Source organism: Rhineura floridana, chromosome 9, assembly GCF_030035675.1.
Source record: "Rhineura floridana isolate rRhiFlo1 chromosome 9, rRhiFlo1.hap2, whole genome shotgun sequence".
NCBI classification, from domain to species: Eukaryota; Metazoa; Chordata; class Lepidosauria; order Squamata; family Rhineuridae; genus Rhineura; species Rhineura floridana.
Window position 1 is genome coordinate 81,008,947 of NC_084488.1, and position 144,179 is coordinate 81,153,125.

Consider the following 144,179-nt stretch of genomic DNA (forward strand, 5'->3'; position numbering starts at 1 on the left):
CTGTAACAATTCAAGGACATATTCCACCCAAGCAAAACTCTCATGAAGGGCATAGAGCATAGGGCATAGAACAGTAAGAGCTGTGGGCTGGGGAGGGGATGTGGCCTGAGGAAAGTCATGAATGCCAGATGGTGGGACCTGGAAGGCCACATTTAGCCCTCAGGCCTGAGGTTCCCCAACCCTGCTCTATTGACAAGGAATATAAGAAGAGCCTGCTGGATCAGACTCTTCTATTCAAACATCCTGTTCTCACAGTGGGCAACAGATGCCTACTGGAAGCCATATTGGAAGCCCACAAGCAGGACCTGACCACAACAGCACTCTCCTCTCCTGTGGTTTCCATCAACTGAAATTCAGAAACATACTGCCTCCAGTCATTGAGACAGAGCATAGCCATCATAGCTAGTAGCCATTGATAGTCTTATACTCCACAAATTTGTCTAATTTTCTTTTAAAGCCATCCAAGTTGGTGGCCATCCCTGCCTCCTGTGGGAGTGAATTCCATAGTTTAACTGTGCAATGTGTGAAGAAGTACATTCTTTAGTCTTTTCTGAATCTTCCAACATCTAACTTCATTGGATGTCCATGAGTTCTAGTGTTATGACAGAAGAACTTTTCTTTATCCATTTTCTCCATGCCATGCATAATTTTATATACTTCTATCATGTGACCTCTTACTCGCCTTTTCTCTAAACTAAAAAGCCCCAAATGTTGCAACCTTTCTTCAAAGGGGAGTCTCTCCATCCCCTTCATCATTATGGTTGCCCTTTTCTGAACCTTTTCCAACTCTACAGTAGCCTTTTTGTTGTGAGGTGACCAGAACTGTACACACTGTATTCCAAATGCAGCTGCACCATAGATTTGTATAGCAGCACTATATCATCGGCCATTTTATTTTCAATACCTTTACAATGATCCCTAGCATGGAATTTGCTTTTTTCACAGCTGCTGCACGCTGGGTTGACATCTTTATCGAGCTATCCACTACAACCTCAAGGTGTTGTTTCTGGTCAGTCACTGCCAGTTCAGACCCTATCAGCTTATAAATGAAATCAAGATTTTTTGCTCCAATATGTATAACTACACTTGTTTACATTGAATTGCATTTGCCACTTTACCACCTGTTCACTCCGTCTGGAGAAGTCCTTTTGGAGCTCTTCACAATCCTTGTACATGCAAGCCAAATTTCACTATATCCTGCATTCATTTGTGACTGTCTACTAGGGATGGGATCTGTTGGCCAGTGCTGGTGCTGGTTCAAAAGCCTTCTGTTGACCTAACAGGTTGGCATTGATTCAAGTTCATTCTTTGTCTGCTAGTCGCTCCCTTTATCCATCTGTTTTTTCCTCTTTAAAAAATTGCTATTAATATTGATAATTTTAAAGAAAACAATATTTTGAAAGGAAATATTGATTAAATTGTTTTTACTATCAATATTTTAAAGGCGGAAAATCGCTACTTTAAAAAAATCTGACCTCCAACAATAGAGAATAAGTGACTTAATGGATAATTTGGTACCAAATCCAAACTGAGTGAAATTCTGGCACATTCCTACCATCTACTGAGCATCTGCCACCCCTTTTTCAGAAGCACCATATTTCAGTAGACATCCTTATCTAAGATTATAATTTCCCTTTGATCCCTGACCTCAGGGTCAAACTACATGATATTCTTAATGGATAATGTGTAGCTATGCTGTTTTTTTCTTTACTTAAACCATGTGTGTGTGTGATTGTTATCTGTAGCACAACATATAGGGAGGAGAGGTTTATTCCTTCCCTCTCCAGCTGCAACTGCCACCATGTGAAAATTACCCCCTAAGTTGCTGCAAGGGTTAGTAAAACAAATTCCCATTGGTAGGGATGGAAACATTTTCACTAACCTTTGTAGCTTTGCAAGGGAGGATTTTTGGAGGGGATCACAGATGATGACAGAAGGGTTAATAATCAGCCCCTGCACACACACACCTTTAATCAAGTAAAGAAAAAATGGAGTCAGAGTGAATTTAATGTACTGCATGTGTAGCTTAGCTGCCAAGGTTCTTCTTTTGAGTCACATCCACACCATACATTTAAAGCACACTTAAAACACATGGCTTCCCCCAAATAATTCTGGGAACTATTGCTTGTTAAGGGTGCTGAGTCTGTAGCTTTGTGAGAGGTAAGTACAGTCCCAGGATTGATTAGATCTAACTCTGCCACTGATCCTTCTCTCTTCCCGTCCCCTTCTTCCATATCTAACTTAGGAGATGTAGTAGACTTTGCCCATTGCATCTCTCCTGCGTTTCTTCCTTTCATTCTCAGATAGCCTCCATTCTGCTACTTAACTTCTGTTCTGGTCTAAGCCATTTACTGATACATCCATTGACAATGACTGGAACAGACTACACTCCTCTCTAGCTTGGTGTCTAAGCCCCCCTGTGAAATACAATCAATACTTATTGAGTGTGTAATTGAATGCAGTTATGGGACTGGTACTGAAATCTGAGAGTTGGGAGAAATCTCTACTAGAGTGTTAATGCTTTATTGTCCTTCACTGGTTTGGTTCCTGGGTATCTGAAGGGCTGCCATCTTCCATACACACCTGTCTAGGCATCAAGATCTTTGTGAGTCTCCAAATGCCCCCTCTTCAGCTGTAAGGCAGGGTCTTTTTGGCAGTGGCACCCCACTTATGAAATGTTCTTCCCTTAAAGGTCTACCTGGTACCTTCATTGTTGTTTTATGCACCAGAATAAGACCTTATGTGCTTCATCTTTTCATGCATAATGACTATCATGAGAATAAAATGGAGAAAGCCTTAAATACACTTATTGGAATTCCTTGAATAAAGTACAGGTTTGAAATGTAATAAAGAAGACCTGAAAGAACACTTTCAGGCAATATGGCTTGGATCTGAAAGGGAAATGTCACTTAAATGAATAGCAGGGGTCATTCTAAGCTTTGTTTCCTACTGCATAAGCAGCCAACACACTGTCTGCCCCCAAACTAGTCAAGTAATTAGTCCCATAATATACTATTAATATAAGGTTATGAAGATTTGAAAGGAACCAGTATGTATCTTCATTTTCTATTTCTTTTTATTTTTCTCATCTATTTTTTTAGAAACTACCTAGCTCCTTACTAAATCCCATTTGCTCACCTGCAGAAAAACTGCACTTTTTTTTTGACTTCACAAAATATGTCTAGCTACACATCAGGATAAAACCTGATGAAAAGACTGGCTTTTTAAAGGCTGTTTGCTGAAAAGCAATGTGATATGGTTCCCATCAAGGAAGAAGGAAATGAGTGCAAACTGGCTCCCAAATGGTTGTCAGTGCTGCAGTAACCAGCTGTACAAATAACTGCTATCCCTCTGTAATGGCAGGAGCAGGTTTGTTGGCCAAAAAGGCCATTGAAATGAGTCTGACTGCTGAGCCTCATATAAGAATTAACTTATCACCTGGCAGTGGAATGGTCACACACTATCTCAGTTCCAGTGAGTATCAGTAAACTTAGATTTGAGGTCATTGGCTGCGGATGTTCCATAAGCACTGGGAATACTGTTCATTTGCCAGAAGCTATTTAGAATGAGATAATGTAGGGTGACTTAATTGCTTGTGGAGTTTTGTCTTGGAACAAAACCTCTGAAGGTCAACTCTGCAGCTGCATCTGTACCAATGAACTTTCTTCTCTGCCTTTATTCTATAGCAGGAATACTGGATCTTGATTTCTAGGCTGAGAGTCCTTTGGGGTTGCTCCCAATGTAAAAGCATCCGCCAGCATCCAATCTGGCCCACTTGGAAAAATGTCAGTCAGTGGGGAAAGACTTGATAATATCACTCATGTCAAAAGAGCTAAAAGAACAATGTGGGGATAGTTTAGCATGGTAATGATGAATTGTTACTTTCTATGTTTTATTGTGACATATTGCTTAGCAAATATAGTGTATACACTGAAGAAAAAAACAAAAATGTAAATAAATCTAAAGAATCACTACCAAGGAGGCTTTAGACTTGTGGTTCTTCTACAGCAGTCCCATCATTTGCATGACAAACTGCTTTTCAAACAGAGAGCTTGTGAAAGGATGGAGGAGTTTTATGTGCAAAAGGGGGAAAGTTTTTTTTACCAACTTGGATCACTGAACCTACCATATAAAATAAATCTTTAGCATAATTTAAAAAGTGGATTCCATCCTACATACAGAATGCATCAATTGCAAAATTAGGCTTCCATAACTCTACTTCTCTGACATAGGAGCTTATCCTTAGACCCTGATTATCTGGGGGGGGGAAGTTCCACTAATTTCTACAGAACTTACTTTTAAGTAAATGAGTTAGGAATGTGGTATTAGAGATACTGCATTAAACAGAAAGAAAGAAAAAGGAAAAGTTTTACAAATGCAATGAGGCAGCTAAAAGAGAGTACAAAAGAGTCACTGAAGGATAGATAAGGCCACGTTGACTTTGCTCAATGCAGCGTTCTCAGACATTAAAAGCAGTACTGTAATGTCATTTGGTATAAAGGGTATACATCAGTGTTTTTAAAAGGGCATTGGTTCTCTAATTTTGAAAAATAGTGGTTTCAGTCTCAACTAACCTTCAGATAACTTTCAGCCTTGCATTTCTGCAGATTTTCAGTCAATGGAGTACAGTCTTAAACAGGCCTAAAGGTTTGTCTACATGGTTGCATTATTTAGTGGCAAAAGAAAATCCAGTGACCATTATTTTTGCATCATTTTATTTTATTTTATCACTGTACTGTGTTCCCAATTGGGCATTTGTGAAAAGCATGCTTGATAAAACATTACAAGGCGCTTGCAACCAGATTGCTGAATGTATACTTACAGTGGAGGCTCCGATGTCCGTGGGACAGTGAATCTGCTCTGGTTTTTAATTTGAACTGTCAAACCTAAACATTTGTCTACACCAATAAAGACAATGCAGGGGTGCTTTTTGATGGTTAGAAGTTGTGCTTGGTACTGAGGTCATTTTTAGAAACAATGGATGATTAGAGTCAGGGCCAGTGGTTTATTTTTGTTGTTGCTATGTGTCTTCAAGTCGATTACGACCTATGGCGACCCTATGAATCAGTGACCTCCAAGAGCATCTGTCATGAACCACCCTGTTCAGATCTTGTAAGTTCAGGTCTGTGGCTTCCTCAATCCATCTCTTGTTTGGCCTTCCTCTTTTTCTACTGCCTTCTGTTTTTCCCAGCATTATGGTCTTTTCTAGTGAATCATGTCTTCTCATTATGTGTCCAAAGTATGATAACATTAGTTTCATCATTTTAGCTTCTATTGATAGTTCTGGTTTAGTTTGTTCTAAGACCAAATTATTTGTATTTTTCACAGTCCATGGTATGTGCAAAGCTCTCCTCCAGCACCACATTTCAAATGAGTTGATTTTTCTCTTATCCACTTTTTTCACTGTCCAACTTCCACAATTGTGGACTTTGCACTTAATGGTCTTCTTGGGGCCTTCCTCATTAGATGGTAATGTGTATTGCTTCATCTATTCCAAATGTGGGAAGCTGCCTTATATTGAGTCAGACCATTGCTCCATCTAGCTCAGTATTGTCTACACAAACTAGCAGCAGCTCTCCAGAATTTCAGGCAGGAGTCTCTCCCAGCCCTACTTGGAGATGCTGGGGGTTGAACCTGGGACCTTCTGCATGCAAGGCAGATACTCTACCACTGAGCTACGGCTCGCCAGGCCCATTGTGTTTGGGCTGCGTGTGTCCTGCTCATTCTTCTGAGTATTCCCTGGACTTCCAACCCAAGTCAGGGCTTATGTAGAACTCACTATGAGTACATGTTCTATTTCCTTAAGGCTGTCTGTGTCTTGAAATGTATTCCTTCAAGGTTACACCTTCCATTAGCATGAATAAAGCAGGAGAACAATAAAATAGCAACTTAAGAATGGAACGGAATATAAAACACTTCTCAAGAATTTTAAGAAGATTTTGAAAAAGCACAGCCTTAGATACATTGCACTCAGGCAACAATATCTGGGTCAATGAAAGGAAACTAATTGTGCAGATCATTTTTGAAAAATCTGTACCTATATATACCTCAGGGCATGGAGTATTGCTTTGATCTTTTGGAGATGCTCAGTTCACACCCATGGGATTACAGTTAAATGTTTATTTATGGTTAGCTGCTGGTACCTGTCTGCCTAATTCCAATTTGCTATGCCATGTGACTAATGAGAACTCCTAGTTTTCTGGTACACTTGGGATATCACATTTCATGGTAAGCAGTATTCAGAGGTGGTTTACCATTGCCTTCCTCTGAGACTGAGAGGCAGTGACTGGCCCAGGGTCACCCAGTGAGTTTCATGGCTATGTGGGGATTCAAACCCTGGTCTCCCAGGTCATAGTTTAACCACTATGCCACACTGGCTCTCACCCTGCTGCCATAGGTACCAGAAGCGGGGAAACGACAATAATAGGCACCCTGCTGCCATAGGTTTGTTTGTTCACCGCCCTGAGAGCTATTTCGCTAAGGGCGGTATATAAATTGAAATAATAAATAAATAAATAAATAGGTACCTATTATTCTCCTTTCCCCGCTTCTGGTTTCCTTTGATCTCTGGATACCACTACTGACTTCCACGTGCTTTCAGCAGGGGTTGGAAATAATGGGATGGGGACTGGACCACTGGATTCTGTGTTGTGTTACCACTGGTACTGCAGTTTTTGGATAAACCACACAATGGTACAGAAAATCTTGCCATCAAGTTTCTCCCATTCAGGCAAGTGTGGTCAGGGATGATCACTGTTGTGCATGTGGTAAAATCAATGTGTGTTTTAATGTTGTAAACTGCTCTGAGACTTTTGTTAAAATATAAAGCAGCCTAGAAAAGTTTCAATTAAATAAATAACTAATGGGGCTACAAACTTTGCTTAACTGATTTGACTCATTATTTCAAAAGTCTGTTTGAATTAATTAATTAAAATGGTAGATTAAAAATTGGTCCTAATTAATTAGAGCAAATAACCCAACCACGAAACCAACCTGGATTAATTAGAAAGCTTGTGGTGCACTCTCCATCTCCCTCCATTACTACCCTAGTGAGAGTATTCTCACTAGGACGCAACTCTGAAGAGACAAGCAACGCTTAACTTGCCATGAACCCCATTGGTGATCTTGATAACTAAGCAGGCAGGATGGCATATTCGGAGGAAGAGGAGGTGAAGGGAGTTGGCTGGCCATTCTTGGGGATAGGCACTATAGCTATGGGAAGAAAATGGTATATTCTAGGGGTAGCCAACATGATTTGGGGGGTGCATATACATATGGAAACCCACTGCTAGGAATAGGGTTCGTCTTTGATCTGTCCCAGGAAGGCAACACTTATTTGTTTTAATGTGAAGGATTCTTTCCCCTCCCCTGCCACCACCTAGAAACTATGCTTACAAATTACTTGATTAATTTTGCATATACTATGTGGCGGGGGGATATAGATTTCAACCAATTACGGCAAAATTCTGGCCATGTTTACATAGAAGTAAATCCTATTGGATTCAATGGGGCTTTTTTTTTTTTTTTGCTGTTTAGAAAACAGTGACAGAGAATTCAGATGAGACTCCAGAGTGCTTGAATGATGGGAGCATTCTGAGTCTGGAACACCCAGCAGATGCAAATTTTACTGTTGTCCTGTTTTTAAAATATTTACCATCCTTTTCAATACAATCTATGTTCAAAATAGGCTTCTAAGTTCCACTCAATTTTATAGAGGGACCAGTTTTTGCAAATTTAATATCTATGCAGTCTAAAACTGGGATTGCCAGCCAGGGCTCAAAAAATATTGTATTCACTTTCCATTAGTATATGCTATGTTTATATGCTTTGCACAACAATCTGATCAAACTACACTTTCTTATTTACGTGGCAGTCTGCTCTTATTAGAATACTGCTTTCAACACCAGATGTGAATGCTGTGGTTTCGGGTCTCCCAGCCCCAGAGAGTCTGCTGAATACATCTAGTACTTCATAATATCCATAAGGTGCTTGTCATTATGCATAACTGTACAATTAAATATAATTTCGTTTTAAAATTAGCTGTGTGTGTGATTTCAAGTGGTGAGGAACAGGTATTGCAAAAGTGATGACATAATCTAGGAGCAAAGTCTGAGGTGCAGGAATTTCTGCTTATGATGGGAATGTGTAGGCAGTAGTATACATTTGGCCAGTGGTAGCCAATGTGATGCCCTCCAGATGTTTTGGACCCCAGCTCCCATTATCCCCAGATAGCATGGCCAATGGTCAGGGATAATGGAGTTGTACTTTAAACCATGTAGAGGGCACCATGCTGGTCAGCCTTACCCTAAGTGATATAGATGTCTACTGATGGGATGCCTACTTTCAACTGATGACTAGAAGAGCCAATTGACCTCGGTCCAGAAATCAGCGGGTGGGTGGGGGCAGATATTGCTGTCCTACCATTAGTTACAGCCAGTAGTGTAGTGGCAAATTCAGAAGTGCAGGGTCCGTGGCAAATTCAGAAGTGCAGGGTCCCTCCATGATAGTCACACCATGACCCCTCACAGCCATATCCCCTTTTCCATTTTCTCTCATCTCTCTTGTTCTCCTTGTTGTCTCTGAGTCCACACTCTGCTACAACAGACATCTCTAGGAGCCAATCAGCATGAAAGGGAAGGCTGTGTGTTAGTTATTGAGAAGAGTCTTCTCAGTGGCTGACTCGCTTCCTTTTACCCTGATTGGCCAATCAGCAGGAAAGGACTCTTCTCAGTGGCTAATACACTCCCCTTTCATGATGATTGGCTCATACATAGGACCCTGGGCAGGGACCCTGACCCCCCCAAAATAGTAAGGGTTCTGTGACCCGCTACGACCTTGAACAACTACACCCCTGGGTCTAGTGCACTATGTGGTGACATGAGATAGATCCTTCTCTGTAGTCAGTTAAAATAAGGCACTTTAAACCTTAAAAATATTATTTTTAGAGGGATTTATATCCTGCCTTTCTTCAGGAAAACTCAAGGGCATCCCATCCAGTCCCTGACCGGTCAATGGCCGCGTCTGCACCATACGTTTAAAACACTATTATACCACTTTGACAATTGTGTCTTTCCCCCATAGAATCCTAAGAACTGTAGTTTGTGAAGGGTGCTGAGAGTTGTTAGGAGACCTCTATTCCTCTCACCAAGCTACCATTCTGAGTGGTTTAATAATAAGTCCTTCTTCCCAGGGAACTCTGGGAAATGTAGCTCAGGGAGGGGAATAGGATTCTTTGGGGGAAACCATGACTGTTTAAAATGATATAATAGTGCTTTAAATGTATGGTGTAGATGTGGCCTCAGACTTGCTTAGCTTAATTAAAGTTTCCACAACATATGCCTTTGGACCATGCCCTAGAATTTTTAAACATGGTTCAAGTCCAAGTGCAAAACCCAACCCACATTTGTTATTACAGTAACCTGTGATTTGTCTGGATGTTAGGTTTAAACCCAAAGTTTCAGAGCACAAGTTAAAGGTGTGTGTGAAGTATTAGCTTGTATGTATGTTTTATTGACTGTAAATGGACACAGCAGGGATAGGATACTGGCAGATAAGTCAAAGAAGCTTTGACAGCTCATGGCAGAAGGGCAAAAAGCATCCTCTAATCCAGAATCCTATACACAACGACACCGCAGACTAATCCCTGTCCTCTACAATATTTCCAAGCCTCTTGACAGACCTGAAATCAATGGAGCAGCACAATATTTTCCCTGTCCCCTGCCCAATGTTATGATAAAGTGCTCTTTCAGTTCCAGAGTGATGAGCTGGGCTGACTCTTGAAGCTGGGCAGTGTGAGGAAGAAGGGTGAGAGTAGAACATCTCTCCAGGAGTGTAGTCGTCCAGGGTCTTCGGGGGTCTTAGACTCCTTACTTTTTTGGGAGCAGGGTCCCAGCAGGGTCCCAATATCTTCAGCATCCTACAAGTCAATCGGCATGAAACTGGAGTATGCTAGCCATTGAGAAGAGACTTCTAACATGCTTCTTTGGCCTTTTCTCCTGATTGGAGTCAATCAGAGTGAAAGGAAGTGAGTCAGCCACTGAGCAGACTCTCCCCTTTCATGCTTATTGGCTCCTGGTGGCATCCGTTGTTGTCAGAGAAGGCATTAACAAGGATCTCATTCTCAACCCAGCAGCAAAAATGGAAGTGGGTGAGGGACTGTGGCTGTGACTATGATTATTATGAAGGGACCCAGCACTTCTGAATTTGCCACTACACTACTGATCTCTACATATTTAGTAGAAATCTGAGGAAACACATACTTAAAGCAAGTGAGGTCAAGGTGACAATCATCTCCTCAGAGGGTTCTTCCTTTCCAAACTTTATTCCAGCTTTGACAGTCTCACCAGAGACAACAATAAAAGACACACATTTGTCATTAGGGTCTAGTCTGCATAAGTGGCCCAGGCCTACCATTTTTGAATAAGTAAAATACATTTTATTTTGTAAATAAAATACATTACGCAGAGTTAGGCAGCCACCTCAGGCAGCAGGAGGTGGAGAATGGTGGTGAAGCTCTGGAGGGGAGAGCTGTGTGTGCCATGACAACTGCCTGTGACCTCGCCCCAAACCTGCCTGCTGCCTGTGTGGTGGTGTACACTGTCATGACACTGTCTTACTTTATTTATTTATTCTGACCATTTTTATACCGCTTAATGACAATTGTCTCTAATCAGGGTACAAGTACCTCAATACAATTTTTTTAAAAAAAAGAATCTGTTGAAACAGATATAAAATCAATCCAGCTTAATGGTGCGATGCTGGAGAATGTCGATCACTTTTCTTATCTTGGCAGCCATCTCTCTGTAAAAGGTGACATCGATGCTGAAATTCAGCATCGTCTGAGCTCTGCGAGTGCCGCATTCTCCCGAATGAAGTGTAGAGTGTTCGAGGATCAGGATATTCGCAGGGAGACCAAAATGCTTATTTACAAAGCCATTATACTACCGACCTTACTGTACGCCTGTGAAACATGGACCATCTATAAACACCACTCCCAACTTCTTGAAAGATTCCACCAACGCTGCCTCCGGAAAATTCTGCAAATTACTTGGGAAGATAGGAGGACTAATGTTAGCATAATGGAAGAAGCAAACACCACCAGTGTTGAAACAATGATCCTCCAACATCAACTTCACTGGACCGGCCATGTTGTTCGAATGCCTGATCACCGTATTCCAAAGCAGCTACTTTACTCCCAACTTAAGGATGGAAAACGAAATATCAGTGGACAGCAAAAGAGGTTTAAAGATGTTCTCAAAGCTAATCTAAAAAAATGTAACATAAGCATTGAGAACTGGGAAGCCTTGGCCCATGAGCATCCCAATTGGAGGTCGGCCATTATCGAAGGTGCTATGGACTTTGAAGAAGCACGAGTACAGGGTGAAAGGGACAAACAAGCTAAGCGGAAGGCACGTCAAGCAAATCCTCATCGTGACCATCTTCCATCTGGAAACCTGTGTCCTCACTGTGGGAGGCTATGTGGATCCAGAATTGGCCTCCACAGTCACTTACGGACCCACCGTTAAAGACCTTATCTTGGAAGACAATCTTACTCTGTCACAAGTAATCGCCAATGAATGAAAATCAATTCAGTTAAAATGCCTGCTGGAATAAAATAAGTCTTCAATAGGTGCTGGATGTTCAACAGGAAGAGGGCCTGTTCTGACCTCAACTGGAAGGGAGTTATATAAAATTCAGATCACAATACTGAACACACAGCTTCTGGTGGATACGAGCTGTGCATGTGAGCCATGGAGGGCTGCTAACAGTGACTCCCCTGAAGACCTCAGTAACTGGGTAGGAATATAATGAATCAGGCAGTCCTTAAGGTATGCTGAACCCAGGTTGTTAAAGGCCTTGTAAATTAATACAAAAACCTTGAACCTGGCTTTAGTGGTGTATGGGCAGCCAGTATAAGCTTTTGAGTACTCGTTATGAGCTGGAGATAGTCTGCCCCCATCAACAGTCTAGACAAAAAGTTTTGCACCAGCTGACTTGAGACCATTGGCAGTGTTGAAGTAAGATTCAGGACCCAGTCTGGTCAGCTTCTGTATGTGGAATTGTGGGGAGGGGCATCTTATCATTTGCCTCAGGCAGCCAAATGTCGAGCTCCCCCCCCTGAGCTGTAGGAAGTAGTGCACAGACCAAGGATTCCTACCAAGTGAAATGGCTATTCTCCCTGCCACACGGTTCAGTTTGGGCCAGAAGGGGATGTAGGCAAGTTCTGTTAATGTTACTATTGTTATCATCTCAGATTATGGAATTGGATAATTAGCAGCTTCATAAAGAGTTTAGAGCCTGGGTTAGATCTAGGGGCAATACGAAGTTTAGGCACCTGCCTGGGATGCTGGCCTTGCAGAGTGGAGGGTGAACACCTCTCAAAGGCTTTCTGTTCAACTATCCAACTCAACAGCTGGAATATCTAGTACAAACTCACTACCCTGTGTGGTTAGCATGGCCTTAACATGCATGCAGATTTGTGTTTTAAGTTATGGGAAGATGTACACTATATCTGACAGGGATAAATCAAGCATGCAGATCATGCACCAGAGTCATGAAATGGGCTACAAATACAGGATTCAAAAGATAGAACTAATGGAGAGAGTACTGAAGATCTCCTTGCATGGGACACCCATTTGTTTAGGGCTGTCCTTATCCAGAATGTTATATAGGTAGCAGTTCCATCCAGTAGAGGGAACTGCAGGGAGACTGCTATGGAGATCTGAAGGCTGAGCTCTAGTGTAAAGGTCAGGTGGGAGGAGCCTGAGCAAGCACGGTAGATCTTGTAAGCATTCTCTTAATAAAGCTTTAGTTATAGCAAGCAGGTTTCTGTCTTCTCACAGCAAAGAAAGCACTATTAAAACATGGTGTCAGAAGTGAATCTACTTTTCTGAAGAAAAGGAGGGCTCAAGCACCACTGCTTGCAAAGGCAACAAACACATTGGTGGCAGAAGATACTTTGGCAATGGCAGCCAGGATGATTCCAGTTCCAGGGCCCGTGGACATGGCAGGTGATATTTTTAATAACAGGATGTTTTTCAAAGCACAGTGGGAGAATTATGAAATAGCAACAGGATTGGATGGCAAAGATAAAAAGATTAGGGTTGCAACACTGCTATCAGTGATGGGAAAAGAATGTCATTTGCTCCAGCAGCACCTTGATATTATAGCAGCAGACAGACAAGATCCTTGCAAATTGCTAGAAGCGCTTCAAAGGCATTTTGAACCTACTAGAAATGTTATATACAAACAATCTCTCTTTAACAAATGTGCCCAGGAACCTGATGAAACTACAGATCAGTATGTTACTAAATTGCACAAAAAAGCAGATTCATGTGCATATAGCACTTTGAAAAAAGAATTGATTAAAGACAGATTGGTCATAGGCATTAAGGACAAGGGAGCACAGATGAGAATGTTCCGAAGGCCTGCCTTGACTCTACAGGAAGCCATAGACATATGCAAGGCTAGTGAACATACCCTTGTGCAAATGCAAGAAATGCACCCTTCAGAAGCTGATAGCATGCATTATATCACCAAAAATAAACATTCTAACATACATATGCCATCATGCAAAAATAGTGCTGAGCCCAGAAGATTTCAAAGTGAGAGTTGTGGATACTGTGGCAAAATTCATGATCCTGGCAAATGCCCAGCATTTGGAACTATTTGCAGAAGCTGTGGTAAAAGAAATCATTATGCAAGAGTTTGCAAACAATCTAAACAGAAAAAAAATCTGCACAGCATGTGAAACAGATAGGCAATGATGATCTATACAGTAAGTCAGACAGTGATATTTTCTCCATGCATGACATCAAAACAGTGCATACTAAGACAAAAAAGTGGTTTGTCAAACTTATATTAGCACCTTGCCCAGAAACTTTGCAGTCCTGGCTCAAGCAGGACACTGAATGTCAAATAGACAGTGGTGCATCTGTAAATGTAATGGGTTACAGAGATTATCTCAATATTATACAAGATGGAGAGGCAAAGCCATCACCAAGCAAAGCTAAGCTGAGACTATATGATGGCACAATTCTCACACCACTAGGTCAATGTGTGCTGCAGACAGAATATCAAGGAAAAAGATATCAGCTAGAATTCCAGATTGTGAATTCCAGGCAAAAGCCCCTCATATCAGCAAGCACTAATGAATGTATGAAACTGGTAACATTAAATACTACACAAGACATCCATACACTCAGACTTGAAACCAACAGTACCTTGGCCAGGGCCGGCTCCATGCATGCCAGGGTCCTTGGGCATCAGCTTGCCCTGGGCCCCGGCACACGCACATGCATGTGTGGGGGCCCAGCACACCCCACCTACTTGTCTCCTCTCTTTTTCCATTGCCATTAACCAAGATGGCGGCCATGGTTTCCCTAAGGGGATGAAGCCTGCACCGCCATCTTTGTTGATGGCACGCATGAGTGCTATGCATGCACATCTCTACCATCAACTAAGATGGCGGCAGGGGCTACAGTACCTTAGGGAAACCGCAGTCATCTTCATTTAGGGCAATGCTAAAAGGCAGGAGACAGGTAGGTGAGGTGAGGGAATGGTGGGTAGGCAGAAGCTCCTGCCCTGCGATCTGCGGCTGGTGCCGCAGATCGCAGAAGGGGAGCAGACGGGCCGCTGAGGGCCCCCCTGTAGCACCAGGGGGCCTCGGACCAGTGCCGCACCTGGCCGCCCTTTGGAACCGGCCCTGACCTTGGCTATGAGACAAGTACAAGGTGGCATAGCAAAGGCACAAATTCTTAAAAATTACCATGATGTCTTTGAGGGACTTGGCTGTCTTCCAGGCCCCTTCCATTTCAAAGTGGATGACACTGTGCAACCAGTGCAACGTATGCCACGTGAAGTCCCTGTCACATCAAAAGAAAAAATCATAACTGCAATAAGACAAATGGAAAAAGATGGAATAATTGCCCAAGTGACAGAACCTACCAAGTGGATAAGCAGCATGGTAGCCATAGAGAAACCTGGTAAACGTTGCATCTGTATAGATCCAAGTAATTTAAGCAAGGCATTATTACGAGCTCACTACCAGATGCCCATAGAAGAAATATTACCAGACCTTGCCAAGGCAAAAATATTCTCTGTCTTAGATGCAAAGGATGGGTATTGGCAAATCTTATTAGATGAAGAAAGCAGCTACCTTACTACATTTTGGACCCCAGAAGGACGTTACAGGTGGCTGAGAATGTCCTTTGGAATAAAACCACCAGCAGAAGAGTATCAGTGCCACCAACAAGATGCACTGGCAGGTCTCAAAGGAATCAGTGTAATTGCAGATGACATTTTGGTATATGGCTGTGGAGATTCAATGGAGAATGCCATAGCTGACCATGATCGCAACCTCATCTCTCTCCTGGAAAGGGCGAGAAAAGTCAATCTGAAACTCAATAAAAATAAGATGAGGCTACGACTGACAGCAGTACCCTATATGGGACACCTCCTAACATTGTAAGGCTTACAACCAGATCCAGAAAAGGTGAGAGCTATCCAGCAGATGCCTAAACCATCCAATACCAAATCTCTTCAGCACTTACTGGAATTTGTTAATTATCTGACTAAATTTCTTCCTTGCCTTTCTGATGTTTGTGAGCCTCTCAGATGACTATTGTACACAGGTGCAACTTGGGTGTGGCTACTTCAACATGATGCTGCCCTCCAACAGATCAAAGACTTGGTTACTAGACATCCCGTGTTGAAGTATTATGACATGAATGAAGATGTCACCATCCAATGTGATGCCAGTGAAACCGGCCTGGGTGCTATACTTTTGCAAAAAGGACAGTCTGTTGTATTTGCATCAAGGTCTTTATCACAGACTGAATGGCATTATGCCCAAATTGAAAAAGAATGCTTAGCAATAATATTTGCTTGTGAAAAATTTGACCAATATATACAAGGTCAGAAATGCATTAAGGTTGACAGCGATCATAAGCCTCTAGAAGTTATTTTTAAGAAGTCATTGCTATCGGCTCCAAAATGCCTCCAACACATGCTTCTTAGGCTATAATGCTATCCCTTGAAGGTATAATATAAAAAAGGAGCTGAGATGTACATAGCGGATCTCCTATCCAGAGCACCCTTGCCACATGACAGGCACACTGACAAGCAAGACTATGAGATACTCTATTCCCTTGAAGTGCAAGCCAGACAAAAGGAACTAGAAAGCATAAATCAAGCTGCTTATATGCCCATCTCACATCAAGGACTTCAAAGAGTCCAGGAACTTACTTTACAGGACAAAGAGCTGCAAGTATTGATCTCTGTTGTCTTAGCAGGTTGGCCAGATACCTGGGACAAAGCTCCAGTGTCTACTCAAGAATACTAGAACTATCGTGATGAATTAAGTGTCCAAGATGGCATCATATTCAAAGGACACCGAATACTCATTCCAAAGGCCATGAGAAAAGACATATCAAGAATACATCACAGTCATTCTGGAACAGAAGCATGTTTGCGGAAAGCTAGAGATGTGGTATACTGGCCAAACACTACTAATGATATCAGAGACCTTGTATGTAACTGTGATGTGTGTGCTGAGTTCCAAGCCAGTCAGCAAAAAGAACCATTGGTGATACATGGCATTCCTAACAGACCATAGAGTAAGGTACGGATGGACCTTTTCACAGAAAATGGCAGCAATTATCTCATTCTGGTAGACTACTATTCAGACTACTGGGAAATGGATAAACTGCCAGATACAACATCAGCTACTGTAATAGAAAGAATCATGAACCACTTCAGCAGACTTGGCATACCTGACTGTGTGATTTCAGATGGTGGACCACAGTTCACTTCCAAAGAATTTGCCACATTTTCAAAAGACTGGGAATTTCACCACATAACATCATCTCCCTATGACAGTCAGTCAAATGGCAAAGCTGAATCAGCCGTCAAAATTGCAAAAACTCTATTAAAGAAAACAGCAAGAAATACAGAAAACATATGGCAAGCTATCTTGGAGTGGAGAAATACTCCAACTGCTGGCATGAATAGCAGCCCAGTGCAAAGACTTATGTCCAGACGCACACGATCCTTTCTACCTACAGCTCTTGGATTATTGAAACCCAAAATTGCAATGAAAATCACAGATCAGCTGCAACACAAATGCAATGAAACTAAAAGCTATTATGACAGGGATTCAAAAGAGCTACCACCTCTGCACACTGGAGATTCTGTACGTGTCCAATTATTTCCTCAAGACAAGACATGTCCTTGGATGAAAGGAACATGCATGGGACAAATAAATCCCTGGACTTAAATAGTTGAAGTCAATGGGCGCTCATATCGACGGAATCGTAAGTTCTTTCGCCTAATGAGTCCTCAAGGACTTAAAGATGCCTCAGATGTGGTGGATGATGATATACAGGATAATTCCATCATTCCGTGCGGTCATGAAGATGCACACCATACTCCAGGCCCTGAACCACAAAATAAAGAGACCCATGCAACTGTATCACCAACACCGAACAGTGACCGTGTCAAGAGCACATGTACTTGCAATCATATCAAACCACCTAAACGATACACAGATTTTGTATTAGATGGCTGATAGGCCGTTTAATTTCAGTCATTCAGAACCAGCACTACTTTCACGTTAATTGTTTAGTTCAAGAAGTTATACTTATGTTGTTTGTATGTTCTTATAACAAATATGACATTGGGGATGTTATAATAGGTAGCAGTTCCATCCAACAGAGGAAACTGCAGGGGGACTGCCATGGAGATCTGGAGGCTGAGCTCTAGTGTAAAGGTCAGGTGGGAGGAGCCTGAGCAAGCACGGTAGATCTTGTAAGCATTCTCTTAATAAAGCTTTAGTTATAGCAAGCAGGTTTCTGTCTTCTCTCACCAAAGAAAGCACTATTAAAATACAGAGCACCTCAGAAGAAAGGTTTCAGATAAGTACTGTGTATTCATTGTACCGTTGCCCATAACATTGTATGATATTCATAATCTTGAAAATGGAAGACGCTTATAGGGTCTTTTAATCCAACCAATTACCAAGGGAGGTGGTGGGCTGTCCAACACTGGAGGTATTCAACAGGCAGCTGGACAGCCACTTCTTGGTATGTTTGAAGTTGGATTCCTGCATTGTGTAGGGGTTGGACTTGATGGCCTTTCAACTCTACTATTCTCTGTGTTCTATTCTATTGTTCTAATCTTTGCCACCAACACTAGTGGTATTCTATAGGTACAATCAGTTCAGACCATACCATCCCTAAAATTCACAAATCAAAATCTTCATGGAAGTATATCGCCATATAACCCTTACTGGTCAAATTTTGATTTTTTTGGTTTTTAGATTTAAAGATTTAATAAATGTATCCTGCTTTTCTATTACAGAAATTCTCTATGAAGCTTACAATGAAGAACAAAAATACCATATAAAACAATATAAAATACAGAATATAATATAAAATATAAGTACAATATAAGGTATTAAAATTACATACTGGATACAATAACAAGAAAACAATAACAATAGAACAATTATAGTCTAGATGCTGTTCCTTTTGCTGTCTTTAACAGAGCAAAGGATCCAAAACTCCATTCCAGATCTCCCCCAAGACCTGCTGCTTTAGTGACAAATTATCCCCATTTTGCGTACGATAATGCTCCAGAATTAGATCATGCCAGAAGAGCCTAGAAATTTACATATTATTTCACAATTGTTTTTGGAGGGTTTTTTTAGTGTTGCAAAGTGTTGCTGTACTTCACATATTCACAGAAACAGAAGCAAAAGAAACGAATTTACCATAGGAAGTGTCACTAAAATTGCAAAGTAAATCAAACATATTTAAAGTGACTGTCTGGAATACATCAACTGTCTTTATATTATTGCTTCCCTCTGCTAAAATGAGACCAGCACAACACAGCACATGTCTTGTTTCTGTTATCTGGGCCGATTGCAGGTGTTGCCAGCCACTCACCATATGCTCAGAGTCACATGTGACCAAATTCTTCCAAGCTACACAGAAAGTGCATTGGACTGTGAAAGACCAACCCAAAATGTGTTTGCATGTTTACAAATTTGTAGGGCAATACATTATCTCAGAGAAGAGGTCAGGTCTCCTGCTACCCTGGTGCATTCACTATAGCTGTTCAATTTCCCTGCTTTATGAATTTTGATAGAAATATCTGTGGCTATAGCTACATTCTTAAATTGCAAGGTTTTTTAGCTATTAGTGAATGGATAACTAGTTGAGCGTTGTATACCAAATAGGACTTCATAGAATCGTAGAGTTGGAAGAGGCCTATAAGGCCATTGAGTCCAACTCCCTGCTCAGTGCAGGAATCCAAGTTGAAGCATACCCAACACGTAACTGTCCAACTGCCTCTTGAGTGCCTCCAGTTTTGGAGTTGATTATTTCAACAGTGAAAATAAATAGGTGCTTGTTTTCTGTTTGTTGTTTGTTTGTTTGTTGCAATTATAATCAAATTTGTCTCAGCAGCACAGATTCTTTAATATTTCTTCTAGAATCAGTGAGACTTAAAAGTGCTTAAGTTTGTCTGGATCATACTCTTAAACTTCTGTGAGTAAGGATAGGTAAATCTGTCAATTTCTGTTTCTATCAGTTTCTTATTTTTCCAATCTGAAGTTCAGTTCTCACATTTCCACATCAGTTTGCATTAAAAAAAAAAAAGAATCCTCATGAACATTCATCAACACTTTAGTGCACATTTCTCTTATTTTTCACATTTTGCCAAATTTACAGTTTTGTAAAATGCATTTTTGTATGTTCTTTTCATGAATATATAAATTTTTATCCACACTTTATCCTATGTATAATATATGTATTTTTGTACGTATTACTTGCCCAGAAACCTGTGTTGCAAAATTTCAAGAAGTTTAAATTTCAAAGGATGTCTGTATTTCCATTTGCACACTGTTTCAGAAAGTGTGAATTTGACAGGCTTGCCTTTAAATGCGAACTGAATCAATTTTTTCCTTCACCCCTACATGTGATGAAGTGAGCATTTAGGCCCTACCAAAAACATTTCTGTGGATGTTTGCTGCCTACCATTCCTGATCTAATCACTTGTGACAGGATCATCCACAGCTGTGAACCAGCTGCCAAAAAGTCTTCATTCTCTGTTCTTGAATCTCAACCCTGTTGACATTTCCATTGTTCATAAGACAGAAATTGCAGTGGTATTTCATGATCAGAGAGAATGCTGTCCTTGAGATATCATTAAGCTCACCTCCTTTATGGCTTTGAGGATCATGGCTAAGTTTTTATTATTATTACTTTTATCAGTCACTTATCAATGCGATGTTAGGACTAATCACCTAGCATATTGTGGATGGTACACATCATCAAATTCTTCTCCATCTGGAGCTGCTTGACAACAAATATGTCTTTATTGTTTTACAAGCAACACTGAGGTTTACAAATATCTGGGCTCAGCCTCTCTGTCACTGCAGCACAGCTTTCTGGCTAAGTGTAGGTGGGAGGAGACATTATGAAATATTTCAAGCACTAATTATCAGTCCCAGTACCACAAATTCCCTTAGATAGAAAGCTCCAAAAAATGGAGAAATACAAAATGGTGAAAGCATTCTTTTGTTCTTCTCTGTTTACACTTTGGAGTTACACTGCACTCTTCATCAGACAGAGTAGAAGGTAATTAATAGTTACCTGCTCAGAGAACAAAGTAGCAATCTGATCCAAACTTAAAGTTAGTTTAAAATGCAGACATTTTTAATACAGTGGTCTTTGAGATAATGTATAGCTTAGTCTAATAAAACAGACTCTCCTTCTGAAATTCCTTGAGTGATTGGAGGGGACGGGGTGTTAGAACCTGACTGCACAGCTTTCCAGAAGGCATTGTACAGCTCACATTTGCCGTAATGCCTTAAACTAATCCACACGTTTCAACATAATTCTTACATTCTTACTGCAAACCGCTATAATTACTAGCCACAATGGCTTAGTACTTCCTCCATTGATAAAGTGGATACCTCTGAATATCAGTTGCTGAAAATCACAAGTAGGGAGTGTGATGTTGCACTCAGGTCGTGCTTCTGGACTTCCCATAAGCATCTGGTTGGTCACTGTGAAAACAGGATGCTGCACTAGATGGGCTTTTGACTTGATCCTACAGGGCTCTTCTTATGTTCTTATAAGATTGTGCTGTAGAACTATTTGCACTTGTAACCAACTTTTTTCCTTATAGGGATGTGAATTTGCTACTTTCCCATTCTGCTTGATGAAAAGTTCTGTGGATGCCAAAATCTTGCATGCTATACCGTCCAGGAATTTTGCATCTTTTGGAAACTTTGCAAATATAGGGGAATTCAGAAGTTTAAGTGCTGCTCAGACTTTCCAATATATCCTATCCTAATTGAAAAGTACTGAATTGTAACATATGGAATTATGCTGTAAAGCATGCATTATTAATATCAATTTCTTAGACAGGCATAGCATTGTAGCAGATAAATCATTTTGTAAAACAATCATTCCTGCAGAGACATGTAAAAAATAAAGACTTAGTATCTTCCCTTCTTGTTCTCATCATTTTACTGAGGAATATAATGATCGTGTTGACCCTGATGCATTTATTTGATTACTAGATGTGACAAAATTTTTGCAGTGCATTACTAACACCAGAATAAGAAAACTGATCACTCACTGTTGAAACAGGAACCCAAGGCTGCATGTGAACGCACAGTTTCCTACCCATGCTTTGAAAAGGCACGTAGTCAATGGCCAGAAAGTAGTTTGAAATATACATCTTTGTAAAACTTCAATTTAAGCTTCTGGAAATTTTGCAATCATTCTCAGTTTTGTTCACCCTTACAGAAACTTTGTCAGGCAAATCCCACTTGCAGCCACAATACAGATGGGACATCTAAGGCTGACAGAGACTTGTGCAAGGCTATGTGCAGAACCAGGGATACCAGCATTGTTTCCCATAGGATTTCTGTGTCTTTCAACAGGTGTGCTTAGCAGGTGATGCTTTCCCTCTTACATTACCTCCATGTTAAAAGGGACAGCTTTTGTCTGTTGTAAGCTGTTAAAGACACCTAAGTCCTGCCAGAAAAAAAGGTACATGGACAACATAGGAAGCTGCCTTACAGCAGGTCAGATCTCTGATCCACTTATGCTGTTGTTGTTATGTGCCTTGAAATCCATTACAACTTATGGCGACCCTATGAATCAGTGACCTCCAAGAGCATCTGTCGTGAACCACCCTGTTCAGATCTTGTAAGTTCAGGTCTGTGGCTTCCTTTATGGAATCAATCCATCTCTTGTTCGGCCTTCCTCTTTTTCTACTGCCTTCTGTTTTTCCCAGCATTATGGTCTTTTCTAGTGAATCATGTCTTCTCAATATTTGTCCAAAGTATGATAACCTCAGTTTCATCATTTTAGGTTCTAATGATAGTTCTGGTTCAATTTGTTCTAACACCCAATTATTTTGTCTTTTTCGCAGTCCATGGTACGCACAAAGTTCTCCTCCAACACCACATTTCAAATGAGTTGATTTTTCTTTTATTCGCTTTTTTCACTGTCCAGCTTTCACATCTATATATAGAGATTGGGAATATCATGGTCTCAGTGATCCTGACTTTAGTGTTCAGTGATACATCTTTGCATTTGAGGACCTCTTCTAGTTCTCTCATAGCTGCCCTCCCCGGTCCTAGCCTTCTTCTGATTTCTTCACTATGGTCTCCATTTTGGTTAATGACTGTGCTGAGGTATTGATATTCCTTGACAACTTCAATGTCCCCATTGTCAACTGTAAAGTTACATAACTCTTCTGTTGTCATTACTTTAGTCTTCTTGACATTCAGCTGTAGTCCTGCTTTTGTGCTTTCCTCTTTAACTTTCAACAGCACATTTAAAATCATTACTGGTTTCTGCTAGTAGTATGGTGTCATCTGCATATCTTAAATTATTGATATTTCTCCCTCCAGTTTTCACATCTCCTTCATCTTGGTTCAATCCTGCTTTCCGTATGAAATGTTCTGCATATAGATTAAACAAATAGGTTGATTAAATACACCCCTGTCTCACACCCTTTCCAATTGGGAACCAGTCAGTTTCTCCATACTCTCCTTATAGTAGCCTCTTGTCCAGAGTATAGGTTGCACATCAGGACAATCAGATGCTGTGGCACCCCCATTTCTTTTAAAGCATTCCATAGTTTTTCATGATCTACACAGTGAAAGGCTTTGCTGTAATCTATAAAGCACAGGGTGATTTTCTTCTGAAATAATTTTCATTATCCAACATATGTTTGCGATATGATCTCTGGTACCTCTTCCCTTTCTAAATCCAGCTTGGACATCTGGCATTTCTTGCTCCATATATGGCAAGAGCCTTTGTTGTAGAACCTTGAGCATTACTTTACTTGCATGAGATATTAAGGTAATACTTCGATAATTACTGCATTCCCTGGGATCCTCTTTCTTTGGAATTGGGATTGAATGTTTCCAGTCTGTGAGCCATTGTTTAGTTTTCCATATTTCTTAACAAATGTTTGTCAAAATTTGGACAGATTCATTCTCAGTAACTTGCAGCAACTCTATTGGTATGCCATCTGTTCCTGGTGATTTGTTTCTTCCAAGTATTTTAAGAGCAGATTTCACCTCACATTCTAACATTTCTGGTTCCTCCGTGAATGAATCTGTCATCCTTGCATCTCTTTTATAGATTTCTGCAGTGTATTGCTTCCATCTTCCTTTTATTTCATCTCAGTCCCCTGTTGATTATTCAACATCCCTACTCTTGCTTTAATTTTTCCTTTAATTTCTCTACTCTTTTGGAATAGGGCTTTTGTTCTACCTTTTTTGTTGTCCTCTTCTATTTCTGTACAATAACTATTGTAATAGTTCTCTTTGTCCTTACATACTAGTCGCTGTATATTGCATTTAGGGTTCTGACTGTGTTTCTATCTCCTTTTGCTTTTGCTTTCCTTCTTTCATCAACCATTTTAAGAGTTTTGTCAATCATCCACTGAGGTGTTTCTCTCCTTTTAACTAGACATATTGTCTTTTGCATTCTTCCCTGAATATCTCTGACTTCAACCCATAGTTCTTCTGGTTCTCTGTCAACTAAGTTTAAAGCCTCAGATTTGTTCCTTATTTGATCTTTATATTGTTCTGTTATGTTATTTAAATTGTATTTTGGCATTATGATTGCTTTGTTGTTGTTCTTTAGCTGTACTCTGATTTTCGATATTACCAGTTCATGATCTGTACCGCAGTCTGCTCCTGGTCTTGTTTTCTCAGAAAGTATGGAGCTTCTCCATCTTCTGTTTCCAATTATATAATCAATTTGATTCCTATATTGACCATTTGGTGATGTCCACTTGTACAGTCGTCTTTTTGGTTGCTCAAAAAATGTGTTTGCAAGAAACAAATTATTGGCTTCACATAATTCAGTAAGTCTCTCTCCTACTTCATTTCTATCTTCTAGCCCCATTTCCCCACAATTTCTAGTTCTTCTGTGTTCCTTCCTTTTGCATTCCAGTCCCCCATAATTATCAGCACATCATGCTTCTCACATTCCATGTTCCTGTTGTGTGCTTCATACAACTCCAGACTCTCCTTTCGCATCTGTGCACATCAGCCTTTGGGCTTCCTTTCAGCTTTGACCTGATTGCGTCATTAGTCACAGCGCTACTTGTTCTTGTCCGTTGTTCTTCCCCAGTAGCTCGCTGAGTGCCATCTGACCTGGGGGGTCTGTCTTCCAGCACTAGCTCGTGTTGCATTTTGGATACTCTGTTCATAGGATTTTCACGGTAAGAGGTATTCAGAAGTGGTTTACCATTGCCTTCCTCTGAGTTTGGATGAATCTTAGTCTGGTGTCTCAGCTTTGACCATTCCACCTTGGGTGCCACTGTTAGGAGTCTAGCCTCTTGGTTTAGACTCCTGACGGCATTGCTTTCAGCTTCTTCGACACTCTGAACCCCCCTCACCACATTAAGGTGTGCATCCTAGAGGAGGCTGATTCACCTAGTTCAATATTATCTATGTTGACTGGCAATGGCTCTCCAGGGTTTCATGCAGGTATCTTTCCCAGACCTACCTGGAGATAGGGATGGATGGATCTGTCTATTGTCATTCTCTTGGTTTCTTATTTTTCCAGTCCTGAATTCAGTTCTACACGTTTTTGCGGTAATTTGTGATTTAAAAAAAAAAAATCCTCATGAAAATTCTTCAGCATTTCAGTGCGGAATTCTTCTGATAAACACATGCTCGTATGCAAGTTTCACTAATGTGCACATTTTGAAAGCAGTTCCTCCTTATATAATGCATTTTATGTGATTTTTCACTAATATATTCATTTTAACTACATTTTCCCTTAATATATGTATTTTTGGTGAACATTTATTTGGTTGTAGAACTGCATCGCAAAATTCATACAAGTGCGAATTTTGAAGGATGTCTGTGTTTCAGTTCTCATACTGTTTCAGAAAATGCAAATTTGTCAAATTTAGCTTTAAATGTGAACTGAATAGAATTCCTCCTCCTTCCCTACCTGGAGATGATGCAGACTGAACCTAGGACTTTCTGCATTCAAAACAGAAGTATGAATGGAACTAACACTGAACATTTGCCATTCTATCTATCTATCTATCTATCTATCTATCTATCTATCTATCTATCTATCTATCTATCTATCTATCTATCTATCTATCTATCTATCTATCTATCTATCTATCTATCTATCTATCTATCTATCTATCTGTCTGTCTGTCTGTCTGTCTGTCTAATCATCTCCTGGCCTTCCTCCCAAAAGGAGCCCAGGGCAGCAAACAAAAACACTAAAAAACACTCTAAAACATATTAAGAACAAAAGACTTTCAAACATATTAAAACAAAACACCTTTAAAAACATTAAAACAAAGCATATTTGAAACATATTAAAACAAAACATCTTTGAAATGATATTTTTTATAAAAAAAACTTTAAGAACATCTAAAAAAATAATTCATACACAGATGCACACTTGGTTACATTTATATCCCACCTTTCCTTCAAGGATCTCAAGGTGACATACATGGTTCTCCCCTTCCCATTTGATCCTCACAACAACTCTTTGAGATAGGTTAGGCTGAGAGACAGTGACCGGCCCAAGGTCACCCAATGAGCTTCATGGTACAGCGGACAGTCAAACCCTGGTCTCCCAGGTCATTGTCTTGCATGAACTCCCTGAGGTCAGACTCAAACACAGAGGTGTGCTTTTATTGCATAAGTTTAATAAAAAGTTCCATCTCAGAGTGCTTCATGAATCAGCTTACAGGTTACACAGGAATCAGCATCTCTATGGTAGTTGACTAGGCATGACTAGACCTGGCTAAATATGATGTTGCAGCAATTAGTCACACCCCCTTCAAAGCCTTAAGTAAGGATGGGAGGACACCCAACTTGCGTGAGTTTAGTGTCACTGAGGAGGGAGTGCACACAAATGTTTGCTCCTCCTAAGAGGGATGGTAAAAGCCCTTTGAGATTGCTGCCGCAGCCTCCTGCTTGTGCGTGCTGAGGGAGGCTGTCTCACTTTGTCAAGGTCCTCCCCCTCCAGAGGTGCAATTTGAATTGGCAGTGGCACAAATGAGGAAGAGGATGGAACTACCTCTGCAAGTTCTCCTCCTGAGGAGGAGCAGGGCTGCGCAATGATGATGGTGTGGGCAAGGATGGGGGGCTTGGAGAAGGTGGTGAGGCAGCTTTCTGAACAGGCAGTGCTGGCTTAGAGATAGCAGGGTCTATAGGGGCTGAACTGTCACGATCCACAGCATGGGAGTCTGCAAGCTCCAGTGTGCCCAAAGGTTTGCCTCCTGTGCCTGCTCCAAAGGCTCACCTACTTCAAATCCCAGTCTGCCTCCTCCTCGTTGCTCTAGTCACCCCAAGCCTTTTCCAGGGCACTCATGACAGCCATAGTCCAATTCCCTAACCATTACACCACATATATCTGTCTCTTTATAGAGGGTCCCAGCGGTCTTCTATCCAGGTGTATACTTAGGTATGCTCCTGCATAGCGTCAACTATAGTGCCTGGTGCTGCCAGACCTTTTACTTTAGTCAAAGCTGCATACAAAAAATGTGTTTATTGGGAGAAATTCACACTACAATGCTGAAGAAATTTCCATGAGAATTTTTAAAAAACAGAAATGTGGAGAACTGAGTTTCAGATTGGAAATATAAGAAGCTAGGAGAACCAAAACTGACAGATCCTTCAATCCCTAGCTGGCAGTATATGAATAATTTTATAAATAAAATAATGAATAAATACATGATACTATTTCAACACCATGCTCGTCAAAAGTATGCCGATTATTCCATGAAGTAGAATTAGGAAGCTGCCTTATACTGAGTCCGACCATTGGTCCATCTAGCTCAGTACTGTCAACACTGACTGGCAGCAACTCTCCAGGGTTTCAAGCAGGGAGTCTCTCCCAGCCCTACTTGGAGATGCCGGGGATTGAACCTGGGACCTTCTGCATGCAAAGTAGATGCTCTACCACTGAGCTACAGTATTCTGTATCTGATAGCATTTAGTTACTATAATTAAAACAAGTAAAAGGCAGCAAGTAAAACATGTCATTTGTATAGAAGTGTCAGTTTAGAATTTACCCACTTCCCAGTGAATACATGCTAATTTACTGCTCTACTAATTTCCTCTTAATGGCTAAAATCCCATTTGTGGAGCTCACCATCCACTCTATGAATCTATTCCTGCTGCTCACTTGACATCTCAAAGATTGGATGCTCATATTCAAACACATTTGTTAAAAACAGCATATATACCTCAGCTGTTTCATGGCCTTGCATTCTGTTTTGAAGGTTATGGAAGAGAAACACATATATAATGTCAAATACCTGCTTTTCTTGTTACTGTATTTTGACATGAATAATTTTATCTCGTGACATCAAAGCTTCATAATGCGGATATGGACTGATGAGAATGATTAATTTTATCTCGTGACATCAGAGCTTCATAATGCAGATATGGACCCATAAGAATGATTCAGTAAATTGCAATTTGGTTCCATAAAAGCAAATTGCTTTGTGACAGTGTTGAATTGCACGGAATAACTGGGTGGTAGTAAGATGCTTTAAAGGTCCAATCCTATGAACCTGCAGACTGTCCTAAGTGAATTTCAGCCATCATAGTTCTAGCCTTGCCAGTGTAATGATGCATATATTAGTACAATGTTTTTAATCCAAACAGATGACACAAATATGTTTATAAGTCCTCTGCCCTTAACCCTCTTCAGGCATTACTTGCATGACAGGGGCAAGTATGGTGAAAGGGGTTGTAGGTTTGCACATTTATCCCCACACTCAAAGTCATGTCGCTCCTCCTGCCCCCATTGTCTCTGTGTTGGGACATAACCTCTGAAGCAGAGAGTGAACACACCCCACATGACTTAGAAGCCTGGGTGATCAACGTTCTAAATTGGGTGGGGCTGGGAGCCTCCATACATAGAGCTTCATGTGAGCAAACCTGAAGATGGTTGCTGTTTGTCACAATGTGCTGTTACCCAAGCCAGCCCCTAGTTTGAGAGCATTCCTGGAAAAGTGTTCTCCTGTAGGCCCTCTTCTATATCACTGGCTCCTCTAAGGCTTACCTGGCTGTGGTGGAAAATGGTGGAAGCTGGGCTTGTGTGACTTACAACTGCCATTTTTATTTCATATAATGCTCTCAACATAGCATCACTCTGTAGCATTATGGGAAATTAAAATGCCAGCTCCTCAAACCCACCCACCCACCTGACAGTAAGGTGTGACCTTGGCATATGTCAAAAGTAGGCCCTGATGGGGCCATGAAAGCTGCCCAGGGATGCTCTGTGATGAAACATGGGTTTGAATGTGACAACTGCCCAGCTTCAAATCAAGATCTACTTTCCCCACAAACATCTACTTCAGAATGACATTTCAGATTCCCAATGGCACGATTAGGAGTAGGCTGCATCCTGTCATCCAAACTGTTGTATGATTCCCAGCTTCCCACTGGCCATATAGTTTTCTTCTTGGTCCTTGCCAGAGCAACAGATAGCTTCACACTCAATGGATTTTTTGTTTGTAAGGGCAGTAGCTCAGTAGTAGTACATCTGATCTAGAAGGTCCCAGGTTCAATCCTTGGCATCTCTAGGGAGCACTGACAAGATCCCTGGTTGAAACTGTGGGAAGCCCCTGGCAGTCAGTGCAGACAATACTGAGCAAAATAGGTAACAGTCTGACTCACTGTAAGGCAGGTTCCTACATTCTTACCTACCACCTGACTTGGCCCTTTGAAGTGCTTCTATTCCATCTGCTTTCCTGAATCCTTACCTCCTCCCAATAGCACAAGCAGCCGAAGTTGAGAGCGCAAAAATTTTAGAGGCACCAGTGAAACAATGAGTGATCCAAATGGTGTGTCCCCAAGATCCCATGCAATGTCCCAGATGATATTGTCTGCATCACGTCCTGCAGCATATGATCCAAAAATGCTAAATATCTTCTGTGATGCTGCAAGAAGTCTTGAAATGCTTTGATTGTGTGGTGCAGCTACTTGAGGCAGCAACATGCCTTGGCTGGTTCAGCCTTTTCCTCAGCCTCACTTGCTCATTCTTAGCCAGGCAACAGTTGAGTGGGAAGGAGCCATTCAATTGGCTGTGTGTGTAATGCTTACCACATGGTTCCTGTGTTCAAATATTTTGCAGTGTGGTACAGGAACAGGGAGTGATTTCTATGCTACTAGCAGTAAATATGACTGGTGCCTTTGTTGGTAACAGTCAGAGGCAGACTATCTTTGAATATATTGTTCTTAAGATTGAACCTATGAACTTCAAGATTCCAAAAGCTTCTCTGTGGTTCCTGAATCTTGTCTGGAAATGGATTATGTGCGTAGGATTGATCTGTGAGAATACTCCCCCCCTCCTGAAGTCATAAAATGAGAGCTGACCCTTAATAAAGTCAGTTTTATCAATCATAAATGCATTTCCCCTCAGACTTAAGTATCGTCTTGCAGTCAGTGAGTATAATGGATATATATTTATTGCCCAAATCATGTTAAAGGTCACTTTTGGATTTAATTTCTATAATGTGATGTTAGTGACCGACTTTCTTTTCCAACTTATATTATGTTTCATAATATTATTTAATAGCATGTGAAGTCATGTGTTCTGAATTTTTTTTATATCTTTCTCAGCTAACATATCAGCTCTGACACCTGTTTTCCAGAGTATTAGCCTTTATTATCAAGTTTGGCTTACCTCTATAGCTTACTGTGATTACATGAAGCTGTAATTGTGTTCTTGTCACTCAAACTGAATAAATACTGGCTCTTAACACTGCTTAATGGTAGGGTTCTGATCTGGAGTAAGTCAAGCCAGAAGAATACAAACAAAACGATAGGGTGTGCATGCAGTCTTTATTCAAAAATACCACGTGAAAATATATTCTTTGACAGAAAAACTAAAGGGTGCAATCCTGCCCCTATGTACCTGAGAGTAAGCCCCATTTGATTTAATAGGACAGGCATCTGAGTAGACATGGTTCGGACTGCACTGTAAGGCTGCAGTCCTATTGAGCTCACCTGGGGTTACTTCCGAGTAGACATGCATAGGTTTATGCCATAAGAGGATATAAATCCAGAGATAAAGCTGCAAATTGGGAATCTACAAGGGCATATTAAATAAGCCCATACATATGTCATATATGCTGATAGCAATCTCAGTTCTCTGAGTGCTTATTATTTATTCACTAATAGGCAAAAAAAACAAAAACCCACCCTTGCGATTTAAGAACATACCTATAGCCAACAGATATTTCTACCAAACTTCAAAAAGCAGGGAAATTGGGCAGCTATAGTGAGTGCACTAGGGGAGCAGGAAACCTGGCTTCCTCTCTGAGATATTGGACTGCCCCACAAATTTGTAAAAATGCAAACACAATTTAGATTGGTCTTTCACAGTACAATCTACTTCCTGTGTAGCTTGGAAGAATTTGGTAATATGCATCTTGGAAGAATTTGGTAATGGGTGGGTGGGTTGGTGGGCACTGGGCAGAGGGAAAGCCCCTTTCCTTTCCAAAAGGAAAATATTGTTAACAGTATCACTACATTTCAGGGTTCCCCCCACCTTTTTATTCTACAGCAGACACATATTGTCTCCCACCCAAATTTAAACCAAAGCTGTCCTTGGCCACGTCCACATCAGACATTTATTCCATTTGGAACAGTCATGGCTTCCCCCAAAGAATCCTGGAAAGTGTAGTTTGTAAAGAGTGCTGAGAGTTGTTAGGACTGGTAGGGTTGCCAGGTTCAGGGCCTGAGACTGATCCTGTATCTTTAGGAGAAGAGAAAGTCAGCCAAGTGCAGGTGTTCTTGCAGCATTGTAATGGGAAAAACCACAAGGTGGAATTCTCCTTTCCCCCTGCACAACTTTTAAAGATACAGGACACCTCTTGGTTGCCAGGCCCGGCCTCCAAGAGTCTTCTGTAACTTTAAAAGTTGTGCAAGGGGAAGGGAGAATTCCACCTTGTGGTTTTTCTCATTACAGTGTTGCAATAACACCTGCACTTGGCTGACTTTCTCTTCTCCTAAAGATACAGGACCAGTCTCAGGCCCTGAACCTGGCAACCATAGTTAGGAGTTAGGAGTTGCAGGCAATTTATGTGATGTATACTCATTGAGATAAATTTCGTCACGAGTCCAAGTCTCCTGTAAGAGTATAATCTCATGTTTTTGGAGATAGCCCAAAAAGGATGGGTCAGAGGATTTGTTTTTCCATCCAGAGATGTTCCAGGACAGGATTATTAGTTGTGACTTAGAATGTTCAGATACTTTTCAGGGTGTTATATGCTGAGTGGGTAGCAAGTTCGACGTTATCATGGAAGCAGATGGAAGCTCCATAGATGGTTCTAAAGGGGTTATTTTCTCTAAGATAGGGTCAGTTCTACTGATGTTCGATATTATTAGTTTCGATATATTCGGTGAGCCAGTCTTAAGGTTGGTTGTTTTCTGAGGCGACCCCTCCTCATTTTCGTTAAGCCTCCTCATATCCGTCCATGAAGAGGCTCCACACCAGGCTGCTTCCACTTTGTGAGAAGGCAGTGTTTTCTAATTATTAAGAGTCCTTGACAAGTTCAAGGCCACTAAATTCATTTCCTCAGAGATCTGGATGGGGCGAACCGTTATTGTGGGTTCAGATATTTCATATGCGGTCTTCAGTGGTTCTATATGATGGTCAGCCTTCAGGATCTTCGAATCGTCCCCTTCAAGGTGTATTGATTCGTTATCTCCCTCATGCGTAGGTAAGGACAGTCTGTTTTCAAGGAGGATTTTTAAGTTGTTAAGCCTTGATATAATTTCCGTCTGGGCCCTTAATGATAAGGCAGAAAAGGAATTTAAGAGCATTCGTTCTTCTTCAGTGAGAAGTATTAATTCCTTTCGATTCTTCAACTTCCTTTGGGGCTCTGAAAGTCGTGGGCTGGATACTTGAGGGACGAGATCACTGTCGTCGGTTTCAAGATCAATAAGATTTATTTCTGGAGTTTCAACAAAGTTTATCACTTCTTCCTTCTCGCCAATCATAAAGTGGGGGAGTAGAGGTTGGGGTGGTGCCTTATTCATAAACAGTCTTGATGTAAACATACCTCTATCATGTAGCCCCTTTCTATTATTGTAAATGGGCGGGGTTAAAGCTACGAAGTGCTATACAGTACTGTTTAAAGAAAGATTTAACAGTCGGGGGGTGGCTGGCATTTTTATGTATATCTCGAGAACCGGACCACCTAGGAACTTAATTTTTTTTTAAATTAAAGCTGAGAATCCAGGCCACCTAAGGGGCTAAACGGGTGCTGGGTGGCATGCAAAGAATCCGGATGAAACCCAGCTAACCGGGCAATATGGCAACCCTAAGATAGGGAGACCATTGCCCTGAGGCTGTTGGACATGAGCCCCAGAGGAACTTCCCAGACCACTTGGGCCTATAGGGACAGAGTCCAAACCCTCACAGACACCTTCCCCTGAAGAACTGAATGCCTTGCACTGCACATCACCAGTTTAGTGGCACTGGGAGCACACCAGGAGGGAGGCTATGAAACAGAGGAAGAGTGCCCATCCTCTGGCCAGAGGGTTGGCCCTTTAAGGCTCTGAAGTTCTGTACAAGGGGATGGAGCCTGGAGGAAGACAGAACCTTAAAAGGCCTCAGTCTGCTCCTGACCTTTGTTGGAACAATTGCTCACTTAGAGCTATTTATGGTCCGGTAACTTTGACTAGCCAAGTCACCTTTTCTGTGCGATCAAGCATTGGTCAAGAACATAGCAATTAGTACCGGGGCTGTGCACAGACCAATCTGGAGGGGATGGCAGCAAGACAACCTGTCCTGGGTCAATCCAGGGACCACCTACCCTGGCTCAGAGCCACTCCTGAATATGTTTTGGGGAAGGCTCATGTTTAATTAGGGTAAAAAATCCCTAATTAAACATGGGAAGCATGGGAAGAAGATGTTGTGTCTTCTTCTGCCCCTGCCCCCCTTGATAGGCAACATGGTCAATTTATCCTGTGCAATGATGTTTTGCAAAGGGCTTTCCTGCAGGAAGTCCTTTGCCTCCAGGATTGCTCATTTGGTTCACGAGCAGAAGGCTTTGCAAAACAGCAGCCCCTAGGATCGCTGCCTCTGCTCAACAGGCAGGAAGGAGAGTCACAGTTGCCTCTCCTTCCTGTCTGATGCCCTGCCCCCTGATAGCCCTGGGTTGCTCTGGGTCATCAAATTCAACCCATAGTGATCCACAGCTGTTAGAACCCAACTTGGTCAAGGCCTAAAAACATCTAAATGGGCCTGATTTTGCTTGAAACCCGAGACTCTGCTGAATGGTGCACAGCCTTAATTAATACTAACCAGCACTGGAAAACTTCAAGAGCCGTCCCTTTGATAACCTCGACATGAAAACAAGATTGATGCATAGGACTACACTGCTTGTAGCAGGGTTTTTTTTTCAATAAATGAGTCAGACAACCTTGCCAGCAGTCTAGTCAAAGGGGGGGGGAAGGAAGGGGGAATGACCGCAAGCAGGGAACTTGTGATAATGTGCTCCATAGGAAGCTTGCTTATACCACATTAGACCACTGGACCGTTTAGCCCAACCTTTCCCAACCTGGTGCCCTCCAGATGATTTGGACTGCAAGTCCCATCAGTTCCTGCTGATTTTGTCTACTCTGGCAATACCTCTCCTCCTGCATAGGGAAAAATTCCAGAACGTTCTGCATAAAATGCATGTGTTCTACCAATGAGCAATGGGTTCTTCTACTCTCCTTCCCTCATTCATTTGCCTCCTTATCAGCTTAGCTACTGTTCAGTGTCAAGGTTCAGATGAATTCAAATATACCTAAACAGAAGGAGGTTACCTGTCAAAATTGTAAGAAATGCACTGTGGTGTCTAATCTGGATGTCACAGCCTTCCCAAGAAAGCACTAGTTTTCAGTCTTAACTATTTCCATTCCATATTATACATTTTCAGTTACCCACAATCTACACAAAATGTAGCTTTTAATTGATTCAAGTCAGCAGACTCCTTGGCTGGAGTCCTTCAGATTTTTTGGACAACAACTCTGATCATTCCTGACCATTGGCCATGCTGGCTGGGGCTGATGGGAGTTGTAGTCCATAATCTGGAGGGCACTGACTTGGAAAGGCTAACATACGGCTCATCCAAACGGAGCGGGATAATCCATGTTTTCCATATCCGGTTCGTCATCTGACAGTCCTCACTTTGCCTGTTTGTTCGCTCTTTCCCGATTAAAAAAAAATGCTTTTCTTGCGCCCGCACACGCAGTGGGTGGACCCATACTTCTTCTCGCTTTTTACCATCTCCACCCATAACATTCCCCCTATCAGCCAATTGGTCCGCAAAATATGACGTATGTTCTTTTCCCCTTGCAACAATATTGCGCATGCGCTTGACTGTAACAGCACAAAAGTTTGAATTTCCTGTGGGTGTAATGGAGTTCCTTGCCGCTCGCCACTCTGGAGCAGGGCCGGCGGGGTGGTGGTGCTGGTATGCCAATAATTCCTGTATTTTTGTATGCTTGTATTTGCGATATAACGCAAAAACGAATGTATGTGTTTTTGCCTTTATGCATAGTAAACATTCTGGAGATAGACAGGGCTGGCAAGTCTCAATCAGCAGAGAGAGAAGAAGGCTGCAGGCAAGAATGAAATCCTGGCCTGGAGCCAGGGGTTCCTAGCCAAAGGATGCTGAATGCACTCTGGAGAGGGGGAAGGGGCGCCTGGGCGACTGGCATCCCTTCCTTCTCCATCGCCTGCTGCCCCTTTTGCTCGGCGCCTTGCCTGGCAGCACCCCCCTGCCAGCTGCTGCCGGGCCACCTGAGCTGTCCTCCCCTTTTTGCCACTCTGGCTGGCTTCTCTCTGATCCACACCTGGGCTTCCAGGGTGCTCTAGCCCACGACTTCGCCATATGAGCGGCTGGAGTGAAGGGGTGGCAAAAACAACCTCCAGCTCTCCCGAGGAGGGGGCCAAGGGCTCCAGGGGCTTCGCGGGGGATGGGGCACCCCTCCGAGAGCCCTTGCCACCCCCCACCTCCACTGCCACCTCCTCCACAACAGCCAGGCTTGCACTGCAACCACCTGCTTTGTTCCTTTGCACTCTCTTTCTCTGCTCCGGCTGCTCCACATTAGGCAGCTGTTCCCCCCCCTTCGCCAAGCTGCCGATCAGCTGGGCTGACAGCTGAGCCATCAGAGTGCCCCACAGCTGATTCGACAGCCCCCTTCCCTTGCTGCTTGCCGCCCAGCTCTCCCTCAGGCTGGCGAACATAGCTTCAAGCAGCCTGTGGGAGAGAGGGTCCTGCGAGGAAAAGGGTTGCCTGAGAGCCTCCCTGGGGTCTCCCCCTGCCTGGCGGTGGCCTGACATCACTGTCCGTTCTCTCCCCAGCTGGCCCTCACCACCAGCGACCCCTTCCTCTGCTCTCCTTCCAGAGCCTCCTTAGATGGTTGCGGGTGGCCATCTAGCAAACCACTTATATGCCAATAATTCCTGTGGGTTTTTTGGTTGTATTTGTGATATTTCACAAAAACAACTGTATGCTTTTCTGCCTTTATGCATATTAACATTTCTGGAGATACACACGGCTGGCAATTCCACTTATTTCTCCAGAACAGCTTCTCCCCATTCTTTCTCTCTCGCTCTGCCTGCCTCTCCCTCTCTGCGTAGGCAGCGGCAGTGGCAGCAGCTTCAGGGAAGAGCTATTGAGAGAGACTTCCCAACCACTTCGGGCAAAACTTGATGCTCTGTTGCCTTCACCCCCCTCCTTCTCCCTTTCCTTCCCGTTGCCCTGTACAAAGCGCCTGGCTCTCGCTTTTCTCCGCTGTGTGTCCCTGTGCATGTCTGTCTGTCTCCGAGCAAGGAGGAAAGAGCAAAGCAAGCTTCCTGCACCAACCAGCTGCACTTGAGTGAGACCAGCCAGGAAAAGGGGGGCTTTACAAACAACCACAATTGCCGCCCAGTTTGCAAGCTGGCTAAAAATTAATGGCTGTTTCTGCTTCTGCGCAAATGCGCTTTTTTGCATCTGCTCAGTAGAAGTTGCAGAGCCCCCCCCCCAACACCACCCCGTTGCTCTGATTGGTTCAGTTTTCCCAGGCTTTTCCTGGTCATTTTTGAACATGCAGAAAAGTGGAAATACATGATTGGCTGTGAATGAGAGAAGGGGTATGCGGAAACGCCCAAGCACCACCCACGGAACGCGTCCTGCTCTAAAGTCTTGCATCCTAGCGCCTGAAAGTACAGCGGATGATTCCCGGTTTAAAAAAGCAAATCACATTTTTTGCAGTAATGCCAAAGCGGATTTAACAGCGAGAAAGTGCGCTTTAACAGGTGACGTCATATGGACCAAGGAAAATTAATGAACACACAAAGCGATCATATCACAGATTATACAGTCGTCTGGATGAGCCCATAGACAATCTGTTAGAACAAAGGTTACATTTTTGTTACATTAACAACAGAATGAACAAGTAAGTTGAGCCTCTCCAAGTTTAACAGGGAGAAGATAAGCAGGTTGTGGCAGATTTCACAGGTTGATGAATGAAAAAGGATCTCATATCGACATATGGAGACCTTTGCATATTTTAAGGTTTCCATGGGAAGGATTCACACATGCAACCTTCCCCTGGACAGCCCAAGAAAATATTTCCCACTTGATTCTTCTGATTGTATAACTTTGTCTCTGTGAATCTGACATTAAACAATTCACTTTTAATCTGTGAGAGAAATCTATACTTCACAGTGGTTTACAGGAAGATTATAATAAATTAGGCATGCTAATTAATAAATTAAACTTGAGAAAGCAATTTAAATGTCTATGTTGAAAATGTAATTATGTGAATACAGATGTACAACTGATGATGGGCTGAACAAGTGCTCATTTTCAGCACCTACCCATATGTATATGTTTCTGCAAGCTGTCAGCTATATACAGACATTTGCAGCCTGCACAAGGCAATGTGTGGGTGTCTCCTTTTTATATACAAATCTAGGGCATCGTTGCTGAAAATTGGCAAGTACTTCCTTTAAATAGCTTTAAATAGCTCCACAATGTTGGATGAGCAATGCAGACCTTAAAAAAATGTGTGCTTATGTAAGGGAGACCTCAAAATGGAAAGCCCAGCAATATCAATGCAAGATAATAGCTTAAACTTCATGACAGAAAGATGTATTGCTGATCAGTTGACTGAGACATCCCACTGACAAAGCACAAGGGCAAACAAACTATGGAGCAAAAGAAGACCTCTGTGATGTCTTATTCAAATGGCATGTGCATTCTGAAGGTGTTGGAGAAAACCATCAGTAGCACCAGGAACCATCAACAGCAAAGATGGTCTTACAGTGTGATCCTATGCATGTTTACTTGAAAGTAAACTCTACTGTATCCAATAGGACACACTGCCTAGAAAGTGTGTTTTGAATTTCATTTATAGCAAGCGTGGAGAATCTGTGGCCCTCCAGATACTGATGGAATAGTTCCCATCATCCTTTCCAGGGGTGTAGTCATCTAGGGTCTCAGAGGATCTTAGACCACTTATGTTTTTGGGAGCAGGGTCTCAGCAGGGTCCCTATGTCTCCAGCATCCTATGGACCTATCAGCATGAAAGGGGAGTGTGCTAGCCACTGAGAAGAGTCTTCTAACAGGCTTCTTTGTCCTCTTCTGCTGATTAGAGTCAATCAGTGAAAGGAGGTGAGTCAGCCATTGAGAAGACTCTTCTCAGCAGCTAACACTCTCCCTTTTTATGCTTATTGGCTCCTAGGTATATCTGTTGTTGTGGGAGAAGGCACTAACAAGAATTTTATTCTCACCTCAGCAGCATAAAAGGGGGGAAGGGGGTGTGGCTGTGACTAACTTGAAGGGACCCTGCTCTTCTGAATTTGCAACTAACACCACTTTCCTTGACCATTGGTAATGCTGGCTTAGGAGTTGGGAGACCAGCAATGTCTGGAGAATCACAGGTTCTCCACCTCTGTTGGACAGCACAAGCCTATATATGTTTACTCAACATTCCACTATGTTCAGTCAGGGTTACTCCCTAATCCGAGTACACAGGATTACAGCCATATATACTGTATGAATCAAAGGGTCAGTGCACACACTTAGCTGACTAGCAACCTTCTTTGCATAGCAGAAAAGCAAACATCAAAGAACTTAAGAGCCCTGCTGTTTCAGGCCAAAGGCCCATCTAGTCCAGAATCCCGGTCTCATAGGGATGAGATGTCCACAAGCAGGACATGAATGTAACAGGACGCTCCCCACTTGTGATTCCCAGCAACTGGTATTCAGAATCATGCTGCCTCCAACAGTGAGGACAGAGCACAGCCATTGTGTCTCATAGCCACTGGTAGCATTATCCTTCATGAATTTAACTAATCCTCTTTTAAAGCCATCCAGATTTCTTCTTTCCTCTACTATGTATCTAAAATAATCTGCAACCCTTTGCCCCTTTTGACCCGTGCACATTGTTCAGGCTGTCTGCTCTGCCCATTATTTAAAGGTGCAGGAGAGTGCACACCTTTTCCTTCACCATGGAAAAAGAATAAGGTGTATGAACCAGCTCCAAAGTGTGTTGAGCATTTGAAGGGTGCAGAGGCGACCACTGCAGCAGTGGGGCACCTTGCTGGCAGAGTCTAGCAAAGGAACACATCCACTGAATCCTAATCCCCACCAGCAGCATATGCTAAAATGGGACTGAAAAAGAAAGATGACTGTTTTCAAATTAAATGTAAGTTCTAGCCCACTGTTCTTCAACCTTGGGTCCCAAGATGTTGTGTCTACAACTCCCATGATCCCTAGACAGCACGGTCAATGGTCAGGGATAATGGGAGTTGTAGCCCATCAACATCAGGGAACCCAAGGTTGAATAACACTGCATATTTAGCCAATTCAGATTTTACATTCAAATTTTAGGTGCAAGAGGTACAAAAAGTAATTAACTGTCAACTGTAAAAAAAAAAAGGCTATGTCCCCATAACTGATTATCTCATGGCCTTGAAAATTCAAAGCTTTGTGCGGGCATTGGGCAAACAAAGTGAATATAGCTTTTGTTCTTCCTGAATACATTTTCAGCCTGATCTTACACATTTTTATGTGTAGGTTCAGTGGAAGTTCACTTCCAAGTCTGTCTTTTATTGTAGTCTTTGTGATTCCCAGCAACTGGTATTCATTTATATGGTATTCATTTACTGGTATACAGTCAAAGTCCTTAAATCATGTGTTTGTTGAATTCAGATGGTGTGCATGCATTTCAATTTTGAAAAAAATAAAGAGTAACTTATTAGCAGAGCTTGGAAAAGTTACTTTTTAAACTACAACTCCCATCACCCCAGCCAGTATTTAACCAATTTATTGATTCTATGGTATCCTTATTGTACTGAGTGTATTTCACTTTTATCCTTGTTACAGCAATCATAAATCAAGTCAGTGAACATTTGTACATACTTCTGTTGTTAATGCACCTCACTGATCATCTGTGAGTTGTAAATGTTAATAGTTTTGGACCAGTGTTAGTTGTCTAAATGTTTGTATTATTCCACTGCAATGTGTTTACATCACAATCAGCGTGATCAGCTAAAGTGGTTCTTGTGTGGAAATGACACACCCACACTGCTCCATTTGTTAGGTATCTCACTTGCAAGAATTCCTTCTTTTCCCCATTTTAGTAGTCCTTTTGAGAAACGGGGGGGGGAGCCACTGCAAAAATAAAATAAAAAATAAAATAAACCCTACTCTCCTACTGCTTGGATTCACTCCCGCTTTTGAATTTTGTGCCAGGCATCTAATAAGGGCACAGACAACCGCTTCGGTGGTAGAGCAACTGCGCATGCTCGAACATTTTGAGCATGCTCACAAACTGTGACGTGGAATAGTCGGTCTGTCCATAGAGCGACGCAGCATTTCACAGTCTATCATCAAATGAGTCTGATTCGGGCGAGAGTACGCTCTCCTTCGCTTTTAACTCTCCTTCCTTTCCAGCACCGGTGTTGGAGCAAGATCGATCCCAATTCGTGACCTAGTTGTGCAAGAATAGAGCAGGAAGTCGGATGAGTCCTCGGGCTGAGGACAAAGAACAGCCTGGTTGCATTGGGCACGGATTCTGCTGCCGCCGGCTGATGTAGTTGGTCTAGCCTAGCGTATGGGACCTCGGTTCGACACGCAACAAGACCCCAACAAGTACTGTGCACATCAGACTTCCACCTCAGAGACAAAGGGGGACGCGGATAGGATTTGGATTCTATGAGTTTCTGGTGTAGAATGAGCAGATGTTCTGTATCTTCTGCCTAGGAAGTGGCACTTATTCGAATCGATTTTCTCCTTTATCCCAGGCAGTATACTTAAGAGTGGACCTCCCCTTCTGAAAGCAAAACGAAACACGGCGGAAGCCGGGCAGAGACCTCCTCTTGAGTTCCATAGCACTTTATTGAACACACAACACCACAAAGTGTGCTTTACTTTTGAAATTTGGGCCGGGCGCTCCACCTGTCAGGTTTGTGGATTTGGCCGGGGGCGATGCCCGCGCGTGAGCTTAAGAGTGGCATGTGACTGACTGCATCAGTGGATGCAGCTGGGTACCAGATTCCCAGTAATGGTTTCTTAGTATGGTTTGGGGCGGATTAGAGAACTGGCCAAGGCTGTGGTCCTGTACCCACTTTCCTGGGAGTAAGCTTCACTGACAACACAGCGGCACTTACTTTCCTGAGTAAACAAAGGCTGGCGCTTATTGACGCTAACTCTGGGGACGTGAATCAAACAGACCTCTATCCTAGCAGGAAGAAAAGCTTTGTCCTCCTGAGCAGGGCATTATAGGGAAGGGGTGCTCGCATTTTTGTTGGCGTGTTCGTACGTGCTTCTTTGAAAGCTTTTGGGTAGTAGTCTTAAAGTTGTGGAAATGCTCTAAGTGACTAGGATGGGGCTGCAGTCCTGCACATAGTCTCACAGAAACCAGTGGGGCAAGATCAGGGTGCTGGACAAAGCCCTCTACGCAAAGGGTAACTGGGGAAGGATGACAGGGCTGTTGCTCGCGCAAACAAACGAGCGAGGCAGAGTCACGCAACAGCTGTGAAGATCAAGCCCGCCCCCCCGTTCTAGTAACAATTTCCTTCCCTTCAGGTGGTGTGTATAGCGGAGTCTCCGCCGCCTGGCCACGCCTCTTCCAAGCCTGCAAGCACAAACACAAAACAGCAGGCGGGGGCGTGGCCATCAGTGGGTAGGCGTGGCCTAAGGGGGCAAGCGTCGAGGGGGAGCCGGAGAGAGGCAGACTAATCGGACAGGTTAAGGAGGAGGGGGGTAGATGATCTTGTGATTGCAACGGTCGTGGCTGGGCAGATCTGCGAGAAAAACCCCGGGGAGCCGGCCCTGGGGGGAATTGATAGAAACAAGGCGACGGGAAGAGCGACGGACACGCCTGTCTGTACGTTCGCCCGCCTTGGGGGAAGCGGTTTCAGCAGCACCGGGAGGAGAAAGAGCCAGCTAGCAGCTACTGCTGCTGCTGCTGTCGCCGCCTCCTCCTCCTCCTCGCCCGAAGAAGAGGAAGCAGCGGAGGTAACTGAGCAGTAGCAGCCGGGAACGGGAGGCTTTCTCGCCATGCCAGCTGGTCAGAGGAGGAGGGCCATCGGAGGGCTGGGGAAGGGGCAGCAGTCAACCAGCTAGCTAGCCACCTCCGCCCTAGTGGAGATCTCGGAATCTCAGACTGGTTAAAAAGGCTGATGCACCCGCCGTTCTGCAACGGGCCGGGTAGTCTTGAAAGGTACGCGGCCGAAAGGGGGCTAGAGGTTTCGGCGTTGCCCGGAGTGCCCTGGGCGTAGCCCTCCCTTGACTTGTCTGTCTTGCCCAATGAATCGCCGGCCCCGGTCCGGCTCCTCCTCGTGTACGTGGATGAGTGCCTGCCTTGCGTGGAGCTCTGTGTGCAGCCGTGTGTCTTCTGTGGCTTGTACACGGTTCTTTTCTGAGCGCTTGCCTTGCGCTGCGAGGACGCTTCTTGCGCCCTGTGCAAGGGCTTTGTTTCGTGTATCTGCCTCTCTTCGTCTGGCGCAAACTACTGCCCGTCTGCCTTGTGCCAAGCTTGATAGTAAAACGTCTCCAGTTCGCCGGACTTGTGCAAGGCGCTGGCGCGTCTCTTTTCACGTGGGAGCGCTACCTCGCCTTGGGTGCAACGGGGTTTCCGTTTGTTTTGGTCGAGGCACGCGTATGTGTGTGTGCCTCCTCTGTTCTGTCTACGCGATATTGGTGGCAAAGGTGAAAAACGGGCCAGCGAGCAGCGTCGGGACCCTAGGCGGGGATTACTCTGTGTTTGAAATCTGAATCCCACGAACGGGGGGGGGGAGAAAAGGAGGCGTGCAGTTGGAGTTGGCAAAGCGGATTGGAGGGGGCTGGCTGGGCAGAGGAACGAGACGACGAGGCAAGGGGACTTCCTCCTAGAGAGAATGAAAACCAAGTGCATCGATCGAGGGTGGGGGCTGAAGCGAAACGGAGTTGAGGCTGCTGTTGCTGCTAACTGTGATCTTTGTGCTGTCGGGCGCTGTGTGCGTGTTCCCTCTGCACGATCTCTGTTGAGCTGACGCTGTGGGACCGACGCAGACAGGGGGATGGGGGGCGGGTAGATAGGGTGTGTGTCTGCTCAGAGGGGTGGGTCTGGGGAGCAGACGGGCTAACCTGTCGACTGCTCGAGCGAGTCCGCTTTTTTCTTGTCTTTGTTTTGTAAACCGAAAGGAAGGCGCTTGCTGTACCCTGCCAGTTCTTGCTATCAGCTGGAACGTGACGCCTAGTCGTCCGGGACAGGGGGGGGGAGGAGACAGACAGAGACAAAGCCGGAGACAAACGAAAAGCGAGGGTTGCTGCCTGGAACAGATGACAGAAACAGCACGCCGCGCGGCCACAATGCCATTGGATTTGGGAGGCGGGGAGGGAGAGAGGATGGGAAATCGCAACGTGGCTCTGAAGGCTCCTGTATCTATCCTGATCCTTATGAGCCCTGAACAAAGAAGGCTGCGAAAAAGCTGAAGGGGGAAGTCCTGGTATGCATAATGAGAAGCAGGTACACGGGAGGTTCAGATGATCAAACCATGGGGTGCATGGAAAGAGATAGGGTGCCTGCATGAGGATCTGTTTTCAGGATGGGATAAGGGGCTGTTGTGGTTTCAAAATCACTTTTCTATATCTGATAAAATCTACATGAATATGAACCTAGATTGTGTTAGCAAGGCTTGCTTGCTGTTGGGCTTTTCCCCTCTGATATATGTGTATATGTATATGTGTGTGTGTGTATATATATATATCACTACATAGTGCACATGAGGTGAATTGTTTCTTGGGTTCTTGCTGTATTTGTATTCCTTACAAATGCCTGGCTTTGGCTGTTCTACTTAGAATTGTGTTGTCTCATGCATATAAGCTAACGAGTGTTTGTGGTGCTCAATTTCAGATCTGGGGCAGACATGCAAGTGTTTTGACATCGGCAGTTGTGACACCTGAAGAGTGTGTGAGTGAAACGTGAGACTGCAAAGAGAGCACTTGCTGAATGTCTCCTGCACAAAAAGTTTGAGTTTCCATCTTGCTGTGGTTGCTACACGTCATAATTTGAAGGACTTCCTGGGACCACAGAAGCCTTTTGCATGGACTTACGTGAACCACTTCTCAAAAAGTGAGGCGGATCCATATGTTTGCAATATAAACTGCATTCATGGAATGGACAAGAAACCTTTTGTTGAGTTGCATCTTAATGTGGGCAGTTTTTTTTGGGTGGCAGAAAACCTGCATATTTTGGAATAACTGGAATTAGAGAGGCACAAAGAACACGTGGGAATTCTGCATGTTAACAGCTCAGCTTTTTTAGATGTATTATCTACATAGAAGAACATACAATTGTATAAGCTGCAACTGTAGCCATGGCATTGTGTGACCTTTTAAGCCATATGAGAAGTATTTCTGAGCCTTGGTATCAAACATAGGTTTATCTGATCAGCAATACACTATGTGCTAATCAGGAGCACATTTAGATGGGAAGATGCCTGTTGGCCATACAGAGCTGCTACTGACCAGTATATGAGGGGATGAAGGGTCCACGGATTGCATTGTCCTGTGGCCAAGTTCCATGCAGCACACATGTCTGCTTGGATTTAAGGATCTACTTTAAATGAAACGTTAAGATGTGTTGTCATTTCTGACCTGTCCCAGAGAAGAAAGTCTGTAAAATGGCTCAGACCAGCTTGCTGCAGGGGAAGCAGTTTTATTGTAGAGAGTGGGTTTTTCACAAGCTTCAGCACTGCCTCCAGGAAAAGTCAAGCTGCAGCAACAACAGCACTGCCAACAAACCATCCATTGTGCTGAATTCTGGGACTAATACTTCTGTTGTCCCTGGCAAGGGAACTGCCTGGGGTGTGCTGTTGGTCGGAGGGCCTGGCAGTGGCAAGACAGCCCTCTGTACTGAATTACTGTGGCCAAGCTCACCTGCCGGTCTACAAAGAGGCTTACATCACCAAGCCCTGGCTTTCCACTTTTGCAGAGCTCAGGACTCGGACACTCTCTGTGTGGGAGGCTTCATTAGAGGGTTAGTTGCCCAGATCTGTTGCAGTGGACTGATTCAGGGATTCGAGGACAAACTGAGAGATCCCGCTGTTCAAAGTCTCTTGCAGCCTGGGGAGTGTGAGAGGAACCCAGCTGAAGCATTTAAAAGGTAAAAACAATGCCTGTATCTCCCTCCTTCATATCTCTTGATCAGCCCTCCATAAAACAGGAAAAACCTACTTCTCGTATGGTGTTATCTCTCTGCATGAATTGTTCCAATAGCCTGTATGGAAAAACTCCATTTACAGCAGATGTTTTCAGACAAGATACACTTGGAAATACATTCCAGGTTGGCATCTTTCAAATATTAGATTGCATAGTAATTGGAAATGGAAGCTTGAGGAGTGGAGCATCAGAGAAGAGTTTAAAAAGGAGAATGATCCCTTGGTTATATTGACAGGTGGCCCTGCTTTTAAGGACAAAAGTTTTTTTGCCAGTATTGAGCTATTCCTGCCTAGTAGTTCTTTGGGAAATTTAGTAACGGGCATCAAAAAAGAAATTGGTTTGAGGCTATGTTTATTGAGGGATTTATTCTACTTCCTTTGATATATTTGATGACATGTGACATTATCTCCAACTGCAACTTGCTTGCTGCCTATATCTCTCTACAAAAATTGGCTTTATAAAACATGAGGAACCCTATACTGGTCAGCATAAAATAAAAAGTTTGAGCTGGCAGATCTTTTGTCCTTTAGTAGGCTACCTTCCAGATGTTGTACACTGGGAAACCATGATTGAACTAGGATTTCAAAGGAGGATGAAGAGCTGATATTGAGGGTTTACAATGGCTTTTTTTCCACCCTGTGTAATGTTTATCCTGTATAAAAACCTGAAATTATTCCTTTGGAAATACAGAAACATGCAGGGAGTGTGTCAAAAAAGTAGATGCTGCTCATGAACTTGCCAAGCTCATCTAATTAGAGTTAATTAAGTGTGCTGTCTGTTAAGCAAAACTGACCTAATAGTTTATTTATTTATTTATTATTTGATTTATATCCCGCCCTTCCTCCCAGCAGGGGATTAGTTTCAGGGATTAGTTCCTCAAGAGTATTTTCTGAACCCCTCACTGCATGGTCAGAAGTGTCACTGATAAAAACTGGGCCACCTGTTGCCCATTTACACTTACTCAGTTAAACTATTTCCATAAAATAGGTGGCGATATAAATAGCTGCACAAGAAGCTGCATTCTTGATTTGAGGCACAACACTCATATTTTCTTAAGAGATTTTTTAATGGTGGGCGAATGCAACTCATTGTTGACCAAGTGGTACTTTACCATGGTATGTATTGAAACTCTTGGTAAGCTTACTGTCTAAAATGCCTTTCTGGTAAAGGAGAAGCCTACCTTGCATCCACACCTGAGCAAAAATCCAGGAAAGGTAACATTCTCCTTACTGCTTGTAGTTTTATTGATGCATGTTTTGCGAAGACGGTATAGGCCAGGGGTAGCCAACATGATGGTCTCCAGATGTTTTGGATTAGAGCACCCATCAGCATCAGCCAGCATGTCAGTGGTCTGAGATGGTTTATTTTATTATTGCATTTATATATCTCCTTTTCTCCAAATTGCTCAAGGTGGCATACATGTTTCTCCCCCCTCTCCATTATATCCTCAGAACAACCCTGTGAGGAAGGCAGGGCTAAGAGACTGACTGGCTTAAGGTCACACTGAGTAAGCTGTATGGCTAAGTTGGGATTTGAACCCTGGTCTCCGAGGTCCTAGTCCATCTCTGACCATTAAACCACATTGATGGGACTTGTTGTCCAGCAACATCTGGAGGGCACCATGTTGGCTATCTCTGGAATAGGTTCTCTGAGTCGCTGTAGTAAGTAGTTGCTTGTATTCACTCAGTGGGACTCCATTACGTAGCTGGAGGGAAAGACCTGTTGTCATTGAATGAGTAAGAATGAGGGACTGTACACTATTTAACAAAGCTTTTACCATTGTGGTGTGCTCCAGATATTTTGGGTTACATCTCCCATTATTCCTGACCATTGGCCATGGTTGCTGGGGCTGATGGGAGTATAAACTAATGTGGTGGTCCCCTGCTGCTACTTATGGGTTGTAACTCTCCAGGATTCATATGCTACATTGGAAGTTACTAATGGTGGTGTAAGAGCCTGGTATCTTTCTCTGATTTTCAAGCTTCTTCATGGATCATAATTCTAGCCCATAAACAAATGCTTCATCTGAAAATGAAAGGCAGAGAATATTAGCACCCACTATTAAAATTGAGTCAGAAGGGTATTTAACCCTTAGTTTTCAATTTAGAAATTGATAGAAGCTTCTTCAAGAGAAGGTATAATCTAACTGAGGATGTAGTTATGTATAAAGATTAAGCGAACTCCTCCCTCTCTCCCATTTTTGTGATCACATTACTCCTCAGTAATTATTGATATTGGTTCTGTGTCGCATCCAGCATCAACCTCGCAACTCCTTCTTACGCATTTGATTTCAGTGGGTAAGTCTTGCTTGGATTGGGCTATTAATGTTTTCCAACTGTAATTGCCAGAAAACTGGTTCAGTTTGGAATGGAGGGGGCAATATCAGTGTTGGGTGGCAACATCTGCCAAGTCATTGGGTGCTGTGCCATTCAAATAGAGAGCTGCTACAGGGATCAATGCGAAGTGGGTTCCTCATGGCAGCTGGTACTGGTGCCCCATCTGCACTATACATTTAAGCAGTATCATACCACTTAATAGTCGTGGCTTCCTTCAGAGAATCCTGGGAGCTGTAGTTTAAGGGTGCTTATTGTTAGAGACCTTTGTTTCCATTGCAGGGCTATGATTCTCAGAGGGGTTTAATGATCAAAACCTCTTCCTAGGGAAATCTGGGAATTCTAGCTCTGTGAAGGGAATGGAGTTTCTTAACCACTAACTTCCAGCACCCTTAAACTACAGTTCCCAGGATTTTTTTTGGGGGGGGAGCCATGACTATTTACAGTGGTGTGATACTGCTTTAAATATGTGTTGCAAATGGGGCCTGAGGCTCCTATTTACCTTTTTTGTCATTCTTCTAGTACTTTCGGTACAAATGCCTGCTCTCTCCTTCCTTGAATGCCTAGAAGCATTTTCCACTCTTTCCTTCTCTAATCCTCTCCTGAATCATTGTAGCATCAACCAGCTGTTCTTCAATAGTTTTCTTGAAAGGTAATTTCTACTTTTTATGTTTATGCAGCACCTAGCACATTGGTGCAAAACAAATACCAAATAATGGCAGTACTACTTTTCCAGTGTTCAGTTGCTTATACTGTATTAGATTAAATGGGAAATGAGACAGTGACCATTTAATGAAATTATGCATGTTTTATCCCATAAAATGTGGGACAAAACAGCTACAAGCCACAGTGGTGTGAGCATGGTGACCATTAAAGGTAAAGGTGTCCCCGCACTTACAGTGCGAGTCGTTTTCGACTCTTAGGGTGACGTCTTGCGACGTTTACTAGGCAGACCGTACATGTGGGGTGGGATTGCCAGTTCCTTCCCCAGCCTTTCTTTATCCCCCAGCGTATGCCGGGTACTCATTTTACCGACCACGGATGGATGGAAGGCTGAGTGGACCTCGACCCCTTTTACTGGAGATTCGACTTCCTCCTTCCATTGGAATCGAACTCCGGCCCTGAGCAGAGCTTCGGCTGCATTACCGCCGCTTACCACTCTGCGCCACGGAGGGTGACCATTATAGTAGCTAATAACATGATGGGGAAATTTGAGGTCATTTATGTTAGTCTTGCCTAATAAAGCATGAAACAGAAGTTAGCAGTGTTTGAAACCCCAAAATTCTTTCCAAAAAAATTTAGAGAAATGATATAAAAAAACCCTGTTAGCTGCAGCTGTCACTCAAGTACAGGTACTCTAACTGCATTTTTAAATACCTGTAAACAAAGCTGCCACTTGCAGTGCTGTTCTTTAATTGCCTGTAAAAGTTCTTTCAGGATGTAGAGGGAAAGCACACACTAGAAATGAAAAAATGAATCTGGGTACATTGAAAACAAGAATAGTGTGTGTTCTGCACAGACTTGTTAGAAACCTGAAACTCACATGCTTTAAAGTGTAAATATGAATAAATTTAAAAAATTGTTACGAGATTTTAACTTAATATGGAAACATATGAAGGAGGCAACGGATGCTTGCACCTTAATGAGGACTTACAGTCAAATGTTTTACAATAGCTGACTTTGGTAGCACCAGCTCTACTGGCTGGTTTTCACTGCATGTGGAAATACAGGATTTATTGCAACTGTATTTACTGCAACTTTCTTGATAAGTGATCATATGGAGCACCTTCACTCCTGAACACATCTTCACAGTATGCGACTTTCAGTTGTTCTGTGTGTGGAGACCCACCACGCATAGTGCTTAAGTTTCAAAAGCTAGTCTTGTAGTGTGGAAAATAAAATGCATTTACGTGAGGTCCTTTGTTTCTTCTTTCTATAAAAAAAGGCAAATGTTCTTGAAAGCCCTTCTACCCTTTGATGAAATATTGCTGTCTCAATACTTTTAACTTGCAGTTCTCAAAAAAGAAAACAACCTAACAACCTACCAGTAACTAGAATGTAAAGAGGTTTCTTTTGAAATTAACACCAGAGGCAGAATTGATAAGGCTACATGCAGATGCAGGATTGGGCCTGTGTAGGCTAATTAAAGATACTGGAACCTAAAAGGATAAACTCAACTTTAAATATGTGCTGAGAACATTGGGAGGTGCTATATGTGTAATACTGTAGCAACTCAGATTCTGATCATAGGCAGGAACAACTGGGAAAGGTGGGCAAATAAGTATTGTGGCTGCTGTGGAAGAATTAAGACACAATTGAGTTTTCTGTTGGAAGAAGTCGTGAAGACTTAGAGATGCATATGCATTTTATATACATATACTCGCAGCTTTGAGAGGTTGCTTGATCTTCATGTTTTGTCTCAGTAAATTATACAGCCAGCATGGATTTTTTGCATTCCAAAATGTTAAATTTTTATTTTCATTTATTTATTTATTACATTTATACCCCACCTTTCTTTTCATGATTGAAACCCAAGGCGGCTTACATATGGTTCCCAGGAGGTCTACCATCCAGGCACTGACCAGACCTGATCCTGCTTAGCTTCAGCAGGGAGCTGGTCTTATGTGCCTTCAGACTTGAATTGAAAATACCCCCATGGCATTCTGCTCCTTCCCATAAGATCATTTCAAAACAAAACCTGACAAAACTTACAGTCCTGAACTCAGAAACGCTTGCTTTACAATGCTTCAGAAAATAGGAAGGTTTTGACCTGGCGCCGGAAGGAGAGCAGAGTCGGCGCCAGGCGTACTTCCTCGGGGAGACTGTTCCATAGTTCGGGGGCCACCACTGAGAAGGCCCTAGATCTTGTCATCACCCTCCGGGCCTCCCTGTGAGTTGGAACCCGGAGGAGGGCCTTCGTAGCAGAACGTAGTGCATGGGCCGGTTCATATCGGAAGACGCGTTCCGCAAGGTATCGTGGTCCCGCATCGTATAAGGCTTTATAGGTTAATACCAACACTTTGAATCTAGCCTGGAAACATATTGGCAACCAGTGCAAGCTGGCCAGAACAGGTGTTATATGCTCGGACCGCTTGGTCCTTGTCAGCAATCTGGCCGCCGCATTTTGCACTAGTTGTAGCTTCCGAACTGTCTTCAAAGGTAGCCCTACGTAAAGCGCATTACAGTAATCCAAACGTGAGGTTACCAGAGCATGTACCACTGATGTAAGGTCCTCTTTACTCAAATAGGGACGTAGCTGGGCTACCAACCGAAGTTGGTAAAACGCATTCCTAACCACCGAGGCTACTTGAGCCTCAAGTGAGAGGGAAGAGTCTAAAAAGACTCCCAGACTACGAACCCGGTCCTTTAGGGGGAGTGTAACCCCATCCAGGACAGGGTATATATCCACCATCCGATCAGAGAACCCGTCCACCAACAGCATCTCAGTTTTGTCTGGATTGAGCTTCAGTTTGTTAACTCTCATCCAGTCCATTGTCGCGGCCAGGCAACGGTTCAGCAAATCGACAGCCTCACCTGAAGAAGATGAAAAGGAGAAGTAGAGCTGCGTGTCATCAGCATACTGATGACAACACACTCCAAAACTCCTGATGACGTCTCCCAACAGCTTCATGTAGATATTAAAAAGCAGGGGGGACAAAACTGACCCCTGCGGGACCCCATATTGGAGAGCCCACGGTGTCGAGCAATGTTCCCCAAGCACTACCTTCTGGAGACGACCCGCCAAGTAGGAGCGGAACCACTGCCAAGCAGTACCTCCAACTCCCAACTCCGCGAGCCTCTCCAGAAGGATACCATGGTCGATGGTATCAAAAGCCGCTGAGCGATCAAGGAGAATCAACAGAGTTACACTCCCTCTGTCTCTTTCCTGATATAGGACATCGTACAGGGCGACCAAGGCTGTCTCAGTGCCAAAACCGGGCCTAAAACCCGATTGAAATGGATCTAGATAATCAGTTTCATCCAATAGCGCCTGGAGCTGGCCAGCAATCACCCCTTCCAAGACCTTGCCCAGGAATGGCTGCAGAAATGTGGAGAACTGAATTCAAGATTAGAAAAATGAAAAATGGAGAGAACAGAAATTGATGGATCATTCCATCCCCACTCCATTGTTGAATAGCATCACATTGGTAAAAGAGGTGCCTGGAGAAAGGAAGATCAGGGTACTAACTGGGCAGGAAGCCTATATGGATAGAATATGTTTGCCTCTTCGGCAGTTATTCCTCAGCATGTGAGAGGCATTGCACGAGCTTGGGGTGAGGCTAAACATGATGGAGATTCCAATAGGGTTGATACATTTAAACTACTAGGGTGGAAATTTCAGTCTGTAGATCAGTCTAATCATTTGTCATCTATCGTATGCTGCTAAAATAATTGTTTTATATATGTATTGATGACTGTCCAGTATTTATTTTATCTACTGTTATTAATGTGACTGCATTTGATATTATTGTATTTTATTTCATTTTAATGTACGTCGCCTAGAGTGGCTAATTGCCAGATAGGCGACACACAAATTAAATATTATTATTATTATTATTTTAACTGACTAAGCCATGTGTGTTTGGCGGGGGGGATTTTAATGAGCAGGCTGAGAATTAAGTGCACATTTCTTAGTTTTAAGGCTATCTTGATCATGGTATATATTGCACATAAGAAATCAGAAAAGCAAAATATTCAATATTCTGAGAAGGGCTTATAGATTTTCGCAGCAAACATATGTGCACTTAACTAGGAGTATCATTAAATATAGTGGGATGTATTTCTGAATAAGCATGCAACATAGTGTGCTGTTACATCGTAAGCTATTTCGGATTTCTTTTTCAAAAATTAGAGAAGCTTATATTGAAAAAGATGGCAATAAGAGGAACTTCTTAAATTGTCCTGATTAATTAGTTGCAAAAATACCAATGATTAACCAGCTTTTAAAAATCCTTGTATTGCTTCATGTACCTAATTTAATCAAAGCCTGGATTGGATAAAAGCAAAAGAGATTAAAACATTGACAAACCCATGTTAGAGCATAAGAGCCCTGTTGGATCAGGCTAAGAACCCATTTAGCCCTGCATCCCCTTTTCACAGTGGCCAACCAGATGCCTGTGGGAAGCCTGCAATCAGGACCTGGGCACAAAAGCACTCTTCCCTCTTGTGATTCTCAGCAACTGGCATTCAGAGGCATACTACCTCCCCAGGGGAGCTGGAACATGGACATGGCGCAGGATGTTTGTTTTTATAGGAAATGTTTACCAAAAAGTGGGGGGGGGGCACAGGCTGATAGCTAAAATGCTGCCTAGGTGTGGCAGTGTGGCCTTCCCTATATGTGCTGGTGTCTCCCTGGCTGTCCCTCCTTCCAACTTTTACCCTTATAATTGTTGGACTTGGCTTGTGCAATTTCCCATAGGTTTCAGGAGTGGCTTGTTTGGGTAATAGGCTACTCTTGGACCAGCCTTTGTCCGTCTGAAGGACAAACCTGAAACCAGCACAATATTGGTTGAAAACAAAGAGTTAAAAGAGCAGGGCTAGTCCCGTTAAAGTATATAAGGGTGTGATGGGTGGTTTTAGATATAAATGGTGGAGAAATGGTGTGCTCGTTAGTCCCTTTGGGCTTGAAGGTCATACAGATGGTATGTCACTAGGTGAGTGTGGACCCCTACTATGTATTTGTGGATGAGCAGCTCAGATGTCAGTCCAGCATTTCCTTGGTAGGAGTAGAGCTGGACGGGAAACCTTTTGATACAAACAAATGGATTAAAATTCATCCACTGTTTTGCTGTAACAATAGTTTAGATACTGTATTATTAAAGGATAATATTCAACAAAGTCCTTGTGCTAGAACAGCACTTCCTACTAGCAGCGTAAGCGGATTTCCCCCCCTCCTCTCCCCGTGTGCGCCCTGAAACATCTTCAGATCTACTCTGGAGGATTAAAGAAAGCCCCAGAACAGATTTAGGGGAGGAGAGGGGGAGAATGTTCCATTGCACAAGAAAAAATCCTTGCTGTGATGGAACCTTTGACTTGGCACTAAGTTGTATATAACCCAATGTCTTTGCAGTTCTGTATGTGCATGTGTGATTTTATTATCCTTTGGCCTTATGGTTCCAAAATAGCTGTTGCTGACAGGTTTTGATTGTATGGTGGCTAAAATATTGTGGTCTAAGTTTTAGCTAAATTGTTGTTGAAAAGGTTTTGTCTTGAGCTGCCCCACTCCCCGTGGGCCACTTTGGCGTTATTGGGTGACCCATTTTTCCTTGGCAGGGGTGGGTTGGATTTGAAGGAATTCCGAGGTGCTTAAAGCCACCACTGATTGGTAGTGATGTCGAGCTCCTTTTTCAGCAGGCATCAGGTCCACTCAGGGCTTCTAGATCAGGAGCTCTGGAATGGGAGCTCCTGGTGGGATATGCATTTCATCCTAAATTTAAAAGGTGCCAAATGCAATGGGGGGGGATAAGGAGTGCACTTAAGGCAACCATATCATTACCTGCCCAACTACTGACATCATATGACATCAGGGGTGTGTGTGGCTTGAAGAAAATGTCCCCATGGGCCAAATTAGAGCTCCTATTGGGCCTGCTGGAGGTTCCCCATGTCTGGTATAATACAGAATGGGCTTGCAGGGCTTTTGTAAGGATAATGAACATGAATCACTGTGAACACTTGAATGTGTTCTATAGATTCTAAATACTAATAATCTTTGTATATTATTGGGTTAGAGCAGTATATGACAGAAAGCAATATAATCTCAGAGGTTTGCTGTCCAATTGGAAACAGCTTGCAGATGACATGAGTTTTAAGAGCAGGTTTCTCTAGCATGTATTGCCTCCAAAAAATACTAGTACTGCAAATCTTTTTTTTTTTAACAAAATGCACACATCTTTCTATATACCTGGATCTTCATATTAAAAAATTGGTGATGTGGGAATGGCAGCAAGGAGAAGCCAGTGCTGGTAAAACAGGCCTTGTCTGCTGCAAATCAGTTCACTGGCTTTTTTGGGGGAAAGCCTCCAGGTGTGCTTTTTTAGGAGATCAAGTGTTGCCATGCCAATCCTGTAGCAGCTCAACTGAGTCTGACCAAGTAAGCATAGGTCATGACAATGGCAACCCCAATCACATCTCAGCTTTTTCATCCTGATGTTATAGTAGGGGATTAGTGTGTGTGTGTGTGCGCGCGCATGCGTGAGGGAGGGAGGGAGGGAGAGATCATTATAAGTGGGTACTCATATAAAAATATTTTGCTGTGGGTGGCTGCATATCTCATTCCAGAGCTGGGTATGGTAGGAGATTTGGGGAGAATGGGAAAGAGAAAAAGATTACTCTCCACCCCCCCACTCTGGCCAAGCTCAATAACACGAGTGAGGGTTGATGCTGGCCATGTCACAAACCTGGGTGATACAGTGCAGGGAGAGAGTATTTTTATGTCTCTTTGTCTGAGCCTCTATGGGAGAATACTGGGGAAATCATGAATATGTGAATCTCCAAAGCCTTATTTTTCTTTCATTCCCCATTTGAGGATCTTGCCCTGGAATATAACAGTGCCTTTGAGGCAATTAATTTGGATTGGAGAAAATGCCTTCTTTCCTCCCCTCCCCTTCTCTGGGCTCCTAATTAACAACCCAAAGGACTGTTTCTGTTGCAAAGGGGATAGACCTCCTAAATTCACAGAGGGATTGCAATTGGGGGAGATATTGGGTCAGGGAATGTGCTCCGTAAGGCATGTGTGTCTCAACCCTAAACATCTGTCCCCCACCTTAGGCCCCAAGGAAGCACATGGCATCCCTTTTGCCTAATGGTCACTTGGCCTACTTATTTCTGATTCCTTACATTGCCTGCCCACCCCCCAAATCTCCTGACTTTGTTGATGAAGGTGATTGTTTTTGTCATTGTCAGACTTCTTAATTGTTCTTTACGTCATTCTGTTCCCATGGGAGGAATTTTTTTTAAGGAAAAAAGAAACAAAAGCTCACAACCAGAATATGGTATTTTTTGGGGTAACTGGGGAGTCACTGAGGTAGACAGAACCCTCCACCTTGTCTCTGACGCTGTTTGACTTCCCTTCTCATCAACATCAAGTTTACCAGTACAGGGAATGAACATGATTAAAATAAATTTTGTGTGTTATTTGTCAAGAACCTAGACTTGGATATCAGCAAGTTGCCTGTTTTGTTCCTGTTCACTCTTAATGGTTGGATGCACGTAATTTGTTTTTGTTTCAAACAGATAGTATTGCCTTTGCATAAATGATAGCAGTCTTAGTCATAGCAAGATTTCCCTCCTCTAAATATGTTACACCAGATCTGAGGCAATAACCTAATTCCTTATGGATGACTTGTACTATTTCAAAATAATTGGAAGCTATTGACGTGGGGGTAACTCTTTGGAAAGAATCCCAGTAGTGAAACCTGAGGTGTTAAAGAAGTGGGAGGATGTTGGATTTCCTACCAGAGTACTCTTTCTGTCTTGTTGAACAATTGTTCTAGATGTTTTAGAGAAATGAGATACTATTGCCCTCTCCTTGGGTTGCTGAAGTATTATCAACATATTCATGCAAAAACATGTTTTTTAAATGAAACTTTTCATTTGCTTTAATTCTTTAAAATGAAGTGGATGCATATGGGAAGCCCCAAAATAGGACCTAAGCACAACAGCATTCTCTCTACTTGTGATTCCTGTCAAATGATATTCAGAGGCATACTGCTTCTGTCAGTGGAGGGAGAGTATAGCCGTAGTGGCTCGGAGCCATTGATAGCCTCCATGGATTTGCCTAATCCTCTTTTAAAGCCATCCAAGTTGGTGGCCATCACTGCATCTTGTGGAAGCAAATTACATAGTTCAGAAAATCACTGTTCAGAATCAGGCCTTGGTTCTGAGACACTTAAATGAGCCAATCAGGACAGAGCCACTGTTTTCTTTTGTCATTTTCCTTGACTTGGAAAAGCCATCTTTTTCAGAGGACGTCAAAGACTTTAAACAGATGTATGTTAATCAACACAAACCCTGCAGGTTTGTCTTGGAAATTTGTGACCAAATTAAACTTAATCTCAATCCCCCTTGCCTGGGCATGTACCTTTTTCAGGGATTATAGGCACTTGTTATAGATCAAAGCAAAGCAGATGGCAACCCTGGGGTATTGTTGCCTCACTTCATCGGGAAATATAACTGCACCAAACAAGGTGTGCAAACTATACAGAGTACATCTCCCTGAACGACCCTTGCAGGAATACCTTTCCCCTTGTTCATGTAAATGCAGGTGTGAATACAGAATAGGATGTGTATGACATCAAATGAAATTGCCCACCCCTGGAAGAACAACAAGGGAAGACTAGTCTGGCACCAGTCATTGACTAGAGAAGGAACAGCTGCAGCCCTCCAACCCGCAAAAAAGAACTCTGCCCCAGTTGCCCTGAGGCTGCAGAAGGATTTTTTTGTTTCTGCCACCAGCTAGAGAAACCAAGTCTGCTAGATTTTAAGCCACCTTGCCAGTCATTTGATCGAAATGCAGGGTATATCAATGGTCAAAATAAACTAGGGATGATCAGTGCTGTTCTGACCTGTTCCCCATTCTTGTTATTTTGCTTTTTCCCTTTGCTTTTTAATTCAGCTACATGTTTGTGTTTGTGTTTTTTGAAACCATGTCACCATTGCCCTTAGGAGATTCTAACTTGTCCAGTGTGTAAAGGCTTCTTTCATTTTTCTGTGTGCTACATTTTCCCAGTACACTGTCTGTTCAGCAATGTTTGGCCCAAGGAATAACTTGAACAAATAGGAGTGAACTAGATTATTTCATAATATACACTTTTAAAAAAATGTTGTTTTGAAGTGATAAATTAAATAACATAGTCATAAGCATTCACAGTTTACATAAGTTTTAAATTACAATTTTCTGTTGGTTGTTTTATGACTCCTAGGATGGTAATGTGCTTTTTCATCCCTGTTGTATTTGTTCATGAGCAAACCTTGGTTGTATGCCAGTAGTGAGTTACCCCAGACCTCAACTGAACCATTGCTGAGTTGGGATTTGAGCCCTTGCCATCTAGGGCTAGCATTGTATCCAGCTGGACATACTACTTCAGTATGACTTAATAACATGAGAATTCCCCCCCAGCATTCATTGCTTGGATTAGTACACAGCCTAGAGAAAGTTAAACGTGCTTACTGTCTATTCTTTTTGGTGCTCTTAACTTGCTGTGCCCATAATTCTTTCCTAAATCCAAGAAACCAGATTTCTGAGACTTTGGAGAACTTTTTTCATTAAACTAGTAAGACTTCTGGAAGAAATTGCTGTTTAAAATATGTGATGGCAGCAAGTGAAATGGTGCTATTTAAAAGTCTTCCTTCTTGCAATCATGGCTACATCTGAGAAGTTCAAAACATAAATTATGAAACAGATTATAGCATTAGTGTGATATATGCCACTTTTAGTGCCGAGGTGAGTCATTTGTGACAACCGTCTACTTTGAGAAAGGAATCGGGAGAGGAAGGATGAAGTGACTTGTTTAGGGGCAAAGCTGGAAAGCTGAATTATACTTATACATGTAGTTTCTGAAACCTGAATTAACTTTAGAAAGAAAAAAATAACTGCAGCAGGATACAGCCATGGCATGCAGACAGTGAACATACCTGAGAAAAATAGTTGCTTAATTCTGCTATGATTCAGATTTTTTGTTACTGGCAAAAAAGCTATGCATAATGTCAGAGGTTATAGGAAAGGGGGTAGAAAATGGATGTGCAATGTGAATATTGTTTTCTTCTTAGAAGGCACTGAGTGATCTCAAAACTTAGACGGGGGAGCTTGTGGTTCTTCAGATGTTGTTGGGCTCTAATTCCCATCAGCCCCAGCCAGCAGGGCCAGTGGTAAGGGATGATGGGACTTGTAGTCCAACAATATCTGGAGGGCCACAAGTTCCCCAGCCCTGGCCTTAGACCCATTGCTTTTTGAACCTAGACCTCATAGCACAGAGAGGAGAATAGTCACCATACTTCCCCTTCCCCCCTCCACCCCCAACAGTAGTTGAATATAGAATTAATCTAAAAACATAGTATGATATACATCACATTAAAGAAAACCTGTGTGCACTATTGTAACCATGGTGTAAGCTGACAGAAATAAACGGGTACACTTTGTATCCTAAGATAAGAGTGTCATGCTAAGGTTATGTGAGTCTAGAAGAACAGGGTAAGTGTGGCAAATTGTGGTATTAAATGGTTCTTCCTTTGCTGGTGAGATTTTATATTTGATGTGCAAATAGTAACTGATACAACTGCAAAGTTGCTAAGGCTGTTCAGTAAACTAAAAGGGGGGCAATTATGAGTACTCTGAAGGTCTCATGCATTTGAAATTCTCAGTTCATCTGATTTCCCACTCCTAAAATGGTACTTTTAAATGTTTGTCAAAGAGATATAAACTTTTACAAACTATGTCATAGGACTCTGCCTTATGCCACACCAGGCCATTGGTACATCTAGTTCAGTATTGTCTACGGATGGTCAGTAACTGCTTCTCCCAGGTTTCAGACAGGAGTCTTTCCCAGCACTGTCTGGAGATGCCATGGACTGAGCCTAAGATCTTTTGTTTGCAAATCATGTGTTATGGCCCTTCCCCCAGCTCAGTCTGGGGAGATGTGCATTCATATCTAACTCGGGCTGCCCTTACGGCTGGTCCAGAAGCTACAGTTAGTGCAAAATGTAGTGGCTAGGATGCTGAGTGGGACATCCTACTGTGCTCACGTTGCATTTAAAGGAGCTGCATTAGCTACTAGCATGCTACCAGGCCCGGTTTAAGGCTTTGAGTTAAAGTCCTAAACAATTTGGAACTAGTTTACATGAAGGAGCACCTGTCTCCATACCATCCAGCCTGGTCACTAGGATTATTGGATGATGCCCTCCTCATCAGGTCTGCAGAGGTTCACTTAGTGGGAATTAGAAGGAGGCCTTTTTCAATAGTGGAATCACCTCCCCTCTGAACTGAGGCAAGCACCTACATTAATGCAATTTCAGTACTTGCTGACAGCACATTTATTCTTGGAGGCCTTTGCTGGTTGTTCGTGCCAGTTGGATTCTTTATCTACCTGCCATTGATCTAGCAGCTGTTTCTTTATTATAGATTTTGTAATTGTAATGCATTTTTGTATTTCACTTTATATTTAAAAGGTTGTATATAAATATTTTAATAAAAATAATTCCCCATTTAGCCACAAAGCTTACTGGATGACCTTGGGTCAATTATAATCTTTCAACCTAACCTGTTTTGCAAGGTTGTTGTGAGGAGGAAGGGGAACCATGTATGCTGTTCAAAACTCCTCGAAGAAGAAAATTGGGAATGAAAATAAATGTAATGTATTGAAATCATGACATTTGATGATCTTATACGTCTGGCATCTGTGTAAAAAACCTTTGTTGTAGCAGCATGTCACTGTACGTTTTTGCTTCTGATCCTGTTATGTATAAGTTCAAAAAGTGGATCTTTCTATAGTGTTCTCTTTCTGATTCTCTTTGGCTAGTAGCCACCATACATGGTAGTGCTACAAACTGCTTTTGATATAAATCAGGATGGTGTTGAGAAGGAATTCCATGTGATTTGACCTAGAGAACTGCTTGTGAGTGGCAGAGAACCAAAAATGGAGATACCTTCGCTATAATTTTACCGTTTTAGAGCATGTCAAAATAGTTTACATTTTGACATGCTCTAAAATGGTAAAATTATACCATAGATAATATAGTTGACTGTTTTAGCATAGATTGCAGGCATTTAATAAATTGGAAGGACCTGAGCTTAACATATCTATAAAATGATGAAACAAAGATAGCTTTATCTCAAGCAGACTGTGGCTAAAGCAGATGTATATATGATAACATATACTTTTATTTATTTATTTATTTATTGAATTTATTAGTCGCCCATCTGGCTGGCTGCCCAGCCACTCTGGGCGATGTACAACATAGGTATACAATACGTAGGCATTAAAAATCTAAAAATAATGAAGATAAAATCTAACCCACCCCAAAAGCCTGCCTGAAGAGCCAGGTCTTCAAGGCCCGGCGGAAGCTCAACATAGAAGGGGCATGGCGGACATCATTTGGGAGGGAGTTCCACAGGGTGGGGGCCACAATTGAAAAAGCCCTCTCTCTAGTCCTCACCAGTTTGGCTGTTTTGACTGATGGGATGGAGAGGAGGTCTTTTGAGGCTGATCTTGTTGGGCGGCATAGCTGATGATGCTGGAGGCGCTCCTTTAGATAGACTGGGCCGATGGTCTGTATCTGTGTTGGAATTGCTTTTTAATATGTTTTTTAAACTTTTTTTTTCTAAATATGTTTTTAACCCTTTTTATTTAACATGTTTTTAAAGCTTTTTTTAAAAAAATGTTTTTAAAATTGTTTTGTTTTAATGTATTTTAAGGTCTGTTTTTATGTTTTAAAGTATTTTTAGTGCTTTTGTTTGCTGCCCTGGGCTCCTGCTAGGAGGAAGGGCGGGATATAAATCAAATAATAAATAAATAACACTGAAAGAGTGGTCACTGAAATTTCATAGTTATTGTTGCTGGGTTGGTGTCTAAGTTGAACTATAAGATGATCCAGTGATCTGCCTATGAGAGGATTGAAGAGGAAGAGGAAAGTCAGTACAGATGAGTGCAAAGTGTTGCACAGCAGTGTGATCTTGTGCTTATCTTCTCAGAAGTAAGTCTTACTGAATTCAATGGGACTAAAATGTATATGATTGCTGTCTGAATACCTAGGCTAACACACTTCATCGTAGGATACCGGATGCTCTTCTTATTTTATTCATCTTTGGTATATTTAGCAGAGAGATAATTTCCATCAAGAACATTAACAGCTACTACACGTTTGTGGTCACTTATTTTGAGCAGAGACTATGTCTGATCAGTGAATCACTGATGTTGCGCTGTCTTGCATGGCTAGATAGATTAATCTAGTTGGAGTCATCTTGCACTACTGTCTTATTGAAGAACTGAACAAAGGGAAGATGAGGAAGAATTAAATGGTAAATATTCAAGTGGAGAAATTAATGGTATTCCTTCAGGTATTAGGCTGGGAGTAAGCCCCAATGAATTCAGTAGTACTTGAGTAGACAGGCCCCATTGGCACTATATATTTATACATTTAAAGCGGTGTCATACCACTTTAAACAGTCATGGTTTCCCCAAAGAATCCTGGGAATTGTATTTTGTTGAGGGTGCTCAGAGTTGTTGGGAAACCTCTATTCCATTCATACATCCTAGAGGGAGGAGGGGTTGACTGTTAAACCTCTCTGAGAATTGTAGTTCTGAGTGGAATAGAGGTTTCCCAACAATTCTGAGCACTCTTAACAAACTACAATTACTAGGATTCTTTGGGGGAAGCCATGACTGTTTAAAGTGGTCTGATACTGCTTTAAATGTATAATACAGATGGGGATACAGTTGGGATTGCAGACATAGTCCTTAAACCTATTTTCTTCATTATTTTTTATTAGTTAACCTTAGGAAAGGAAGTAGGGGATGCCAATGGAATTATTATCATAAATAGCCTTTGGTGAATTGTGCAGGATGCCTGGAATGACTTCATGAAGTTGAATAAAAGAAATGGAATATAATTCAGTAGTACCCAGTGGAGTGTCATATGTTTTGAGGGCTAAACCTTATTTAGTATCTAGTTTTCCAACAGTGAGATGATGACAGCGAAAAAGCAGTCTCGTGAATTTCTAGGTGACTGAAGTGGCAGTTTTTTGTGGCTGCAAAAGAAACAAGGAAAATCCTTGAATGTTAGGTAGGGCATTTTTTGTAGCGATAAGGAATTTCTGATAACATTATGGAGGGCACTAGTGAGGCCTCATTTTGAAAACTATATCTAGGTCTTGGTATCTGTTTTAAAAAGGATGCATTCACAGTCTACTAATTCCAAAGAATAACTACAAAGTCTTATGTTCAACTATCCAGACTTTGAGCAATTCCTCTGTGGTTTCACACTTCCTCTCAAGTGCTTAGATCAATGAAAGTTGTGTTACATTTATTAAGGTGAAAGTTGAAATACATGGAGGAAGTGGGGAGAGGGACCACACTATATTGGAGCAAAAAATAAAACACACATAATAGGCAGTATTCTTACTTATTATAAAGAATTATTGTGTCCTTTCAGGAAGCCTTTGCGAGTAGAAGCGTCTACTCCTCCATTGTCTGCAGTTTCCTTTTTATATCTACCGAGGGAAATCCTTTCATTGCTGCAGAAGTGCATTCTCTTTATCGCATGAAATTCTTTTCAGATTTGTCAAGCCCATTTCTTGTTTGTGTGATATAGATTCACAAAAGGAAATAAGGGATGCAGAGGCAACTATAAATCTGGTAAGTCTGAACATTCAGTGGCTGGCTCTGTAAGCTCATTGCGATCTCTTGGCAAGAGACTTTTCTCAGCACTGAAATGAAATATGAATTCAGTTAAATTTAGAAGCTGTGTAGAATTGGTGCAGTTGAGCACTTCAAGGTCAGTTGTCCTAGATGTCTGAATCGGTACTTTGGCAAGACAGTCCTACAATCCAGCTAAGGTGGCCACCATCATGCTAGTGCTTACATCAGTGTGAGTAGTTGAGACCCTATACTTCCTCTGCAGCAAAGACAAAAGCATATGGGAAGGGCAAATGTTAGAGAACATGCTTTGCATGCAGAAGATCCCAGGACAGAAACATAGGAAGCCACCATGTACAGAATCAGATCATTGGTCCATTTAGCTCACTACCATCCATAGTTGACTGGCAGTGGCTCTTCAAGGAGTTTCTCAGCCCTGCCTGGGGATGCCAGGGATTATACCTGAGGCCTTTTGCATGCAGTGCAGATGCTTTACCACTGAGCTATTCCCCAAATCGATCGCTAGAATTGCCAGCTAGGGCTAGGAGTAGGGATGGGTGAGAAATTTGATTCAGTTCACATTTCAAGCTGAATATATCAAATTCACACTTTCTGAAACAGTCTGAGAACCGAAACACAGTCATCCTTCGAAATTCATTCTTAATTGAATTTTGCAATGCATTTCAACAACCAAGCAAAATTTACAAAAATACATATGCAAGAAGAGTGTGTGCATACAAATGAATGAGTGAAAATAACATACAAAATGCATTATAGGATGAGAAATTGCTTGCAAAAATGTGTATCTTAGTCAAAACTGCCTACAAAAAAGTTTGTTAGGAGAAATTCACTAAAATGCTGCAGAATTTTCAGGAGTATTTTTTAAAAAAAGTTCAAAAGTAGCTGCAGAAATGTGGAAAACTGAATTTAAGACTGGAAAATTAGAAACATAGAGAACCAAAACTGATCTTTCCATCCCTAGCTGCTTGGGGGTCCCTGTCTAAAGCCCTGGAGAGCCACAGCCCGTTGGTACAGGCACTACTAACTTTGCTAAATGGACCAATGGTCTGACTTACAGTGAGGCAGATTTCTATGTATCAATAACATTTTTGGGGGGGAGGGGGAAGGCAACATAGAAACAATAGCTACTCCCTAGCAACTTCATTGCCACCCACCAAAGACATCATTATTCATAACATCGAAACATTAGCTACGCTCCAATTTCCCATTGCAGCATTACTGCCTGCTGCAAGCTCATAGCAGCAAAGAGACTTACAGGCTTAGAAAATGGGAAATACAGTGAAGACTAAGTAGCATATAGACTAAGGGAAAGTGCAGGAGGCAAGCAGCGATGAGACTGTTCAGATACCACACTTTAGTGCCTTACAGCATTTTTTCCTTCATTAAACAGCTTCAGTGATTTGAGGTTGGTGGTTTATACTGTGATTTCCATATGGTTGATTGTTGAAAAGTGGCTACAACACAGTCTGAAACTGGCTCGTTTGATGTGTTAGAGCCAGTGTGAGCTTCCTGGCCGGTGTGCCACTGTCACTTACCAGGAGAGGTGAGGCGGCAGAGATGTCAACATGGCGCAGGCTCACTGGCCGGAGGACAAGATTAGCTCTGCTGGTGCCCCCCAGACTGCTGCCTCACCCCTTTTCTGGTAAGCAGCAGCAACTCCCCTTCCAAGAAGCCAGCATAGCAAGCCACTTCTGAAGATAGTACAACAGAGGTTTCTAAAGCTGCTGTGTTAACAGTTGCAAAGTTAGAGGAGACTTTCCCTTTTCATTATTTATATCATTTATGAAGCCTTGGGCAAAAGAAAGGAGAAGTATGGATCAAGCAAAGCATTAAAAATGGTACCAAATGTCACAGAATGATAAGTGCTGCTGAAAAGGTATATTCAGACTTCCTGTGGGTCATTGCATTTTTTCTTAATTTAGAGATCTACAGAAATGTCTTGTACTCATGAGATGAGGCTGAAATTATACCAAAATGAGCACTGAATCATATAACCATTTGTTTCATGTGAGTCAAATATGTAGCACAGGGATGGAGAACCTGTGACCTCCAGATGTTTCTCTACTCCAACCCCATCTTCTCTGGCTGTTGGCCTTGCTGGTTGGGGCTGATGGGGATTGTAGTCCAACCTCATCTGGAGGGTCACACGTTCCCAATCCTTGATATAGCAGGTTAGCCTTTTGCTACTTGTAGAAATGTTGCAAAATGATCAGTTACTAGAGATGGTTTCAGGTAGCACTGTCTTGGAAAAGGAAGTGCTGCTCCTTCCAAAACGAGCCACTCTAGAGGAAACCTGTTTAGTTTGAACTGCCAAGTTGAAAGCCTTTCGTTGTTGCTGCCATCAGCATTTTATCACGGGTAGCTACATGAACATGAACTTATAGGGATTTGTATGATGCATCTCCCAAGATTCCATTCATGCTGGGCCATCTGGCTGACTGGTGTTTGAGTGCATTCTATGGGGACTTTTTCCTGCAAGGCTTGAACAAGGAATTCCCACAGATGAGTGTTTGCAAATGTTGAGTGCTGAGAATTTAAAAGGGACATACTCCTTTGTGACATACTTCTTAAGAACATCTGATTTAGTGTGAAGAGGCTTTCTAATAAATGTGCTTTTGCTATCAAAGGGAGGCATGAAGGGTAACAGTGAATACCTGAAGTATGAGAATGAAGGGGATCTAAGAGTGCAGCTGCAAACAGTCACAACTGAGTTTTCAGTGCACCCATCTGATTTTGGAAGTAATCCAGTGTGAGATGCAGAGTTTCAGATGCTCTCAGGCTTCATTCCATTCATTGTCACTCTACAAATTGATTAATCACTCGAGTATATAATTTGGTTTGATGGCATATTGTATATATCTTATTTTACAGTGCTCATGATTATTTTCAAATGGTCTTCAAGGTGACTGCTAGCCCCTCTAAAGATAACAAAACATTTGGCTGATGCAATAGGGAGTGGAGAGCCACAATTCATTCTGCTTTGAAACCACAACGGCATTTTTGAAAATAAAGGGATTATTTTCTAGGAAAGACTGTTTCATGGCAGGAACAGTTGCCTTATTGAAGAATCTGCTGAATAGGCCTGAGGTCATGATGCAGTTGGAAGTTTGAAAATGGCTTACTGGCTGCGCTGAAGCAGACACTTAAAGAGTCTGCTTTACTGTGTGATATCTCCTGTTGCAACGATACTCGGGTGTTGATGGTAGCTGTAATGCATTGTAATGCACTCCTGTTTTCTGACGGAATTTAATTTGTGTTCAAAAATCTCAGCTGAAATACACTTAGCATGGGGGAGGGGAAATAGCAACATTGTTCCAAATGTGAATTATGATCAGTTTACACAGAACGTTTTTAACAGCTAGAGAACACTACATTCAGAATACCAAACTCCCTACAAATATTGCAAAGTAATTGTCATCTATTTTATTTAAATACTTTTAATCACTTAAAAGAAATTAGAAATTACTTTCATGAAAAAAAATGGTCCTAAATGTTTGTTTATTTATGTCCTGCCTTTCCTCCCAATAGGGACATAATGAAATGTGAAAATCTGATTTCATACTGAAAATGTATAGGAGGGATGGATTCTTGGGTTGGGTAGAGGGGAGCCAGCGCAAGACATGTTAAACTGTTAGTAATACAAAATGACCCTTTCGAAGTGTGTCAGGACTTTTACTCATCTGGCCAGTTAGTGGGCATACGTTACTGGAAGTGGTTAGTGAATCACTTCCTTGGTATGGCAAAAATGAAAGTTATGTTGAAAGCTTCCACCATCCTCTTTAATTAAATAATACTATAGCCTTATTCATCCCAATAGCTATATTGAATAATCTGGATAATTGGGCACGCTATTTTTACTGGTTTACCCAGACCTTCTGTCATTGGATGGTGATAGAAAGTGATATTTCAGGGATCATGCAAAGAGGCTCTCGCTGGGAGGTTCTGGGATTTACTATCCCATAAATGAGAGCAGCCACTTCTTAAGCTCAAGGCTGAGATGAATGGCATTAGTGCAAGATGGCAATAGTGTTCTGTGTATCCCCATTACCTTCCAGTAGGACTTGTACAGGCAGAAGTCCCAGAATATCACTATGAATAGTTACTAGATATGTTGTTGTTATGTGCCTCCAAGTCGACGACGGCTTATGGCGACCCTATGAATCGGTGACCTCCAAGAGCATCTGTCATGAACCACCCTGTTCAGATCTTGTAAGTTCAGGTCTGTGGCTTCCTTTATGGAATCAGTCAATATCTTGTTACTAGATATATCCCAGTTGTAACTAGAACTTTAGCTGGGATTGCACATCACACTGATAAAGCCTCTGTTCAAATTTCACATAAGTTGTGATGGGCATATCCAACTCTTACTAAACTTTGGGCTTCCCTGTTTACAGCAATTTGGGAGTAGCTGCACAAGCAGATGAGCATGTAGTTGTCCATCACACCTGAACCTCAAAAATTATTTATATATTAGAGGGCTTAATCAACTATTAACCTGGCTGAAAGTGAGACAACAGCACCTGACAATGGAAAAAGTATTTCCTATTGGTTTCCATTTTCACACACGCTTGTAAACTCCACTTTGTCAATATACGCGCAAGCTCCATTGCTAGACAACAAAACCACCCAAACAGAAAATAATTCCAAATGCTTCTGTGTGTGTATGTGCATTATAATTCTTCTTTCTTTTCTTCTTCTTTTGTTTGTTTGTTGCAGGTGCATTCTGTTGCCCCTTCTAGGAGCGAAGCCACCCCAGCAAAGTTTCTTCCTCCTCGTAGATTCTGTGGATGAGGGTTGTAACATTGTAGAAGGGGACCAGACATCTATAGGCTTATCTGGAACTATAGCTGAACTTCTAGCTAGTCACTATGAGTTTTTCCCTCCGTGGTTGCTGCTCCTGTGCTCTGCCCGGAAGCAGAGCAAAGCTGTTACAAAAATGTTTACTGGTGAGTACAAATCCCAGTGAAATATTAGCTGCTCTTCACTTTTGGATCGTTGTGAGATAAATCCTTTCCTGAAATCTTTTCTCTCTGTGTTAAACTTTCAAGAAGAAAACCTTTCTTACTTTCCCAGAATCACCATTTACCTGGAGCCTTTACCTAATTGATAACTTTTATTGTACAGAGCTAAGTGCTGCATGGAATATTTGCATAGATGCTGATATATAATAATAATGGGGTTAATGTGCCATCCCTCCCCAGTGAAAGAGTGTATATGACACATCTACACTGAAGGCTTGTACAACTAAAGCATAGTGGATACATTTAACAGTTATTTTTTTCCCATCTAAGAATCTAGCTTTGTCATCCTGTTTTCTAGAGTGGAGGCTACATTTTGCAAGCTCATTGTATGGGTGTAGCTGTATTTGATCCTGGGAGTATGCTGTTGGCAGACTATCGGGAATCTTCTACAACTTGTTGTTCCAGTCTTTGCTGAATTGTGAGCTCATTTCATCACTCCGCCGCTATTGTTCTTAGGATTTTTTCCCTAAGTGTAGGAAAGCATAAAGACTGGATTCTCAGCCTGCATGTAAAACCTGCTTATGTTAAGGTAATGAATGGAATAGAATAAGACAGCAGTTATAATAAAACCACAGTAGATTAAAAAATAAAATCCTTGACCTCTTCACCTTTCCAGCCAAGCTAGATGATATATTTGATTAGTTATTATAATTTGGTTTGGAAAACTAATTAAGATTATTGTTTTAAAGACATGATTGGTACTGATGGCAGCTTTTCCTCTAGGGCAGTGTTTCCCAACTATTTATTTATTTATTTATTTATTTCGTTTCATTTCTAGACCGCCCATAGCTAGTAGCTCTCTGGGCGGTGTACAAAACTAGTGGGCCACCAGATGTTGTTGGACCACAATTCCCATTTTTCCTGACCATTGGCAATGCTGGCTGAGGCTGATGGGAGTTGTGGTCCAACAACATCTGGTTGGCCCACTAGTTGGGAAAGACTGCTCTAGGGCAAGCATCAACTTCAGAGGCTTGGAGATTTTTGCCAGTACCGCAGTAGGGGAGAGGGGAAGGGTTGGGAAAAAAAGTTTGTATGCACCATCGTCCCAATTGGGAATGCTTGCTTAGAAGAGAGAAAAAGTTAGGTGCATTTAATTGTGCAATTGCATAGTTAACATATAGTGAAATCCAACGTTGTGCGAGGGAGCTTCCCCTTCCTCTCCTCCCCATTTGCAATCCATAGAGCAGATTTTGGGGGTGTGCTGGGGCCTAGCAGGGAGGAGAGGAAGGGGAAGTCCCACTACTCAAGCAGAAGTCTCTTCTGTTCATGTGATGACACCATTAGATTTCACCCATATGGTCTAGTTTGACCGTAGAATTGCCGTTTTGGCCTCTATTTGCTGTGCCTTCCCATAACCTCTTGAGGCCACTGGCTGATCAATTCTGTCACAGTGGGACTTCAGAGGAAGAGGGTGTAATGGTGTTTTGGCTGTTGTTGAATTAGCAGATTTGATATCACAAAGAGGCCTGGACAGTCTAGAGCAAGGCATCTGAGTGCTGAAGTGGACTCCAGAGCTACTAGAACTGGAATTCTGAGTCTATGAACAACTTTTGTCAAGTTAAATGGTGTCATCATTTCTTGGATGGCAAGAGCTTTTGAGTGACACCTTGTTTGTGTGGATCACTTGAGCAGTTTCAGAGCCTTACAGTAAAGATTCCAGTTGCTGTTTATGCATGCAGCATACCTTGTTCTGCAAGGCCCGCAACCTATCTGACAATGGCTTCTTTAAATGAAATGTTTTATTAACCCATGACAGATATTTAAAAAGTATGTGAACTGCTTGAGAGCACACAAGTACTGTATTTTCGTTGTGCACATCATTTCACTTTTTCATCTTTAAAGTATTGCTATGCTCCCCCTCCCAACAGATGTGAGAGGTCGCAGATATAAATAAATGAATTATGCCTCAAGGGCACGTACTTAAAATTCATAAACCTTTGTATATGCTCATTAATTGAATTTGATTGCTTCTGATAACTTGCCTTAGTCCCATCATTCAGAGTTGAAAAGGATCTTTCAATCACCAAGAAAAAGGCTAGTGTAGTAATTGATTTAAATGGTATTTCACGTCACTGTTCCATATATTTTCTAAAAATGATGCAAACTAATTTGTCTGATCGACCCACTTAAGTTACTTTACAAGGAAATAAAGGATGTGCACTCACTTGGAGCCTTTGCTTTTTATAATTTTATATACACACAAGATTTTTCTTATAAGTAACTGTATCCATGACTCTTTTCCTGTGCAGTAAGTGTAGGAATAAATACATAAATTTACACGCCAAACAGTGTTGTCCTCTGCTCCTCCTCCTTTTTTGTTCCTTCTCCTGCCTCTGCTATATTGCATAACTCTCCTGCCTGAGATTTTGAATTAAGGTACTTTGAACATTAAAGTTACTGTTGATAATGTGAAGTGTAGTCTAGCCAAAGTAAAAAAAACATTTTAAAGTCCTGTTGATTGGATTGCGCTTAACTTTCCAGTTGATCACTGGGACTTAAGGGTTTTACATTCCTTGATGTTGCCTGTTTGTTGAAAAATTACTTAAATTACTGCATGAGTGGTACAATGTAAGAATATGCATTTAATACGTGTAACCTTTTGTTATAATTTTATTTCAAAAATATGTAATCCTTTTAAATAAAAAACAATTAGGTACAAAATTACGCCCTTGAAATGATCACTAGCGAATGCATTTTGTACTTGATTGTTAGTGTTTGTTAACATTTACAAATTTTCAAGAAGGTATTAAAGTATCACCTGTGCCTCAAAGCTAAATAGCTTCAGTAAGTGTCTGATTCTAAAATACCTGAAGGTATTAATTTATTATGGTAAACTTGCTTGTTTGCCAAGTGTCACATTTCTCAAAGGAAGTTATTTTTTAGATGTTCATCCAACACATTTCTAACAGGCAAATTCAATTTTACAATGCTTCTGTTATTAACTTTCCTTTTATTCTGAAAAATAATTAAAGTTGCATCTAGATTACATTAAGCTGTCTAGATGGGATTTTACAATAATTTCCCCCTCATAAAATCAGCTCTTCTTACAGGGAGGTCATAAAATTTGTTGCATGCTAGCAACTTTGTTTAAACAATTCTTAGCAGTACAAGCAGATTGTTTAATAACTTTACTCACTGGTAAAATAGTTTAATACTCAAAAATAGCTAGCATTGTATTGTGAAGCACAACAAACCATTTTAGTAAAGCATGTGGTATAGTTCTACCATGTTGGTAACTGCAATTTAAATTCCAGAGTGGGGAGAGAATCAACTATGCAGGTATTTTTCAAGGGCCTGTGATGTAGTCATGTGGTGCATCATCTGATTTAATCAGTTGTTCAGCTGATCTCCAGGAGCTTTGTATGATCTAATCAGCTGACCAACAGAACCATCATGTGGGTAGGGTCTGTGTGTGGTCTGGTGTCAAAGCTGTATAAAAGATAATTCCTGTGTGATAACAATTCTTGCATGTGTACGCCTATCAAAAGCTTCCACTCCACATGAAGTGTAAGACATTTGTAATTCCTGTACCAATATACCAGAATTCTGGGTTGTTTTAGGGCAGCGCTCTCTATTTTTGAGAAGGTGCTATGATAGAAATTTCAAGCATGTTGGGAGCACCTCTCCAGATACAAACCTACTCATACCCTTTGATTTTCATATGAGGCCTCCTCTGGGTGCCTCCTCTAAGGTGCAGTTCAGAGGGTGACCACAAAGTAGAGGGCCTTTTTAGCTGTGGCTTCCCTTTCATGAAATGTTCTCCCCAAAGAGGTCCACTTGGAGCCATTACGCATCCTTTTGGTGCCAGGCTAAAAAAAATCTGACACTGACAAACTATATGTTAAACTTGTTTTGTTCATTGATGAAACATTTTCCTCTGCTGCAGTGATTGCTGTTATTGCTGGGTGTGTTTGTGGACCATTGCAATTGTTGATTGTTTCTGGTTTTGTCCTGTGCCTTTGGCTCTAAATCCTTTGTAAGTAAGTAAAAGACTTTTTGTTGAAAGTAACTAATAAGTCAATTAATAGTTGGCAGTTTTGAAATGAAAGCTTGAGTGACAATGTTGTCAACCAGGGTTGACTTGCTGCGTGCAAGAGTTTTGGCTTCCCTCAGCGGCATGTTTTGTCCTCTGTAGTATCTCTAGCAACATCAGTATGTGAGAGAGCTTCCTTCCTTCTTTCTCAGTATGTTTAGGTCACCAGTATGGTACCTGTGGGCACAGGTGTCCTTGCCAGTAGCGCCTTCAGCACTCATGACAGGCCTCAGTAAATATCCCCTCAAAAATCCACAATGCGTGAGAGACTCTTTGCTCTTCCTGCTCAGTTCCTGTTTTCGCTGGCTCAGCCGTTCCTACATTAAAACCATTATGCCATCCCCCACATGACATCCATTGTGTACTATGCCACACCTTCACAACAGCCATTTTGTGACTAGCACTAACAGCACTTTCTCAATATTCCAGATCGGCCCACTGGCCCCAGAAGGTTGCTGACCTGTGGCCTAGGTGAATTATAGATACCTTATCTCTGACAGCAGCTGTGAGGAAGTGGAACAGAAATCTTTCTTTTTAAGAGAGCAGAAGCAGGGGATCAGTGTTTCCCTTCACCTGATCTAGGTTAGGTGTAAGTGATGGTGGATATGCCTGAGGTTGCTGCTGGCTGAGGAGAGTGAGACATGCTCTTCCTAGGCACATCCTTGTGGCTTATGATGCTACTGTGACAGAGGTCACATTCACACCATACATTTATTCCACTTTAAACAGTCATGACTTCCCCCAAAAAATCCTAGGAAAGGTAGTTTGTGAAGGGTACTTACAGGGCTGTGGAGTCGGTACGCCAGACCTTCGACTCCTCTATTTTTCTACTCTCAGACTCCTTCATAAATGGCAAATGTATATTAACTAGTAATAACAAATTTACTGTAGTAAAATGGTAGCACAAGGCATTTCATCACCACCACGTGAATCCAGAGCTTGGAAAAGTTACTTTTTTGAACTACAACTCCCACGAGCCCAATCCATGGGGCTGATGGGAGTTGTAGTTTAAAAAAGTAACTTTTCCAAGCTCTGGATTCACGTGGTGGTGATGAAATGCCTTGTGCTACCATTTTACTACAGTAAATTTGTTATTACTAGTTAATATACATTTGCCATTTATGAAGGAGTCGGAGTCAGTACATTTCTATAAGAACATAAGAAGAGCCTGCTGGATCAGGCCAGTGGCCCATCTAGTCCAGCATCCTGTTCTCACAGTGGCCAACCAGGTGCCTGGGGGAAGCCCGCAAGCAGGACCCGAGTGCAAGAACACTCTCCCCTCCTGAGGCTTCCGGCAACTGGTTTTCAGAAGCATGCTGCCTCTGACTAGGGTGGCAGAGCACAGCCATCATGGCTAGTAGCCATTGATAGCCCTGTCCTCCATGAATTTGTCTAATCTTCTTTTAAAGCCGTCCAAGCTGGTGGCCATTACTGCATCTTGTGGGAGCAAATTCCATAGTTTAACTATGCGATGAGTAAAGAAGTACTTCCTTTTGTCTGTCCTGAATCTTCCAACATTCAGCTTCTTTGAATGTCCACGAGTTCTAGTATTATGAGAGAGGGAGAAGAACTTTTCTCTATTTATACAACGGCATTATGATATCGGCTGTTTTATTTTCAATACCTTTCCTAATTATCGCTAGCATGGAATTTGCCTTTTTCACAGCTGCCGCACACTGGGTCGACATTTTCATCGTGCTGTCCACTACAACCCCGAGGTCTCTCTCCTGGTCGGTCACTGCCAGTTTAGACCCCATGAGCGTATATGTGAAATTCAGATTTTTTGCTCCAATATGCATAATTTTACACTTGTTTATATTGAATTGCATTTGCCATTTTTCCGCCCATTCACTCAGTTTGGAGAGGTCTTTTTGGAGCTCTTCACAATCCCTTTTTGTTTTAACAACCCTGAACAATTTAGTGTCGTCAGCAAACTTGGCCACTTCACTGCTCACTCCTAATTCTAGGTCATTAATGAACAAGTTGAAAAGTACAGGTCCCAATACCGATCCTTGAGGGACTCCACTTTCTACAGCCCTCCATTGGGAGAACTGTCCGTTTATTCCTACTCTCTGCTTTCTGCTTCTTAACCAATTCCTTATCCACAAGAGGACCTCTCCTCTTATTCCATGACTGCTAAGCTTCCTCAGAAGTCTTTGGTGAGGTACCTTGTCAAACGCTTTTTGAAAGTCTAAGTACACTATGTCCACTGGATCACCTCTATCTATATGCTTGTTGACACTCTCAAAGAATTCTAATAGGTTACTGAGACAGGACTTTCCCTTGCAGAAGCCATGCTGGCTCTGCTTCAGCAAGGCTTGTTCTTCTATGTGCTTAGTTAATCTAGCTTTAATAATACCTTCTACCAGTTTTCCAGGGACAGAAGTTAAGCTAACTGGCCTGTAATTTCCGGGATCCCCTCTGGATCCCTTTTTGAAGATTGGGGTTACATTTGCCACTTTCCAGTCCTCAGGCACGGAGGAGGACCCGAGGGACAAGTTACATATTTTAGTTAGCAGATCAGCAATTTCACCTTTGAGTTCTTTGAGAACTCTCGGGTGGATGCCATCCGGGCCCGGTGATTTGTCAGTTTTTATATTGTCCATTAAGCCTAGAACTTCCTCTCTCGTTACCACTATTTGTCTCAGTTCCTCAGAATCCCTTCCTGCAAATGTTAGTTCAGGTTCAGGGATCTGCCCTATATCTTCCACTGTGAAGACAGATGCAAAGAATTCATTTAGCTTCTCTGCAATCTCCTTATCGTTCTTTAGTACACCTTTGACTCCCTTATCATCCAAGGGTCCAATCGCCTCCCTAGATGGTCTCCTGCTTTGAATGTATTTATAGAATTTTTTGTTGTTGGTTTTTATGTTCTTAGCAATGTGCTCCTCAAATTCTTTTTTAGCATCCCTTATTGTCTTCTTGCATTTCTTTTGCCAGAGTTTGTGTTCTTTTTTATTTTCTTCATTCGGACAAGACTTCCATTTTCTGAAGGAAGACTTTTTGCCTCTAAGAGCTTCCTTGACTTTGCTCGTTAACCATGCTGGCATCTTCTTGGCCCTGGCGGTACCTTTTCTGATCTGCGGTATGCACTCCAGTTGAGCTTCTAATATAGTGTTTTTAAACAACTTCCAAGCATTTTCGAGTGATGTGACCCTCTGGACTTTGTTTTTCAGCTTTCTTTTTACCAATCCCCTCATTTTTGTGAAGTTTCCTCTTTTGAAGTCAAATGTGACCGTGTTGGATTTTCGTGGCAATTGGCCAGTTACATGTATGTTTAATTTAATAGCACTGTGGTCACTGCTCCCAATCGGTTCAACAACACTTACATCTCGCACCAGGTCCCGGTCCCCACTAAGGATTAAGTCCAGGTTTGCCATCCCTCTGGTCGGTTCCATGACCAACTGGTCTAGGGAATAGTCATTTAGAATATCTAGAAACTTTGCTTCTTTGTCATGACTGGAACACATATGCGGCCAGTCTATGTCCGGGTAGTTAAAGTCACCCATTACTACCACATTTCCTAGTTTGGATGCTTCCTCAATTTCATATCTCATCTCAAGGTCTCCCTGAGCATTTTGATCAGGGGGACGATAGATCGTTCCCAGTATTAAGTCCCTCCTGGGGCACGGTATCACCACCCACAACGATTCTGTGGAGGAGTCTGCCTCTTTTGGGGTTTCGAGCTTGCTGGATTCAATGCCTTCTTTCACGTATAGAGCGACTCCGCCACCAATACGTCCTTCCCTGTCCTTCCGATATAGTTTATATCCAGGGATAACCGTATCCCACTGGTTTTCTCCATTCCACCAGGTCTCCGTTATGCTCACTATATCAATGCTCTCCTCTAAGACCAAGCACTCCAGTTCTCCCATCTTGGTTCGCAGGCTCCTAGCATTAGCGTACAGGCACTTGTAAGCAGTGTCTCTCTTCAAGTGTCTTTGGCACTTGTGGTTTGGCCTGTGGTAATTTTGCTCTTCTGAATTTATATCCTGTGCCCCTGCTCTCACAATGCCTACTTCTAGGCCTACCCCTTTTAAAATTTCATCATTTCTTTGGTTTTTATCCCAGGGGGAGGTTTATTCCGAACCGGACCTTCCTCAGCTCCTGTCGGGTTTCCCCCCTCAGTCAGTTTAAAAGCTGCTCTGCTACCTTTTTAATTTTAAGTGCCAGCAGTCTGGTTCCATTCTGGTTCAAGTGGAGCCCGTCCCTTTTGTACAGGCCCGGATTGTCCCAAAATGTTCCCCAGTGCCTAACAAATCTAAACCCTTCCACCCGACACCATCGTCTCATCCACCCATTGAGACTGCAAAGCTGGGCCTGTCTGGCTGGTCCTGCGCGTGGAACCGGTAGCATTTCAGACAAAGCCACCTTGGAGGTCCTGGCTTTCAGCATCCTACCTAGCAACCTGAATTTTGCTTCCAGGACCTCACGGCTGCATTTCCCCATATCGTTGGTGCCAACGTGCACCACGACCACTGACTCCTCCCCAGCACTGTCTACCAAACTATCTAAACGACGGGCGATATCCGCAACCTTCGCACCAGGCAGGCAAAACACCTTGTGGTCTACACGCCCATCACACACCCCACTGTCTATGTTCCTAATGATCAAATCACCCACTACAAGGATCCCTCCACCCCCTGGAGATATATCCTCGGCACGAGAGGATAGCTGCTCATCCCCCAAGGAATGGGTCCCTTCTAAGGGATCGTTTCCCTCTTCCTCAGCTGGATGCTCTCCTTCCCCAAGACCATCGTTGTCCATGATAGCAGGAGAGCTATCATCGTTGGAGTGGGACACAGCTATAACGTCCCTGAAGGCCTCCTCCACACACCTCTCTGCCTCTCTCAGCTTTTCCAGGTCTGCCACCTTGGCCTCAAGGAAATGAAGTCGTTCCCGGAGAGCCAGGAGCTCATTGCACCGAGAGCACACCCACGACTGCTGTCCAACAGGCGGATAGTCGTACATGCTGCAGGCGGTGCAAAACACTGGAAAGCCCTCACATGCCTGCTGGCTTCTTACCTGCATAGTTTTGTTTGAGGTTTATTACATCAATAGGTTGGAGACTGTGGTTTAGTTGAGGTCAGGGAACAGACGGGCAGAGTGGGGGGCCCTGGCCTCCTCGCCCTGCTGCCGAACTTGCTCTGCTGCTTAACTCGCCTTGACGCTTCGTCAGCTGGGGCTCCCTCTAGCTCGTGGACTCCGACTCCACCCAAAATTGCCCATGACTACGACTCCACAGTCCTGGGTACTTAGAGTTGTTAGGGGAGCCCAGTTCCCCTCATAAAGCTACTCCAGTTGCCAGAGTGGTTTAACAGTCGGCTCCTTTTCCCATGGAACTCTACTGTAAATGTGGCCAGAAAGGGGCATGTCTGCAGCAGCAGGTTTTCTCCAGCCTTGTAGGAGAGTTTCAGGATCTGGGATTACAAAGTGATGATCTGATAACAGTGGTGTAAACGGTCTTGGGCCATGGAGGAATTCCATCCTTCCCATTCAGTGTCCCTTGCCACACAACTGCCTAGACAGCAGGTAAGTCTTGTGAGCAAGTGGCCTCCAGGTCAAGCATGGCACGCAGTACAGAATGTAAGGCTGTTAAACAAAACATGACTGAGTATTGCTTGCAGATTCTCCTGGGTCATTCATGGATCCCTATGGAAATGCAGGCTCCCTCCACCAGAGATAAACTGTTCTTGTTTACATACTCACTTATCTTGAGATGAACAACAAGGCCAATCAAGAGTCTTTGATTATTTCCAACGTGATCTCTTTGCTTTGAACTTTTGCCAGCTGTCTTCAGGATGGTATCTACATTTCCTAATCAAGTTAGGCTGACTGGAAGGGAGGTCAGAGGCTGTTATCTTGAGATAAGATCTTATGTAAACAAGGCAGGAAGGGCAAAGAATGTTGCTAAAAGGCAAACATTCACGTCTGAGAGAAGTTACTAATAGGGTTCCACAGGCTCTTGGACCTATTTCACTCTAAAGTTTTCATTCCTATATTGGGAGGGAGAGGGAAGGGTGTTGATTCACCAGAGTTGATTGCCACAGTTGCAGTGCAGTGTTAATACAGAAAGATCAGGCAGCTATGAGGGACAAAGTGGATGAACTCATGGAGTTATGTAGACTGAGCTGCTCATGGATGGGAAAGTATTAGTGCCACCACTATACAATTGCCAAGGTTATTTTAAGGACCACTGTGTCCAATTTTGATCATTCGCATTCAAAACGAGTGCGTTTCAACTCGGAAAAGTGTAAAGCGCACATAGAATTAGTCAGGAACTGAAACCCCATCTTGGTTCACTGCCTCCCAATTGTATGAGATTAGCTCAAATCTCAGGTGCATAGGATTTCTGGCATCTCTTGCTCTCTGGGGGAGAGATAGTGTGGTGCTCCATATTTTGCTCCTCAACACATTTTAGGGCCAAAATAGCCCTAAATGTTTTTAATGTGTTGATGCTTTTAGTGTATATATCTTTTTTTTTTTAAAAAAGCCCCTGGGAGATCAGGGCTGTGATGTGGGGGAGGGGTTAACTCCCCCCCCCAGCAGCTATTTCTCCCTCCGAGTAAAGTTGCCCCGTGCGCTAATCAGGGTTTTGCTCCCAGGAGAAAATACCCTATTAAGGGAGCAGTTTTCATTGGGACCATTTCATAGTGTGAAGGCGTTAAACCTTTCCTAATATGCCACAGCCCCAATCATGATTTCCCTCCCTACCCTAGAGTTGTTGCTAAAGGCCTAGCCTTTGTTTTCTGCAAAGGCAAAGCCACCACTGGATACAGCCTTGAGCTTTTTCCATAGGTAGGGGCAATGTTTGTAATAGGATATCGATATAATATGTTCAGGAACAGCATATATATTTTTCTTTTCTTCCTAATGAAAGGGAGTAATAGTAGGCATGACTAGTTGAGCACAAGTTAAATTTGATTTGTTTACACAAAAGTCATAACAGATTTGTTTCAGCAAGCTTCATTGTTTGGTTCAAACAATGGCAGAAGATAAATAGATATACTAGAAGATGAAAACAAAGACCAAAACAAAAATGCATAGTGGCAACATTGTTTGAAGAGCAGTATGTCTAATCTAAGCAGAAAAGGAAGCAAATTAAAACTGCAAATGTAGGTAGATCTTGGAGGTTTTGTGATGCGTTAACCAGGGTAGTCAACAGAAGCCAAGAAGAGATTTTCCAAGTTAAGGTTTGCTAAAAAAAAGGCAAAAATTTTGCAGTTCAGTTATGACAGTGACAAACTTTTGAAAACAGCTTTGATGTTATTCTGTCTGTAACATTAAAACAGCAGCAGTTTCCTCACTAATGTGTACCTAATCTAACTTGGTACATCTCCAGGGCTGCCACTTTGTTTCTCACCAGTGGAATGTTTTATGACAGTGCAAATCTCTCTCACACACACCCTCAGCTACCTTCTCTTTGCATTGGAAAGATTAACTATTGACTTGAATCAAGTACTAAGTAATAAAGTTCATAGAAACAACATCCTGCATTATATCATATTGCCCCACTTTATTTCAAAAGAACGAAGGAAGCTGCCTTATATAAATTCAAACTATTTGTTCAGAGATTGTCAACTCTGAGGCTACATTCACATCATACATTTAAAGCACTGTGTTGCCACTTTAATAGTCATGGTTTTCCCCTAAAGAATCCAGGGAACTATAGTTTAAGGGTGCTGAGACTTAAGAGACATACGTACCCCTCAGAGCTACAATTCCAGGAGTGGTTTAACAATCAGTCCTCCTTCCTGGGAAACTCTGGGAATTGTAGCTCTGTGAGGTGAGTAGGACTCTCCTAACAACTCTCTGGACCCTTAACAAAGGATTCTTTGAGGGAAGCCATGGCTATTAAAGTGGCATCATAGCATTTTAAATGTATAGTGTGGATGTAACCTGATTGGCAATGGCTCTCCAGGTTCATAAACAGAAACCTTTTATGTTACCCGCTTTCTGACCCAAGGTGCCAGAGGATGAACCCAAGACACTCTTCATTTAAGCATGTTCTTTCCCTCTGATCTCTGTTCCCCAACACAACCCAAGACAATTGATGCTTGTGGCACTCTGGCCGGCCTCCTTACAGAAAAAAAAAAAACTGTTTCAGAGAGATTAGCTGTGGATCATCTGTACCTTAAGTAACACTGAACATTTGTGTACTAGAATAGCCTTCATGACATTTGCAATCATTTTGATTAGAATGCCACTAAATGTATATTGGACTTACTTGAGAGTACTTGGTAGGTAAGGCTATGAATGGCTATTGGCCAAGATAGCTATGAATTATCTCCAGTGTCAGAGGCAGTATGCATCTCAGTGCTATTTACTGGGAATCTCAAGAGAGGGGAGTGCTATTGCACTCATGCCTGCTTGCAGGCTTCCTATAGACATCTGGTCGGCCACTGTGAGAACAGAATGTTAGACTAGATGGTCCTTTGGTCTGATCTGCCAGAATACCTCTTACATGCTTATGTTGGTGGAGTGAGAAGAATTCTGCAAATTTTCTTTCATAAGTTTATGAACATGTGTACCTCTGGATTGTGAGCACTGATGTCTAGAGGAAGAAGTTTATGTTCCATTAAAAGTGTGCTGGCAGGGGGGGAGATAATATATATGCATTCTGCTAAGTTTATTTTATTTACAACTTATTTATCTGGATGATTTTAAAATAAAGCTGTTCCAATCTAGTCATTTGACTTCATTGCTGTTACTTTTTCTGATAAGCCATTCACAACTTGATCCTGCTTCAGATTGTTTGCTTCCTTGGATTGCTTGAAAGCTGCTGTTCTTGAACATCTGTATGAGGACCTCAAGCCACAATTGTGTCATCCTTGGTGCACCATGCCGTGTCTTCCTTTCCTGCTATGCTGTCTCCAGCATGCTTCAGTTTTAATCAATGCTATACTAGGTTTACTGGTAAAAAGTATCACAAAATAACTTAATTCTTTTCAATATGTCACAGAAGGAAAATAATAGCCTTGATTCAGAGCAAGTTAATCACCATCAAGTCCCATTGAAAACAATGTGAAAAGTTACCCATCAGTGGGATGAGTAACTTGCTCTGGATCTAGCTCAGTCCCTCAATTCATATTCATTGAATTCATACATAAGGAACTTTCGGGTGCAGTCTTAACCCCTGCTTGGTGGAGTGCTATGTCCACCTGGCTCCGCCAGGGTGGGGAGGTCAGGAAAATGCCTCTTCACTGTGCCAGCTCACAGGATGTCCAGATCAGGCCCGTTGTTGTCATATGACTGATTGAAATGCCCTGTTTGGAGGGTTTTCTTGCTGACTATTGCCAGTCTCTGTGTGCCAGCACTGTAGCTTCTGCCCACCCACTGCCTGGGCAGGTGCATTGGGGCACTCCTCACCACTGGGGTTTCCCTGCTGATGCAGGAACTTGCCTACCAGCAGAGGCTGTCAGAGCTGAGTGGAGGGATATCTCCACTCCATCTAAACCCCCTTCACCATGGTGGTGTGGAGGTTTGAATTGATCTGCCCATGGGACTTCGTTCTGAATAGACATGCATTATAAATATATAGCTAGACATATTTGCATTTTTAAAAAAATCTTAATTATAAGCTGTAATTGGATACGTTCAGTTTCGCATGAAGATTTCAGTAATAAGAGTTTTAGAACTGGAATGCTTGCTTTTGAAAGTAGCATGCTGGTTGTTTGGGGTTTGTAGCTCAGTTACAAGATCTTAAATGATAAATTCCCCAACCAGTATATTCAAAATATGATTGGGCTATGATGACTGTTCCTCTAGCCATAAACAGCACCTCAGAACAAACTGGACTGTCACAGTATGCTTTGGAACCGTTGGTGAACAAGCTGCATGGATGCCCTTTCCAATGAAATCTTGTTTGCAATGAAACATTTACAGCTATACACACTTAAGCAACCATTTTGTATACTCACAAAATTGCATCTGAAGGAGCTTTTAAGGTTATAGCAGTCTGGGAAGCGTAATATATTTCAAAGGAATGGCATGCTAACTGTTCAGCTCTGAATGTGAAAAGTTGTCCTCCACACACTTCCAAAACTCGCAGTTAACCCTGTTCTAATAAATTCCCTTGTATTCTGCTTCTGCAGGTATACTCTGGGTGCAGGCTGTTGTAGTTTCTGCCCTCACTCAAATGGCCTTGTTTAAGGAGGGCATTTTCTTTTCTGATTAATATTTCACTGCTGAGAGATTAGTTCCTTATGAGTAGGTATGCATAAAATGTTAATATAAATGCCTAATTCTACTTAGATCAGCTTAGCTTGGCAATGTAAATTATTCATACTTCAAGCACTGGAATATTGCTCCGTCATTTAGATTACATATTTAAGATGCATTGAGTGAAGAAGAATATGAACAAGGTTGGTCTGGAATTTTCCATAATGCAAAGGATTAAAATGCAAACAGATCCAAGATAATAAAATTCAGTATTATTAGTCAGTTGTAGTGCGCAAAAACCCAAGTTTTGTGGCACCTTAAAGATTGAACAGATTTGTTATGTCCTCAAAAGCTTATGCCACTAAAAATCTGTTAGTCTTCAAGGTGCCACAAGACTTTTGTTTTCAGTGGTAAAACATTTCTGTAAGATTAAAGACCAAAAGATATTTCATTCTTCACGGAATGCGTACTGCCCAGATATTACTTCCAATGACCCAAGACCTCTGTGAGATGCCAGAAGCTAAATTTGGTGTGGATTTGTTTACAGAGCTGGGAGCAAATTTAATAAATCAAGGAAATCCATTTTGCAGCTCCTATAGGGGAGATGATGTACTGTAGGAAAAATCTAAACAATGCAGAAGTTGGGTCGTGGGATTGTGAGTTGTGCCTGCTGTTCCTGACTTGCTCAGTTCAAGAATTCGTGAGACAGGCTTTGCAACATAATGAGTTTTCCCATAATAGTTTATCTTTATTGTCCATGCAAGCTTAGTGTGTGTGTGTGTGTGAGTGAGAGAGAGAGAGTGAGTCAGATGCAGTTGGCAAAGAATCTTACAGAATTCTGTTCAGACTTGTTCAGTGTCTAGATAAATTTGACAAAATTTAAAACTGATTCAAAGTTCAAATCTGTGTCTGGCTATCAGCTGAGTTGAGTGGCATGAGAACACCTAGGTGTGGCTGGATGTAAGAGAGACTGAGAACCACTGTATGTGTATACCAAACAATTTCCCCTCAATATGCTAAACTGAATTTCAGGATGCTTCCAGATGGACATGTTTTTGAGCTTCTAGGTAATGGTAAATCTGAGTGCCAACTAAAATGCACACAGGGATAATGCCAGTCTAACTTGCTAATTTGTCAGATTAGGAGCTAACAAATTTAACATGGATGTTACAGTCCAAAACAGGGACTGGAATACATCTTCCCAACTTCTACTTGTTATCTTTATTTTCTGGTTTACCTGTGTTACTAAATCAGCTTTGGGAGAAGCAGCTACCTGTTAACAGGCATAGATGAAGTAGCTTGTACGTACTACTATTGTAGCTTTCTAAGTGTTTCCTGTTTTCTATGGGTGGGTTACCCTTTTCAGCCTGAGGGCCACGATTCCTCATGGACAACCTTCTGGGGGCCACGTGTCAGCAGTGGGTGGCACCAGAGGCAAAAGCAGATGGAACAAAACCTGTGACTCATAACTTTGTACAATAAGCTGCATTCCAGCAAAGCAAGAGTTCTTATTTATTATTTATTTTATTTATTACATTTATATACCGCCCCATAGCCAAGCTCTCTGGGCGGTTTACAGCAATTAAAAACAATAAAAACAAATATACAAACTTTAAAACACAAAAAACAATTTAAAAACACAATTTAAAAATTAAAAACAATTTAAAAACACATGCTAAAATGCCTGGGAGAAGAGGAAAGTCTTGACCTGGCACCGAAAAGATAACAGTGATGGCGCCAGGTGCACCTCATCAGGAAGATCATTCCATAATTTGGGGGCCACCACTGAGAAGGCCCTCTCCCTTGTTGCCAGACTCCCAGCTTCCCTCGCAGTAGGCACCCAGAGGAGGGCTTTAGATGTTGAGCATAGTGTACGGGTGGGTTCATGTTGGGAGAGGCAGTCCATCAGGTATTGTGGTCCTAAGCCATGTAAGGCTTTATAGGTCAAAACCAGCACCTTGAATTGAGCTCGGAAACATACAGGCAGCCAATGCAAGAGGGCCAGAATCGGTTTTATGTGTTTGAACCATCTGGTCCTTTTTACCAATCTGGCCGCTGCAGTTTGCACAAGCTGCAGCTTCCGAACCGTCTTCAAAGGCATCCCCATGTAGAGCGCATTGCAGCGATCTAGCTTGGAGGTTACCAGAGCATGGACAACTGAAGCCAGGTTATCTCTGTCCAGATAGGGGCGTAGCTGGGCCACCAACCGAAGTTGGTAGAAGGCACTTTGTGCCACCGAGGCTACCTGAGCCTCAAGTGGCAGAGATGGTTCTAGGAGAACCCGAAGCTACAAATCTGCCCCTTCAGGGGAAGTGCAACCCCATCCAGGACAGGTTGGACATCCACCATCCGATGAGAAGAACAACCTACTAGCAGCATCTCAGTCTTGTCTGGATTGAGCCTCAGTTTATTAGCCCTCATCCAGTCTATTGTCGCAGCGAGGCACTGGTTCAGCACATTGACAGCCTTACCTGAAGAAGATGAAAAGGAGAAATAGAGCTGCGTGTCATCAGCATACTGATGGCAATACAAAGCTCCGGATGACCGCACCCAACAGTTTCATGTAGATGTTGAACAGCATGGGGGACAGAACTGACCCCTGCGGAACCCAATAATGGAGAATCCAGGGTGCCAAGCAATGTTCCCCAAGTACCACCTTCTGGAGCCGACCCGCCAAGTAGGAGCGGAACCACTGCCATGCAGTTCCTCCCACTCCCAACTCAGCCAGTCTTCCCAGAAGGATGCCATGGTCGATGGTATCGAAAGCCGCTGAGAGATCAAGGAGAATCAACAGAGTCACACTCTCCCTGTCTCTGTCCCGACAGAGGTCATCATACAGGGCGACCAAGGCTGTTTCTGTGCCAAAACCAGGCCTGAAACCTGACTGAAATGCATCCAGATAATCGGTCTCATCCAAGAGTGTCTGGAGCTGGCCTGCCACCACTCGTTCAAGGACCTTGCCCAGGAATGGAACATTTGCTACCGGCCTATAGTTATTAAGATTTTCTGGGTGCAGGGAGGGTCTATTCAGGAGTGGTCTTACTACCGCCTCTTTCAGGCAGCCAGGGACCACCCCCTCTCGCAGAGAGGCATTAAGCACTTCCCTGGCCCAGCCGGCTGTTCCATCCCTGCTAGCTTTTATTAGCCAGGAAGGGCAAGGATCCAGCACAGAAGTGGTTGCACGAACCTGTCCAAACACCTTGTCAACGTTCTCAGGCTGTACCAACTGAAACTCATCCAAGAAATCAGGACAAGGCTGTGCTGTGGATACCTCACTTGATTCACTTGCTATAACACTGGAGTCTAAGTCCTGGCGGATGCTAAAAATTTTATCCTGGAAGTGCCTAGCCAATTTATTACAGTGGGCCTCAGATGGTTCTACCATGTCCTTGGGGACAGCGTGTAATAGCCTCCGGGCAATTCTGAAGAGCTCTGCTGGGCAGCAGATTGATGATTTGATAGTGGCAGCAAAATATTATTTTTTTGCTGCCCTCACTGCCCCTAAATACAGCTTACCATAGGCACTTACCAGTGTGTAACTGGATCCACCAGGAGTTCATCTCCATCTGCACTCAAGCCATCTCCTATATTCTTTCATCGCTCTCAGCTCTGGGGTATACCATGGAGCCGGACGAGCTCTACACAGGAGAGGGTGCTCAGGAGCAATTATGTCAACCACCTGGGTCATTTCTGTATTCCACATTTCAACCAGGGTTTTGACAGGAACGCTAGCCCTATCAGCCAGAAAACTCCCCAGAGCCCTTTAGAAACCATCCGGATCCACTAGGCTCTGGGGGTGGACCAGCTTAATGGGTCCCCCACCCTTGCAGAGGGGAAAAGCTGCTATTAGTCTAAACTTCAAGCAGTGATCTGTCCATGACAGAGGGACTGATGTAAGGCTCCCCACATTCAGATCATCATCTCCATCTCCAGTTGCAAAAACCAAGTCTAGAGTATGCCCTGCTACATGTGTTGGGCCAATGGCATGTTGGGATGGTTCTATGGTTGTCATGGAAACCATGAAATCCTGAGCCGCCCCGGATAAGGTGGCCTCGGCATGGATGTTGACATCCCCCAGAACCAACAGTCTGGGGAATCTCAACAGAACACCCGAGACCACCTCTGTCAGCTCAGCTAGGCAGTCTATTGGGCAGCAGGGTGGGCGGCACACCAACAGAATTCCCAGTCTGTCCCACTGACCCAACACAAGGTGCAAACACTCCAGACCAGTAGTCACATGAACAGGCTGCTTGCAGAGGGAGATGGAGCTCCTATAGACCACAGCAACCCCTCATCCCAGACCTTCAGGTCTACCCTGATGCTGAACTAGGTACCCTGGCGGACATAGCTGGGAGAGACTGACTCCCCCCTGCTCACCCACCCAGCTCTCAGTTATACATGCCAGATCGGCTGCCTCATCCACAATTAAATCATGAATGAGGGAGATCTTATTATGTACCAATCTGGCGTTTAGGAGCAGCATCCGGAGGTCTGAGAGCTGGTTGATAGAGCAACCAACAAACCTGGGGGTGTGGGGAAGACCAGAACAAGGCACAGACGTTAACTTCCTGGGCTGCGTTCCCCTTACCTGGCAAGTCCTCCTCACAACGCCATATCTCCCTTTACCCATCACTACACTAATTGGGACCCCCTCAAGTCTCCCCACTTGGCTCTGAGTCCTCTCTCTCAGGCACGTAACCCAAGACCTGCCACTCCCACAAAAAGCCAGGGAGTCTACAAAGCAGGAGATACCTCAGCCAGCCAGCTTATGTATCCCCTCCAGGGAAGGGACAGGTGGATGAAATCAGCAACAGCTGGCTGAGTACCTGGGGGCCTGGTCCTGCAAGGTGTGGCAACCTGCAACACAGAAGTCCAACAGGGAGAGGGCGGTGGTGGTAGCCAAGGAGCAGCAAGCAGCCAGACAGCTGCAACAGATGGCTCTCCCTCTTCCCTGGGCAATGGTAGTCCCCTTCTTCCTGCAGGCACTGGGTCTTATCATAGTCCAAGGATCCTTTCCAGCCAGACAGAAGCTCTTGTGGAGCAGACTGGTTAAGGCTTTAACCTGGAAGAAGGGTGTGGTCTCAAGAGAGTCCCAAGGGTTGGATAAAGAGGCACAGAGGGCCAAATATGGCTCCTGGGCCTGAGGTCCCCTATCCCTGCTGTGTTGAGACTGGCTAGTGAAAATTGCTCATCTTTTTCCAGAAATAACTGTGTTCTTGTGATGGAGTGGCTGTTTTGCCTTTCGATGCATGGAGCAAAAAGTGCCTTATAAATCACATGTGCCCCTACTCGCCATCACTGTGCTTATATTTGGTCTACACATTGTTAAGGATTTTCAGTAGCTACAACGCAAAGTGGGGTAAGAAATTATCTTGTCTTAGATGATTAATGTAAAGTATTAGATTTATGATCTTGTCCTTGGAGTACTGAACACTAAAGGGCTTGGGATACAATGATAAATCTTCAGACGATTCTCTTCCAGCTCCTGGATTCAGCAACCTCCAGGTGAATGGTATTAGCTATGTTTCTGCTATGCTGAGGTACCACTTTTGTTGCATTACATGTGCGTAAGTAGCCGGTATTGTTCACGTTCATTTTCAAAACAAAAAAAATTAATTGCATCTCACTTCTGACAGTTCTGCAGAATGATCACAGTTAGCAGAATAAAAGCTGGAGCCTATTTTTGTTGCATTGTCAGTTGAATTTTAGAGTACATGCACACTTTGGAATTGCCCCAGGCATTGATTCTGGAGGGCTTATCAAAGGGCAACTGGTAGTGGACAAGTATGGCAGATAATCCCTCAAGATTTTGGAGTAATTGACTGTATCCATCCAGCATTACGTTGTCCCTTTATAATCTGTTTGCTGCATGGTTAGTGAATCCACCTAGTCTAGTACACGACTAGTCTTCAACCCATCCCTATATTTGGGCACCATAAATTCCAGCAGTCTGCATAGCAGCTAGCAGTTGTAAAAATCTATAGTGTCACTTAGAGTTACTGTAGTTAAGCTATGGAACTCGCTTCCACAGGAGGCAGTGATGGCCACCAACTTGGTTGCCTTAAAAGAAGATTAGACAAATCCGTGGAGGATAAGGCTATTAATGGCTACTAGCCATGACGGCTATACCCTGCCTCCATGGTATGCAGAGGCAGTATGCATCCAAACACTAGTTGCTAGAAACTGCAGGAGAGGAAAGTGCTCTTGTGCTCAAGTTCTGCTTGTAGGTTTTCCACAGATACCTGGTTGGTCACTGTGAGAACAGGATGCTGGACTAGATGCGCCACTGGCCTGATCAGGCGGTTTTTATGTTCTTACTCTTGCCCATAGGAATTGAGCATTCCATCATGACTACATCATCTCATGATAGCTCAAAAAGAAGTTTTATTGGGAAGCAGAGCACTTTGATGCTTGTGTGCTGTAAACACAATAAGCATGAGCCAAAACAATAGTTATAGCCCTCTGAATGTATGGTTTAAACTGGGGTGGAGTGTTTATCGTTTAACTGCTTTCAGCCCAAAACAGTTTGACTGTAATGACTATTATAACTTGAAATCCAAAGATTGTTAGCGATTAGCTTGCTCTCAGGAACTGCATGGAAATTACTAACCAGAATAGCTCAAGTTAGTAGTTTGCAAAAAGAGGTCTGAGATCACAGTAGCTATACAAATGCAGTGTTAAATTCATCCACTTGAAATTTTGTTGTTTCTTTCACTCAGGCACTGGTTCCAGAAAAGTACGTGCAGACTGTATAATGTTTTCTAAGTTTGAAAAAAATTGGTTCTGGGAGGAATGCCAAAACCTGACACTATTTCCAAGGGCAAACAGCAACACTGAGCTCATATCTTCAAATCAAATGCCATGTTCTGTTCTTCTGCTACATTATAGTGGCTAAGTACAGTAGGGCCCCGCTTTACGGCCCTTCGCTAATGCAGCGGTCTCAATGAGACACAATTAGACTAAAACCCCACTCATACGGCTCTTGTTCCGCTTTTATGGCGGTTTTCAGGCGTCGCGCACCATTCAATGAGTTTTGCTTTTCAGCGGTTTTTGCTTTTCAGCAGGGGTCCAGAACATAACCCGCCGTATGAGTAGGGCCCTACTGTAGACCTATTGACACTTTTCAGTGGAATCACCCATTCCCTTTTTTAGGGGAATAGCATTTCCATCATCTTAAGAACAACAACTAATATACAATGAGAGGTTTTTTAAAAGTTGTGATGATAGAAAATAAGTTATATTGAACACTTATTTATTGGAAGCTGTCACTATGGGGCAAAAGTAGATCATAGTTCTATAGTTTGCTGGGATTTTTACAAAGAAGAAAATAACGGGTATGATGTAGCAAAGCATTTATAGCTGTTAACAAAAGCACAGATTTGGGATTACTTACAGTATAACTGATATGTGTTAAGAGTCATGAGCCTATAGTTTTGCTTTATAAATGAAATATGGTCTATTCATTGAGTCTAGTTTTTTTTAAGAAAGTCTGTCTAACCCTGCTTTAGGGAAGAACCCTTCATTTGCACAAACATTTTGTATGTGTAGCTGATGGCATGATATTTCAATAGATATTCAAAGGCTTGTAAATATAATCTCGTAGATATAAACAGATAATACAAAGTATAGTTTGCAAATTGTGTGTTCTAGTTCCCATCTGTTTGGCACTGGTTAGGCCTCATCTTGAGTGCTGCATCCAGTTCTAGATACAACATTTCAAGAAGGCTGCAGACAAACTGGAACAGGTTCAGAGGAGGGCAGCAAGGATGATCAGGGGACTGGAAACAAAGCCCTACAAGGAGAGACTGTTTAGTCTTGAGAAGAGAGCTGAGGGGAGATATGATAGCACTCGTCAAGTACTTGAAAGATTGTCACACAGAGGAGGGCCAGGATCTCTTCTTGATCATCCCAGAGTGCAGGACACGGAATAATGGACTCAAGTCACAGGAAGCCAGATTTTGACTGAACATCAGGAAAAAGTCCTAATAGTTAGAGCAGTACAATAATGGAACCAATTACCTAGGGAGGTTGTGGGCTCTCCAGCACTGGAGGCATTCAAGTAGCCACTGGACAGGCACCTGTTGGGTATGCTTTAAGCTGGATTCCTGCACTGAATAGGGGGTTGGACTCAATGGCCTTTTAGGCCTTTTCCAACTTTACTATTCTATGATTCTAGTGTTTCCTACTACACATAACAATCATTCTAGTAAAAAGATAGGGATCTCTATCAGATTCCTGATGTGTGAACTCTTAGTGGCATTTTGATATGTGAAATGCTTTGGATTTAAATATTTGCACAGTAGATTATGTATGCAGTTCAGTCAAATGTAAACCTTTTTGGGTCTCATTAATTTCAGCAATGTTTTAAGAAGGCTTAACTGAGCTTGATTGCACCTAGCTAATTTCTAATTTAATGTACAATACTCACTAAACTGGAAGTAGGTCCTATTGTGCAGATAGGATTACACTATTATGGTACTTTATTTCATGCCATTGGCTTGTTCTGCTTTTCATTTGTCACCAAGTAAGAGGAGTGTGACCAAAAAAAGTTTGCATTTTGTTTTACATTTTTTTGTAAGCCATCATCTGTTATCTCCTTCTGTATGCTGCCTTTCATTGCCTGGAATCAGGCAACAAAACCCCTTGCCTTTCTCTTGAGACATTTGCTTTTGAATATTATAATTATATCTATCTTTACTAAAGCTTGCTTGATAATGTTAAGGGAGAAGTTAATCTGAGGTTAAGATTTAGGGTTTGTTTTTTTTAAAAAAAGGTTTGCTGCTTCTTTGCTAATGTACAATATTTGGTTTTCTCTGAATACATTGTACTATAATCCAAGTTTGTTTCAATTTTACAAGATGTTCCAGACCAACCCTTAGGGCTGATTCTTAACATGCTTTTTAAAAAAGTATAATCCTCACATGGAAACTGTACCATGTCAGGTTCACATGGTGAGACATTTGTTTGCAATAGTACCAATGAAATAGTAAATTTCAGGATTTACCATGGTAGGGGGAATCTGAGATTCAGAATGTCATTATGGCACAATAAACTCAGCTATTTTTCAGATAGGGAAAAAATACATAAAACATCTCCACACCTGAAAATGAGATGGTACATAAGAACATAAGAACATAGGAAGAGCCTGCTGGATCAGGCCAGTGGCCCATCTAGTCCAGCATCCTGTTCTCACAGTGGCCAACCAGGTGCCTGGGGGAAGCCCGCAAGCAGGACCCGAGTGCAAGAACACTCTTCCCTCCTGAGGCTTCCGGCAACTGGTTTTCAGAAGCATGCTGCCTCTGACTAGGGTGGCAGAGCACAGCCATCACGGCCAGTACAATCTGTACACAATCAGCTGTCCCTCTCACTTAAGAGGAATGCGCAGCTACATTCCCTCAAAGTGAAGAGGGAAGTCCAGTTGGTGCTTTTGAGAGCCAGCTGAGGTCTGGATCATGGCATAGAGCTTGCTGTCTGGGGGTGATGGGAGTTGCAGTTCAACAATATCTGGGGACCCAATGTTTAAGAACAGTGGCATAGAGAAATATTAGTTTGGAAAATTCATTTGGCATCTTCAGTAACCTGCGTTAAATCTTAACCATATCTTATCCTGGTTTCTGTGTGCATGTTATATCTTGTGCATCTATAAGCTGATCTTTTGTAACACATCAACTAAAGCATATTTGCAGTTAAATTTCATAAATATTTAATTTCTCCTCTCCTTTTTTATAGGGTTTCGAAAAATAAGCCTTGATGATCTTCGAAAGGCTTATATTGTGAAAGATGTTCAACAGTATATTCTTCATCGCTTAGATCAAGAAGAAGCACTGAGACAACATCTCACAAAAGAAACTGCAGAAATGTTGAATCAGCTTCACATTAAAAGCAGTGGATGTTTTCTGTATCTGGAACGTGTCCTAGATGGAGTAGTAGAAAACTTTATCATGTTAAGAGAAATCCGTGATATCCCTGGAACACTCAATGGCCTCTATCTTTGGCTTTGTCAAAGACTTTTTGTGAGAAAACAGTTTGCAAAGGTCCAACCTATTCTGAATGTAATCCTTGCTGCTTGCAGGCCACTCACTATGGTTGAATTGTTCCATGCGGTGTGGACCAAAAACATGGCATTGTCTATAGAGGACTTCCAGCGCAAGCTAGATATTCTGTCAAAAGTTCTTGTTGATGGTCTTGGAAAAACAAAGATCCTTTTTCACTACAGTTTTGCAGAATGGCTGCTGGATGTGAAGCACTGTACACAAAAATATTTGTGCAATGCAGCAGAAGGACATAGAATGCTAGCAATGAGTTACACCTGTCGAGCCAAGGATTTATCACCACTAGAGGCTCAAGAATTTGCTTTGCATCTAATTGATTCAAATTTGCAACTGGAGACCTCTGAGTTGGCTTTGTGGATGATCTGGAATGGTACGCCTGTCAAAGATTCTTTGTCAACATTGATCCCCAAAGAACAAGAAGTTTTGCAATTGCTAGTAAAAGCAGGCGCTCATGTCAACAGTGAGGATGATCGGACATCTTGCATTGTACGGCAGGCTTTGGAAAGAGAAGATTCAATTCGAACTTTATTGGATAATGGTGCTTCAGTAAACCAGTGTGATTCAAATGGGAGAACACTGTTGAGCAATGCTGCGTATAGTGGCAATCTTGATGTAGTCAATTTGCTAGTTTCTAGAGGAGCAGATTTAGAAATTGAAGACACGCATGGGCAGACGGCACTTACTTTAGCTGCTCGCCAGGGACACACCAAAGTTGTCAATTGCTTGATCGGATGTGGTGCTAACATAAATCATACTGACCATGACGGGTGGACAGCACTGCGATCCGCAGCTTGGGGTGGGCATACTGAGGTAGTTTCTGCACTCCTTTATGCTGGAGTAAAAGTGGACTGTGCAGATGCTGACAGTCGAACAGCCTTGAGAGCAGCAGCCTGGGGAGGCCATGAAGATATTGTGCTGAATCTGTTGCAGCATGGGGCTGAGGTCAACAAAGCAGATAATGAAGGTAGAACTGCTTTAATTGCAGCAGCATACATGGGTCATAAAGAGATTGTGGAGCATCTGCTGGACCATGGTGCAGAAGTAAACCATGAGGACGTGGATGGAAGGACTGCTCTCTCTGTTGCTGCTCTTTGTGTACCTGCCAGTAAGGGACATGCTTCAGTTGTGAGCCTTTTAATTGACCGTGGCGCTGAGGTGGACCATTGTGACAAAGATGGCATGACTCCGCTGCTGGTGGCAGCCTATGAAGGACATGTAGATGTTGTTGATTTGCTTCTGGAAGGTGGAGCAGATGTAGATCACACTGATAATAATGGTCGTACTCCTCTTCTTGCTGCAGCTTCAATGGGCCATGCATCTGTTGTAAATACTCTGTTGTTTTGGGGGGCAGCTGTGGATAGCATCGATAGTGAAGGACGGACAGTTCTTAGTATAGCCTCTGCACAAGGTAATGTTGAAGTAGTCCGGACTCTGCTGGATAGAGGGTTAGATGAAAATCATAGAGATGATGCAGGATGGACACCTTTGCACATGGCAGCTTTTGAAGGACACAGATTAATATGTGAAGCACTTATAGAACAAGGTGCGCGAACAAATGAAATTGATAATGATGGGCGCATAGCCTTCATATTGGCTGCTCAGGAAGGTCACTATGATTGTGTGCAGACCTTACTGGAAAACAAGTCTAATATTGATCACAGAGGCTATGATGGAAGAAATTCACTCCGTGTTGCTGCTTTAGAAGGCCATAGAGATATAGTTGAGCTACTCTTCAGCCATGGAGCTGATGTGAACTACAAAGATGCTGATGGCCGCCCAACGCTTTATATCTTGGCTTTAGAGAACCAGCTAACAATGGCTGAGTATTTTTTAGAAAATGGTGCAAATGTAGAAGCAAGTGATGCTGAAGGAAGGACGGCACTCCATGTTTCCTGCTGGCAGGGCCATGTGGAGATGGTACAGATGCTGATAACATACCATGCTGATGTGAATGCTGCAGACAATGAGAAACGATCAGCTTTACAGTCTGCCGCATGGCAGGGCCACGTCAGAGTAGTTCAGCTTTTGATTGAGCGTGGGGCCCTAGTTGACCATACATGTAATCAAGGTGCTACTGCACTCTGCATTGCAGCCCAAGAAGGGCACATTGATGTTGTGCAGATATTACTGGAACATGGTGCTGATCCAAATCATGCGGATCAATTTGGGCGCACAGCTATGCGCGTTGCTGCAAAAAATGGGCACACGCAGATAATTAAATTACTGGAAAAATATGGTGCTTCTAGTCTAAATGGCTGCACTCCTTCTCCGGTCCATACAATGGAGCAGAAACCTTTGCAGTCAGCTTCTTCAAAAATGCAGTCCTTAACCATAAAATCCAATAGTTCAGGGAGCACTGGTGGGGGAGATATGCAGCCTGCTTTGCGTGGCTTGTCGAATGGGCCAGCTCATGCCTTTAGTTCTCCTTCTGAATCTCCTGATTCGACAGTTGATCGGCAGAAGTCCTCTTTGTCCAATAATTCTCTGAAAAGCTCAAAAAACTCATCTCTTCGCACAACTTCATCCACAGCAACTGCCCAGACAGTGCCAATTGATAGTTTCCACAGTATGTCCTTTACGGAACAAATACAACAGCATTCGTTGCCCCGCAGTAGAAGCAGGCAGTCCATTGTTTCTCCTTCTTCCACAACTCATTCCTTAAGTCAGAATCATAGTTCACCAAACAGCGAATTTGAATGGAGCCAAGTGAAACCCAGCTTGAAATCGACGAAAGCAAGCAAAGCGGGCAAAATGGAGAACTCCAGCAAATCAGGTTCTGCTGGGAAAAAAGTGAAACAGAGCACCTCCTCTCAACCAAAAGTTCTTGAATATGAAATGACTCAATTTGATAAAAGGATACCTGTTGCCAAATGTGGGGCCAGTGGGGCCCTTAAATCAATGCCTAGTGACACTCAGTGTAAAATTTTAGTCCCTCCAGCCCATCAAGAAGTTTGCCGATCTCAACAGCAGTTCCTGATCCACCAACAAAGTGGGGAGCAGAAAAAGAGAAACGGAATAATGACCAATCCAAATTACCATCTTCAGAGCAATCAGGTTTTTCTTGGCAGAGTTTCTGTCCCACGAACAGTACAGGATCGAGGGCATCAGGAGGTTTTGGAAGGCTATCCTTCTGCAGAGACAGAGTTAAGCCTTAAGCAAGCCTTAAAACTTCAAATTGAGGGAAATGACCCAAGCTTCAACTATAAGAAGGAAACGCCATTGTAAGAGGTGAGCCTCTTTCAACAGGGTTCAGCAGAATGAAAGTGCAGATAAGCATCAGTTGCCACTAATCAACAGCCAAGGGAGGAAAGACCTTGGCCACATTCACACCACACACTTATTCCACTATTATTCCACATGCAACAGTCATGGCTTTCCCCAAAGGACCTTGGAAAGTGTAGTTTATGGAAGATGCTGCGAATTAAGAGACTCCTATTCTCCTCACACAGCTACAATTCCCCAAGTGGTCTAACAGCCAGTCCCTCTTCCCAGGGAACTGGGAAGTGTAGCTCTGTGAGGGCAATAGGGGTCTCCTAGTAGCTCTCAACACCCTTCGCACACTATACTTCCCAGGATTCTCTGGGGAAAGCCATGACTATTTAAAGTGGAATAAATATATGGTGTGAATGTGGCCCCTGTGTCCTTACCTGTTATGCAATAACACTAGAGGCACAGAGTAGCCAGATCAATAACGTACAGACCCATGGCTGTTAACGAGTCAGAGGCATCCCATATAAGCCTCATTAGACCATGCTCACATGGACATCCATAGTCTTCCCTCCAACACCACTGCACAACTTCCACCAGTAAGGGTGTGGGTCCCATGGTTTGGTTTCTGCTCAAGCGCATTGACTGATTGCTGTCTGCCACACCACTTTGTTGGCAACCTCTGACCAGCTTCTGAATTATATGTGTACATTGTAACTAATGATTATTATTGTTAATGTGAATTACTTTATTTGCATGCTTCAAATTTATTTTTAAAGCAAGTGTATTCACCCTCATATCAAATGGCTTAATTACCATTGTTAATGGAGCTGCATTGCCCTCCAAAATGGTGAAGGGAGGTTCTGGGAAACTATAGACTGTTTAGTCTGACTTGGATACCAGAGAAAATTCTAGCTTAGATGATAAAGAAGTCAGTTTGTAAGCATCTTGATTACACAGTAATTAGGAGAACCTTACATGGATCTGTGGAGAATAAATCCCACTAGATGAACTCTTTTTGATCTCACTACAAACTTAGTGAGTTGTGGTAATCCTGTGGACGTAATTTTTCTTGATTTCAGCAAAGCATTTTATAGAGTTCCCCGTAATATTTTGGTTATCAAACTGGTTAAATGTGGGCAAAGTGATAATTCCTCCAGGTGGATTCACAGCTGGTTGGAAACCCATACTCGAAAGCCATACTCGTCAGTAGTTCCTCTTCAAACCAGAGAGAGGTGTTGAGTGGGATGCTGCAGGACTGTGTCCTGGGCCTCGTACTCTTACATAAATGTATCAGTGACTCAGATGGAGGGATGAAAAGAATTCATAGACAGGAATAAAATTCAAAATGACTTTTCTGAATGACTTTTGGAAATGGTGATGAAATTATCAAAAAGAAATTCAACAAAGACAAAATAAAAGTTTTTAATTTAGACAAAAATAATCAAATTTTACATGCATAGGATGGAAGATATCTGGTTTGGCAGTAGTACATATCAAATATCTCAATATTGTAGTTGATACAAGCTGAATGTAAGTGTCAGCAGTGTGATGCAGCTGCAAAAAAGGCTGATAAGATTTTTTTGGAAGTAATAGTTCTGCTGCATTAGTTTACACACTCATCTGGTATACTATGCCCAGTTATATGCACCACTTCAAGAAGGATGTAGACGCATTGGCACAGGATTGTAGGAGAGCAATGAAGATGGTCACAGATATGGAGAAGTCCTATGAAGAAAGGTTGAAGGAACTAGGTATGTTTAGTGTAGAGAAGACATGATAGATCTCTTCAAATACCTGAAGGGCTGTCACATAGAAAAATACCAAGGCTAGTTCTCTGTTGTGCAGAGTGCAGGACCAGATTTTAAGGGTTTAAGTTACAGCATAGATTTTGATGTTAATATTGGAAGCAGTGGTAAAAGCAGGGGGGGGGCGTTAATGAGTAAGAGCAGTTCAGTAATGGAACCAGTTACCTGGGGGAAGATTATCCCATGTTGGAAGTCTTTCATTTTGAGGATTTCTCTCCTCAAGCAGGGAGTTAAATTAGATAAACTACAAGATTCCTTCCAACTCTCTGATTGTACATTTGGTCATGTAGTTGAGAAAATACCATGCTTGATACAGAAATTATCATTGTGTGTATATAAGCTGAGGCCTATGAACTACATTATAGTTGCATAAAATAAAACAGCTAGCTTATAAACTCAGTTTGATGTAAAAAGATGTCTGATCAGACTGAATTCTCAAGTGTGATCAAAACATATTTATCCCAAACATTATGCAACTATACATCAAAATTTTGTATTGAAGCTATACAAGAATTCATCTAATTTGAAGGTTCAAGGTCGCTATGAGGGATTTATCTTCGTAACTGTGTGCGGGTTAAGTTCAGTGTGCGATATATGCATCTTTAAAAAAAATGTTTTAGTAAAAGTTATTTTCTCTTCTTTAGCATAATACACATTTTTCTTTTGAGTTAAAATTGTTGTATATTAGACCTGCATGTAAGTCTGCAAAAAGCCCATAAAAATGGATTAGTCATATGTAACAATTTTATGGCCTAAAGTAGAGGGGGAAATCTGCACAACAAGAATTTGGACAAATATCCCTATAGTAAGTCACTTTCAGGCTATTCACAAGGCTACTGTAGACAAACGGCATGTTTCACAGTGGCATAGTGTTGAGCCCCCACCCACCCATTTGGACACATCTGCTGTATTGCGTTGTTATCACAGTGTGGGTTTTCCTGTTCCTGCCAGCAGCAGTCAGTGATATAGAATGAGGAAATTCACAACATAGGAAGCTGCTTCCTGCACTGGTCCATCTAGGTCAGTATTGAATGCAATGGCTGGTGGTGGCTCTCCAGGGTTTTAGACAGGGAGATTCCCAGCCCTGTCTGGAGATGCTGGGGGTTGAACCTGGGACCTTCTGCATGCAAAGCAGCTGCTCTTCCACTGAGCTATGGCCCTTCTCCTGATGACATTGACACATGCTAAAGGTGAAGTTAAATATTGAGGAAAAGAGCTTGACACAGGGGTGATTTTTCTGGCAGCATTGTAGTATTCATTCATTGCTTTATTTGTATGCTGCCTTTCCACAAAAAAAAGTACTCAAGGCAGCTTACAACAAGGTGAACAGAAATACATCTCAAAAACAATTGCAAAAACAATTTTCTAATAACAAAAATAATAAAACAGTTATATACCAACAAATACAACAGCAAGTCAAAACAACCTTTCAATATTATGAACATAATAAAACAATCTTTAAAAATGTCATTTGACCTTGTGTGTATATCCTTTCAAACTTGATCCCAGGAAAAGAAACACATGAGAAAGTCCCAGATTTTCAGTTATCAGGATTGTGCATCACATATATATATATTGTCACAAACAGCTGCTTATTCATAGGTTTGAGATTATGTAGTTAGAATGTAATATTTTTTATGTTTTGTCTTTGTTTTAAGGCAGCTTCATCACACCATGAATAAAAAGAAGAGGTTTCTGCCTAGAATGGTTTGTCAGCTGGGCCAGGATCAAAGCATGTCTTGCTTGTTGAACCACATTGAAAATTATGGATGTGATCACTGCAGTACAGTTATTTTGATTACTGTTATGTGCCTAAAAAAAACTTAAGGCTGCCTTCTTAATGTAATCTTCTGTGCTCCAGAAACTTTATTTTGTGTATTTTGTACTTAATACACAAAATAAGCACTTTCTTTTCTTCCTCAGTACCAGAACAAGATATGCTGTATTTCCCTCACACAGCTGAAAAATGGTCAAGAGCTAGAAATTTCAGTTTTCTTTTCCGGAAGGCTTGATCAGTGTAAATGTGCCACAGTGGACTTTGTGACAAAAGGCAATCCTTACTGTATTTATTTACCTTCATGTGCAAAAGAAGCTCTGCACACAGTCAAAATGACAAAGAGTGTTCTGTGTCACCTTAAAGGCTAAGGGAATCCCTCCCATGTTGCTCCAGTCACTTTAAGAGGCCTTTTGAACCCAGATTCAATGCTATTTTTCTCCTTCCTGTTTCTATCCTCAGTACTGCAGCATACTTTTAATGTTAAACTTTAAAGTGTCATTGGACATTGTGTCATTTTGCTGTAGGGTTCACATGATCAACATCTACATAAAATGCCCCATCTATGCCCACAGGGTACCATTTGCATGTAGAATATGGTATTGATGGATGAGCCAACTGACATATAGCCATAGCAAAAACTGATACTATTTGTGGCTGCTCAGAAATTGCCTCTGGAATCCCAGACCTCAATGCCTAGGTCTATGGATAATCTAGTTCATACATTGCATTCTTTATTTGCTCATGTAACACAACAAAGGTCACTGCAAGCATGTAACATAGAACTCATTTTGAACATGTAGACCAGCCCAAACACAAGCTCCTCTTCTGTACACCTTACATCGCATTTGCATTGCTGTAATATACAGTTGGTTTTCTGTGTTGTTCAAATGTTTCTCATAGGAAAAGCAACTCTTGTGACGGTATTGGCTAAACTGCAGTGTTTGTGTTCAGCTTTGGTTAGCAGTGTCGGGGGGAACAATACTACAATTCATCAGGCCCTGTCTCTACCATCCAGTTTAAAAGTTGTTCGTGAAAAAGCAGTCCAGTTCCCATAGTGCCTTCTTTAATTAGGGTGCACCTGTATTTAAACTGACTTCTGCCTCTAATACAGGTATCCAATATCAATCGTTGCCCTAACACCTGCATTTAGTCTCCCCTAGCCAGCCCCCTTTCCGTTGGTTTAGGCTTATGGGTGGAAGAGGTGTAGCTCAGTAGTAGAGCACATATTTGACATGGATAAGGGCCCATATTCAGTCCCTGGCATCTTGATTTAAAGCAGGGGTAGTGAGCCAGTGTCCCTCCAGATGTAGTTGGTGTGCAGCTCCCCTCTTACCTGCCCATTGGCCATATTGACAGGGGCTAATGGGAGTTGAAGTCCAGCAGCATCTGAAGGGCTGCAGGCTCCCCACACCAGACTTAAAGGATTCCTGTTAAAGGACTGAGGAAACACACTGCCAGACTAGATGGACCTTAGACAGTTTCATGTGCTCACAGGTGAAATCATTGGGAACCCCTGGCAAGAAGAGGGCCTTGGTACTGTCCCCAGGAACCTGCAAAAATCTCGTAAAAGCAACATTAGTTCATTTCTAGTTGCTGTCTGTTGTGTTCACTGCATGCCAAAAACTCTGATAACTTTTCAGGTATTTACCTTGCCACCTGTTATGTTATCATTGGTTCAGATGTAAATTGTAGCTTCTGAGCTACCCTTGGTCTTGATAATTAGTCAAACATCACCATCCAAGATACAAATAATACTATAAAAATGAATTTTACAAAAACTTTTCAATTCCTCCTTCTTCAAATGCATTTTTAAAGTCCCAGAATGCCTCACAAGAGCTTCATTTCTACATAATGGTCAGGGGTGATATGAGCTGTAGTCCAACATTATCTGGAGAGCCACCGGTTACCCATTCTTGACCTAAGTACTTGGGTAAAAATGTTGCTAAATGACTTGGTATGGGTGTCACAGCATCACCCGCAACATGTTCAGAACTTAAGTACTGGGTGTTGTCAATACTGCACTAAAATAGAGCTTTTCTTGTGAGATGTACGTTTTGATATGTTGAAAGACCTCCCTAAAGGTTGCCTTCCTCTCTGGATCTCAGCTGTTGCTGAAATAGTATTTATTTAATTGTATTGGGTTTTTTATTATTACAGTATGTACCTTGTGACTAGATGATGACATTTCTGGCCATTTTCACAAGGAGGTTATGCATTGCCTTCATAATTTTCAGCAGAATATAATCTTAACGTTTTTTAAAATAGCTGGTGGGGGTAACATGCCCAAGCACAGGCACCAGCTACAGGAAAGTCAGCTGGAAATTGCTGCCTTTCAGATAATTGAAATAAAATTCCTGCGCATTTCCAGAGATGCGTGGGAATGCAGCATGTGTTTCTCTTTTAAAAAGTATCCATTGACAAGAGTGTGAGATTGTTCCGCATTGCTTTAATGAAATGATTTTTTTTAATATATTGGCTTTTGTGGCCTCTCTTAAAGGTAAAATTAATTGCCCTGAAATATTAGCAGTTCTGTCTTTTCTTGAAATTGTGAATTGATGGGTATGATTCAGTTCTTCTAAGCCATGGTTTGGCAGGGGTGATCAGTTATAATTCAGCAAAATTCAAGACACTTTTTTTTCCCCCATATCATAAATCTCTGTATCTCTAGTCCTATTTTCATCTTTCTTTTCCCTATATTATCCAAAGTAATCCACAGAGGAAACTAGGAAAAGTTGCAATTCATGACTAGGAGAGTAGGGAAAAGACTGGTGAGCATTAATCTCTCTACCATTCATGTGCTAAGGAAGTCACCTTAAAAGGGAAGTGAATGATAAATTTATCTGTCAGAATTGAACATCCTTATACTGTAGTGATGCCCTTTAGTCCTTGTCATGATCAGTATTTGAAAATGGCTTTGCTTTTACTTAAAGCATCATTTTCTCTTGTCAACTATGCTGCTATGCAAATGTCTGTTTATGCTCTATATCCTTCATTGGAACTCTTCAAATAACATGGTGCGCTAAACTAAGACTTTTCTGGATTGGATTGTAAATAGCCTATAATGTACATTGAATTTCACATTGTAAAATTTTATTTTATTTCTTGTATTATATTAAGCAAAAATCCTTATGTATATGAAAGTGCATAATAAATATATTTGCTTTTCAGCAAACATTTGTTTTCAATTTGCTTGCTGCATTTTCATTCTTTGAAAAACTAACTATATTCAGGCAAATGGGTTTACATGATTAGATAATTAGAGAGTGTCTACACCAGTGCCACCAGTTTGTCCCTCATCTTTGCTAAAATGAATCATCATACATTGTCAATGCATGCAAACATTTGCCTCGCACCATAATGTGCAACAAAAATAAGAGGGATGAACTTGAGTGGTCTCTGTGGGATTGTGAAGTCGCTGAGGCTTTGCTAGCTCCAAATATTTCATACCACCAGGAAAAGAGCAGAAGAAACTGGTGTTTTACGGAGTTAGGTTGTTATGTGCTGATTTTTACATCAAAAAGACCTGATAACAAAAGGTAGGTTCCCTCCAGACTGAGTGTATGTGTGTGTATTTTGCCACATGCCATTGATGCAATAAAAATACATTAGTGGTGGATTTATATTGGACTGTCCACACATCATTTGTCTTTATCAGTTTTGCAATGCTTCCCTAATATTACTGCATTATTGCCATCTAGAGGAGCGCTCTTGCGCTAAACACAATGAAAGCAGGACAAACCAGACCAGCATTTGTGATATGAAAAGTTACAGGATTTTAGCAGAAAAGTAAAAGTATTCAGTGCTAGTCCTACCCAGAGAAGACCCACCGTAGTTAGCAGACATGACTAACCAAGGTTCATTAATTTTAATGGGTCTCCTCTGGAAATGGTAATGATAGTGTGTTTGAATATAACCACATTGATAGCATCATGAGCACAAATCATGATGAAGGGCTCAAAAAGGATGTCTGGAGGAGCCCAGAGAAGGGTTGATAAAATGGCCAATATGAGACATTTGTCCAAACTTATGCAAGAGATAATGGCATAGTCCAGCTCCCAGTTAGACTTGCTTGAATCCCCCGAATTTGATGGGCTTCATTGCATGTCACTATATAAAATTGTAGCCAGTAAGAGGCACTGGTTTTCTTGCTCAAAAACCAGGAAATGGAATGCTGATTAGGAACATGGATGGGCAAATGAGGTGAGGTTTCTCTTGTAAATGATGTCTTAAGATACGTTGATTTATGAATTGCAGTTGGACTAGTTGGCAGAATAAATTGTGTGAAGCTTTCCAGGCAAGAGTGCCTATGAACAACAATAGTGAAAGCTTGGCATGGATGCAGATTATAATCTTTTGATGCTGGAGAGCCAGTGCCAGTGCCAGAAATAGGATACACACATATCCCAATGTTTTTATTCTGACTACATTCATAGAAATGCTGTGTAGATATTGTTGACCAGCTAAGCACAGTATGATACACTTTGCATTGGTTCCAATCAAAGATGGTATCCACCTATGGCATATTTATATCTATTTTATTCAACATAGGTAATAATTTTATATTTTATTTATTTATAAAAGTATTTCTGTATTGCCACATCATAAAATACCAGAGTATTGTAGAACAAAATTTTAATTGTGTTTTATATTTTGTTTTTAAAACAATACAAATAATCATTAAAGCAACTGGCTAAATAGCTGCAATGGTATGTTGACATAGAACAGTCTTCAAGAGACACCTGAAAGTCAGAAACAAGGATGCCTGCCGAACCTCAGCTGGAAGAGTGTTCCACAGCATGGGACTGGCAACACTAAGGCTGTAATCCAATACATGCCTGCTCAGAAGTAAGTTCCATCGGGTTCAATGGGACTTACTCCTAGGTAAGTGCATACTGGATTGCAGCCTAAATGTTTGACTTCTAGTTGACACCATTTGGGCCTGTGTAACATAATTTGTTTGTGGATAGCTGTGATAGATATCTCGCAGTGTAATATAGCTATTTTCAGGAGTTCTGACGATTTATTTTGCATGTTTCAAATGAAATTCCATAAATCAGCACAACAGAAAATAAAATCAAGATTCTACCAGTTATCATAGTGGATAACGGAAAGATAACAATATAGATCATTGGTGGTGTTGATCTCTTTCTACCCTAGACATCTCTGAACTCCTTTAGTTAAGGGTTTGATTAAGTACACAGTGCTTTCTGTTAAATTCCTATTGTGCTTATGTATGGAGAAATAAGTGTAAATGATGGATTTTCTGGCTACTTTTTACACCCAATAATTTTTTCATGTTTGGGCCATGGAGAAAACAAAAGCCAAATTTTTGCCATCTGTCACACATGAGGACACAGAAAGACAGGGCTATTTGTACAGAATTGAGGTCTCTCTGATACAACTCTATCTTCTGAGGTGTCCCAAGTTCCTTTGCTAATGAAACCTTCATGGCAGCTAACTACAGTGCCTTGCAAAAGTACTCAGACCCCTGGCCAATGTTTTCATATTACTGAATTACAAATGGTACATTGTAATTTCATTGTGTATGATATTTTATTTTGAAACACTGGAACTCAATTGGAAGGCGACTTTGGTTTTATATTGGGAAATATGTTTGTAAGAAACAAAAAAAACTGAAAGATGTTGCTTGCATAAGAATTTGACTCCCACACATTAATATTTGTTAGAGCCATCTTTTGCTGCAACAACAGCTTTAAATCTTTTGGGGTAATAATAATAATAATAATAAAATTTTATTTATCAGACGCCCATCTGTCCGACTGAACGGACACTCTGGGCGACGTACAATATAAAATACAATCTCAACATATACATAATCATCACAGTATTAATATCATAACATCTCATCTAACAGAACCATCCTACGCTAACATAGTATAAAACTTAACCCACCCCAGAGATCCCATAGGCCTGCCTGAAGAGCCAGGTCTTCAAGGCTCGGCGAAAAGTCAACAGGGAGGGGGCATGCCGAAGGTCAAAGGGAAGTAAGTTCCAGAGGGTGGGGGCCACGATCGAAAAAGCCCTCTCCCTGGTCCGCACCAGCCTAGCTATCTTCGCCGGTGGGACCGAGAGAAGGTCCTGTGAGGCTGATCTTGTTTGGTGGCATATTTGGTGATACTGGAGGCATTCCTTCAGATACACTGGGCCGGAACCATATAGGGTTTTAAAGGTTAATACCAACACCTTGAATTGGGCCCGGTATACAACTGGCAACCAGTGTAATTCAATCAGCACTGGGGTGATATGATCGCGGCGGCGGGTCTGCTTTATTAAGTGCACCGCCGCATTTTGTACCAGCTGGAGTTTCCGGACCGTCTTCAAGGGTAACCCCACGTAGAGCGCATTACAGTAGTCTAATCGAGAGGAGATCAGGGCATGTATTACTCATGGGAGCAGATGTATGGGAAGATAGGGTCGCAGCCTCTGTACTAGATGAAGTTGGTACCAGGCTGCCCGGCTCACTGCAGAAACCTGAGCCTCCATAGTCAGCCGGAGTCCAGGATAACCCCGAGACTGCGGACCTGGTCCTTCAGGGGCAAACTCACCCCATTAAGTATCAGGACAAAATCACCCAACCTTCTCTTGTCCCCCACCAGCAACACCTCGGTCTTGTCGGGGTTCAGCTTCAGCCTGTTCTCTCCCATCCATCCACTTACGGACTCCAGGCACTTGGACAAGGTATCCACAGCCAACTCTGGTGAGGATTTAAATGAGAGATAGAGCTGCGTGTCATCCGCATATTGGTGACACTGCAGCCCAAAACTCCTGATGATGGCTCCCAGTGGTTTCATATAAATGTTGAATAGCATGGGGGCGAGGATAGAGCCCTGTGGCACACCACAATTAAGGGGCCAAGGGTCTGAAACCTCATCCCCCAATGCTACTCATTGATATCTGTTGGAGAGATAGGAACGGAACCACCGTAAAACAGTGCCTCCCATTCCCAATCCCTCCAAGCGATTTAACAGGATACCGTGGTCAACGGTATCGAAAGCCGCTGAGAGATCCAGGAGGACGAGGAAAGTATGTTCTCCCCTATCCAACGCCCTCCTCATATCATCCACCAGAGCGACCAAGAGCGTGTCCAGTCCTGAAGCCCGACTGGAAAGGATCTAAATAATCTGCTTCCTCCAAGTGTGTCTGTAGCTGCTTTGCCACCACACGCTCAATCACCTTGCCCAAGAACGGTAAATTAGAGACTGGGCGAAAGTTGTTTAAATCTTGGGGATCCAAGGAGGGCTTTTTCAAGATAGGTCTTATCACTGCCTCCTTGAGGGCTAATGGCATTGCACCCTCTTCCAAGGATGCATTTACCATTGCCTTGATCCCTTTGCCCAGTCTCTCTTTACAGCTCATAACGAGCCATGAAGGGCAAGGATCAAGCAAGCAAGTGGTTGGTTTCACAGTAGAGAGCACCTTGTCCACTTCATCAGAGAGAAGAGGCTGAAACCGATCCCAGCAGACCGGACTGCAACTGGCCGTCTCTGGACCACTACTTGTAACCACGACACACGGAATCTTGCCCTTTAGGCGCTCGATTTTATCGGCAAAGTGTTTAACAAATATGTCACAGGAGGCTTTTGATTGTTCCATAGGTTCCTGCGCAACTGGACCGACCAGGCTTCGGACCACCTGGAACAACCTCCTGGGACAGCACTCTGCCGACGCAATAGAGGCAGCAAAGAATTGCCTCTTTGCTGCCTTTGTTGCTCGCTGGTAGGCCGCTATTGCCGCTCTAACCAGTGTCCGATCGCCTTCAGCGCACGATTTCCGCCATCGGCACTCTAGTCGTCTCACTTCCTGTCTCAGGCTGCGTAACCGTGGTGTATACCAGAGTGCAGTCTGAGTTCTATTCAGGTGGAGAGGACGTTTCGGTGCCACCCGATCTATTGCCCTAGCGATCTCCCTGTTCCACTCCATGACCAGGGTTTCGACCGGATGGCCTTCAGTTAGCTCCAAATCACCCAGCGTGTTCAGGAATCCAGTGGGCTCCATCATGCGTCTGGGGCGGACCATCCTAATAGGGTAGGTATGTGTCAGCTTTGCACACAGTGTTGAAGGGATTTTGACGCATTTTTCTTGGCAGATTCGCTCCAAGTCGTTCAAGTTGGTTGGATGTTGCTTGTGGACTGCAATTTTCAAAGAGCACCACAGATTCTCAATGGGATTGAGATCAGGACTTTGACTGGGCCACTGTAGGACTTTCACTTTTTTGTTCTTGAGCCACTCCAATGTTGCTTTGGCCTTTTGCTTGGTATCATCGTCCTGCTGAAAAGTGAATTTCCTGCCAAACTTCAGTTTTTTAGTGGACGGAAGCAGGTTCTCTTCCAGCATTCCCTGCGTTTTGCTCCATCCATTGTTCCTTCAGTATTAACAAGATGCCCAGAAGCATCTCCACAGCATGATGATGCCACCATCATACTTCACTGTAGGGATGGTGTGTCTTGAGGCATGGACAGTATTAGGTTTGTGCCACACATAGTGCTTTGAGTTTTGGCCAAAAAGCTCTATCTTGGTCTCATCTTACCACAAAACCTTTTCCCACATCACAGCTGGGACCCTCTCATGCTTTCTGGCAAACTCTAGACATGCTTTCAGGTGGTACTTTTTGAGTAATTGCTTCTTTCTTGCCACCCTCCCACACAGGCCAGTGTTATGCAGAACTCTCAGTATGATTGACTGGTGCACCATTACTCCACTCCCAGCCACTGAACTCTGTAGCTCCTTCCAATTGATTGTTGGCCTCTCTGTGGCTTCTCTCACAAGTATCCTTCTTGTTCACTGAGTTTTGAGGAACAGCCTTTTCTTGGCAGTGCCTGGGTGGTGTGATGCAGCTTTCACTTCCTGATTATTGATCCAACTGTGCTCACTGGGATATCCAAACACTTGGATATTATTTTGTACCCTTTTCCTAATCTATGCATTTGTATTACATTATCTCTCACTTCTGTAGAATGCTCTTTGGTCTTCATTTTCCTTCAGATCCACAGCCTGACCAATGATCCTTCAACAATGGAGTTTTTATCCTGACAATGTGACAGCAACTTTAATGGTTCATAGGTGGAGGCCAATGGTGAGGTAATTGTATCCTCAATAGGGCAATTTCTTTCATCTGTGTAAACGGGGAGTAATATGAGAGCATTGGCCAGGGGTCTGAGTACTTTTGCAAGGCACTGCATATAGCTCATTTTAATCAGACATGACTCCTGTGACATGTATATGTCAAGAAATTAGGAAAGACCCAAAGTATGCTGGTTAAAAAATAATGTTTCAGGACTGCAATGTCCTGCTTATTTATTTTTATAAAAGCCTTCAATGTAAGAAATCTGTTACAGGCTTATTTTAAAAGATAATTGGGAAGTGTTCTCACAAAACTATCTTCCATAAATACACCTTGGCATCATGGAGATTATCCGTTGCCACCAATTTCTTGCCATGTCACTCAGAATTTATTAAAGGGCTTTACCCCAGTCTGCTGCCCTGATGTCAGATCATTAACCCATTAAGAACACAAGAAGAGCCTGCTGGATCAGGCCAGTGGCCCATCTAGTCCAGCATCCTGTTGTCACAGGGGCCAACCATTGGTGGATCCATACAACCTAGATGACAGTGACAATATTGGAGATGCTTGTGGATTGAACCTGTTCAAGATGTACAGCTATGTCTCAGATCCCAGCCTACATAAGCATATTGCTTGTTGTATGATGTATTGTGGAGATTTTTCTAAATAATCAAGGACCTATCAGTATTCAGAAAGAAGTGTAAGACCAAAATGGCTATTTGATATTTACTTCAGTAACTTTCTGTGTTAGATTCATAGGGAAATTGTCTTAATGGCATAGATCCCAGCACATGTATTTATATGCTTACGAGTTTGCTCCAATGCTGAAGTAAGATTGTCAGATATGATACAAAATCTGTTTGTTTCTTTTTAACCAAAAATAGCTTTTGGTTTCTGAACTGAGTTCAGAAAAAAAGCAAAAATGATATATTGGTAGGAAACCGATCTAGGCAAAGGCAAACGGCATCCAAGGAAGAAAATGCTGATGAGTTTGAAAATTGAGCTGATGTATTTTCACAAGTTCACAACATTCCTATATGTGATGGCAGTTAGTGATGCAGAACCGAGCAGGCAAATTTCCAGAGTACAACTGGCATTAATCTATCATTCCTTCTGCAGCTGACTGTAAAAACTGGACATATCAGACCTTTGCTGGAAGACCGAAGATACCACGCAATTCAAATGGAATGTCCAAATACATATGTCAATGATTACAGCTTTTTGGATCTCACAGTTCTAGATCTGGAGTTGTTCATACATATGTTTTGAGTATTGGTAGTTTTTGATTTTGAATATATTGAGTCACGAGAAAGCATAGTCAGCCATCTACTTTATTCTGGAAGACAGGGAGTAATATAATCTTGTCATTAGCCAATTGCCCAAGGTGGTATCTGATACCTTCTGAGTAAATAGCTTGCCCCAGAAGCACCATGTATGTTGTAACAAGAGGCAGTGAGGGCTAGTAGCTTGGATGAATTTAAAAGATTAAAAGACAAATTCTTGGAATATAAGGCTTTCAGTGGCTACTAGCCATGATGGCTATGCTCTGCATCTATAGGTGGAGGTAGTATGCTTCTGAATACCAGTTGCTGGAAACTACAGGAGGGGAGAGTGCTGTTTGCACTCTGGTCCTGCTTGCGGGTTTCCCATGGGCAACTGGTTGGCCACTATGAGAACAGGATGCTGGACTAGATGGGCCATTGGCCTGACCCAGCAGGCTGTTCTTATGTAACGTGACATATCAAAATGTGTAGATTGGTGAGCTAATATATTTGCACTTATCTGTGAGGGATTTGGCAGTATATGAAATGCACAGTGGTTGACGTGCAGTGTGTCTTGCTTTGGGATATAGAGCCAAATTAGATGAGCTTTGGTTTCTTTCCAGATCTGATGAATTTTTAAACTATATTTGTGTGCTATGCCTTATTTACATAATTCAATAATCAATATCTATATGGTAGACCATAGAGGTGTGCTAATAATAATTTGCCTGGATGAGGTAGGTTTTGTTTGTGGAGACTTAAGTACTCTGCACTTAATTTTTTGATATTGATTAAGGTGACTTGTAAATTATTCATATAAATGCATAATCAGTTTTGCAGAGACTTGGCAGAAAGGGGCAATTTGCCGGGAAATCATGTGTGCCTTTACAATGTTTTTCTTACATATGGAGAGGACAAAATTAAATATACAGTCTGGTGATCTGTAGTGAAAGTTTTTCAAAATGACAACGAAACATAGAGATGCTAAGCAGGTAGCCTTGACGGCTGACCCCTTTTCACAGTAGCAGTATTTTTAAAGCCAATTAAGCAATCTGTCCTTTCCAGAACTGGCACTATAAAAAATAGAAACTGCTGTATATGACAGTTACATAGCTTGATAACAGAAGGTGAACGAAGTGGTGGAGAAATGGTTGTATTAACCTGTCTTGCATAGTTAAGAACTCAACTGGAATAAGTAGGTTGCTAGATACTTAGCAAATGGTCAAGGACTGTTTTGCAAAGGAAAAAAATCCTCTCTCAAGTAGGCATTTGGTCAAATCTTCTCATTTGGAACCTGGCAGACTTGGGACAAAGCTTAGATATGTGGTGGTTTGTCTGAATTCAATTAGTGCATCTCTTTATTGTATAAACAGCAGCCTCAGGACTGTGGGGAATGGAGAGTTTAACTCTTTCTTTCCCTGCCTAGCCCTGACAAAAAAAATGGCCTGTGAATGACCTATTTGCATTTCAAGGGAAGCCTGAAATTGGCACCTATGGAGGCTTCCCTTGAAATGCAAGTAACAGCTTTGGAGAGGCAATTTTTGTCAGAAGATGGCAGCATTCTCCAGCCCACCCCCACCCCCACGGTCCTGGGGCAGCCCCTCTTTACATAATAAGAATCTGCAAATTAATTGCCTTTATGATGTTAATGTCACATCGAGATTGGTCCTTCAGTTTAGGAGAAGAACAAATTCTTGCTTCATATGATGAATTAGATGCTCCAAGGAAGAACCCAGAAATTAAAGACTTGCTTGTATATTTGTACATATTTGGAGGCAAGTGGATCTTTTTTGGGAGTCTTTATATGGTCAAGGCAAATCATAGGAAGCTGCTTTATACTGAATCAGACTATAAGACCATCTAGCCAGAGGTGCAGTCATCAGGCGTCTCAGGGTTGTAGACCCCATACTTTTTTGGGAGCAGGGTCCCTATGTACGTGTCAATCAGTAAGAGAGGGGAGTGTGTTAACCACTGAGAAGAATTTTCTCACATGGCTAACAACATGCTTCCTTGTCCTTTAGTACTGATTGGAGCCAATAAAAGTGAGAGGAGATAACTAAATCACTGAGAAGACTCTTCTCAGTAGCTATCACATGCCTCCCCTTTCATGCTGATGGGCTCCTAGGGTAAGTGAGGAGTGAGCTTCATGGCAAAGTACCTTGGTCTCCCAAATCCTAATCCCACACTCCTTAATGTAACGAACATAAGAAGAGTCCTACTGAATCAGCCTAGTGGACCATCTAGTCCAGCATTCTGCTCCCAAGTGGCCAACTAGATACTCATGGAAAGCCTGCAAGCAGGACCTGAGTGGAACAGCACACTCCCCACTCATGTTTTCCAGCAACTGATATTCAGAGGTATACCGCCTTTGATCCTGGAGAGAGTGCTCTGCCATTATGAGCTATATGTGAGAAGGCCTGCCTGTATTATTATGTTTTAGAACGGGTAGAAAATTATTCAGTAGAGAACCATACCCCATGTGTCCTGGTGAGGAAGGACCCAACCACTGACTGGCCTCAGTTGTTGTAAACTGCTCTGTGATTTTTAATGAAAGGGATCATACTTAAAATGTAACATCAGCATCTGATTTCCATGGGATTAATAATGCTGTGTATAGTTAAATTATGATATACAAATGGCTAGTAGAGGCCACAGTCTGAGACTAAAACCTGAACATCAAGTGCCAGTGTGATGTAGTGGTTACAGTGATGGACCTGGCTGGATAAATCAGTGTCCAAATCTCCACTCAGCCATGAAGCTCACTGGATGACACTGAGCCAGTCACACATTCAGCCTAACTTTTCTCACAGAGTTGTTGTGAGGATGACGCAGATCAATGTTCACCACCCTGAGCTCAATACAGGAAGAATGAGAAGATAAGTGTGATTAATAAACACAGAAAACACATCATTACAGTGCCATAAAAACCTAGTGACAAACTTTTTGTGAGTTGGTATGTCTCATATGTATATGGAATCCAAGTTTGACACTGGATTTAAATACCTTGTAATGGTAGGTTTTTCATTTTGATATCCCAAGAAAAGATTTTGGGTTGGAACTTGGATCTCTGTGATTTGAATATTACACTTATTGCCAATTAGGGACGATCTCTTCTCTCTTTGTTTTTGTACTGCAGCATCTAAAGGTATATATATATATATTGTCTTAATTATATGTTATCTAATTTCTTACTGCATTCAAGAAATTGCAGATCAGGCAGCTTTCTCATATGAACGTGTAAAAACTTGAACAAGTAAAACCAATTAAAAAACGTTTCTAGTTTTCCCCAAATCGCATGCAAGGGTTCCAGGATGACTTCAGCAAAACAAAATTTTAAAAGTGCATCCAAATTCAATTAACTTTTTTTAAAACTATGCAGCCATTTAGATCTTTAATGACCGCGACACACCGCTTCTTCTGCACTGCCCCTTTATTCCTGCAATAATTGGATTTTTTAAAAACCTTTGTGTTGTACTCTTTTTTTCTTCTCCTTTCCACTAGCCCACCTGGACTCCTTTTAGCACAATTAGCTTTCCATTAATTAGATATTTTAACCCACCATGTGCAGTTTATTAGGTTCCTGGAAGAAAATAAAAGCAGATGGAAGAAACAGGGCAGGAATGCTAGGGTGATATTGGCAGCCATAATACTTTATTTCCATGTCTATCCTATTGACTCCCAGCAAAGATCTGTCCCACATCAAAGGAAAAGGAATTCTATAATCATCAAGTGGAGAGAGAAGGTATGGCTCTAAAAAGGTGCAGCACAGCATTACTGAGACTTCCCACCACCACCACCACTTTTTCTTTCCTACTGTTTCCATCTTAGCTTAATTTATTACCTTTACTGCATGGAGCCACTGGGAGAAAGCATACTTTTCTCTGTTTAGCTTCCTGTTTCATCAGTAGGGATGGGGGACAAATCTGATTCCATTCACGTGTAAAGTCGAATCTATCAAATTCACACATTCTGAAAGAATATGAGAACAGAAACATGGCCGTCCTTAAAAATTTGTACATATCTGAATTTTGTGATGCAGTTCTCTAACCCAAGACTGTTTGCAAAAATGCTTATATTAGGGGAAAATGTGCATAAAAAGGAATATATTTGTGAAAACAACATACCACAATGTATTTTACATTAGGAAAAAATGCTTGCAAAAAAAGGTGCTTTAGTCAAAAATGCATCTGAAAAAATGTGTTTATTGGGAGAAATTTGCACTAAAATGCTAAAGAATTTCCACGAGGATTTTTTTAAATCACAGATTGCTACAGAAATGGGGAGAACTGAATTTAAGATAAAAAAAAATGAGAAACGTCCATCCCCACTCACAGAGCTTGGAAAAGTTACTTTTTTTGAACTACAACTCCCATCAGCCCAATCCAGTGGCCATGCTGGCTGGGGCTGATGGGAGTTGTAGTTCAAAAAAGGAACTTTTCCAAGCTCTGCACTCATCAGTAATACAAAAATGGCAATCACACAGACCCAGTGGAGGCTGGTATCCATTGGTAGGGTAGAAGGCAGAGAGCCTAACATGAGGTGGAGGCCAGAGCCAACTAATTCCTCCCCCTCCCTGCTGGGTTCTACAAGAGCAATACTGAGACTAAGGAAGAAAAAGCTGACAGCCAGGGTCATCCCCTGGCCTGGTAGCTTGTAAGAAAGTGGACAGGTAGGGCTGGCTGTGGGCAGAATAAGGTTGGTGGGGCAGTGCCCCATTCCCCCAAATGGATCAACCTCCACTGCTTCTGCCACCCCAGTAATGTATTTTGCTTTTCATCACAGTGGCCTCCATGACAGAGCAGCAGTGATGGCATGAGAACCAACCACATAATCCGAGCACCATTTGTGATCAGTACTTTTTTCATTGTAACGAGGAAACTTAATCAAGGGAAGTAGTTGTGGGAAGGATTTAGGCAGCAACCACTCTTTGAAAGGTAAAGTACACATTGGGCCTTTCTCACGAACTGCACACAATATTCCAGCTGTGGGTAGGGTGGCTATGGGTCCTACTTTATAGTCCTCCATTTGAAGGCCTGCCCAGTCTACGTCCAGCTGAAAGATAAAGAACCACAGGAAGGGAGCCCAGGGCAGAGCAGGAGCCGAGACGCTGCTCATGCAAAGTTCATACCTGGAGAGTAGACGAAACAGGTACATTTGTCACAGTATCCCCCACAATGGTGAAATGAATTAGGTATTTTTCAATTTTATTTTATTAAAAGGTTTCTGTACTGCTTTTCATTTACAAAAAGAAATGGTGGTGCACACACTAACAAAACATAACATCCAATACAATAATATATTTTATTTTTAAATGGCATTATTCTTTTTCTAAATTTGCAAATGCTTACAATTTAGCATCTGTAAATTTTATACAAATGTGCCTTCTTTTGACACCTTTTTTTAAATGATGTATTTCTTCTTGTGTGTGAAACACAAGCAGTCACCCTAGCTGTGGGTGCATCATTGCATTTTCTGCTTTGTTTCACATACTGTTTCTAAAAACTCCGTAGCTTTTATTTGCTGCTTATGCTTGTCATAGCTATATTACCTTTAAATGGAGCCAAACAGTGATATTGTGGAGAGGCAAGTAGGGACAAATGTAAGTTCTGCTTCATTTACTTCATTTTTATTTTCAATTACCTGATCTGTAGCACTGGCTTTCACAGTGTGGGAAGTTGACATCTAGCTACGATTCCCAACAGAGGCTGGTATTTAGATGCAAATAGCAAAAAGTTACTCTTTCCCCCATCCTAATACACGTTGGATGACAAAGAATATTTGTCTGGAAGATTGATGGTTTTCTTGCTTTTCTGAACTCCCTTTTGCCAAGAAAGTCCTGTCTAGTGCAAATAATATTCTTCAATAGTTGTTTAATATTTCCATTTTATTCCAAGCTGCCTGGGTTTTGTGATTATGAAACATAGAACTTGCCAGATGTTGTCAGACTGCTTTGCCCTTGATGTTCTTGCAGCATGATTTACTTCTTTCATATAAGAAATCATCCACTGAGAAGTTGGTCAATGGTCTATCCTGGATGGGGTTCGCTTCCCCTGAAGGAGCAGGTATATAGTCTGGAGGTGCTTCTGGATCCAGCTCTGTCACTGGAGGCCCAGGTAGTCTTGGTGGCTTTATCAACTGTACCTAGTGAGGCAACTACGACCATTCCTGGACTGGAAGAGCTTGGCCACAGTAGTTCAGGCCTAGACAGGGCCAGCTCCAGGCATGCCAGGGCCCTTCAGCATCAGCTTGCCCTGGCCCCCGCATGTGTGCGTGCACATGTGCACGCATCCTCCCCACCACACCCCCACCTACCTGTCTGCTGTCTTTTACCATTGCCCTTAACGAAGATGGCGGCCGCAGTTTCTCTAAGGGGATGACACCTCCGCCACCGTGCGCGCATCTCTGCCATCAACTAAGATGGCGGCAGGGGCTTCAGTACCTTAGGGAAACCGTGGCCGCCATCTTCGTTAAGGGCAATGGTAAAAGACAGCAGACAGGTAGGTGGGGGCATGGGGGGCATGGATCGCAGAAGGGGAGCAGAGGGGCAACTGAGGGGGCCCCTGTAACTCCAGGGGCCATCGGGCCAGTGCCCCACCTGGCCACCCTTTAGAACTGGCCCCGGGCATAGATGACTTCAAAACTGGATTACTGCAATGCACTCTATGTAGGGCTTCCCTTGCACTTGATCCGGAAACTGCAATTACTGCAGAATGCTGCAGCCAGATTGCTGATGGGAGGAAGACCCTGTCAACACATAGCATCTCTGCACAGAGATCTGCACTGGTTGCCAATTTGTTACCGGGCCAAGTTCAAGGTGTTATTACCAGTATTTAAAGCCCTTAATGGCTCAGGGCCAGTTTATGTGCAAGACTGCCTTACCCCATAGGTGTCTGTTCAAGCATTTCAATCTGCAGAACAGACACTGCTACAGGTGCCACATAATACTCATTCCACAATTGCAAGAAATCATTCTTTTAGTGTGGCAGCACCTACTCATTGGAACGCCCTGCCTAGTGGCCTCAGGCAGGTGCCTTCGCTATATTCCTTTCAGTGCCTGATTAACACTTTTTTGTTTACATAAGCCAATGCAGACACATAGATATTAATCTGTTTTTTAAAAATTTAGTAGCTGTTTTACTTGTTTTAAATATGTTTTTATACAGCCACAAAAGTGGCTGTATACTATAGTCAGCATGGATTTTTCATATTCCGCAATGTTAAATTGAAAATACCCCCTATGCCATTCCGATGCTTCCCATAAACTAATTTCAAAACAAAACTTTATAGTCCTGAACTCAGAAACGCTTGCTTAACAACCCTCTAAATTTTCATGAGGATACACAAAACAGTCAGAGAGAATCAAGACTTCAAAGTGTAAAAAGAGAGAGAGAAAACGCAGACCCCCCTTTGGACTTTTTACTGTCAGTAAATTAATAAAAAAGCAGCCGTGTTCACAGAGTACCTGTAATCCTATTACTGACCTTGCCCCATATTCTGACCTTCATCGTCTGCAGTTTAAAAGTTAAAAAATGCCTGACTGATTTTTAATTAATTTAAGAAATTGTACATGGAACGCAAGGATAATGTCAGACATGCTCAGTAGGAACCAACTGTCAGTGTTCTAAAAGCCAGAGTCACAGCTGTTGGGCTTGTCTAATCAGGGGGCCACATCCACACCAGACCTTTATTTCACTTGAGACAGTCATGGCTTCCCCCAAAGAATCCTGGGAAGTGTAGATTGTGAAGGGTGCTCAGAGGAGACTCTTATTCCCCTCACAGAGCTCCAGTGGCCAGAGTGGTTTAACAGCCATTCTGACTGAAGCTCTGTGAGGGGAACAGGGTGTCTCCTAGCAACTCTCAGTACCCTTCACTAACTACACTTCCCAGGATTCTTTGGGAGAAGCCATGACTGTCTCAAGTGAAATAAAGGCCTGGTGTGGATGTGGCCAGGGACAGCTTTGGTTTAAATTTGGGTGGGAGGCTACATGTGCCTGCTGTAGAATAAAAAAAGGGGGGGAATGCTGAAAAGCAACAATACTGTTCACAATGTTTTCCTTTTGGAAAGGAAAAGGCCTTCCCTTCTGCCCAGTGCCCACTCACCCAATCTATTCCCCTCCCTCTCCTCCTCCCGTCCTTGCTCCTCCCCCAGGTCAGTTTCACCTATTCTAAACATGATTGCACAGTAATAAATCCCATTGAACTCAAAAAATGTGCAAATGATCAAACCCAGCCTCCCTCCCCCTCCCTCCTTCCCCCTCCCTTGCCCCTTCCCTCCCCCTTCCTTTGTCACTCCTTCACCATCCTCATCCCCTTCCAATATTCTCCTTCCCCCTCCCTCCCATGGTTAATTTTACCTATCTTAAGCGTGATGGCACAGGAGTAAATCCCATTGAACTCAATAAGCAAGCAAATGATCAGACCTGCCTTTCCTCTCCTTCCCCTCTCCTCTCCCTTCCTCCCCTCTTCATTCTTCCTCCTCCCCTGCCCACACCAGCCCTCCCCTGGTCAGTTTTACCTAACCTAAGCATGATTGCACAGGAGTAAATCCCACTGAACTCAATAAACATGCAAATGATCAAATGTGTCCTTCTCCTCCCCATCCCTTGTGGTCAGTTGCACCTATCTTAAGCATGATTGCAGGGGAGTAAATGCCACTGAACTCAATAAACATGCACATGATCGATCCATTCTCAGCAAACTTGCACAGGATCCCATTTCTTACCTCCCAGATCAAAAAGCAGAAAAAATCACTAATAGGCAAAATAAACCCTTACGGTTTAAGAACATACTCATAGCCAACAGATATTTCTATCAAACTTTAAACAGCAGGGAAATTTAAAGTGACTATCGGAACTCTATCTGAACTCTATCTTAATATTTTTGCTTCCTCCCTGCTAAAACAAGATCAGCACAGGACATGTCTTGTTTCTATTATTTGCTCAGAGGCACATGTTACCAAATTCTTCCAAGCTAAAAAGGAAGTGGATTGGACTGTGAAAGACCAACCCAAACTGTGTTTGCATTTTGACAAATTTGTAGGGCAGTACAATATCTCAGAGAGGAGGTCAGGTCTCCTGCTCCCCTGGTGCATTCACTATAGCTGCCTGTGACGCCCTTCCCTGGCTCTCCCTGTCAGGTTCCTACCTGCTCGTGGCTACTGCCTGTCACTAGGCACCACCAGGGACTCCACTAGTCCGGACTGTCCTTTTTTTTTTTTTTTTTTTTTCAATAATTTTTATTCAGATTTTCATAAAACATACAAGACAAAATCATAAAACATTCAAAGACAAAAAACAAAATCAAAAATAGTTAAACAAAAAGAAAAAAAGAAAAGAAGAAAAAAAAAAAACAAAAATAAAAAATAAAGAGTAAAATATTGACTTCCCATTTGTCAAAGATCAAATCAGTTATAAGTCTATAATATATAGCAATCCTGTCTCTTAAGTCATATTATAAAATCACTTTCCTCCAGTAGTTATCTTACTTAATCATCAAATCTCATAAACATTACTTTATTCTTTCCACAAAAAGTCAAAGAGAGGTTTCAATTCTTTAAGAAATATATCTATCAATTTTTTTTTCCAGATAAGCATATCGATTAATCCATCTCATTACTAATTATGATAATCTTATTGTCATAACCATAGTCAAAATAAACATTTCAATTAATCCATCACATCAGAATCTGTTAGGTTCAGTAATTTCAGTAGCCATTGTTCTATTATCTCTATTAGTTCCATTTTCCATCTTCCATCTTCAGTAGTCTTGTTAAGTCCAGTAATTTCAATATCCAATCTTCCATTATCAGTATTCCATAATAATCTTGCTGTCAAAGCCATAGTCATATAATAAGAGTCTGATGGGAATTACCTCTATCCCAAATATTTTCTTGCCATCCATTCTGAATAAGTTGCTGAAATACTGCTGTAAAATCATATCTCTGTTCTTTTTTTCAAAATACACTGGGTCATCTCTTAAAAGTTTTTCCATTGTCACATGGCTGCAGTTAATTCCATAGATTTTCTCTATATTGGGCTCCATCACATCATTCCAGTCCAGAAGATAATCCATGCCATTGATAACTTTATCTCTAGAATCTTCATTAATTTCTTCAGAGATAACATTAAGTTCCAAACAATAGATTTTATTTCTAAAGTCCATAGACTCCAAATCTTGTTCCTGTTCCACGTTTGTTCCAATCTCCGGGATCTCCTCTCTCACAGGGACCCCTATTCCAGTCTCCAGGGTCTCCTCTCTCACAGGGACCCCTATTCCAATCTCCGGGGTCTCCTCTCTCACAGGGACCCCTTCCAGGGTCACCTCTCTCACAGGGACCCTTATATCTTTAATCTCCTGCTTCATTTTACTCAATTCAATTTTCGTTATCTCAATCTCATTCATTATTCTCTGAAACATAGTTATTTCCAGATTCTCAGCCACTTTCTTAATTGCCATTTTAAAAGAAAAATATAGGAAAACCACTTCTTATTTCAGCAACAATTGGGTTAATACTCCAAACTTGGTGACATCACAGTATAAACAGAGCAGACAGCCTTATCTCTCCAATAGTTAAGTAAACAAAATGCAGTTCCCAGGATCGAAGCAATTAATGGCAATCGTCAAGAAACAGATTCGTCAAAATAAAATAGACCAAAAAGAGAGTAGTCTCAAAACAGTATAATATTTTTCAAAATAAAAATCTGGAATAGAAATCCCTCTTCTGTGTGTATCTTTAGAATGCAAATCCAGGACAGCTTTTTGCAACAAAAACAGAGATAAGCTATTAATTAGTGCGTAGCAGAGAGAAGTTACGGCTCCCCAGTGAGATGTCAAAAACCGATCAATCTGGCAAATCTCTTTTAAACAGCAACAATTTAAGTCAAGTAAAAGAAAAATATAGAAAGAAGGGTGCTTGCCTGTTAGTGCGTTCTCTCTTAGAAGATAAGATGAACTTTCGCTTTAACAGATAGAGCTTGCTGTTGAAAATCCGTCCCACCTTCGTCGGCTGGACCTCGTCCCATAAATTAATGAGATCTGGTCGTCCCAACAAAAATAGGCTTTGAGGTTAATCTCTTCGTTTCTCCCTACCCGGGAGAAGTTTAATCAGTCAAAAAAAAAAGAAAAAACTGACTGATATATCTGAATAAGCTTCTTTTGAGGCAGGAGCCCGTCTCAAAAGCAGGCACAGGCTAAGTCACCCTTCCCGGAAGTCCGGACTGTCCTTTTTTATGGTTTTTCTCTCCGCTCTAGCACAGACCTCACCAGATCCCCCTGCTAGGCAGCACCACCAGTCACGTCCTATAACCAGTATTCCCAGAGACTCTGCCTGAGTCTCTCTATCAGGTTACCTCTATGACTGTGTGCTTAAGCTGTCCCCAATCCCTTTGATCTTTATATAAAAAGCATACAACTCTGGGTTGCTCTGGATACTTGTGGTGTTATATTCTTCCCTTCACCGCTGCCACCAATTGTTACAGTTTCCCTTCAGCCTTGGTAAGCACCTTGCCCTCCCTTCTGGTCTGTATATTCCCCAGCCAAGGATCAGGCCTCCGGTAAACCAAAATAGTGTTTATTAAATATTAGAAATAACAAGATTACTTTATAAAGGCACATAAGCATATGGTTTCATCTATTCCTGTGGTACTTGTCTTAGTATTAATCCGAACTCCACACTTTCCTCACATCCACCAACTCTCCACACAATCTCCTCTCAAAAACCCCACCAAACACCTCTCAAACAACCCACCAACGTCCACTCAGATTCAACTGTCATCCTTCCATTTATACTCTCAGCCATCCTAACACTCAGCCAATCATCCAGCATTCTACTGCTCATTTACTCCCCCCTCCTCTTTCATTCCACTTACCATGTATCTTCTATACAAACAGCACTTACCATATATACATTAATACAGGAACATCACACTGCCCAATTTCCCTGCTTTTTAAAATTTGATAGAAATATCTGTGGGATATAGATACATTCGTAAACCGCAAGGCTTTTTGCCTATTAGTGAATAAGTTCTGGGATGGGGCTCACGTTCAGTGAAAATGGAAATGGACTGCCTTCAAGTCGATTCTGACTTATGGTGACCCTATGAATAGGGTTTTCATGGTAAGCGGTATTCAGAAGGGTTTTTACCATTGCCTTCCTCTGAGGCTGAGAGGCAGTGACTGGCCAAAAGTCACCCAGTGAGCTTTATGGCTGTGTGGGGATTCAAACCCTGGTCTCCCAGGTCATAGTCCAGCACCTTAACCACTACGTCACACTGGCTCAATGAAAACTCTAATGAAACATATGGTGAGGTGGTGAAAGGAGACACTGCATCTCCTCTACCACTCAGAGTGAGAGTGGGGTCCATTTATCCTGCACAATGCTGTTTTGCAAAGGGCATTCTTTGCAAAACAGCACACACACACACACCGGGATTGCTCGTTCAGCTTATCAGGCAGGAAGGAGAGCCACAACCTCCTCTTCTTTCTGCCTGATTTCCCACCCCATGAAAGTCTCAGGTCGCTCTACATCATCAAATCTGATCCCTAGTGATCTGTGGTTGCGACCCAGGGGTGAAATAAGACGCAGACACAATATGATGGGTTAAATAACGGGCCACTTTATTAAACCAAATTCATATTATGACAATGAACCTGCAAAGGGGAACATAAGTGCGGGATTCAACTGGTGAGTCAGGCAAAGCCTGCTTGCAGCTATTTGGGCGACCCAAACCCCTGTCGGGCAAAGGGGTGCAATCTGTCAACCCCTTGCCCTGACCACACTCCAATTGTGCGTAGGGAGGCCAACCTGCGTCACCGCCCCCCAGTGCCGTGAAACTTCGGGTGGATGAGACCTGTTGGCCCCAAAGGCGACCCGTATCCTGCCCTCAGGCCGTAAAACCCGGAGCTGCAGGCCTCCGGAACCGCCTATCACCTCCAAAGGGCCTAAAGGTGTCACCTAGCTGCCCTTCACCTTCAACCTTTCCCGCACTTCCTCAATAAAGCGACCATTAAGTATTAAATTCAAACAGCCAAATCAACCTAATAACCACAGAAAAAAAAAAACACCCGTACTAACCCTGAATGCCCTTCCTGCTAACCACAGTATGGAGTAGGCAAAAGAAACCTGCCGGCTAAAACGCAGGCAAGCCAAAAATTCCTACTCGGCCCCGGAGGCGACCAAATGAATCACACTGCAGCAGAGGGAGGGTAGGGCGGGTGCCACAATTATGAAGAGGGAGAGGGGGCGGATGGCGCGAGCCTAAATAAGCTCATATGCCCCGCCCCCTCTAGAAGCGCGCCGTTACTGCGTCACCCCAGCCGGCGTGCTTGCCCTCTCCAGGCATGGAGGCTCAGGCTTCACCCGGGCCGCAAACACGCCCCGCAACCGGTAAGTCCTGGGTGCGAAGCGGGGTTGCGACCCAGGGGTGAAATAAGACGCAGACACAATATGATGGGTTAAATAACGGGCCACTTTATTAAACCAAATTCATATTATGACAATGAACCTGCAAAGGGGAACATAAGTGCGGGATTCAACTGGTGAGTCAGGCAAAGCCTGCTTGCAGCTATTGGGGCGACCCAAACCCCTGTCGGGTAAAGGGGTGCAATCTGTCAACCCCTTGCCCTGACCACACTCCAATTGTGCGTAGGGAGGCCAACCTGCGTCACCGCCCCCCGGTGCCGTGAAACTTCGGGTGGATGAGACCTGTTGGCCCCAAAGGCGACCCGTATCCTGCCCTCAGGCCGTAAAACCCGGAGCTGCAGGCCTCCGGAACCGCCTATCACCTCCAAAGGTGCCTAAAGGTGTCACCTAGCTGCCCTTCACCTTCAACCTTTCCCGCACTTCCTCGCCACAGAAAGGGGACAAACCTCTGTTTAGTCACCCTTTACCCCACATTCAGACAAGATGTCCTTCAAGCCCCTCTGCAGGTCTTCTAAAAGGATCTCATTACCTACATCGGTCATATGAACGCCATCTGACCGATATAGCTCAACCTTGTTGCGCCTTATCTCTGGATGGTGAATGACAAAACCACCAGAGTCCAATAGAGCAAGATGGAGCTTCCTATTTACTTTTTTTGCGGGTCCTATTTATCCCACTAGGGTCACCCATATAATTCCAGTGCCTACGGGGTAAAATATCGGACCAAATCAAGTGCACCCCCGGCCACCTCTGCTTGATGGCCCGGAAGTCAGCACACACCTGCTCAATAAGGGCTCTGCCCTTCAACATACCAAGGTCATTCCCCCCCAGGGGAATGACCAAAAATTGTGGCTCGTCCCGGACCACTGCCGATTGGAAAAGAGCTGGCAGGAGCCCGTCCCAACGCATCCCATGGCGGCCCAACCATTGCACGTTAGCCCACTGGCTAAGCCCAAGCTGTGTGCCAAAACGTGACTTCGCCGCCCTGCGGCCTGCCCAAAACACCATACTATGGCCGCAGAGGAGGATGCGCACTCTTTCGTCTCCCTTCCAGCGGTCTGTCAAAACAAACAATGGAAACTCATAACAGTGACAGAAACAAGTCACAAACTGGTTTTTGGAACCCCTTGAAGAGGGAGAGGGGGCGGATGGCGCGAGCCTAAATAAGCTCATATGCCCCGCCCCCTCTAGAAGCATGCCGTTACTACGTCACCCCAGCCGGCGCGCTTGCCCTCTCCAGGCATGGAGGCTCAGGCTTCACCCGGGCTGCAAAACACGCCCCGCAACCGGTAAGTTCCGGGTGCGAAGCGGGGTTGTCAGAATGCAACTCAACTGAGGCCCCAAAACCTCCAAATCGGCCCAATTTGACTCAGCCCTCGGCCAAATCCAGTGCACAGTCCTAGTAAGTTCCCCTTCACATGAATGCTGATATGCAACAGATGGGTGTATGACCAGCAGGGGTGTCGGCAGTGGAGAGACATAGTAGCAGTGGCAACAATCCTTTCTCCCTTATATATTCATTAAATGTGTGTGAGAGAGAGATAGAGAGTCTGTATGGAGTATTGTGTGAATACCTTTACAGTTTTTTTTGTTATTATTTATTTCCTGTTACATTTACACGGATTATAAAACAGAGACTTTGCACTGTATTTTTCATCAAGGCTACACATCTGCCTGCAATGCATCCTTTGATACTGTGGCCCATAAGATGGAGGTCTGAAGCTCTTGGTGTAGTCTGGGATGTAAGACCTACTTGAAAAAATGGACATCTGAATATTATGGAACTAAGAGAACTAGCAAGACTTTCATGGGCATGCTCTTAACAAACAGAACTCAGAGAATGGTGAGTGGACATTATTCATAAACTCCTGAGGATCTTCCATGCATCATCTATTATTATTATTATTATTATTGTTGTTGTTGTTGTTGTTGTTGTTGTTATTGTTGTTATTGTTGTTGTTATTATTGTTGTTGTTGTTGTTATTGTTATTGTTATTAAATACCAATAAAATCAAACTTTAAAACGACGTGGACATAAAATTTATCAAAATATAGATGGTTAGTCATTTAAAAACCAATATACATAATAAAACTACATGTCTGGTTAAGACTTGCCTAAACATAAAAGATAGAACTCACATGGTTCTAACTTTGATTGTTCTGACTTTGGGGGAAGCCATGATGGTTAGAAGCATAACAATGCTTTAAATGTATGGTGTGGTTATAACCTCAGTGTGGAGTCACAATCTGACATCATATAACATAGGACAGCTCTTCACATAGCCACCCCAAACACACACACACACAAAGAGAGAGAGTTATATAGAAATAAAGCAAAGGAGAGAATGTTGGGAATTTCCCAAGAGAAGTGAAGAGAGAGTTCCTGTGGGGGAATACAGGGTATACAGGGAGAAATGAAATGTTCAGATTATCACACGTTAAATTTTGTTACACCATAAGTAACTTGGCAGAAATGTCACATTTTAGCTGCACTTGGGATGTGAGAGACATTCCTACATTGTTATTTATAAAGGGTCCTTAGCATTCCTCCCCCCTTTCCTGGATAAACTATTCTGAGACTTAGATTTGACAGAGCAGTAACTTATGCTATACATTCTTTCTCTTAAAGTGACTGTTAGAAGGTGATGCTGTCCTTTATGACTATAACTCAAATAAGGAAATTTACTGAAATGCAGCACTGATGTATTTATATATCAGCTGAGATAAGCTTGATTTTCTAAAGAGCTCATATGTGGTAAGCTTTTCCAAAACGACTGCCTTATGATATCACATGCTAATAAATCTACGTGATCCATATCTTGGTTCTGATCAGCTGCCTGAATGGGAATTAAGCTGGAAATCACTCTATTTTGAGAAAAGAAAGCTAGGCCTGATTCTAATTACTGAAGGCCTATAGTTAAAATACTATTTTCTCCTGGGTGGATGTGCTTTGCATATTATGTGCAAGAGGCCTGACCAGTGGGTACAACCACCAAAAGACCTTAGGGTAAAAAAGTAATGAATAACAGTCACTGACCTGGTTGGCATGTCATGTTGAACCATGATTGAATACATCTTGGTTAATCATGGTTTGGGAGTTGGTGTGAACCCAACCCAGCGTCTTAACTATGGTCTTCTAACTCAGAGCTTGGAAAAGTTACTTTTTTGAACTACAACTCCCATCAGCCTCAGACAGCATGGCCACTGGATTGGGCTGATGGGAGTTGTAGTTCAAAAAAGTAACTTTTCCAAGCTCTGTTCTAACTATGGTTTTTTAACGGGAGAAAAAGGCATGATTTGCTGTTGGCTTAATGATCTTAACTATGGTTTAGTCAAGTTTTATGCATGAACACAGACACTTCCTTAGCTATGGCTTCAATGTGGTTGGTTTGTTGGCACTGCTGGAACCACCCCCAAAGCAACACAGACATGAGCCAAGGGTTGCTGGATAATGAAATTGCTCTCAGACCTCAGCTGCTCTTGCTGGTGCTTTTCCCTAAGCTGGCATTGCTGCTAACTTAGCCTGGTTACAGGATTCTTTTCCCTGCCCAGCTATTGGTTCACAGCTGCAGCAAGAGCTGGAGATGAACATTTAAAGGGTTCATTTCTTAGCAGACATTGGTACAGTTGAAATATTGAACTTATTGGGCTGGGGGATTGAATGATATTTTGTTGTGTGCCTCTTTTAGCCTGTGGGAAGCTTTCCTCCAAGAAAAACTAAGGCAGCAAAGTATGCTTGTTTATATGTTACATTGCTGGCACCCTTTACTTTTTTGAGAGCAGGGTCCCAAAAAGGTCCCTCTGTATGAACCAATCTGCACAAAAAGGAAGTTTGTAAGCCACTGAGAAGAATCCTTGTCCTTTTGTGCTGATTGGAGCCAATCAGAGTTAAAGGAGGTAAGTCAACCACTGACAAGACTCTTCTCGGTAGCTAACACACAGCCTCCCCTTTCATGATGATTGGTTGGTAGGGACATCTGTCTTAATGGAGTGCCAACTTGGGAGACAACATGGAGAGCAAGGAAGACCAGAGAAAGTGGAAAAGGGGTTGTGGCTGTGAGGGGTGTGTGGTGTGACTTTCATGAAGGGACCCTGCACTTCTGAATTTGCCACTACACTACCGCTCAGAAGTAAACTTCATTGAGTCTTGTGGGACTTAGCTGGGCTAAATGTTGCACTTTTATTTGGCAAGTCAAGATCTGCCCTGATCTTAGAGCGTCCCATTTCACAGAGGGTAGTCCTCTGCTGGAAGGGGTCTCCTGTTTGAAGGGCTATCTAGTCTTTGTTGTTGTTATGTGCCTCCAAGTCGACTACGACTTATAGCGACCCTATGAATCAGCAACCTCCAATAGCATGTTATAAACCACCCTGTTCAGAATTTGTAAGTTCAGGTCTGTGGCTTCCTTTATGGAATCAATCCATCTCTTGCTTGGCCTTCCTCTTTTTCTACTCCCTTCTGTTTTTCCAAGCATCATTATATTTTCTAATGAATCACGTCTACTCATTATGTGTCCAAAGTATGATAACCTCAGTTTCATCATTTTAGCTTCTAGTGATAGTTCTGGTTTAATTTGTTCTAACACCCAAATATTTGTCTTTTTTGCTGTCCATGGTATCCGCAAAGCTCTTCTCCAACACCACATTTCAAATGAGTTTATTTTTCTATCAGCTTTTTTCACTGTCCAACTTTCACATCCATACATAGAGATCGGAAATACCATGGTCTGAATGATCCTGACTTTAGTGTTCAGTGATACATCTTTACATTTGAGGACCTTTTCTAGTTCTCTCACAGCTGCCCTCCCCAGTCCTAGCCTTCTTCTGATTTCTTGACTATTGTCTCCATTTTGGTTAATGATTGTGCCAAGATATTGATAATCCTTGACAAGTTCAGTGTCCTCATTGTCAGCTGTAAAGTTACATAAATCTTCTGTTGTCATTACTTTAGTATTTTTGACATTCAGCTGTAGTCTTGCTCTGGTGCTTTCGCCTTTAACTTTCATCAGCATTCGTTTCAAATCATTACTGTTTTCTGCTAGCAGTATGGTATCGTCTGCATATCTTAAATTATTGATATTTCTCCCTCCAATTTTCACACCTCCTTCTTCTTGGTCCAATCCTGCTTTCCGTATGATATGTTCTGTGTATAGATTAAATAAATAGGGTGATAAAATACACCCCTGTCTCATACCCTTTTCGATGGGGAGCCAATCGTTTTCTCCATATTCTGTTCTTACAGTAGCCTCTTGTCCAGAGTATAGGTTGCGCATCAGGACAATCAGATGCTGTGGCACCCCCATTTCTTTAAAAGCATTCCATAGTTTTTCATGATCTACACAGTCAAAGGCTTTGCTGTAATCTATAAAGCACAGGGTGATTTTCTTCTGAAATTCCCTGGTCCGTTCCATTATCCAACATATGTTTGCGATATGATCTCTGGTACCTCTTCCCTTTCTAAATCCAGCTTGGACATCTGGCATTTCTCTCTCCATATATGGCAAGAGCCTTTGTTGTAGAATCTTGAGCATTACTTTACTTGCATGGGATATTAAGGCAATAGTTCGGTAATTACTGCATTCCCTGGGATCCCCTTTCTTTGGAATTGGGATGTATATGGGACACTTCCAGTCTGTGGGCCATTGTTTAGTTTTCCATATTTCTTGACAGATTTTACTCAAAATCTGGACTGATTCAGTCTCAGTAGCTTGTAGCAACTCTATTGGTATGCCATCTATTCCTGGTGATTTGTTTCTTCCAAGTATTTTAAGAGCAGCTTTCACCTCGCATTCTAAAATTTCTGGTTCTTCATCATATGGTTCTTCCGTGAATGAATCTGTCATCCTGGCATCTCTTTTATAGAGTTCATCAGTGTATTGCTTCCATCTTCCTTTTATTTCATCTCAGTCAGTCAGTGTGTTTCCCTGTTGATTATTCAACATCCCTACTCTTGGTTTAAATTTCCCTTTAATTTCTCTACTCTTTTGGAATGGGGCTCTTGTTTTATGCTTTTTGTTGTCCTCTTCTATTTCTACACAATAACTATTGTAATAGTTCTCTTTGTCCCTACGTACTAGTTGCTGTATTGTTGCATTTAGGGTTCTGACTGTGTTTCTATCTCCTTTTGCTTTTGCTTTTCTTCTCTCTTTAACCATTTGAAGAGTTTCTTCAGTCATCCATTGGGGTCTTTCTCTCTTTTTAACTAGAGGTATTGTCTTTTTGCATTCTTCCCTGATAACGTCTCTGACTTCATTCCATAGTTCTTCTGGTTCTCTGTCAACTAAGTTTAAAGCCTCAAACCTGTTCCTTATTTGATCTTTATATGCTTCTAGGATGTTATTTAAATTGTATTTTGGCGTTATGATTGCTTTGTTGGTCTTCTTTAGCTTTACTCCGATTTTTGATACGACCGGTTCATGATCTGTACCGCAGTCTGCTCCTGGTCTTGTTTTCGCAGAAAGTATGGAACTTCTCCATCTTCTGCTACCAATTGTATAATCATTTTGATTCCTATATTGACCATTTGGTGATGTCCACATGTACAGTCGTCTTTTCGGTTGTTCAAAAAATGTGTTCGCAAGAAACAAATTATTGGCTTCACAGAATTCAATAAGTCTCTCTCCTGCTTCGTTTCTGTCTCCTAGGCCCCATTTCCACACAATTCCTAATTCTTCTCTGTTCCCTACTTTTGCATTCCAGTCCCCCATGATTATCAGAACATCTTGTTTTGGTGTGTGATCAATTTCTTCCTGTACTTCTGCATAAAATCTCTCAAATTCCTCTTCTTCTGCGTTTGCTGTCGGAGCATAGACTTAGATGATGGTTATGTTGATAGGTTTCCCATTTAATCTCATTGATATAACTCGCTCAGACCTGGCGTTGTAGCTCCTAATTGCTCTTGCTACATCACTTCTCACTATTAAAGCAACCCCATTTCTTCTTAATTTCTCATTTCCTGCATAAAATATTTTGTAGTTGCCTGACTGGAAATGTCCCATTCCCATCCATTTTAATTCACTCACGCCAAGTATTGTAATGTTGATGAGTTCCATTTCTTGCTTGACAATTTCTAACTTTTCCTGGTTCATGCTTTTCACATTTCATGTTCCTATTGTGTGCATCATAATCTAGAAAAGCCCTTCTCTCTGACGTCCTTGTTTTCCATGGGGTTTTGTGTGTGTATATGTTACTTTTCATGGGGGAGCATTTGAAATTTCTAAAGCCACCAGTGTCGGAGCTCAACAAGGCTGGATGAAAGCTATACCTGCAGGCTTGAAAAGCCCTCCCTATTAACCCTAAATGTGTGGGATGGCTTCTGACTCAGAAGTGCCACAAAGATTATCAGGGGACTGGAAACAAAACCCTATGAGGAGAGACTGAAAGAACTGGGGATGTTTAGCCTGGAGAAGAGGGCTGAGGGGAGATATGATAGCATTCTTCAAGTACTTGAAAGGTTGTCACAGAGAGGATGACCAGGATCTCTTCTCAATCATCCCAGATTCCAGGACACGGAGTAATGGGCTCAAGTCACAGAAAGCCAGAGTTCAGCTGAACATCAGGAAAAAGTCCTAATAGTTACAGCAGTACAACAATGGAACCAATTACCTAGGGAAGTGGTGGGCTGTCCAACACTGGAGGTATTTCAGAGGCAATTTCGCAGCCATCTGTCGGGTATGGTTTAACTTGGATTCCTACACTGAATAGGGGGTTGGACTCGATGGCCTTACAGGTCCCTTCTAACTCTACTGTTCTATGATTCTATGACAACTTAGTGGAATGTAGATTTAATGAATTCTTAAGCTAAATTTGGGGAAATTCCGCAGAGTTAAGAAAATATACATAAGTAAGCCTGTAGTGAGGATTATACACAGACTTGCAGTATGTGGGCTCGCACATAATGTATATGAAAAATACTTTTAACATAAAAAGCTATTTAGAAGCTCATAATAGCTGTTATCTCCAGAGCTTTGTTTACTATATACAGACATATTTCTTAAAACTGAATATGTCCATCATGAGAATGACAGTTAATTCAGTGCCATCTGTACAAAAATTAGAGTTTTGCAGACAAGAGATAGAGTGGGTTTTGCTTACAATCTAAAATAGGTAATAAGGAAAGTGACAGAGGGAAGGGAAGGAGAGGCAAAGGTAGCAAGGAAGGAAGGTAGGCAAATCTAGCTGTATGCATTTAAAACTGGGTTACAGATGGAAACAAGGATTAGCCAAACATTTCATATCTACTAAGCCATGATACCATGGATACCATGGACTGCGAAAAAGACAAATAATTGGGTGTTAGAAAAAATTAAACCAGAACTATCACTAGAAGCTAAAATGATGAAACTGAGGTTATCATACTTTGGACACATAATGAGATGACATGATTCATTAGAAAAGATAATAATGCTGGGAAAAACAGAAGGGAGTAGAAAAAGAGGAAGACCAAACAAGAGATGGATTGATTCCATAAAGGAAGCCACAGACTTGAACTTACAAGATCTGAACAGGGTGGTTCACAACAGATGCTATTGGAGGTCGCTGATTCATAGGGTCGCCATAAGTTGCAGTCTACTTGGAGGGACATAACAACAACAAGCCATGATTGCTATGTTGCCACCCTGTGCTCCTTTTTGGATGATGATGATGATGACCATCATCATCATAGTCTGAAGGCACATGAGGCTACCACCTTACTGAAGCTAAGCAGGGCTGGGTCTGGTCAGTGCCTGGATGGGAGACCACCTGGGAGCCAGATGAATGCTGCCTTGGGTCTATAATGAAAGAAAGGCAGGATATATATGTAATAAATAAATAAATAAAATCATCCTCCGCTTTTGGAGGCAGTATGCCTCTGCATACCAAGTGCTAGGAACCATGAGCAGGAGAATGCTGCTACACTCATGTCTTGCTTGCTGTTGGCAGGCTGCTAGCTCCAAGAACCTGGGAGATGCTCCACTCCAGCATTGCTTGTGTCATTTTAAAAGGGCTTCAGTATGGTTTCTTTTGCAACCAAGGCAGGGGGGCTAAAAGCATCAAGAGGAAGATGTCAAAATAGTTAAAATGGGTTGCTTCAGTGGTGGTGATGTTGTAAGTCATGATCCCCTTAGCTTAGGCAATGCAATCCGGTCGAGCCAACTTTACAGTAAGGTACTCCTCCTGAGATTGTTCCACTAATCAAGACGCAGAGCTTGGAAAAGTTACTTTTTTAAACTACAACTCCCATTAGCCCCAGCCAGCATGGCCACTGGATTGGGCTGATGGGAGTTGTAGTTTAAAAAAGTAACTTTTCCAAGCTCTGACAAGAGTCTAAGTTTAATTACACTGGTCAAAAGAATGGCAAAATATCAAATAGTCTCTACAAAAGAATATCCTATTAGGATGGAGATCTACCCCATTCTCTCAAGAAGTAGCAGGGCTATTCTAGCCTATAGGAAAAGGAAAGGCTGCCCAGAGATGATGCCATCCTACATCCAATCAATTTTGGAATTTGCTTTGAAGCTATTGTTCAGAAAGGTATGTAAACCAGACTTCAGAACCGACTTGTTTCTCCCGCTATCTCCTATTCTGGTACTCTGTTCTGCTTGCTGCTGAAATCATTCTTGCTGAAAATCACTTTGATTTTCCTCCATTGTCCCTAGCTTCTACTCCTCTAGATCCCTGCTTGCTGAAGCAGAGATCTTTGCTCCAGTTGCTACAAAGTCTTTTACATGGGTCCCTCCTGCCTGCTTACGCAGCTGTTTTCAAGTGACCCAGGAGTTTCAACGCACCCACTTTATTTCTCTGAGATTGCCCATCGGGGCTGAGAAAGGTACCTTTTGCTCTCTATCATATCTTCTGGAGGTCCTTTCTCCACAAATTGTACCCTCCGCATCTCCTCCCTTTTCCTAACTTCAAGAGTGTGTGTGTGTGTGTGTGTGTGTGTGTGTGTGTGTGAGAGAGAGAGAGAGAGAGAGAGTATTTTAGAAGCCACCCCTGGTCCCTCCCTACCCCAGCCTTCCACTGACTGCATGCCAGCCGAGCATGATTGAGGCCTAGTCTGCAACATGAACCCAGAAAGAAAGAGCAGACTAGCATGCCTGTCTGAGCAATGCTGAGTGCATTGCCTCCAAAACTTCACACTGCTGTACACTTACCCCTCCAGTTATTCACTACTACTACTCTTATTCCCTGTGTGCTTGCTTGCTTCTTGCATGTATGTCATGCATGTGTTAGTTTAATTATGGTTAGAATTATTTAGATAATTATCTTAAACCAAAGAAATGTAAATATATGTATCTGGTGAAGCTATTCTTCATAGCCATAATAGATGTGCATATTTTGCACAATTGGATTGTGTTGGCAATGTGTGTAGTTTGATTGTGTGAGCATTCAATAAACACCATCTCCATTTTAAAATCTGTGAGTGTAAGTTACTGGATAAAAATGCCAAAATCAACTATTGCTACTGTCTAAAGATCCTAATTAATGAGACTCTTAGCATGTGCATTATGTGAAACATATGTATACTGAGGAGGCTTGCTAACACTGTGGACTTTCCAGACGCATCTGGTTGGCCACTGAGAGAACAGGATACTGGACTAGATGGGCCTTTGGTTTGATCCAGCAGGGCTCTTTTTGTGTTCTTAGAACAGGTGGTTTTGAGAAGGGATCTGAAGAAAGAGTGGCACCAATAGAATCAATAAAATCATTGTGATAGATCAGAGATGACTAGTGGCAGTATTCTCTAGCCACTAGCCCAGGACCTAGAACAATTTGACCTCTTCATAGTTGGTTAGCATCCAGCTCCCCTTTTTTAGAGGAGAGGGCAATGGGGGCAGTTGCCTAGGCCTACCATATGGAGGGGGCCTCATTGACAAACAGTATAGTCCAATAGAGAAGGGAAGGAAGAGGTACTTTGGATGAACTTGTGGCTCCTGGGCCTCTCAGAGTCTTGAATAAGGTCTTGTCTGACACTACAGTATAGTTGGCAGCATTGCCCTAAGCAGCAAGGAGTTCAAAGAAACAGATCACATGTGCTTAGGTGGTATGATGTCATCAAGGGGATAGAAAAATGATGAGGAACTAACGGGCTTCTTAAACTATTCCATCAAGAGACAGGACAGATCCTTTGCTTTTCCAGAATATGCATGAGTTAGGAACACAATAGATCCAATGAAGAGTATAGTCTGAAGCCAACATGAGGCCATTACTTTGTTGAAACTAAGTGTGGGTCTGGTCAGTGCCTGGACCGGTGACCTCTGGGCACTATATATATGCTGTCTTGGATTCCATTATGGATAAAAGGCGGGATATAAATATAAGAAATAAATAAAATGTTTATGAAACCTTGTTGCTTCTTTTCCTTCAAAATCAAACAGGATTTGTTCAACCACTAAAATATGCATAGGCCACTGGGGATAAGATGGCTATTTAGAGATTTTTATGATATTAAATAATATAAAACTGTTATAAAAAGTAAATTTCTTCTGGACTGAATCCAGTTCATAGACCCCTCAGTTGACCATGTTTGTGATAGATTAACAACAGATTAAAGCCCTATTCAGGTGTTCACATGTGAGGACATGCTGTCTAGTCCTGCCCCCTCCACTATGTCACTACTGCCATGCATGCTACCTTCTATGAGTTGGCGGGGGTGGTCCAAACCATATGAAGGTCCTCCACGTAATTTAGAACCCAGATTAGTTTAGTTTAGGGTTCTAGACAGAAGTGCCACTCACCTCATAGGATTTAGAATCACATATATAAACTTGAACTCCCAAAGAGAGTTTCAATTAGTTGGAACATTAGTCTGGCTAAAACCAGAATCATCTGTGTCAAGTATGTCTTGTTTACACAGTAGAATAAGACGAAGAAAGATTATCTAAATCCTTAAATGAAGCCTTGCCAAATGCTGAGTCCAGTTGGTTTACTGCAGAGTTTTTAACATTCTCAGCAGTGTTTTTTTAAAAAAAATCCCTCTCAGAACCAATGCTTATTTGAAAGATGCCATTAAAAACCGTTAAGTGAAAGGTGAAAAGAAATTAATTATAGCAGTGGCTTATCTCACAATGACTGGAAGCCTGGAGAATTTTCTCCAGGAATGACATTTTAAATCCAGGACATTTGATGAATCATATGACCTCCTTCTGTTCACTCTCTTACAGATACAGCTCTTGTTTTCCCTAAGGATTATGGGATGACTTGTGTGAACTGTTATAGAAGTTAATTAAAGACAGTTAGATGAAGTGGACACAGGTTGTTGTTTTTAAAAAAGCATTTTGTTAAACAAAACAAAACAAAAAACACCCACTAGCCCATTATAAGTAATTTAGCACAGGAAACCAGTCTGTGCTGCTGGGGTTTTATCTTAATCATTAACATGGCACCGTTAGAAAAGCCCCAGGATGACAGGAGTCTTCAGAGATAAACAGTTTAAATTCTGCAAATGGTTGAAGGGCAGGAAATCCAAAACAAACCCCTGAGCTGGAATTAATGTAACCCATTTACTTGTGTGTGTAATCTATTAATATACATTTACACCTTCCTGATAGCAAGTAGAACAGACAACACATTGCAGGTGAGCCTTAATTATACAATTATACAAATGAACTTCCATTTATAAGGAGCATTGTTGTGTGGGTTTCTCTTTCTCACCACCTGGATTCCCTTTCTTCCCCAACTGTAAAAAAAAAGAAAAAAGAGTACAGTCCATTTCTCAAAGCTATGTGATTGTTAACTTGCCATAATCACTTCTTCAGTAACAAAACAGTAATTTCTATGGGTTGCTCCTTTCCTAAATCAGTCCTTACTGCTCTCTAGAGAAATGGCTGTGGTTCATTCTTTGGGCACATCATATATACTGGATTGGGGGATCTTATTCATGCTCAAATGATTATTATTACTAACAATGAGATTCACTACATAACATAAGAAAGTAAGAAGAGCCTGCTGGATCAGGCCAATGGCTCATCTAGTCCAGCATCCTGTTTTCAAAGTGGTCAACCAGATGCCTACGGAAAGCTCACAAGCAGGACCTGTGCGCAAAAGCACTCTCCCCTCCTGCAATATCCAGAAACTGGTATTCAGAAACATACTGCCTTTTAGAGGAATAGCCATTGTGGCTAGATCCCCCACATCAAACCCCCATTGATTCCTAAGAGTCTTACAAATTATTTCATAGATGATGGAATATCTCTGAAGCTCATTGCTTGGAGGGTTTTTAGAAACACTGGTATCACTTGCTCTGTCTCTGTATTAATGGCTGGTGGCTGCCTTTGCAATCACAGCCATGATGCTAAAATAGGAAGAAATTGATGCCAACTGGATCCAATGCATCTGGAGCCTAGTGGCTACTATGAAGGTGAGATGGCATGAGCAGAGGAGGGATATTCTGGAACAACATTTTCTCTTCACACGCATACCCCAACCACCAAGGCATTCTATGGGCATGGGATTAAGAGTGAAAGTATTTTGAAGTGTTTGTGTGTGCCCCAAATCCATGGACTTTCAGCATAGTTACTGAATATGGGAAACATCTCTGAGCATAAATGGCATGTATGCAGTGGCAGCTAGCGGCTCCATGTCAATGGGGCAGTGGATTCTGCTCTGGGCTTTAGTCTGAACCTAGGTTTCAGCACCTTGGACAGCTTCTTGAAAGTTTGGACTGAAATCCAGAGCAGATTCCACTGCCCCCCTGACATGGAGCCATCTACCGCCACTGTTTGAAGGCATCCATAAAGTAAGTACCAATGCAGTGAAGATGTAAAAACGAAGAAGTGTTGCTAACAATCACATCATCCCTCCTTCCTTTGTGTCCAGTCTCTCTCTCTCTCAAATTTATTTCTCTATTTAAAGGATATTTGTATTGTGGTCTTCAGTCAAGAAGGCTCTCAGACAACTTTACAAATCGCTATAAAAAGGCAATCCCTGCCCTCAGGCACCCGAAGCACCTTGAACAGTTCCTTGAAAGTTCAGACTAGACTAAAACCCAGAGCGAATTCCACTGTTCCACTGACATGGGGCTGCCAGCCACCACTGCATGGATGGGAAGTGGAAAGAGGGAACTGCTGTTCTCCATCCCAGAGTCCTAGGTTGAGAAATATGTTTGAGGATGCAATAAAGGTCTCCATCGAAGCAGTACTGGGGGTGGCGGTAGTGGAAGAGATTGTTTATCTTGCATCCTCTTATCTCTGCAGACACTCATATAATTCTGTTCCTAGCAGCAAGACTCTTTATCAAGAAAAAGATGAAGGCAGACAATATAAACCAGTAACGGTGGTCTGTTTTCAGCATGGCTTCTGGCTGGCTTCAAAGAACAGTAGGTTTTTGAGTCCCCCCCCCCTTTATGGCACCATTCAGCCACTGTGGAGCCAGTAGACAGAAATGTGCTGGCATGAGGGATATGCCAAGTCTTCCATTAAGTCATGTTTATTTCTCTCTTTCTCATATTTTGGCTGCAGAAGTCTTCCCCTCTACTGGGCTCAGCCCAAAAGATGCATAGCTGCAATGGGGGGAAAGCACAACAATTTGGGAGAAGGGGCAGGGAATCTAGAAACATCAAACTTTGATCTCCATAGATCATGGCTGGAACTCAATGTCACAAGATTGATAGTGAACACAATCCACTAAAACAAACTGCAAGGACAGTGCCAATGTGCAGAGCATTCCAATAAGAGTTTTACATGGAAGCTCTGAGAGTGTCAGTTGCTGATGGAGTTAGAACCAAGAACTTTAATTTCTGCATGCAGCTGCCGCAGAACTCGTAGAACTCCACTTTGGAATCTTCCTAACAATGAAATATTCTCAGGCTTTGGAGTGACTGCACCCACTCACTGGGGCACAATGGGTAGGAAGGGGTTCCTGATTGGGCTGAGACCTAGAGCAGCCTTCACCAACCTGGTGCTCTGTAGATGGTTCAGATTATAACCTCCATTAACTCCAGTCAGTACAGCCATTGTGATCTGAAACATCTGGAGGGCACCATGTCAGCAAAGATTGACCTAGAGTTTTCTTGGCTCTGGTATGTTTCTGGTATGTGTGTTCTTTGGTTCTGGATCAGCTTTGGCAGTTGCCTACAGCTCAGACTTGACAGTGACTACCTCCCGGATCTCCATCTAGTTCTCCTCTGTATCTTGCAAGTCACTTATAATCGCAGCATTAATAACTTTTATCGGGCAGAGACTGATGTCTGAATAGTGATATGGGAAGCAGACAGACCTCCCATTTCTCCTGATCTCCCATCACTCTGCCTGCATGTGTGCCTGCATGTGTGCCCCAGCCCGTGCACAGGCAGAGGAGGGGAGGCAACAGAAGGGAACTGTCAGGATCCTCCACAGGTGGGTGCTGTAGGGTTTCCAATATCCTAAATTCTACATGATTAAGCCACTTGCAATCCAATGCATTTAGCATGCTTTAATGACTAAACACTATTTCATCCATATGATTGGAAGAATCAAAGCAAGCAAGAACGAAAACAAATATTTACAGCTATTCAAAATTTGCCAGTATTTTCAGTCTCTTCACTCAAATTTTGCATGTGAAATTTTGAATTTCTCACTCAAATTTATGTTCTGAATATGAAATATCCCTGAATACAGAATTTGTATATGTCAGTTATCAAATATGGCCAAACATGAAGTACTAGTGTATTCCAACAATCAATCATGAAATACCATTGCATGCTAACCAGCAGTGGCTCATGATGGGGGGGGGGGGTTAGAGGCAGTGGCATCAGGATGAGATCAGGCAATAGGGACAAGGTTGGGTTGGCAGTGGTGGCCAACCCAGAGCTGTCCTGACCTCACCAGAACTGCCTTATCCCACCCTATCTCTATCCTGATGAGTGCCCCCAGGTAAAAATTCAACCAGAGAATATATGTGTCACAATGATGAAGCAAAGACTGCAAGGGTAACCTAACGAGTAATTTCCAAGACTGAAATTACAAGTCCCATTTAGTGCTGAGCCAAAGCAGGCAAACTCACTTTATGCAAGACTTTGCTTTGCTGAGATCCTCCCCCCCCACACACACGCACTCAGTAACAGCTGTTTACTATTCTAAGCAGCAATCAATAGTATTACCCTGGGTTTGTTTTCAAGAAAAATAATCTCTGCCTTCACTGCAAACAAGGCTTTGAACAGATCTTTCAGGATTAAGCTGGCATTTTGAAAGGAGTGAATGTATTGGTTTGGCTCCTCCAGAACAACATAATCACAGAGGAAATGTTGCCAAAAGTTGATAATTACCTATCCTCAAAAGAACACAGAGAGCCATAGTGCACACCTGTCTTAAGAGACACAGTAAAGAAGAGCTAATTCAAAGTTGTTCTGTTTCAGGGGTCCCTGTGCTTTTTAGTCATGTGACCAAACAGAGATATTTTGCCCAAGGGCAAGTATGTAGAACATAAAGACATAAGAGCTCTGCTGGATCAGACCAAAGGCCCATCTAGCCTTGCATCTTATTCTCACAGTGGCCAACCAAATGACTATGGGAAGCACATAAACAGAACATGAGCACAAGAACACTCTCCCCATTTGTGTTCCCTAGCAACTGGTATTGAGAGGCATACCACATCTGTCAGTGGAAGCAGAGCACAGCCATCATGATTAGTTGCGACTGATAGCCTTATCCTCCATGATTTATCTCAACCTCTTTTAAAGCCATCTAATTTGATTGCTCATTATTATGTCACAAAAGTGGGCAGTTTGAACTGAAGACACCATATTCTATCCCAGGCTCCCCCAACTTGGAGCTCTCCAGATGTTCTAGACCAGGTTTGGGAAGTGTGCGGCCCACCAGATGTTATTGGACCTATCAGCCCAAGTGAGCATGGCCAAAGGCCAGGGATGATGGGAGTTGTAATCCAACAACAATCCATCTGGAGGGTCACAGGTTCCTCACCCCTAGACTGTCCCAATTACAGCAGAGGTAAAATAGGACAGACTAGGCAGTGGTGCTGGGAATCAACACGTTTCACTTGTGTGGTTTTCCTGATAACCTGCTCCTCCAGCTGTTATTAGTCCTGCTTTGGGGGGGGGAGAGAAAGAGGTGCCTCTTGTACTGGTTTAGTTTCCCTCACGGCTAATAGCAACATCTATGATTTTAATCAGGAAAATGGTGTGGAAATGTTAAACATCTCCCATGTAAAATATATTCTGACCCTATCTTCCTGCTCTTCAAAATCATTGCCTCTTATCCTATCCTCAGTGGATACAGAAACTTTTTTGCCTTTATATGTGTGTATAGTGTTTTATGTATTTAAATTGTATTTTATATAAATGTTTTGTGATTTTATTGTTTACAATTTTATTATATACGTGTTTGATTTTATTTTTGTAAGCCGCCCTGAGTGCCCTATTACAGGGCAGAAGGGCGGGATAGAAATATTTTAATAAATAAATAAATAAAATATCTTGTGAAAACCATCAATGTATCCTACTTTACAGTGCTATCCTATACATGTCTACTCTGAAATAAGCCCCACGGAGTTCAGAGAGACTTACTCCTATGTAAGTGAGTATAGGATTACAGCCTAAATCTTTTTATTTTATTTTATAAAATTTATATACTGCTTGAATATAAAGATTATCAAAAATCATCAATAAAACAGTTCAAAACAAACAATTCACTAATATGCAAAAAACCTTGCAGTTTAAGAAGGTACCTACAGCCCACAGATATTTCTATCAAATTTTTAAAAGCAGGGAAATTGGGCAGCTATAGTGAATGCACCAGGGGAGCAGGAGACCTGACCTCCCCTCTGAGATATTGTACTGCCCTACACATTTGTCAAAATGCAAACACAATTTGGCTTGGTCTTTCACAGTCCAATCCACTTCCTGTGTAGCTTGGAAGAATTTGGTAACATGTGCCTCTGAGCATATGGTGAGTGGTGGCAACACCTGCCATCTCCAAAGATGGAGAATTACATTTTTGTATGTTGGTACTCTTGCTTTGCTTCTTTTCTGTGTTACTACTGTTTCTACAGAGAATCTAACCTAGAAAATTATATTTCTCTCATTATTCATCCTAGAAATCTGTGTCAAATTTATTTTTATTAATTCCAAAGCCTTTTTATTGGTCAGTGTCATATGATGGTGAAGATAGCCTTTTGTGTTTCAAATTGGAGGTTCTGTTCTATTTTTATTTTGGGTGCATTAACAGTTGAATCTGAAACCGCAGTTTGATGTAAAATCAGACAGATTCCAATATGTTGCTACTTCAGCAATGACTCTAGCTGTTGGAAAAAAGGGGATGCGTGTTTTCAGCCTGCTATGTTTAAACCAGTTTATTTAAGGCAAGGTGGGCATGGTCAATTGAAAACATAGAGCACATCTAGAATTTTGCTAGAATATATTTCACCTCCCACCATTTTATCTTGTGCAAACTGAGACACTCCTCATGTCCATTGGAATCTATTCTGCAGAACAGTCAGTGCCATTATTCCACAATTGTTTTTGGAACTTTTTTTAGTGTTGCAAAGTGTTGCTGTACTTCACATATTCACAACAGAAGCAAAAGAAAATGATTTCCTATTTTCACTAAAATTGCAAAGTAAATCAAACATATTTAAAGTGACTATCTGAACTATATCAGCTGTTTTAATAATGTTGCTTCCTCCCTGCTAAAACAAGATCAGCACAGCACATGTCTTTTTCTGTTATTTGGGCTGATTGCAGGTGTTGCCACCACTCACCATATCCTAGAGGCACATGTTACCAAATTCTTCCAAGCTCCACAGGAAGTGGATTGGACTGTGAAAGACCAACCCAAATTGTGTTTGCATTTTTACAATGTGTAGGGCAGTACAATATCTCAGAGAGGAGGTCAGGTGTCCTGCTCCCCTGGTGCATTCACTATAGCTGCCCAATTTCCCTGCTTTTAAAAATTTGATAGAAACATTTGTTGACTATGGGTACGTTCTTAGACCACAAGGTTTTTTCCCTATTAGTGAATTTCTCTGTTTTTTAATTCGGGAGGTAAGAAATGGAATCCTGTGCAAGTTTGCTGAGAATGGATTGATCATTTGCATGCTTGTTGAGTTAGTGGGATTTACTCCCTTGCAATCATGCTTAAGATAGGTGAAACTGACCACAGGGGATGGGGGAGGAGAATGGGAGCAGGCAGGAGGGGGAGGAGAAGGGCAGGTTTTATCATTTGCATGTTTATTGAGTTCAGTGGGATTTACTCCCATGTAAAACTGACCATGGGGGAGGAGGGGGGAGGGGAGAGTAGAGGGAAGGAGGAAGGAGGGGAGAGGGAAGCAGAAGGAAGAGGGGGAAGGAGGGAATTGGAAGGGGAGGGGAAGGGGTGAAGGAAGGGGGAGGGAAGGGGCAAAAGGTAGGTGAAGGGAGGGAGGAGGAGAGGAAGGCAGGTTTGATCATTTGCATGCTTATTGAGTTCAATGGGATTCACTCCCGTGCAATCATGCTGAGGATAGGTAAAACTGAACTGGGGGAGGGGCAGCGAGGAGGAGGGCAGGGAGGGAGGGGGAGGAGATTGGGTGGGTGAGCACTGGGCAGAAGGAAAGTCTATTTCCTTTCCAAAAGGAAAACATTGTGAACAGTACATTCTTTTTCAGTGTTTCCCTCACCTTTTTATTCTACAGTGGGCACATGTAGCCTCCCACCCAAATTTAAACCAAAGCTGTCCCTGGCCACATCCACACCAGACCTTTATTTCACTTTACACAGTCATGGTTTGTCTCAAAGAATCATGGGAAGTGTAGTTAGTGAAGGGTGCTGAGAGTTGCTAGGAGACGCCCTGTTCCCCTCACAGAGCTTCAGTCAGAATATTAAACCACTCTGGCCACTGGAGCTCTGTCAGGGTCTCCTCTCAGCACCCTTCACAAACTATACTTCTCAAGATTCTTTGGGGGAAGCCATGACTGTCTCAAGTGAAATAAAGGTCTGGTGTGGGTGTGGCCCCCAGATTAGGCAAGCCAAGCAGCTGTGAGTCTTGTTTTTAGATCACTGACAGTTGGTACTTACTGAGCATGCCTGACATTATCATTGAGTTCAATTCTGACTCTTTAAAATTAATTAAAAATCAGCCAGATTTTTTTTTAACTTTTAAACTGCAGACGATGAAGGTCAGAGTATGGGCAAGGTCAGTGATAGGATTACAGTACTCTGTGAACATGGCTGATTTTTAATTAATTTCAACAAATGATGAGACTATTGACAGAAAAAAGTCCAAAAGGGGTCTGGGTTTTCTCTCTCTCTTTTTACACTTTGAACTATTGATTCTCTCTGACTGTTTTGTGTATCACCATGAAAATTTAGAAGGTTGTTAAGCAAGTGTTTCTGAGTTCAGGTCTATAAGTTTTGTAAGGTTTTGTTTTGAAATGAGCTTATGGCAAGCATCAGAATGGCATGGGGTATTTTCAGTTTAACACTGCAGTATGTGAAAAATTCTATAGTATACTGCCACTCTTGTGGCTGTATAATTTGGGAGTGGATCTGAGTTGGGGCAGGTGGTTCCCAGGTCAACCCAGCTTGGTTCATCCTGATGCCTGCCTCAACACTGGAGCCACAGGGGAGATGGGGGGGGTCTTTGCATGGCCCTAAATGTACACACAAGCAGATGTTTGTGTTTAGGGTTTCTCTGTGATGGAAAGAACCCAGGCCAGTTAAAGTTCCCTCTTGAGTGAAGGAGCCCCTATGGTTCTATATCTGTACACATATAGGGCTCCTTCACAGTAATACTGGAATGAGGCTGCTGTGGAATATGGACACAGGTGGGCATTGACATCTGGGTGCATCACCAATGGGCACATTGTTAGTTAGGAGCATGACCAGAAAATGCAAGCCTACTCCACCCTCATACATTCAGTGTTTGAATACCTGTTTGTTTTTGTTTTGTGCCTTCAAGTCAATTTCAGCCTATGGTGACCTTATGAATCAGCGACCTCCAATAGCATCTGTTATAAACCACCCTGTTCAGATCATGTAAGTTCAGGCCTGTGGCTTCCTTTATGGAATCAATCCATCTCTTGTTTGGTCTTCCTCTTTTTCTACTTATTATTTCTAATTATTGATATTTCTCCCTCCAATTTTCACACTTCCTTCATCTTGGCCTAGTTCCACTTTCTGTATAATATGTTCTGCATGTAGATTAAACAAATAGGGTGAGAAAATACACTCCTGTCTCACAGTCTTTCTGATTGGAAACCAATCGGTTTCTCCATATTCTGTCCTTACAGTAGCCTCTTGTCTAGATACAGGTGACACATCAGGACAAAGGGTATCATCATTAAGTCTAACTAAAATGCCGCAAAGTGGTAAGCAACCCTTTTGAGTTCATCAAAACCTCAGGCTTGGCTGTTAAGCAAGAATGGGGAAGGTGGGAAGGAAAGAGAAAGAAAATATTTTGCTGGGTGTGATGAAAAAAAAAATCCAGTCTGCAGTTTGTAATAGTCTTAAAATGGATTTGAAGTGGTGTTATGC

General features: G+C 42.3%; 1 protein-coding gene across 8 annotated transcripts; it reads left to right on the plus strand.

The window, feature by feature from the left end:
* Nucleotides 1-3,459: 3,459 nt before the first annotated feature.
* Nucleotides 3,460-102,128, plus strand: ANKRD50 (ankyrin repeat domain containing 50). 8 transcript variants are annotated; one of them, XM_061585100.1, is made up of 6 exons: nt 3,460-3,474; nt 40,483-40,993; nt 43,928-45,178; nt 67,652-67,881; nt 91,880-95,430; nt 98,876-102,128. In XM_061585100.1, the coding sequence occupies exons 3-5, from the start codon at nt 44,697-44,699 to the stop codon at nt 95,425-95,427; spliced, it is 4,260 nt and encodes a 1,419-aa protein (XP_061441084.1). In that variant the 5' UTR covers nt 3,460-3,474; nt 40,483-40,993; nt 43,928-44,696; the 3' UTR covers nt 95,428-95,430; nt 98,876-102,128. The 8 variants fall into 8 exon arrangements, with proteins under 8 accessions (XP_061441084.1, XP_061441083.1, XP_061441082.1 ...); XM_061585099.1 differs by lacking the exons at nt 3,460-3,474; nt 40,483-40,993 and adding an exon at nt 41,751-42,253; XM_061585098.1 differs by lacking the exons at nt 3,460-3,474; nt 40,483-40,993 and adding an exon at nt 41,751-42,048.
* Nucleotides 102,129-144,179: the final 42,051 nt, after the last annotated feature.

What these genes read in the sequence shown, in the direction of transcription:
- ANKRD50 (XM_061585100.1), top strand. Translation starts at nt 44,697, where the DNA reads ATGGCTCAGACCAGCTTGCTGCAGGGGAAGCAGTTTTATTGTAGAGAG. An exon ending in CCAGCTGAAGCATTTAAAAG is followed by an intron (nt 45,179 to 67,651) that starts GTAAAAACAATG and finishes TGTTTGTTGCAG; the next exon opens with GTGCATTCTGTTGCCCCTTC. An exon ending in TGTTACAAAAATGTTTACTG is followed by an intron (nt 67,882 to 91,879) that starts GTGAGTACAAAT and finishes CCTTTTTTATAG; the next exon opens with GGTTTCGAAAAATAAGCCTT.